General features: G+C 40.6%; 1 protein-coding gene across 1 annotated transcript; it reads right to left on the reverse strand.

The window, feature by feature from the left end:
- Positions 1–571: 571 nt before the first annotated feature.
- tmie (transmembrane inner ear) lies at positions 572–89,108 on the reverse strand. Its single transcript, XM_059974178.1, has 4 exons — positions 88,815–89,108; positions 44,736–44,850; positions 31,707–31,856; positions 572–3,282 (listed from the first exon to the last, which is right to left on the reverse strand). Exons 1-4 carry the CDS (start codon positions 88,929–88,931, stop codon positions 2,963–2,965), a joined length of 702 nt encoding a protein of 233 aa, XP_059830161.1. The 5' UTR covers positions 88,932–89,108; the 3' UTR covers positions 572–2,962.
- Between the last annotated feature and the right edge of the window lie 21,434 nt (positions 89,109–110,542).

A 110,542-nucleotide genomic window follows, 5' to 3' on the forward strand; every position in this document is an offset into this window, starting at 1 on the left:
TCAGACCTGAAGTCTAGTGGCTAAGGTACTTTCTCAGTACTGCTAGGTAGGGATTCCTGAGGATTTGGACTTAGCAACAATGAAAGAAACCAATTCTAGATTATTTGAAAGGCACTGTCTTACTTACGTGTCTGATAGCCTTGTGCTCAGTGGTAAGGATCGAAGGTTTAGGTGGTGCCTTCACAGGCGGCTGGCAGTGGAAGTGGGGATGTTTATGGTGCTGGATCAAGTGACCAGCTTTCTTTTGCATGGTTGTGGGACTTCTTGAATGTTATTGCAGCTGCACCTAGCCAAGTTGGAGGTGTGTATTTCACAACACAGTTGCTTGTAACTTGTTGGTAGTGGAAAGGCATTGGGAGTCAAGAGGTATGTTACTTGCTCCACGTTACTTATGGTTTAGCTGAGTTCCACATCAAGGTATAGGTAAAAGACACACAGATCCTCCCCAGCACAGTTTTAATTGTCTATAAAGTCTAAATCTGAAGGTAAGACATAGTTTCAATTATAGAATATGTTATGCATGCTGCAGGGTCATAAGACAATGCAATGATGGCAATAATATTTACTGATATTTATTTAAAGCTGGCTCTACATTTATATCAGTGCACTTGTAGAATTCACTGTGATGTGGGGCTATTCCTTAGACTCAAAATGAGCTAAAAATCTCAGCTGCATTTAAATGCAAAATTAATCATTGTACATAAAATAAATACAAAGCAACAAATGAACGGTTGTTTATAAATTACATTGAAGATAGAGAATGTCATTTGGCTGGAAAGTTTGAGACAAGTTCAAAGTTTGATTCTACCATGCATCCACAAACTCAGATTGGGATAATGAATTTCACTGCCTTCATATCCATTTCTTTTAATGGAGTGCAAATTTATTAATTAACCAGGCTCGCTTGTCAGTAGGGACATGGAGTTCTACTGGATCTTGTGAATGGGGTGTCAGTTTGCTAAATCAATCTTCCCTGTCAGTCACAGGAAGTGGTTGATATCTGGAATGTTCTGTCAGAAGGAAGTCCTGGAATCAGATGCAATTGATTTGTTTCAGGGGCATTTTGACAGATACTGAAATAGGGAAGTCATAGAAAAATACAGTCCTAATGAAGGACAATGTGATCAGATGGAGGGATGGAGAAGTTAACAGGGATGGGGTGGACTGAGGGGCACATTTCTTTATTTTATGACCATATGATTCTATAAACATTTAAATGGAAATTCTCTGTTACCCTTTTCATTTCATTTTCTCCCAACCCAAGAATTTTTGCAGCCACATTTTTGCTTCCCAGTGCTCTCTTGCCCTGCTTTTACCTGCTGTAGCTGTCTCGATCAGGCCTCTTGCCTGCTCTCAGTTCTGCCAGAAACGCTCATAGTCTTACACCCTCTTGTTGCTTGGGTAAAACAGCCAGTTTCACATCTTCAACTCAGTGGATTGGGGCATGATTGCATTACTAAACCAATCTAGCCTGATCATCTAAAAATATTCACCTGCTGTAGAAACTGATGGAAGTCCAAATAGCTGTAGATGATGGGGCTAGAAATGGGAACAGGACCATGGACATTTGATCTGTCAACTCGTTGGGATCATGAACTGTGGGCAGCATTTATAAGCCTTGAGGATCCTGAGAATGGGGATAGAATATGGTGCGCAGTGCTGGAGAAGGCAAAACTTGACCTCACAATCCGGGGGAAAATAACAGAATCATGTCAAAGACCTACTCTGTTATCTCCACTATGAATAAATAAATAAATGGCATGGATCAGAAGCATCCTCCAACACTCCCTTTAAGAATAATTGGCTTAATGCATTGCCTGGGAAATAAATTGCATCCTGTGGGCTGTATAGCAGATCATTCACAAGCCAGTTCACAAACACCCTGATGGATATAAGTGTAGATAATGTGACTAACTGCAGCATTAAGAACTGAATGTACCTTATGGGTGTACTTCTCAAAAATCGTTGTTCCAGTCACTCCTGTTAGTTGAGAGCTGTTGCATTTAATGAAGGATGTTCAGTTTATAGCTCAACCTCTGTTGTTTTGCTATGTGGGCAGGAGCACAAAACACTTACAGACAGAATGATAAGGCATGGGCCCATGTCCTATCACAGATACAAACAGATGTAAGACCACTCATGCGTCCAATGTAACTGGCGCACTTCCAGCATGGGACAAGCGTGGGAGGACAGGATATTTTGTGGCTGTTAAAACAGGAGCAATACCCATAAAGTGTGGAGCTGCTGAAATAAAAAATAACATTGAAAATATTGGAGGAAGAAGAATAGTATAGAAATCATGACAGTTTTTCATCTTATTTACATAAAGACACAATAGGAGGCTCTTGAGCTTATTGGGTCCAAGCTTGTTCCCAGGGGATCGCTCCCATTAACCCTATTTCCTCTCCCTTAATTCCCAGTTTGTCTGCACGTTGTTTTCTCTCACTGATGTCCATTAACTCCTCTTTAATTCTGTACTAAGGGATAAGTTGCAGTAACGAATTAACCTCCTCGCAGACCTTTGGTGTGTGGGAGCAAACTCCCGTGATCACTGAGAGAGTATGCAATATCTGCCCAAAAGGAACTGGAGCTCGGAATTGAACTGGATACCCGGGGTTGTGAGTCAGCAGCAGCACTGTGCTGCTGCTCGCTGAGTGAAGATGATGGGGAAAATCGTCTGTGCTATATCACACTCACAGAAAACCTTGAGAAAATGCACACTGCCTTGATGATTCCCTCAGCTTCCACCCCAAACGTATCCTCCATAATCCTTCTCATTAGTGTGAATATGCTACTTTCCTACACCACTTTCCCACATTAGTTCACGTCAAGGTAGAGAAGTGACATTTAAGCCTGTTCTTTCTGATTGGATTAGAAACTATGGCCTAGTGATTGAAACATCAGCATGTCAACATTCTCTCCAGCTTGGGCTCACCATGACTGTATTGCCCATTTGAATCTATTAAGTCTTTTTTGCAGGTGTTTTCTTTGGCCCACCCCTGGAATTCACTCCTGCCTTCCCAGTACTTTTGGCATTTCCTGGTCCTTTAGTATTAGCCCTCCCCCCACCTTTTGCCCCTGCCTGTTTCTGTCCTGCTCCTTTCTGTCTTGTTCCGTTTTTATTTTCTCCATCCTTTGGTTTGCTCTTTGATCCGTCCCTGTCGTTTTTAGTGCTGTCCTTTTTCTGCCCGTCCTTCTTCTTAACTTCTTTCTTGGACCAGTTAGCTGAAACGCTTGCGGAGACAGTGGGAACCTCATCCTTTTTCTCTGCCTCTGCCGCGGCTGTGGAATATAAAAGGACACTAATTAACGGGACAGGAAATGAATCTGAAAACGCAGAAACAGAGCAATCCTGGAGTGGTGCTTGGGAATATCTCTGCTTTTTACCAGGAATCCCATCTGAAACATCCACAAAAGGGTCTACATCATCTGAGGGTCCCTTTGTGAGCCTGGCGATATCCCCAAATACAGAAAAGCAGGAGGAACAAAGAAACATAATTTTACCTACTACACAGGGTCTCAAACATCATCTTAAATAAAAAGAAGCAATGTTGGAAACACTTAGTAGGTCAAGCAACATCTGTGAAAGAGACACAGAATTTAAAATTCAGATCAGAGACCCTGGACCAGAGGCCTCTACTATTATTTCAGATTTCTGGAATTTTTAATGTTCTTTAATCTATTCTTTTAATTTAATATAATCCATTCAGTTCTTACCTTGCAGCCTTTGATTACCAAAGCAAAATGCTGAAGTCATTTGAAACGAAAACAGAATCAGAATCAGATCATTATCTCATTATCAGATTATATTATCTCTGGCATGTGCCGTGAAATTTGTTAATTTAGCAGCAGCAGTTCAATGCAATACTTAGTTTAGAAAGAAAAAAAGTAAAAATAAGTAAGTTAATCAATTACAGTATATGTATATTGAATAGATTAAAAATCATGCAAAAACAGAAATAACATGTATTTAAAAAGCGAGTTAGTGTTCACGGGTTCAATGTCCATTTAGGAATTGGATGGCAGAGGGGAAGAAGCTGTTCCTGAATCGCTGAGTGTGAGCCTTCAGGCTTCTGTACCTCCTACCTGGTGGTAACAGTGAGAAAAGGTCATGCCCTGGGTGCTGGAGGTCCTTAATAATGGACACTGCCTTTCTGAGACACTATTCCTTGAAGACATCCCGGGTGCTTTGTAGGCTAGTACCCAAGATGGAACTGACTAAATTTATGACCCTCTGCAGCTTCTTTAGGTCCTATGCAGTAGACCCCCCCCCCCATACCGGACAGTGATGCAGTCTGCCACAATGCTCTCCACAGTACATCTATAGAAGTTTTTGTTGACATGCCAAACCTCTTCAAACTCCTAATGAAGTATAGTCACTGTCTTGCCTTCTTTATAGCTGCATCAATATGTTGGAACCAGGTTAGCTCCTTATAGATCTTGAAAGAACCTGCATTTACGTACAGCTACCCATGGCTTCTGATTGTTCCTAGCTGTCTCTGACATCCCAGCTTCATTACCCTGAGATTTCCCACCGTGTTTTTATACCCTGCACCATTTTTATAAGCAAAGTTGAATGTAGAAGATTGCACTAAAAATAGAAAATGTTGAGAGTACACAGCAGACTGTGTGGCATCTGGTGGGATGCAAGTTAACATGTCAGGTCAATGAGAAAAGTTAAGGATGCAAAGTACAAGTATAGAGGTGGGTAAGAGGGAGGAGAGGAAGATAAGAGAAACCCAGTTTTGGAATGGAAAGCAGCAGAGATTAAATAACAATAGATACTTGGTTGGTTCGGGGGTGAAGAGTGGAAAGGAGTTAGTGAAGAAATGGAAGAAATGAAATAAGAATTCAGTGGGAAAAGCAGAATTTTTCTCAGCAACAGTTATCCTAAGATATAGTCAGTAGATAGGGTAATATTGAGTTTTGAGTTTTAATATTGAGTCTTGAAACTTGTAAAATGTGTCTTGAAAAGGGCACAGTTTTGCTGGAGATTGTTTGTTTTTCACTGAAACAATGGAGAGCAAGATCTCAGGGTGAATGGTTGGAGATTTAAAGTGATTGAGAATTGGAGGCTATGAGCATGTTTGTAGTCTGACCAAAAAGGATTCTGCTGTTTTGCTACCTATCTATAATGAAGTGCTGACCTGTTTTGATCATTGAAGATAGAACATAAAAATTGAAAGAACTGTAGTTTGATCACTGTTTTCCTGTGCCCTGCCTTTAATCTTTAGAAATGTTACTCATACCCATTTCTCTTTCATTATAGATGCCGCATGAATACTGCACATTTCCAATATATATTTCATTTATCTAAAAAGGTATTACTTTAATCAAGCAAATCTATATTCCCTTTAGGAAATCTAACAAATGACTCTATTTCAGGCTTGATTGAGATTTAACAAAGTATCTCAGTATGATATGAATCATCACAAACAAATGTGTTCACCCTCAAACATCAATCAATATTGCCTTGGGATTTGGGACAATGCTATGTTTTTAAGTAGTGGATGGAAGTCTTGTTTTGTAGGTTGTACATTAACACGTGTTTTTTGTTGAACATTATTCCTTTCATAACACCTATCTAACTGAGAAAATGCACTTGGAATCTAAGTCCCTGATGGGGACAAAAGCTCCAATCTGGTATGTTTAATAGAAGCGACCAGCAGACAGGTCCCATGGAAACTTTTGAAACTTGAATTGGGTAGGAGTAGTTGTTATGAACTAGTGAATTAAAGAGTCCCAGTAAGTGCTCAACACAGAGATAAAATGCAAATACTTATTTGAAGCAAGCAAGATGCAGGGCATTGGATAAGACAATAGATATGGAAATAGTTTTGAATAGCTTTGACAAAAATATGATGGTTGCAAATGTTTATGTTCTTTGATTTCCTATGACTTGAAACAAAAATGTAGACTGTGTACACTGTGTGCTTAGAATTAATAACAGGAGATAAATTTCTAGGCAAAAATAGTTTTATAGCTTAAAGGAAAAGTAATTTTCTGCTGTAAGAGTCGCTCTTTTTAGGGGATTATGCAGTCAGTCAAAGGACATTTACAATTTCTAGCGTTTTCGGTAATTAACACAAATTAGCTTGCCTTCCCTTTCTGCCTTACATTCAAGAGATGAGGTTTCCTGAAGAGACAATGATCTTTATTTTCAGTATTTTTATTGCATCATGAGTATTATTCCATGCAATGCACAATGTATTAACCCTGCTGTTAGTGAAGCTATTTTTATTGAGGCTGGTCTCTCAAGAGCAGAATACTAATTGCAAAAGTAAACAGAAGCTGAGGCGGGAAGGAAAATGTTATCTTGAGGGCTGTTAGTGTTGTCCTTAATTTTGCTTCATTACATTAATGCAATCTCTAGCCTTTGCCTATTGTCTGGGGTCTTCAAAGGGGTCAGACCATAGTGATATTTCTAAATCCAGTCTGTTAACAGTAAACAAAGAATTAAGAAGATGACTTCTCAGAAATTCAGAGGTTACATCATCCTATTTAATTGTATAGATTCATTCTATTAATTAATTGCTATAAACTGAACTTTACTGCTTCTTGATTTGTTAAATCTGTACTGCATATTGCACCTATGACTAATTAGATCCCTTGCAAAACTGGGTTAGAATTTACTGCTGTTATGCTCTCAAGATCATGCATTAAGAAGGAAACTGCAGGGTACCAAGTGGAATTTCATCTAAGCTGGCACAGCTCAAGACCCTTCACTGCACTAAAATCTGAAGAGGATGTCAGCCCTTAAAGGCAACCTGCCCATGGTAATCTGTCCTCAGTCACACACATTGCAGAGAGGCTACATAATAGACGGAAGGACAAACATCAAAAGCCTAGTAGCTGAGATAGTAGCCAGTACTGCAATTTGGTGTTTGGGAGTACGTGGGGTTAAGGGTAATAATTGGGAACCCACCAGGACCACCATTAAATAGCATGCCAGGTGGTGGTTTTAGAAGATTTTTCCAACACATTGAAGCAAGCCCTGATGGAATGATCACGATCTCATACAAGCCAGAGAAAAATGTAGTGCAAGGTGTACTACTGCTGCATGCGCATACGCACACGCACATGTGACCCATAGTTTGTCAGGTATCATCATTAGTAATATTTCATTATGATCAATGCACCCACTTTGATTTGATCTCCAACAATCTCTGTCCTTACCTTCTAAGCTTCCACATCACCATTAAGGTGACAGCCCCTCTATACCTCAAGGTGCATTTTTTTTTTGTGAGCTGTTTGAGCAACCCCCACAGTTCTGAAGTTGCTAATCAAGCTTTTGATATTCAGCAATCTTTCAGCGTGTAGAGCAACAGTCAATGCTATCCTTAATTGCCCTTAAGGAGAAGATGGTGAGCCACCTTCTTGAACTGCTTCAGGTGAAGGTACTGAGGAAATGAGGATCCTGAGGATTGGTTTCAAGAGTTTGGATTTAGTGATAGCAAAGAAAAAGTGAAATCTTTCCAAGTCAGAACATGGAGAGAAATCTGTAGTTGGTGGTAATCCAATGGATCCACTGCATAATGGTGATAGAGAGAATCATTTTGAGATGTGCCGTTACCGCATTTGTACCTGGTGTTCACTGCAGTGCAGGTGGTACCTTCTTCCTTGCTGAAGACTTTTGTAAAATACTCATTTATTCTTCAGTCATGCCTTCTGCCTCCATGAGTAACTTTCCTTCTTGTCTCTTAATCATAACGCTTGCTCTTACAACCGTTTTTTCATTTATTTGTCTATAGCCTACTTCCAGATTTACTCTAATGTTTTCCGCCAGTCTTTGCTTATGTTCGATTTTCTCATGTCAGCTCTGTTTATATGTAATCAGCCTGGTGATCAAACTGGCATTTATCATAAGTTATCACTGTATTTCTATGTTACACTGACTTTCCTATTTTACATACTATTTATTACAAATTACTATAAATTGCACATTGCTCATTTAGAAGGAGATGTAACGTTAAGATTTTTACTCCTCATGTATATGAAGGATGTAAGTAACAAACTCAATTCATATTCTTCTTTATCAGCTTCACTCTTTCTCATTTTAGTTCTGCAGGACACACTTTAATTTTAATTTCCTTGTCCTTCTCATGAATGAGAACGTATGTACGCAGCAACAGAAGTGCTCCACTTTTAAGGCCTCTCAGTGTTCAACTACAGTTTTGTCTGTCAAGCCTTGATTCCAGTTTTCTAATATAAGATCAGTTCTCATTCACCATGTAACTACTCTGACCTTTACCTTCACTGTTAGGAAAGTATGATATTACGATGGATTTTATTCCATTAGTTTAACCATGGAAATTTGCTTCATGTAGTCTGACTCATTTCTGGCCCAGCAATTTTGCCTTCCTCACTGGGCCAGGAATACACTAATCAAGAATGTTCTGCTAAATGTCACTCTCACTTCATCCCTTATGTTATTACTAGTCCACTTCCTGTTTGTGTAGCTGAGGTAATTGGTACTCCGTGGATCCCGTATATCCTTTGCAGGCCTTAGATCTGATCTGCTATTTAATTGAGATCAATTACGTCTATCTATTACAAAATATTTCTGCTGCTTATTTTGCATCTCCACTAGATCGGCACCTCATTTTTAGATATGTATGTTTCTTTACATTTTCAATTTAACAGTTTGATTGTACGTCTTGATTGGAATGGTGGAGTGGGAGATATGCTAGGCCATGAGATTACACACTCAATGGTCACTTTATTAGGTACATTCTTTACCTAATAAATTGACCACTGAGTGTATGTTTGTGGTCGTCTGCTGCTGTAACCCATCCACTTCAAGGACTGACGTGTTGTGCATTCAGAGATACTCTTCTGCACACCACTGTTGTAATACATAGCTATTAGAATCACTGTTGCCTTCCTGTCCACTTTAACCAGTCTGGCCATCATCCTCTGACCTCTCTCATTAACAAGGCACTTTTGCCCAGAGAACTGCCATTCACTGGATGTTTTTTTTTGGTTTTTCTCTGTCAATGCTAGAGAGTGTTGTATGTGAAAATCCCAGGAGATCAGCTGTTTCTGAGATACTCAAACCAACCTGTCGGGCACCAACAATCATTCCACAATCATAGTCACGTTTCTTCCCCATTCTGATGCTTGGTCTTAACAACCACTGAACCTCTTGACTATGTCTGCATGCTTTTATGAACTGAGATACTGCCACATGATTGGCTGAAGATATATTTGCATTAATGATCATGTACAGGTTTACCTAATAAAGTGGCCACTGAGCATAGATTGAGTTTGTAATATTTATTCCTGCTGCTAATGATGACTCACAGGACATTTACCTGACAGAAATTTACCAATTTTTGCAGAGGTTCCTTTCAACAGACACAAATCCAAAAGGTATACAGAACATGTGTGGTTCACAAGCAGTGACAGAAATAAGGACCTGTCTGGTTCCAGGAGACCTTCTGAAGTTAGTTCAGCACAGAAGCGCCCAAAATGATTTCCTATATTACTAGAACAATCTATTCCAATTAAATTTTTTCAATGTTTGAATTGCACATAAAAAGTCAAATCTTTGGCTAGATTGCTGTACTACGCATATAACACCTTGGCGGTATGTGAGATTGTGTAAGTTGCTGTATAAATGCAGATACCTAATTGATAATTCTGTAGAAGCAGCAGTTTAGTACAAAGCATTAGTGAAACAGAAAGAGTTTTAAGACCATGAGACGTTAGAGCAGAATTAGGCCATTTGGCCCATTGAATCTCCTCTACCACTTGATCATGGCTGATTTATTTTCCATCTCAACTGCATAACCTTTCATACCTTTACTAATCAAGAACATATCAACATCCATTTTAAATATACCCAATGACTTGGCATCCACATCTGCCTGTGGCAATGGAATCCATAAATTCATCAGCCTCTGGCTAAAGAAGTTCCACCACATCTCTGTTCTAAAGGGAGTTTGAGGAGATTTGGCATGTCACTAAAGACTGAAATATTTCTGTAGATGTACCATGGAGATCCTTCTAATTACTTGCCTCACCGCCTGGTATGACAGGATTGGAAAAAGCTGCAAAGGTTTGCAAACTCCACTAGCTTCATCAAGGGCACTAGCCTCATCAGCATCGAGAACGTCTTCAAAAGGTGATGCCTCAAAAAGGCAACATCCGTCATTACAAACCCTCATCACCCACCTAGGACACGCTGTCTTCTTATTATGACTGTCAGAAGGAGGTACAGGAGCTTGAACAGGCACACTCAATGTTCTAGGAACAGCTTCTTCCCTTCTTCCATCAGATTTCTGAATCATCTTGTGTACATTACCTTACTATTTTCGTTCTCTTTTTGAACTACTTATTTAATTCATATATAAGCAATACTGCGCAAAAGTCTTAGGCACATATCTAGAGTGAGGGTGCCCCAGGCTTTTGCACGGCGTTGTATTCATCCACTTGGAGCAGAGAGTAAGTTTGTAAATCTGATGGGAACAAGAGATGTTGTGAATGGAGAGGGTGGAGTTTCACAGGACAGGGGGCAGAGAATGAGTGCCCGGGAAGTGGGGGTGCAGGGCTAACGAAGGACCAGGCAGAGTAATTTGATTCCAAATAATTGGTTTATTGATCATTACAGAATGCCTCTCTGGTGCTCCTCAGTCTCAGCCCTCTCCCTTTCCGTTCACACCTTCAGTCCACAACAGAAACCTGCGCTGTATTGCACCATACTGCTGCTGCGGAACAATAAATTTCTCCACATATGTCAGTGATATTAAATCAGATTCTGAATCTGACAGCCTTCTAATCTGAGGCTGTGCCACCTGGTCCTATGCTCTGTCAATATTGGAAGCATTCTCTTCCACTCTAGGCCTTTCAATATTTGGTAGGTTTCAATTCAAACCGCTCTCATTCTTCTAAACTCCAGAGTTATAATTAAATGTTTCCCCAGGGGAATATCAACTTTATGTTACAAGGTACAAATTACAAAATTCAAAACAAAGTAAAGCTGTACTGATCCGAAACAGTCAGTGTTGCATTTCATGTAGTAGCTTTAATATCCTCTACCTATTTCAAGATGTTTTACAGCCACTGAATTATCTTTGAAGTGTTGTCACTCTTATATATGGAGAGAGTTGCAGCCATATTTGTACCAAAGAAAAACCCCATTTCAGCCAGCTGAGTCTTTGCCAAATCACAGTGCAATACCATTCTCTACCCACTGACAATGAGGGTAAAACATAGTGGCCAATTAACTTATCAAACCACCTGGCTGTGGGTTAAAGGAGAAGTACAAACTGTGCACAAACAGAACTTGAGACTGGGTTTGAGCCTGCGTCACTGGAGTTTTGAAGCAGCACACACTGTACTTAGTGCTACTCAAATACATTTTCAAAGTATTAATAATCAACACAAGCGAAATGCTGAAAAACTTGGAAAGTTGGGAAGCATCTACGGAGGGGAATAAACAATTGAAGTTTCTGGCCGAGATGCTTCATCAGGGCTCCTGACTTGCTGATTTCCTCCAGCGGAAGCAACCAGAGTTGAGGCCTGAACCTGCCCCGAGAGTGAAGGAAGTCCCGAGGTTTAAGTTCAGGGCTGAAACAGAAAGCTTGGTTACAAGCTAATTCATGGTGTCGGCATCCAGGCTCCAGAGTGAGGAATGAACTGACGTCTGGATGGTTTAAGCGTCTGGCCAGATTGAAAAAAAAATCAGGATGTCGGGACTGGAGGCAAGGAATGGAACAGTTCCATTTGCTGCTCTGCCACATTTACTCAGCTCTGCACTGAACTGAGGCTGTGGTCTGCTCCAGCTGCAGTGATGTTTGGCTTCATGTCTGCGGACTCCCTTTTGTAAAACTCCAGTTTTAAATACTACTTGTTCACTTTTATTGTTTGCACTATTTGTTTTTTTTTCCTCTCCGCCCATTGGGTGTTTGATGGTCTTTTTTTTAAGGTTTTTTTTTTGGGTTTTTTTGTTTAGTGGCTGCCTGTAAGGAGATGAATCTCAAGGTTGGATAATGTATACGCACTTTAATCATAAATGTACTTTGAACTTTGAACATTTTGTGAACGTTGCTCAATATTTCTAGCATCTGCAGAATCTCAATGTGCTAATGACCAGATAATCTGATTAAATGATTTTGATTGGCTGGGATAAATCTTGGCTATATATTGGGAGAAACTTCTAGCTTGTTAAAGTAGTGTGTTTGGATATTTAAAATGAATTGTGCATTCTAAAGCTGCCCAGTCCTATCCAAAAGATGACATTACCTATCCTTGCATAATACAGTGAAATGTCAGCCTAGATTTAGTGATCAAATTCTTCAGAGCAGAACTTGAGACCAGAACTGTCTGACTCAGTGAATGCCAGGTGACAGATACAGGAAGAGAAAGTATATTAAGCAAGGAAAACTTATGTTACTGAATGGGGATGCCAATTAAATTGTATAGCCTTTACATTACTTTCATTTTTCAGAGTTCCAGGATCTACACTATTTTATTTTAATATTAAATTTTCACTAACGTAGAATTATACTTTAAATATGAACTAAGTTTATCAAGTGCAGAAATGTGTGTAATTTCACACAAGAGTTAGGCAAGTGTATTAAAACTGTGCTCCAGATGTGTTTGATTTGTGAAGGCTTAAAATAGCAAACTCTAATCCCAAATTTATTTGAAATCCATTTCTGTTTGTCAGATACCGTGGTTATATGTAAGGCTGCACAGGCTCCTTTATCATGCCATTTAAATAGTAAATCTGTGAATTCACATGGTGGTATTTTGCAGGAAGAAATTAATTAAATATTTTGAGGATTATCCCAAACTATCGATCTTGTTAAAGTTATTGAATTATCAGAGTCTCCTTAAGGAAAAGCATGATTTGCCAGATAGTGACAACAGTACGAAAATGCTAAAGGTTGGGCCACAGTACAGCATCAAGCTATACATGAGCTAAGAGAAAAAAGCTGACATATTGGTTATCTCTTTTTGCCATCTCCAATCGTACCATAAAATAATTGAAGAATTATTCACGCCCCTTAATGAGCAGAGTGTTTTATATAACAGTACAAAGACTGATCTACATGATAAGTGCCGCGAATTTGAAAATCTGACCTCTTTTCTGAGCTTCAATCTTGGAGTTAAGTGTCAACCCATTTTCAGTTAGAGTTTCTTTACACAGCAGACCATTGTAAATCAATGAGTCTTTCCCAGTGGATGCACAGAAAACATTTCCTTTGATTTAATTGCAGTCTGCCATTTTCAAATGGCTTCATTCATAGTTTGCACTGACTCAGCTGCACTTACCAGGCTCCTGAATGTTATAATTACCAGAAAGGAAAAGGAGAATATAGGAAGTCATTTTGCCTTTGCCAATTATTTGCTAATTTTTGACAGATCGTACAGTATACAGTATGGGTTTTGGGTATAGAGAGCTTGAGTCATTATTCCATGATCAGATCGCCTTTAACACATTATGAATAGCTGGTGTTCTGCATAATTATTCTGGTCATATTCTGATTGCTACCTGCTAGGGGAATAGCAAGGGCCACTGGGACACAAAAATAGGATCTGTTGCTTCCACAAGCAAAAGAACACCTGCAGATGCTGGAAATCCAAGCGACACACACAAAATTGCTGGAGGAGCTCACCAGGCATCTGTCAAAAAGAATACAATCGGCATTTCAGGCCAAGACCCTTCATCAGGATGGGTGGAGTCATTTCTTCATTTGAATTAAAAAATGATAATGTTCACTTTCTATTTTGTCATTCCACTCTATTTGCAATTCCTCTGATAATGAAAAAAACTGTGCTGAAAATCTGAACACCATTCATGCACAGGATGATGTAGCAAGTGCCATTTATATAAAAAAAGTACCATTTATTGACTGTTTCTGATGAGATAACTATGTCTGTATAGTTTCAGTGGCAATATCACCATCAACTGCCCCATTGTCACCACCGACCAGTAACATCACCAGCTCCAGGAATACTGTGGCTACACAAAAAGAGAAGGGGCTTAACATTCTGTAGCAAATAATTCAGCTCTTCTCCTTCCAAATTAATTTTTATCATTAACAAAGCACAATAGAATCCCATCCATTTATCTGGAAGAGTACAGCTCCAAAAAACAGTCAAGAAGTCAATCAAGACAAAACAGTGCATTATCCACTATCTTAACCAGTGACAGGTGCAGGATTCTCTAAAGACTAACTTTCAGGTTGAGTCAGTGATAAGGAAGGCAAATGCAATGTTTGCATTTATTTCGAGAGGATTAGAATATAAAAGCAAGGAAGTAATGCTGAAGCTTTATAAGACACTGGTCAGGCCACATTTGGAGTATTGTGAGCAGCTTTGGGCCCCGGATCTAAGAGCAGATGAGCTGGCATTGGAGAGGGTCCAGAGGAGGTTTATGAGAATGTTCTTGGGAGTGCAAGAGTTAATATAAGAGGAGTGTTTGATGACTCTGGGCCTGTACTCACTGGAATTTAGAAGAATTTGGGGTAGGGGTGGAATTGCATTGAAACCTATCAAATATTGGAAGGCCTAGATATAAGCCTTCGCACTCTGTGTGAAAATCTTTAAACTTTCTGCATCTCACCTTAAAACTATGCCCTCTGAAATTTGTCATTTCCACTCTTGGAAACAGGCTCTGACTATCCTATTTATGTCCCTCATAATTTTATATACATCTCCAAAATCACTCCTCACCCTCTAGAGAAAGCAATCCATTTTGTCCAACCTCCCTTTATGCCTAATGCTCACTACTCCTACCAATGCCCTGATGCACCTCTGCAATGCCTCCACAGTCTCCCTGTAATGTGGTGACCTGAAATGCACACAGTACTCCAAGTGCTGACTGCCAAGGTTTCATACTTGTTAACTTTTATACTCAGTACCCTTACTAATAAAGGCTAGTATGCCATATGCCTTCAATAGCACTCTCTCTAGACATAACTAGCATCAATCTGTAGAAAATTAGTGCCTGGGAAGAAGCTCAAATCAATTTGCATCTGATTCAAATTTGATAAACGTTACATAAATGTTACCTCCTTTTCTCTTATTATTATATAGAAAGATAAAAAAAATGTATCCAGTGCCTATAAAAATTATGCACCCCCCCCATGGAAGTTTTCATGTTTTATTGTTTTACAACATTGAATCACAATGGAATTAATTTGGCATTTGTGACACTGATCCACAGTAAAAGACTCTTGCGTGTAAAAGTGAAAACTGATCTCTACAAAGTGTCTAAATTAATTACAAATATAAAATACAAAATAATTGATTGCATAAGTATTCACCTCCCTTTAATATCAAATCATCACTGGCACAGCCACTTGGTTTTAGCAGTCACATAATTAGTCAAATGGAGATCTGTGTGCAGTCAAATTGTTTCAATTGATTGTAGTAAAAATACACCTGTTAACTAGATGGTCCAACTGCAGGTGAGTCAGTATCCTGGCCAAAACAACACCATGAAGACAAAAGAAGACTCCAAGCAACTCCGTGAAAAGGTTATTTGAAAGCACAAGTCTGGGTTGGATACAAGAACGTTTCCAAGTCACTGAATATCTCTTGGAGTACAGCTAAGTCAAACATCAAGAAATGGAAAGAATATGGCAGATCTGTAAATCTGCCTAGAATAAGCCGACCTCAAAAACTGAGCAACCCTGCAAGAAGGGGACCAGTGAGGGGAGGCCACCAAGAGACCTATGACAACTCTGGATGAATTACAAGCTTCAGTGGCTAAAATGGGAGAGACTGCATGTGCAACAACTGTTGCCCAGGTGCTTCACCAGTTGCAGCATTATGGGACAGTGCCAAAGAGAAAGCCACTGTTGAAATCTCAGCTAGAGTTTGCCAGAAGGCATGTGGGAGACTCCGAAATCAACTGGAAGAAGGTACTATGGTCTGATGAAACAAAAATTGAGATTTTAAGTTTAAAAATTAAGCCAAACACCACACATCATCAGAAACATACCATCCCTACCGTGAAGCATGGTGGCGGCTGCATCATGCTGTGGGGATGCTTCACTGCACCAGGCCCTGGAAGGCTTAAGATGGTAGAAGGTAAAATGAATGCAGCAGAATACAGGGAAATCCTGGAGGAAAACCTGATGCAGTCTGCAAGAGAACTGCGAGCTAGAAGAAGATTTGTTTTCTAGCAAGACAATGACCCCAAGCATAAAGCCAAAGCTACATAGGAATGGCTTAAAAACAACAAAGTTAATGTCCTGGAGTGGCCAAGTCAGCGTCCAGACCTCAATCCAATTGAGAATTTGTGGCTAGACTTGAAAAGGTTGGCTCACTCACGATCCCCATGCAATCTGACAGAGCCTGAGCAGTTTTGCAATGAAGTATGGGGAAAACTTGCAGTGTCCAGATATGCAAAGCAGATAGAGACCTATCCACACAGACTCAAGGCTGTAATTGCTGCCAAAGGAGCATCTTCTAAATACTGACTTGAAGGGGATGAATTCAATTACAAAGTTTGTATTTTCTGTTTCCTATTTATAACTAATTAATTTAGATCACTTTGTAGAGATCTGCTTTCATTTTGACATGAAAGAGTCTTCTGTTGATCAGTGTCAAAAAAGCCAAATTAAATCCACTGTGATTCAATATTGTAAAACAATAAAACATTAAAAAATTCCAAGGGGGGGGGGATGGTGGCATGAATACTTTTTATAGGCGTATACAGTAGAGCACTGCACAGCCATTCTACCATTGCTGATATACAGAATTATGAAGGGTATAGATAGAATAAATCCAAGCAGGCCTTTTCCACTGAGGTAGGATAGGCTTCTAATGAAGTTGAATCTTCTAGTGCTTCCTCTGACTGATGAACGTGTGACCACTGGTTCTATCTATGCTGCCGCTAGATACGTTGTTGTCCATTCATTAATGGAGTGGCAGCCATCATTTTTAAGTTGATAGGGTTGTTCAGAAGGCGTATTATGCACTGGCCTTCATTAGCCAGAGGACTGAGTTCAAGAGCCACGAGTAATGTTGCAGCTCTGTAAAACCCTGCTTAAATCACAGCTAGAGTGGACACAAAGCAAGTCATTGAATTCTCCAACTTCTGGTAATTCCCTCCCCCTCCCTTCCCCCATCCCAGTTTCACTCTGCCTCCTCCTCCAGCTGCCCACCTCCTCCTCCAGCTGCCCATCACCTCCCTCATGGTTCCGCCTTCTTCTACTACTCATTGTGCTTTCCCATTACATTCCTTCTTCTCCTTTCCTGCCTATCTCCTCCCTGTTTCCCTTCTCCCACTCCTTGTTCTTTCCCCTTACTGGTTTTTCACCTGGCACCTACCAGCCTTCTCCTTCCCACCCTCCCCCCACCTTCTTTATAGGGCCCCTGCCCCCTCCCTCCCTGACGAAGGGTCTCGGCCCGAAATGTCGACTGTGCTTCTTCCTATAGACGCTGCCTGGTCTGCTGCATTCCACCAGCATTTTGTGTGTGTTGCTTGAATTTCCAGCATCTGCAGATTTCCTCGTAGCTGCAGTGTATTTTGTGTTTACGTCAGACTCAATCTTTCCTCAACACTTTGCAACTTTTCAAGTTTGCTCCCAATTCTCATTTAAAATTTACTTTGAAAACTACCCTTTTGAATCATAAAAACTCATTATTTATTTAATTTTCCATCATGCTTTTTTCTTGCTGATTTTCTTAAATATGTGTTCCCAGATAACTGACAATATTGCCAGGACTTCTTTCTATGAACCCTGTGGAAACATTTTATGACTTTGAAACTTTCTACTGAATCTCCCTTTGACCTTCGCTGCTCCAAGGGAATCAATATCTTCTTTAAATTTAACACATATCTGAGGTCCTTCATTCCTGATGTAATCCTAGCAAGTCTGTGTTGCATGCTTTCCAAAATACAACACTAACCCTGGAAGTTTAAGAAGGTAAGCACATTTAAAGTATTTTAAATATTGATGTAAAATAACTTTCTGGGGCCAGGCTGTTGCAATGCTGCCAGTCCCTGAGTGGTTTTGTTGATATAATACTTGGGCTGGTTCTAACACTGCTGTATGTTAGTGGGGAATTTGCAAGCACAGCAGTCTATCACAGGAGAATGGATCACCTCAGGCTTGTTGACATTTTCTGTTTAGTTTCTTCTGTGCACTAATTTTAGCAGATTTTTATTTTATTTGTGTTAATTCCACTGATGATGCCGCAAAGCATTCCCACTGTGAGATTCATCCTGCCCAGGGACAAAAAATAACAAAATAACATCCCCACAATATATATATGTATGATCAATGAGCATTTTCCCCAAAGAAATAAAACAGATCCATGCTGACAATCAACAGTCATCACTAGGTGACACTTTGACACAAGGACTAAGAGAATCAATCAGACAATCTGACCTTGGCCCGACTGACTAAGCCTGCATTTAGTCCAGTTAGACAGTCTGACCTTGGTGTTAGTCTGTCCAGATCGTTTGACCTTTATGGTTAGTCCAACCTAACAACCTGTTCCTGTATCTCCTTCAGTCAAATGGTCTAATGCTGCAGTTAGCCCATAAAGGTGGTCTGATACTGTGGTCTGCCTGCACTGATCATTTCACCCCAGATTCAGTCACATCGTCATCCTACCTGAGCTTACTTCAGTCAGGTAGTTTCACCTTGGTTTGTAAAAATAAAAGTCTGCCAGATAAGGGATAACCTAAAATGTGACTTAATTTCACACTGGTTTACAGTTTCTGAGTGACTGATAGGACGTGAAGATTCTTTCACAGATAGAGGAAGGGGTGTCTCTCTGGTTAAGTGGGTGGGTGGTTTGAGATGTGGTGTGCTCATTCCAACACTTCGGTGAGCCCTTTATGTCTTCCGTTTGCATGGCCTCAAAATTCTCGATACCATCCTAAATGCTGCTTCTCCACACATTGTTGTCATGGGCAGATGTTCCCAGCAGTTAACTGGGTCGATTTTTACAAGGCCCTAAGCACATCCTTAAACCTTTTCCTTTATTTGCCTTATCATCCCCTCTAATCACAGTGTTCGGAATTGAGTGATTTTACTCGAGTCTGACGGTGGGAATGTAAATGATGATTGAATATAATTAGGTATGTTGCCCTGGGAGAGGAACCTGACATTCATTCACTTGTGTTTCCACTGAATTTTGGAAGTTTTTATGGAGCTACCATTGTGGTACATGTTGTATATACCCTAAGCCTTCTATAAAAAATACTGAACTATCATTTTAGGTAAGAAACTAAACTTTGTTCAGTTGATTGTAAACGATCTTATGACATAGTTTGAAGCTAATTATGAAAGATAATTCAATCAGCAGTCACTCCTCAAGCAATAGCACAAGAAGCAGCTGAATTAGTTTCTGATCCTGTTTCAATGCTGCTTGGTTTACTGAATACTTCTGGCATTTTTTCTGTTATTAGTTTCATCATCTAATCTCAGTGCTGTTTATGAAACCATCTCTGTGCAAAGTGGCCCATTACTTTGAGGGTCTGATGGTGAGAGAAGCATTTTATAGCTTCCAGTCAATTTATTTATGAATCAGAGTGATGGTGGAGGGGGATAAATAATCAACATTTCAGGCCAAGAAACTCAGTCAGTCTCAGCCTGAAGTATGTTATTTAAGCCCTGAAGCTCTTCCAAAATCCAACAGAGCAATACAAGCAATTGCTTTTGAAAATGTACATGCAAAGTGTTTGCTCATTACCCACAATAAAAAAAAATCTGAACAATTTTCTCGGTGGGGTATGCAATAGTTCCCTTTTTTTGCAGATCTCTCAGATGGATGATCCATGCTTAGTGTTTAAAGGGTGAAAGCTAATTTCAAGGCAACTATGCTGCTTCTATGATCCATGAAACATACAGAAGAAAGAATATAGTGTATACAAGAAAAGAGAAAAGGTTAAGCAGTATCAATGTCATAGCAATGTTAAATTCAATTAAATTGTTCTCTTCGTAAGCAAAGCGTAAATTAAAATGTACATTGGGTGATCACTGCTGGAACCCTTCAACAGCCCACTTCACCTTGCACATTTGGTTTGTAGGCCAGGAATTTCTTTTAACGTAGAGAAGTCCATTTGGACCATTGATTCAATGATGATGTTCAGAGCGATCACACTCCCTGAATTATTTCCCTTTGAATCCATCTCACACCAGCCCAATAATTTCTCAACAGCCACCAATGCTTGAGGTAATTAGCAGTTGTCAACTAAAGTCACAACCCACATGTTTTTGTGACATGAAACCCAGGAGAAACCCACACCTTCAGAGAGAATGTGTGAGCTCCACATAGAGAGCACAGGAAGTCAGAATTGAACCTGGTGAATAGAACTATGCAATTTCACATTTTCCCTCATCTTGTGTAGGTTGTGCGAGGGATAATGGGACAAGATGACACAAGTACCCTATTATCCTTATTATTCAAAATCTGTGATGAGATCTCTAATAGTGATTAAGATCATACTTTGATTTTATTTGCTATTCATTCTTGCTATGTAAAGGTCACTATGATCATCATCCCTGACCGTCCTATGAGGAGTTAATGATTAGGTGACACTGAATGCCACTTCTGTAGGCAACTGATAGTCACCACATTGATGTTGATCTGAAGCCACATGTGAACCAAACAATCTGAGGCATCTTTTCTTCCCTAAAGGCACCCATTACAGAAATCTGACAGTATTATGGTCATTTTTTACTGACATTGAAATTTTAGAAATGAATTAAGCAGATGATTGCACCAGATTTTTTTTTGCATTGTAGTTTAGAAGTATATTTACACAGACAAATACCTTGTAAGTAAAATATATACTATTTGAGAGAATAGGAGTCACGAGGAGGTCTCTGGGCTCTTGATTCTACTGCACTATTTAATATGATCATGGACTGACTGCATTTCCTCGCCTAATCACTCTAGATTTCTGTTGTTTCGGCATCTCTCTACTTCATGCTCAGCAGCTCCTTGGCAATAGAGAACATAAATGTTTCACAACCCACTAAAAAAATAATGTTCTCTTCATTGCTGTCTTGAATGACTTATCCCACTTGAGTTCTCGATTCCCAAACTGGGATCAATCTTCTCTTCGTAAACTCATTAAAATCTCTCTCCATCATCTAAACTTCAAGGAGTACGGGACAATGTTGTTTAATCTTCCCTCATTAGCTTTACTTCCAAAGTCTATCTGGTAACCTTCACTTCACCTTCTCTAAGGAACGTTTATAATTCCTTAAATTAAGAAAAGTAAAACTGTAATAAACATTATAGATATGGTCTCATCAAAGCACTGTACAGCTGCTGCAGCACTTTCCTATTTTGTTTATGCCTCTTGGCAATAAAATCCAACGTCCTTTTTGTCTCCTTCATTACAAACTTTCTTTGGCTCTTATAAAGTCATACAGATCTCACTGTATCCCAATAGTCTCATACTATTAAAATAATATATTGTTGTTCTATCTTTCAATCAAAATGGATAACTTCATTTTCCACTCATTATATTCCACCTGCATACATTTTGTCTTTTCTTCAAAACTTACTCTTCTATTTATCTTTATCTCAATAGGAAAACACAGTCCATTACACTTGGCTCCTTCATCTAAGTTATTTATACAAACCTAAATACCTGAAGCAACACACCACTGAAACAGTTATAGTTTTCCATCTGTTAACCAATCCTCTGTCCACAGTGCTATGTGTTATCTGCTTCGCTATGAGCCCTTATTAATCATTTATGTGACAGCTTATTAAATCCCTTTTGGAAATCCACTCTTCCGTTATTCTGAAGCAAAAAAAGTGTTTGAGGAACTTTGCAGGCTTGGTGTTATCTATGGAGGCAGAGGGATAGCCAACATTTAGGGTAGCGACCCTGTGTCAGGAGTTAAACATTTAAGCTCAGTTTATTCTACACAGCTAGATATAATCGCCAAGATTTTTTTATAGATATGTTAAGCATGATTTCATGAAATCTTGCTGACTCTTCCTAATCATATTTGCTCTTCTAAGTGGTCTGATATCACTTCTGTAATAATGGATGATATTTTCCAATGATACATAGGAGGTTTAATAAGCTTGAAATATCATGTTTTCCTCTCCATTCTTTATTGGATAGAATTATTTCAATCGCTACTTTCCAGTCTGGAGGAATATTTTTAAAATTGTGATATCTTTGTAAGACAACAACTTTCTCTGACTACCGCTATAGTTTTCATGTCTTTTAGATCTTGAGGACTACTGAAGGGGCTCATGCTGAAACGACAACTGTTTATTTCCCTCCATAGGTGCTACGTGAAATGCTGAGTTGCTCTAGAAATTTCTCCATCTTGCTCAAGATTTCCAGCATCTGCAGAATCAGTTGTATTTATAGTACATTTGCTAAATTGATATTATAATTTTAAATTCCTAATTTCTTGATCCTTGCTCACTTTTTGTGCTTATTACTATGAAACAGATACAAAGTCTTTGTTTAACACCTGTGACTTTAAGCTATTTTTATTACTAATTCACCTGCCGCAACTGCTGAAATAAAACATTATATAATTGTTTGTATTTTTTGCACTTATAGAAGCTTTTACAATCTGTTTTTAAATTTATTGCCAGTTTATTATATTTCTCCGTCGATGTTAGTTTTATCTTTTGCTACATTCCAAAATTCTTCCAATTCAGTGTACAGAATACAGAATACTGTTTTAAAAATACAGTGTATTCTCTGCAAAATTCAAAACCCTTTATTTCAATATAATATATTTAATTTGAATGGATTGCTTTTCCTATCATGTTTTTATTTCTGAACGGAATTAAGAAATACTTTATTTATTTAGTGTAAATGTTTCCTACCACTTATCTATCATCAAAGCTTTGAGTCTAATTTCCCAACATACTTGGCTAACCCACCCTCCCCTTCCATATTTAATTGCCTTTATTTACTTAAGGCTTAGATTTAAGTTTCTTGTTTTCAAGCTGAATTTGAAATATTATCAGATTATGATCATTGCCCCTCTTGGGTCTTTTATTATAGTTTTACTAATTAATCTTTTCTTAATACACATGACTAGATCTGAAATAACTTGTTTTCCCATGAAGTCCACAAATTTTGTTCCGGAAAACTATCCTGTGAACTTGACTTCATGACTACCCTTGCTAATTTGACTTGCTTAGGGCGTATGAAGATTAAAATTTCCCATGAATATTTCATCATCTTTGTTTCAAATCTCTGTAATTTATTATATTGACAATTTATTAAGAGAATAAAGTTCCGCTTAAAATACGTAGCAACTTAAAACCTGTGGATCTGGACCAGCTGGAAAAATGGGCTGAAAGATTCCCAATGGAACTTGATGTAGACAAGTGTGAGGTGTTGCACCTCAGTAGATCAACCAGAGTAGGTCTTACACAGTGAACAGTGGGGCACTGAGGAGTCTGGTAGAACAGAGGGATCTGGGAATACAGGCACATAATTCATTGAAAGTGGCATCACTGGTACATAGGATCCTAAAGAAAGCTTTTGGCAAATTGGCATTTATAAATCAATGTATTGAGTACAAAAGATAGGATGTTAAGATGAAGTTGTATTAGACATTGGTGAGGCCTAGTTTGGGGTATTGTGTGCAGTTTCGGTCACATACCTACAGGAAAGATATAAGCAAGGTTGAAAGAGTGCAGAGAACATTTACAAGGATATTGCTGGGACTGGAGGACGTGAGTTAAAAAGAGAGATTGAATAGATTAGACAATATCTTTCAGAACATAGAAGATAGTGACGAGATTTGATAGAGGTATACAAAATTATGATGGATATAGATGGGGGCAATGCAAGCAGGTGTGTTACACTGAGATTGGATGGGATTACAACTAGAGGTTATAGGGTAAGGTTGAAAGGTGAAAAGTTTAAGGGGAACTTGAGGGGAAACTTCTTCACGCAGAGGGTTGTGAGAGTGTGGGATGAGCGGCTAGCTCAAGTGGCACATACAAGCTCAATTTCAAAGTTTAAGAGAAGTTTGGCTAGGTACATGGGTGCTAAGCATATAAAGGGCTATGATCTAGGTGCAGGTCAATGGGAGTATGCAGTTTAAATGGTTCAGCATGGACTAGATGGGCTGAAGGTCCTGTTTCTGGTGCTGTCCTTTTAATAACTGTATAAACCTGTTCTCCATAGATCTTTTCCATGTAATTCTTCAAATGAAAGAAAAAGTAGAATGTGAATGTGCATGTATAGTAGGTAATTCAAAATCTAAAGCATAAATTACTCTTTATTACAAAGGAATTCAACTACCAGAATAGGGCCTTGATGAAATTTTATATGCTTTATGTTGGATATTATGTAGTTTTTCATCTTTTTACATAAGGATATACTTGCCTTAGATGTGCGGAAAATTGCAGGTATTCAATTGATCAGCAGGAGTGAGGTTTTGGTTTAAACAGTCATTATAAATCAGATAGATTAGAAATCATCTGAGATTTTCTGTTGAAGATGAGGTGACAAGAAATTTCTTCAATCCATGAGTTCTAAATATTTGATATTCTTTGCCGTAGGGGGGCTGTATATAACGTACTGTTGGCCAGAAAGGCCTCTATCTTGTAAAACATTCGAGAATCGATTCTTGCTCTGGGACAATCTAATCAGAATAATTGGATGTGTACAAAGGAGTTCCTGCTATTGACCTGCTAATCCTCAGATCATTCTCAGACAAACTATCTGTTGTGTACAATGGTAGGTTTGCAGAAATTATCTCACTATCATGGTCTAGTGTCTGAGTGAGCTGGTTTGACTGGGTTGAACCAGAGTCAAAGAGAATAAAGAGACATAAATTACCAGTTGTCACTTGCGGCAGAAAGGCAATAAATGGATGTTGGTTTGGACCAAAGCTGATAAGAAGGTGTTCTAGGTCAGTCGGATAACCCATAGCCAATAACGCTGAAATGCATTTGACTGCTAAGGAATGAATATTAAAGAATACACTTCAAATGCAAATATAGCAATAACTCTCTCCAGAGACCAGCCATCGCAGATGTGGACACGTGGAGATCGGAGTGAGACCATGAGGATCACATGGCAGCATTGACTCCTTTTACAGGTATTACCTTTTCTTTTCCTTGACTGTTTATGGAGTGTCAGGAAAACTTAGTAGATGTGCACACAGGTATTCGGTTTTATAAATTCACATGCCCTTCTGTAGAGTCAATAAAGGTAATTGTCAGTAATTACAGATTCTCTCTGTGCCTCTCTGATCATTATTACTAAGGGATCCTTGTAATATACTCTATCACTGTCTGTTTAAAACAAAGATCTAAAGACTTTTTAACTCCAAAAGATAAAGAAATATACAGGTAATGTGGGAAGGTGAATCCCATTGTTGAATATTAAGGACAAAGGGAAATTACTAACAGAGGGCTTGAGAAGCAAGAAATGGCAATTTATTGTGTCCACATCACATAACCCATAAGCTACTGTACTTGTTGATGAAGTTTAGAAATTGAGCACCTGAACTGACATGAAGGTAAGATCATTGCCTCCGCACATCAGCCCACAACAGTCCTCCTTATCTCAAACTTAGGACTGAATAGAAGATTCTTTTACCAAAAAAAAATAGCCTTTTAGACATTTACAGCATGCACCCAATGAAACCTTGGATAAATACATTTTAATTAAAAGGCAGTTCACTGAAAGTCCTTCATGTAAAGCTGGAAAACTTGGGGCTAGAACGGTTGGAGAGGCTGTAGTGTCTACTAGAGATCCCTATTAGTGGAAGGATTATAATAAAAGGACAGAAGAGAGGCCAAACAAGTAGTGGTCTTAATTTCAGAGAGGAGCCATTTCATCTTCTTCTTGAAGGACTGGTAGAGAGCGGACAGATCTGTGCTGGAGTTGGCCAGAGACAGTTTGTAGAGGGATAATGTCAGAAGAATCTAAGATTCAGGGAAAAGAAACAGAGGAAGAGGTTAAAAAAAAGAGCAATGATCAGAACTAGGAATTTAAAACATTTTGTTTTTTTTCTGGTGTTTATTTTTTCCACATAAATTTCTGTTCTTATTAATAAGAGGTTGAACCCTTCAAAAGTCATGTCAAAAGCCTTCTGATAGTCCAAGTAAATGATATCAACCGCTCTATTGTTATCATAAATTCTAGTTGCCTCTTCATACAACTCCAGCAGATTAGTAAAACATGATTTGCTCTTTCTGAACCCATGCTGGCTATCTGATAACATGCCTGTTCTTATCAGCTGATTTTGCTTCTCATTCTTTATTTTTGTTTCCATTATCATGCCTGCAATACAGGTTAAGCTTACTGGTCTATAGTTACCAGGGTCAGTAATGTCACCCTTCTTATACACTGGGACAACATTAGCCCATCTCCAATTCTTAAAGATTTCACCAGTCCTCCATGACTTTTGAAAAATATGTATTAGCGTGTGTATATATAACCACAGACCTCTTTAAGTACCCATTGGATATATGTTGTCTGACCCTGGAGATTTATTAACTTTCAGCCTTTTCAGCTGAAGCTGAACCTCACTTTCTAAGATCATCAAATCACTTAAAACAACCTTAGTTTTCTCTACAAATACTGGGATACCGTTAATATCTTTGCAGGTGAATACTTTGGCAAAATATGAGTTAAAAATATCTGTTATGTACTTTTCTGCATAATTTAACATTTCACTATTATTCCTAATACACTTAACTTCCTCCTTGACTTTCACTACTAAAGTGTTGAAAAAATCTCTTAGGGTCAATCTTAGCATCATGAGCAGTATCCCGCTCAACCTGCCCTTTGACAACCCAAATTTCCCTCTTGACTGTACCTCTCACTTGCTGTAGTTTACAGTTATTATTATTGTGTATTATAATGTATAGCTGCCGTATTACAACAAATTTCTTGACATATGCCTGTGATATTAAACCTGATTCTGATTCTGATTAAGTTCTGGAGCTAAAATGCAGATCAACCAAACCTGTTACATCTTTCTGAAGAGTGTCATAACCTGGCTGGATCCTGTCTTTTCTAACCTCTTGGCACACATACAGTACATATGAATTATTTTGTACAAACATTTTCAGATGGCCATACCCAGATGAAATACTTAAGAATGTGCAATACTCATACAATTTCATACACATACATGCAGACACAAACTCATGAAAGTTTGCAGAGGTACCCACACAAAAAAACTCATCTACAATATACATGGACACAGATCCACCTGTACAGTATGGTATTTGCATATATAAATATGACACTATATGTATGCTAAAACACACTTTCCATGCAAACACACAGATTAAGAGCAGGACTAGCCCTTTTGACCTGCTCAGCCATCCAATGGAATTATTGCTAATTTGAGTGCAACCACATTCCTCATAATCTTTCAACCTGTTTCTGATCAAGCATCTTGCCTACTTCTGTCTTACAACACCTTGTTTGCCTTATTCTTTGCAGAAAAGAATTCCAAAGACATACCATCTTCTTTGAAAAAAGATCATTCAAAAAAAAATTATAAATAGTTGATCCCTCATTTTTACAGAGAACTTTAGTTCTAAATTTTCCACAAGAAGAAATATCCTCACCCATCCTGGCAAGAACTCTTGGGATTTTATGCATTCCATCATTTTCCTTCTCACTCCTCTAAACTCCAGTGGATTCCAGCTAAACCTGCTCAATCTTTCCTCATAAAATAATCCTTCTACTCTAGGTGTTAATCTAGTAAACCCTCTCTGAACTGTTTTCAATGTATAACTTATAAGCTCCCTTAAGGGGACCAGTACAGTACACAGTATCTCCAGTTCATGTTTCGGCTAAGCAACCCTGAATAGAAATACTGCCTGTGTTATTTTATAAACGGTCTTCATCTCCAACCCAGAATATCAAATCCAGTTGTTTCAATTGCTGATTCAGCTGTGATCAGCTTGCTACACATGAACTGTTCAAACCTTAAAGACTCCACAAGAATTTTGACCCCAGGGCACCCCAGATAGAAGCATTTCAATTAGCTACAGCAGCAGAGAAAGAAGGTAAGCGCTGATATGACGGTGATCTGATAGTGAAGTACATAAACCAGAGTAAGGGAGACATGCAAGCAGTCACGCTTAATTAGATGGTGAAGTAATGAAATGAAACATCTGATAAGATCTGATTTAATCTTTAGCATATGACAGGCTAATTTTCCTGTTTATATATACGAGCGACCAGGCAGATTCTGTAGCACTAGGGCTGTATTATAATAAAATCAATATGGCACATAAGCAGGTCCTTCAACCCATCATGTCTGTGTCTGTGTTATTGCCTAATACGCTGCTGCCGTTTAAGGCAGCAATGAAGGCCTTACATCTCTGATGGTGTTCAAGGCTTCCTTCATCATGTCAGTAGCTTCCTTTCTGTTTTCACCACTGTCAGTCATGCAAGTCCTGGGTTTAGACCTAGGAATTCCATCACACTCAGAAGTAGGAGGATTCTTCATTGCTGTTTCTGTAACAACAGTCAGTGTTGTTAGCCCTGATTTGGATGCCCGAACCTGGAGGACCGGTGGAACATTCATAGTGCAGCCTCTACCCTTTGACCTGTTCGGCATGGGTGACCCTACCAAAAGCCAAAGGATAAAGTCCTGACTCCAACCAGCGTAGTTCTCTGGGTCATTGAGGCATGCAAGTCTCCAAACCATGACAAGGTTGCAATCCTTTTAGAGGATGTCTGTGTCTATCCCAGGTAAAACAGTCATCCTATTTCCCAACTCTTTCCCTCGAGCTTTGAATGTTATTCTTCTTTATGAACCTACCCAATCCTCTTTTGAAAGCCCTGATTGACTGTATTTCTTCCAACCTTACAGTCAATAAGTTCCAGATTGTAACAACAGCCTGCATGAAAATCCCCATTTCCTCACATACAATGGTGGTGGTGTGCTACGTTACCAGACTTAAACTACAAAGCCCAGAATTAAACATTCACAGACATAAATTCATATTCTATAGTGTAAGATGCTACTTCAATATTAAATTGATAATCTGGAAGTAAACAAAACGCAACTAGCTTCAGAAATGATGACCACAAAACTGCTGGATTGTCATAAAAAGCTGTCTGGTTCACAAATGCCCTTCCGTTCTTACCCAGTCTGTCCTATGTGTGACTTCGGACTTGCAGCAAATTGGTTGACTGTTAAGCAACTTTGTGAAAAACTCTGTTGTGGAATAAAGCATGTCAAAGAGAAGAAGAATAAGAGTAGGAGGTCTGTCCAACATCAATCCAAATAGAGATCAGCCCTGTTGTGTATTTAATATTTCAGTAGTATTTGTGTAATCATGTGTGTGTGTGTGTGTGTGTGTGTATATATACATTATGGGTTATGTGTAAGAATATGTGAATTGTATATGCCATCATGCTACCACATGATGGACGTATGCCTCACTTAAAGTAAACACAAACTTAGACCCACGCTTGGGACTCCCATGTCTTCCTTTGAATTAATTTAATGTTTTGAAGTTATAAAATGCCCCATTGTTGGTCAGGCAGTATTCAGTTAGAGTTGTATACACAGAATCATAGCTTACAATCAATCTGCCAGACTTCTTCACCATCACCTATAAGCAAGACTCAGCAGAGAGGGCAGCAGAGCAGTAAGCAGGTGAGAGGGAGTAACTTTGTGAGCCTTTGTCATTGCTGACAGAGCTCATGAAGTCTCATGGCAGCAGGTCAAAGATGGCCAGGAAACTTCCCCTGAACTATTACCTATCATTCTCTCTCAGCTGATGAATCAGTATTACTTCACCTTGACGAAGCATTTGCAGTAAGCTCTGAAGTAGCTAGTCCAAAGCATGCACTTTGACTAGAGGATTTCACCAAGAACGACTTGGTAGCATTGTACTGACTGAGCTGAAAGCTGAGAAACATGACTGCCTAGAAGATTTCAAAGAAAACAAGGTCAGCTTTATTTGTCAGATGTACATCAGAACAGAGTGAAACGTGTCATTTGAGTCACATCAAGTTTTCGAGTCACTGGGCAGCTCGCAAATGTCGCCACACTTCTGATACCAATACATCATGCTCACAAATTACTAACCTTAACCTTACATCTTTAGACTGTGGGAGGAAACAGGACTACCCGGAGGCACCCTCACAGTCACAGGGAGAACATGCAGAAAGCGGCTGGAATTAAACCTTGATCTTACAGCTGGCTGCTGTGCATCGTTGCACTGACTGCTACACTACCGTGCCGCTCCATCTAACTGGGTCTTTGACAGCTAGTGAGCCAACCAGCACCTGGGATTGTCCGACCTGACCTTCTGATAACCAGACTACCTGTGGCGGATGCACTGTCCCTGGCAGCTGAGGCAGCAATGATGACCACGTGGTCCTTGTAGGGGCAAAGTCCTGTCTTCTTACCAAGGACATCATCATGTTGTGTGGAACTACAATTGTGCTAAACGGGGAAGACGCAGACATATCTGACTGCTAGAAATAGACACCTATGTGGTGCTCCTGACTTTCTGCAGCACCATCTGTGCACATCTGTGACTCATAACCTTTGTAAGTAAGCCAAGGAATCATTCCTGGTTCAATGAGACGATGCTTGGGGCAACATTAGTCCTACCTAAAGATGGGGTATTGTGTGCTGAAGAGCAAATAGAACAAGCCATTGATAAAAACTAAACCAAGAGATCAGATAAAAGCTCTGTAAGTGTTGATGTAAAATTAATTAACTAATGTGAAAAGGAGAGTCTAAGACCATCCCCATACTCAGTGATGGTGCAGCTTGGACTGTTCACTCGTCCCACCACTGGCACATCACTGCTGCCATCCACACTATTTTCATCTAAAGTACCAGGACGGCGCTTATGAGGGGTGATTGATAGGTTCGTGGCCTAAGGTAGAAGGCGATGAGTTATACAAGTCTCGTTACATGCACATGCAGTTCAACTCTTTGAGTGATTATGCAGAAAGTTTGAAGTTAATGACTCATCTCCTTCTACCTTAGGCCATGAACTTATCAATCACCCCTGATGAGTTATTAACTTCAAACTTTCTGCATGATCACTCAAAGAGTTGAACTGCATGTGCATGTAATGAGAACTGTATAACTCATCGCCTTCTACCGTAGGCCACAAACTTATCAATCTGCCTTCGTAAATTCGCGGTCTTTAAAATCAGGAATGACAGAGGCAACAGGTATGTAGACTGCAGGTTCCCCTCCAAGCAACATCCTCTCTTATCTTAGAAATGCTGTCTGCTGTGATTCAATCAATGTCACTGGGTCTAAATCCCAAAATCCTTGACTCAATGGCAATTTGGGAGTAACTTCACCAGAAGGATTGCATCAGGTTAAGAGAGCATATGCAGAAGAGAGTTTTCAGATGCTGGAAATCCAGAGCAACACACTCAACTTGCTGTGGGAACTCAGCAGGTCAAGCTGTATCTATGGAAGGGAATAAACAGTCAATGTTTCAGGCAGAGTTCATTCATCAGGCCTGGAAAGAGAGGGGGCAGAAGTTAAAATAAGAAGATATGGGGGAAGAGAAGAAGTACAGGCTGGCAGGTGATAGGTTAGACAAGGCGAGCGGAAAGGTGGGCTGGTGGGGTTGGGGGGGGTGATGAAGTGAGAAGCTGGGACATGATAGGTGGAAGAGGTAAAGGGCTGAAGAAGAAGGAATCTGATAGGATCATGGGAGAAAGGGAAGGAGGAGGGGCCATCAAAGACCATGCACTCAAATGTTAATTGAAAAGACATAGTGATTTGAGTTTTGTGGATTGTGAATAGTTAGCTCACCTCCCGGCATCTCTGTCAGCTCATTTAATGGAGGGACGTTATCCAAAGTGTTGGCATACTTCTTTGCAGCCTGACGCTGGGCATAACGGGCTTCAATTTCCTTCTTTGTCCTAGGTATCCGACACTTGAAGATGCAACATAGAACGATTACTGAAAAGAAACAGAAATATCTCAAGATTTTTTGAATAAAGACGTTTGCTGGTTATTGAATGGTTGCAGCATTTGCCCTTGTCATAAATGCATCGAACCAAGTCCTTATCTAGACATAAGCATGAACTCTAAGCTGACCCTCCATTGGATTACAGAGGTCCTAATTGCATTCCCAAGAGGGTGGCAAAAATCCACCAGTAATATTTGTACCTTTAGGATCTTCTCACATCACAGACCAGTTACTCTAATAATCTGCTATCCAAGTCCCTGTAGTTTGAAATCTGGCTTATGTTTGTGATACTGGCTTTCCTCTTCCTAGGATACTGTTTCCTGCAGTCCTTTCCACTTGCCAGGTGACCAGTTTGCTGCCAGATACCAGGGGCTTAATTCTCAAAATTCCTTCCAATCACCAGCACGTGGTCCACGTGCTCCATTGCTATTAACTAGGGCTCTGGTTCCCATGTCCTTTGTCACTTGCCATGGCTCCAGTTAAATGAGTTAATAGTTGGACCATAAGACCATAAGACGCAGGAGCAGAATTAGGCCATTCAGCCCATCGAGTCTGCTCTGCCACTTCATCATGGCTGATCCCAGATCCCATTCAACCCCATACACCTGCCCTCTCACCATATCCCTTGAACATCAGGAATCTATCAACTTCCACTTTAAGTATACCCATAGACTTGGCCTTCACCGCAGTCTGTGGCAGAGCTGTGGTGAACTATGTGCCTGTCTGGACACGCCCCTCTGCTGACTGCTCCTGTGGCTCCTCCCATAGACCCCTGTATAAAGGCAATCGGAGGCACTGCTCCTCCCTCAGTCTCCAGGATGTTGTATGGTGTGATCTTGCTGCTGACAGTGCTTTCTTCCAGCTACTAAAAGCCTATCTTGACTCACGTCTCCAAGAGTTATTGATGGTGCATCAAGAGCATTCCACGGATTCACCACTTTATCAGTGCCTGGACCAGACGGACTACACCCCAGGGTTCTGAAGAAGGTAGCTGAAAAGATTGTGGAGGAATTACTAATGATCTTTCAAGAATCACCAGGTACTGCAATGGTTCCAGAAGACTGGAAAATTGCAAACTCTTTAAGAATGGTGGGAGGTCAAAAGCAGGAAATTGTGGGTCAGTTAGACTGACTTCAATGGTTCGGAAGATGTTGGAGTTCATTATTAACGATGAGGCTTTGGGATACATGAAGGCACGTGATAAAATAGGCCTAAGTCAGCTCAACACCTTTGAAGAAATAACAAGCAGGATAGACAAAGGAGAGAAGTGGCTGTCATTTACTTGGATTTTCAGAAGGCCTTTGATAAGGTGCTGCACAAGAGGCTGCTGAACAAGGCAAGAGCCCACGGTTTACAGGAACGATACCAGCATGGATAGAGGATTGACTGCCTTGCAGGAAGCAAAGAGTGGGAATACAGGGTGGCTTGTCTGGTTGGCTGCCGGTGACTAGTGGTGTTTCGTGGGGGTTGGTGTTGGGACCACTTCATTATATGTTATATTTATATTTGAATAACAAAATTGCTGGCTTTATAGCTAAGTTTCCAGATGATACAAAGGTAGGTAGAGGGACAGGTAGTGTTGAAGAAGCAGGGAGACTGCAGAAGAACTTCATCAGATTAGGAGAATAGGCAAAGAAATGGCAGATGGAATACAGTGTAGGGAAGTGTATGGTCCGGCACTCTGGTAAAAGGAATAAAGGTGTGGACTATTCTTCTAAATGGGCAGAAAATTCAGAAATCATAGGTGCTGGGAATCTTAGTGCATGATTCCCTAAAGGTTAACATACTGGTTAATTCAATGATAAGGATGGCAACATCCACTGACACTCCTTTGTCTATTTTGCGTGTTATTTCCTCAAAATATTCAAACAGATTTGTCAGGCAATGCTGGCATTCATTTTAAGAGAACTAGAATATAAAAGCAAGGATGTAATGCTGAGGCTTTATAAGTCATTGGTCAGACTGCACTTAGAGTAATATGAGCAGTTTTGGGCTCCTTCTCAAAGGAAGGATGTGCTGACATTGGTGTGGGTACAGAGGAGGTACACAAGAATTATCCCAGGAATGAAAGGGTTAATGTATAGGGAGTGCTTGAAGGTTCTGGCCTGTATTCGCTGGTGTTTAAATGAATGAGGGGGAAATTGCTTTGAAACCTATTGAATATTAAAAGGCCTACAAGAGTGGATATGGAGGGGATGTCTTCTGTAGTGTTGGAATCTAAGGCCAGAGGACACAGCCTCCGAGTAGAAGGATGTTCATTTAGGACAGAGGTGAGGAGGAACTTCTTTAGCCTGAGAGTAGTGAACCTGTGGAATTCATTGCTGTAGATGTCTGTGAAAGCTAAATCATTGGGTAAATTTAAGGTGGAGTTTGATAAGTTCTTGATTAATCAGGGCATCAAAGGTTATGGAGAGAAGGTAGGAGAATGGGGTTGACAGGGATGGATTGGTGGAGCAGACTCAATCAGCCAAATGGTCTAATTCTGCTCCAATGTCTGATCGTCATGACTTCTTGTGCTATCTTTTTTTCTTTTATCTTTGTTTCCTATCCTAGGATGGAAGTGCAAAATTGCCTCACATGAAAATACGTAGGAATTGCATAGGAACATGTTGGCATACACAATAGATGCAAAGAAATGTTGCAATTTAATTATCATTAACTCTTTTTAAAAAAAATATTTATTTATTAAATTTTAGAAATTACAAAGAATAAATGTGGTAATAAAATAGTAAGAAAAATAATATTGGCCCTCCCCCCTCCCCTTAACCCTCCCCCGTTTAACCCTTATCTAAAGAAAGAAAAAAAAGGAAAGAAGAGAAGGATTGCTTGGATATCGGAGGATCCCCACATGCTCCATGGAGTTCAAAATAATTTTGATATTTATTTTTACTTTCCCCAATTACTATAATTTTATCTTCAAAGGACCTATGTATTTAATCCTATTTTTTGTAAGTATGGGAACCAAATTTTCAAAAATATATCATATTCATTTCTTAGATTATATATAATTTTTTCAAGTGGAATACAACTATGTATTTCATTATTCCAATGATCCATAGTTAAATATAAATCAGATTTCCAAGTAACTGCAATAATGTTTTTAGCTACTGCCAATGCAATTTTTATAAATTTTTTCTGATACTTATTCAATTTAAGTTTCGTTATTGTCCCTTCAATATCTCCTAATAAAAATAATAATGGACTATATGGGAGTTGTACTCCAATAATTTGTTCCAATAAAAGTCTTAAGTTTATCCAAAATAGCTGAATTTTAAAACAAGACCAAGTAGAATGTAAAAAAGTACCAATTTCTTGATTACATCAAAAACATTTGTCAGACATATTTGAATTTAATCTATTTATTTTCTGTGGTGTTATATATAATTGATGTAAAAAATTATATTGTATTAATCTAAGTCGAACATGTATTGTATTTCTCATACTATCAGAACATAATCTTGACCAGTTTTTTCCATCAGTTTTAACATTCAAATCAGATTCCCATTTTTGTCTTGATTTATGAATTCCTAATTTAATTGTCTGCTTTTGAATCAAATTATACATACAAGACGTAAATTTTTTAATTTTCCCTTTCTGGATTAATATTTCTATTTCACTAGGTTTTGGCATCAACATTGTTTGTCCCAACTTTTCTTGTAAATAGGCTTTTAATTGAAAATAACAGAAAAGAGTGTTATTTGATATTTTATATTTATTTTTTAATTGATCAAACGACATCGATATACCTCCTTCAAAACAATCACCTATATATTTAATCCCCTTTTGGAACCAATTATGTAAAAGTCTATTATCCATTGTAAAAGGAATAAGCCTATTTTGAATTAAAGTTCTTTTTGCTAATAAAGATTTCTTTCTCATCGTCCATATTTACCTTATTGCATAAATCAATCAAATGTCTTAATATAGGATTCCCATTTATATATAAAATCTTCTGGTATATCTTCTCCTATCTTATCTAATTCTATTCTAATCCATGCCGGTTTTTCTTCATCAAAAAAGACGCAATAAATCTAAGTTGATTTGCTTTATAATAATTTTTAAAATTTGGAAGTTGTAACCCTCCTAAATCAAATTTACTTGTCAATTTTTCCAATGATATTCTTGATATCTTTCCTTTCCAAAGAAATTTCCTTACATATTTATTCAGTTCTTGAAAAAACTTCTGAGGTAATTGTATTGGTAAAGTTTGAAATAAATATTGCAATCTAGGAAATATATTCATTTTTACAGCATTAACTCTACCTATTAATGTTATTGGTAACATCATCCATTTATCAAGATCCTCTTTTATTTTTTTTAATAATGGCAAATAATTTTGTTTATGTAAATTTTTTACATCATTATCAACTCTAATACCTAAATATTTCATCCCGTTTATTGACCATCGAAATTGAGTTGCTAATCGACATTGATTATAATTTCCTTTGGTAAGGGGTAAAACTTCACTTTTATCCCAATTTACCTTATAGCCTGATACTTTCCCGTATTCTTCCAATCTAAAAGATAATCTTTGCAAAGATTACAATGGGTTTGTTAAATAAATCAAAACATCATCAGCAAATAAATTAATCTTATATTCTTCTTAATTAACTCTAAAGCCCCCAATATCTGAATCTGTTCTAATTAATTCAGCTAATGGTTCTATTGCCAATACAAATAAAGCAGGTGATAACGGGCAGCCTTGTCTAGTTGACCTCGTTAAGCAAAATAGTGTTGAAATCTGACCATTTGTAACTACTTTAGCTTGAGGGTTAGTATTTAAAATTTTAATCCATTGTATAAAAGATTTTCCTAACTCATATTTTTCCAATACCTTAAATAAAAAATCCCATTCCAATCTATCAAATGCTTTTTCTGCATCCAAAGCAACTGCCACACTCATTTCCTCTCTTTTTTTGTGCCAAATGAATTATACTAAGTAACCGGGTTATATTATCTATTGATTGTCTATTTTTAATAAAACCTGTTTGATCCATATGTATTAATTTTGGTAAATATTTAGATATTCTATTAGATAAAATTTTTGCTAGTATTTTATCATCTGTATTCAACAGAGAAATAGGCCTATATGATGTTGGTTTTAAAGGATCTATCTTTTTTTGGCAATACAGTTATGATCGCTGTTAAAAAAGATTGTGGGAGTTTATGCATTCTTTAATTATCATTAACTCTTGATCAGAAGCTCATTCCATTGATGTTTTTCCCAGCTTTGCAAACTGTTCAGCCACACGCATGAATTTAGCTTATTGCTATTCCTCTGTTTTCTCTGATATCAGATCTCTTCGCCAGTTCAACCTATTGATTTTATATCTAGAGCAATTGCAAGCTATACGGAATGCTCAGTGATTGCCCAGTATGGTTAAGATCAATATAAGAGGCCTAATTTGGAGTTTTGTGCGCAGTTCTGGATACCTGCCTACAGGTCAGTTATCAATCAGATTGAAAGAATGCAGATAAAATTTACAAGTATATTGTCAGGACTTGAGTTAAAGGTAAACGTTGAATAGGTTAGGTCTTTATTCCAAGGAGTGTAGGAGAATGAATGGAGATTTGATAAGAGGTATACAAAATTATGAGGGGTATAGATAGAATACATGTAAGTAGGCTTTTTCAACTGAGGACTGGTGTGACGAGAACTAGAGGTCATATGTTAAGTGTGAAAGGTGAAATGTTTAAGGGAAACCTCAGGAGGAATGTCTTCACCTGGAGAAGGGTGAGAATATGGAAGGAGCTACCAGGGGAAGTGATGGATGAGGGTTCGATTTCAACATTTAAAAGAAATTTGGATATGTACTGGACATGGAAGGGAGAGGTATGGAGGACTATAGTTCAGGTGTGGAATCACTTTAAATTCCTGTGTGGTATTATCTCAAAGGTCCTGTCTTGGACCCATCATATAAATATAGTTGCAAAGAAAGAACAACAGCACCTCCACTTCCTCAGGAATCAGCAGAGGTTTGGCATGTCTTTTGCAAGCTTGGCAAATTCTGTAGATGTGTGGTGGAAGTATGATGACTGGCTGCGTTGCAGCCTGGGTTGGAAATACCAATACCTTTGAGTGGAAAATCCTACAAAAGGTAGTGGATTCAGCCCAGTACATCATGGGTAAAACCCTTCCAAACATTGAGCAAATCTACATAGAAAAGCAGCGTCGATCATCAAAGATCCTCACCACCCAGGCCATGCTCTTTCCTCGCTGCTGCTATCTGATAGAAGGTACGAGAGCCTCAGGACTTGCACCACCAGGTTCAAGTACAGTCACTACCCCTCAACCATCAGGCTCTTGAACAAAAGGCGATAACTACACTCATTTAAGGACTCTTATCTTGTTATTTCATGCTCATTATTTATTGTTATTTGTTTGTATTTGCATTTGCACAGTTTGTTGTCTGTTCATCCTGTTTACAGTTACTGTTTTATAGATTTGCTTGGGATTGTTTTTGGTGACATGTAACTATTTTGATAATATTATTTTACCTTGAATTTTAGGACTTTGAACTTTGATACAATAATTTGGCATGGACTGGATGAGTCAATGGGCCTTTTTCTGTGCTGTGGTGCTGTAAGGCACCAATTTAAAATCCTGTTCTGTACAGTGACAAAACCGACCTAAATCAGATTGCCTGCTCAGACCCACTGTGAAATAATAGAACAGTCAGGGAATTATGTGAAAACAGAAGTGGCATTTTGATAAGATATTTACTCTTATTTCCCTGTTGAATTTTGAGATAAATCTATTAATAAGGATCATATCTACAGTCAGGCAATGCAGACATTTGCTTCCATAAAAAAGATCAGCAGACCTCTTCTGGAAGGGTTGGCACTTGTATTTTTAATGCTCCCTTTGATCTTTCACCATCCAGTATGGAGTTTAATGTTACATCATAACTACTACTGAAAACATTTACACGATGAGTCTTCTTTCTCTTACAAACAACTGAATGAGGGTGAAAAACTGCACCCAGCTCACTTAAAGACATAGGAATACTTTGCTTCTGTTACAGCTGATGTTTTGAAACATATGAGTACAGTGTGTTTGCCCTTCCATTATCATTGATTAGCTCAAAGGCAGTTTGTCTCTCAGCAGCATAATTGACACAGGATTATATTAGGGTTGGTCCCTTCTTTCACCAATAGCGATTGGAATCGTGAAGTGAGGTTTTCATTATGAAGACTGGATCTCATCTTTGAGTTAGGATGATTGGATCAGGCAATAACATTCAGTGCCTGACTGCATTCCCAGAACAATAAAACTGATGGAAGGAGAGCAGATTGGTACTAAATAAAAACTCTCCACACATGGCTCCTCTGGGATTCCAACACCCAGCTTGAGGCAGCTTTTCAAAGGCTTACAGATGGAACCTAGATCCCAGTAATTCCCATGAATCATTGACTTCCCAAAATAAGAACCTGGTTTCCCTCCACTGATTTGAATTCATGTTGACATCATACCTTTGGCGACAGTCGAAGAACTGAATGAAAACAAATAAATCAAGAATGTACTGTGTGTCAAGAACAGGTTTGAGGTGCTCCAATGTTAACAATCCTGTTGCGAATTGGCCTCATTTTCCTGTAGGAGGTGTCTTCTCTATTCCATTTAGCAGACTACCACTTTGCAGCTTTTCATCTGTTTTCTTACTTTTGTAGCATTTGCAACAATCCACTGATTATTATACATAGCCAAACTTTTAACTTTAAGTTTATTCTATCTTAAAGAGGACTTAACCTTGAATTTCCGACGTTCCTAAGCTGACAGCTGACATGGAGAGTGATTCCAGATTTTCAGATTGCCTTTGCATGGAAATCACATTTCCTCAATTCACTCTTGAGTGACCTAGTTCTAATTCTGAAATCGGATCCTCACATTCCACCAGTAGAAGTGCCTTTTCTATCATCATCCCAGCAATACAGATTGCTCTTTCATCTTTCTGACTGGAACAGATTTAGGAGGACTAGAAAGGGTATGAATTGTAAACTAAAGTTGAATTCTGATGAGATCTCCAGTCTTTAGATTGGTGGCAGAGAATTACAGCAGTTTTATACAAACCCCTCATACCCCTCATACAAACTCTTCTCCCTCCTGCCATCTGACAAAAGGTACCGAAGCATCTGGGCTTTCACGACCAGACTGTGCAACAGTTTCTTCCCCCAAGCCATCAGACTCCTCAATACCCAGAGTCTGGTCTCTCTCTTTCTGACACGCACGCACGCACGCACGCATGCACGCATGCACGCACGGGCACACACACACACACACACACACACACACACACACACACACCAAATGTAAACATTGTTTACATTTACATCATTTATTATTATATTGTAATTTGCCCCTTACCGTGCCTATTGTCTTCTTTATTAATTATTGTACTGTCTTGCACTGTTTTGTGCACTTTATGTAGTCCTACATAGGTCTGAAGTTTCATGTAGTTTCGTGTTGTTTCACATTCCTTTTTATGAAAGGAATAAATGATGATGACATTTTTCCTAAATTTGCTTAAATGCTCTTGGGTACGTAAGGTGAGTTATTTGATTGAGGCTTTTAAATAATTAAAGAATTTGATGGGGTAGATATAGAAATAAAAACATCTTCTCCAATGAAACACAAAACAGGAGACATTTAAAAATAAGACTTAGGCCACCAAGACAAATCTCAGGGAGAAATCAAGAAATCCTAGCTCTCACCCTCTCCCTCTCTGGATAATATAAATAATGAATAAGTGAGCATCAACTGTTTATTTTTTCCATAGATGCTGCCTGGCCTGCTGAGTTCCTCCAGCATTTTGTGTGTAATGAATAAATGGAGTTGGATTAGGTTAATGAAGGCATGGGTCAGTTCAAAATGTCAAGGTCTAGCAACACTGAATCTCCAGTAATAAGACCGATAAATACAAGAGGGATCATTTTCCCACTGCCCACAAACTAACACCCTAACCCACAAATGTTAGCAGAAACCCAAAATTCTGCTTCAAGAGGATAGATGCTTCTGTTGAAGTATTCAATAACAAGGTCATTAGATTTTATTATCTGAGGGTATCAATGATAAAGATGAGCAAGTAGGATTAAAATGCCAGTATCCAATATAGGGATAGAACAGGTTCAAATAGGATAAAACACATCTCAATCCTAATTACACACAGTATACCAGTGGCAGTGAAGTTTCAATGAAGCACAGTTTGTCACACGGACCAACTTAACTTCAAAATTTAAGGCTCTGTTGTCAGAACAGAGAAAGGAAAACATAATTTTTGTTTGTAACGAGTCAGTGATCTAGCTATCCTGGGAATACTGATAAGTGATCTTCCAGGGAGCATGCTGCCACCCTGTCCCCAAGCTTAACTGTAGAAGGGGAAGCAGTAATGAGTTGTCCTCTTGTATTCCTGCCGTAATCATTCTTAATGCTATGCTGTGGAGTGATATCTGTCACCGCGTGTTTGAGCTTCACTTCGATATCCTACCACCTCGACAAGGTCTAGTCTGATTCAAAGACTCATGTTCGTGATGAGAGCCCAGGGCACTGCCTGCTTTCTCCCAACCAGTCTCTGCCAGAGAAGGGAGATGCCAAATGTAATTTATTTCCAAAGCAATTATGTTTCCAGTGAGACATACTGGCGTCAGGGCTGATCAGTAAGTCAGAATGACAATCTATCAAATTGTGCTGAATTTTCAAAGATTCAGTTTCAACAGAAACCCCAAAAGAATCTACTCCTACAAAGCTTCAGTAAGTAGGAGCCAGAAAAGGGGGGGGGGGTGCCTTCCATTAGTTCTCCTGAGGAGTGCACTGCCTATTAGTTACTCCAGGTCACACAGAGAATAGCCTCATGCAATGTTTGACTTTTCCCTGTGCTTTCAATTAACCACTCATCCTCAAGACATGTACAAAAGTAAGGCAACATTGGATTAACCTTTCACACTAACACAGTTGTAGGCTGAATCAGAGGTGGTGACAAATCGCCATATTGGAAATCTGCTTGGATGGTGCCACAACAACCTCTCACTCACCATCAGCAGAAACAAAGAGCTGATTATTGATCGCAGGAGGAAGAAATCAGAGGTCCATGAGCCAGATCTCATTAGGGGTTCAGAGTAGTGAGACTCCGTAACGTTAAATTTCTTGGCATGATCATTTTGGAGGATCTCTCCTGGTATCATATTGTAAATGTCATAACAAAGAAGGCATGGCAGTGTCCCTAATATCTTAGACGGTTGCACAGATTTGGCATGTAATCTGAAACTTCTATAGATGTGTTGTGGTTGCATTATGGCCAAATATGGAAAAGCCCACAAGAAGAAGTGGATACAGTAAAGTCCATTACAGGAAATTTCCCACTCGCCATGGAGCACTCCGCCAAGGCAGCACCCAACATCAATGGCCACCACCATCCAGGTCACCTCACTGCTGCCATCTAGAAGGAGGTTCAGGAGCTTTAGATTCCACACCACCAAGTTCAGGAACCGAACCTGGTTCAACCCTTCAACCATTAGGTTCCTGAACCAGCATGAACCACCTGAAACTTGGATTTGTACATTTGTCTTCTTTTGCACATTGATTGTCAGTCTTTGTGCGCAGCTTTCCATTGAATCTACCGCATTTCTTTATTTTACTGTGAGTGCCTGCGAGAAAATGAATCTCAGGGTAGTATATGGTGACATATATGTACTTTGATAATAAATTTATTTTGAATTTTGAACTTTGAACACATCAACAGTCATTACTTAGTTTCAGAATTGGTTCGGTATAAAATAAAACACTCTCTAGTCTGTGCTATCAAATACTTAACATGGGAAAAGTACAAGAGGAATTATTGTCAACAGTCAGTACACCATGTCCTTAGATTCAATGAACCTGTCTGAGTTACATTACTGACAAATTCCACTCTGCTGGTGTCACAATGTGAAGTTAGATATATGCCACCATAAAAATTAACATGACAGCAAGGTGTTTAAATAGAATAGGCCTCAGTAGGAATTAGCCAGTGAATATTAAAAAAATGCTGATCATTTCTTGTAAAGTTGCTGCTCCAAGGCTCTATGATTAAAACCTGCAGCATTTATGCACAATGATCACTGCACACCAAAAATTAATTCATAAGCTGCTTTAGAACTTGTTCTCTGAAAATGTCAAGTCATCATGAATTAGCTTCGTTAGTAGAATAAAATGTTTTACATAAGAAAAGAACCAGAGTCAACTTATAAAGTTATAAATTGAAGGCATGTCTGGATATATAATTGGAATGAAACCACAGAATTGGAGCACTTTTTATGACTTCAAAACATCTCAAAATGTCTCACAGATAATGAAGAAATTTTGAGGGTGTGGTGGGAAATTAAAGTTATGTAATTTTGTCCAGGGAAATGAGTGTTGGTTGAGAGATAAATATTGCCTGGGACACCACTTACTCCCCCACAGACGGCGCTATGAATTTCTACAGCCCCAAACAAATTCAGGGAGGGCCCATTAGAAAGATGTAAGACTGCACTCTCTCCTGTTATAACTGAACCTCATATTCCCAAAGCTCCATAGAGGCCTTTCGTCTTTTGGGAGGCAAAGAAGACGATAGAAAATGCTGTCAGTCCAGGTGTGAAAAGGTGGAAGAGCGATAAGTGGAAACGGTTATGTTGGGCATGGGTGTGACAATGAATGTATTTTAATTTGTTACAAAGTTCAAAGTTCAAGTCCAAAGTAAATTTATTTTCAAAGTACGTATATGTCACCATATACTACCCTGAGATTCATTTTCTTGCAGACATTCACAGTAAAACAAAGAACTGCAACAGAATCATGAAAAACTACACATAAACAAAGACTGACAACAATCAATGTCAAAAGGAAGTCAAAATGTGCAAATACAAAAAAAAATTAATTAATAAAGTTGAGTGTATTATTAAAGTGTGGATGTTACAGTTACGCAGATTTTGCCTAATAGCCATAGACCAGAAATAGACTCCAGTGCAAATGATTTCTTTGACTGGATCAAATTAAGTTTAGGAAGCTGAGTTTACTCAATATTATGAGTTATAATATTTGCCCTGATGTGCTTTATCATAATTTACATATTAATTATTAAAGGGCCATCATTAATAAAGCTGCTCAAACTCGTAAGTGTACCTACTCATTAGGACCTCTATATAATAATTCTATAAATCAATCCCCTTTGTTGTTTTCATAATTTAGGGTGTTATTTGGTTATTTTATACCTTACACATTTACTGCAATCTCTACTGCCTCTTAATTTACAGATATAATGATTCTAAATGTATGATTTAGAATCAAAAGGGAGAATGCTGCATTAGGGTGTACAATTGTTATTTTTCTTATATTGTCTTTGTAGTTTAACTTTGCTATGTTTGCATTTTTATATAATCACCTACACACACCCACACACACACACACACGTAATTGTTCAGTGAGTTTTTCAGCAATTACAATGCAGTTGTTTCTGTATTTTTGAAGTTTTTAGTTTTTTTAGTTTTCTGTAGTAGATATCACACCACTTAAATCTAGCTATTTTATAGGTTAATGATTATCACTGGAATTTGGTTATCTCTGGACTGAGTATCAGATACCCACAGTGCCTTTTTCCTTTTCTATTTTCTTTGTTCTCTCAGCTTTTTTTTGTTCTTTTAACACTTAATAAAATGGCCGTAAGGAACACGTTTTATGTCTCATTCTCAACTTGCAAAGAACCTCTGGATTACACAATCAGCGGGATCCCACACCCCTCTTTTAAATATTTTAATGGGCTTGAAGTTCTGCGATACTGCGATACAGCAAATTTAATAACAGATAAGAGGGAAACAGGAACACCATAGCACTGGCCATATCTGGAATTACACTGACTTACTCACGGCCAAGATGAATATGGAGAAGACACCGACTACTTGCCAAAGTCGTAGACCCCAGAAAACCACGGTCTCCGATGTCACTGGGTCTGGTTTTTTAGGAGGAATTGTAGTAGACTAGGAAAGAGAAAGAATATCACTGGTAACTATGCAGTTTTGAATACATTCATTTTTCACTACGAAATGTAGAAGGCCTGCAAATACATTCACCCAGCAGGAAGCAATGTCAACTTTACAGCAACGCGGGAATGGATGTGGGAATATGAATCTACAGTACAACCCACTGGATGGATTCTGCAATACTATTACTTGAGGGGTTGATCTACATCACAAATGAACTTACCCATTAAGTTCCATACTTCTTAACAGCCACCCTTTAAAGCAATGCTTTCTAGAGTGGAAATGTAAAATCTCACTGCTACAATTCCTTCCATTACCCACTTCTTTAATGCAATGGTCCTTAAATCTGTATATTGTAGCTTGCATTCTACCACTGGAATTACTTGTTCATTATTTACTTCACACTGGAATTACTTGTTCAATATTTACTTCATTTAATTCTGAATAACCGTATGAAGTTTAGTTTTAATTTTTATTCTGAGGGAAACAGTCCTAGTTTTTCCACTCTCTCTCCATAGCTGAAGCCTTTCATCCTTAGTACCTTCAGTATCATATGAACCAGTTTCTCCTGCTTTAACTGAGGTCTAACACATTATTTACAAAGAGCTGGCAAAAGTTTGCTTTAGTACTTATTTCCTCCATTATCATTAAGTGGTTTTGAAACAGCTTTTTGGCTCAACTTTCCATATACAAAGATTAGTGTACGTACACCCTGCTACCGCACCCAAACTGAAATTGTCCTCCTAGTTCAATTCTCCCTTCTTCATTCTTCTAACCAAAATGTGTCACTCCTCTGTATTAAATTTTCAAGTTGCACCCTAACCATTTCACAGGTTTGTGTAACTTAACTGTTAGCTCCTTTGCTGTGATGTATTCTGATTTTTGCGTTGTCAGCAGATTGCAAAATGCTGCCTTATGTCCAGATTATTAATTTATATCAAATGGACAAATGCTTCTTTGTAACTTTCTGTTTTTGCACATGGCTATTGTGAGAGAGGGCTTCTTCACTGAGATGCAAGGGAAATTTAAAGAAACAGAAGACCACTATAGAAACACAAGCAGAAAGAACACAAATAGGTTATAAGAAAACAAAAAGGAAACAAGGATGTTGGTGCCGTAAGTTGTGATGAAAACCTGTAAAGATGGGGATGGTTTGGAGCGAATGGAATATTGTGTCTCACTTGGAGCTTAAAAATATGTGAACACTTACAGTACTTGACAACATATACGTCTGGCCTGTACATTTAGTAACACCAACATATAGATGATTCTGTTGTTATATATCCACAAATTAGAGGAAAGGAGCTTCACTCAGTGGTAGGATTTTACAGACAGTGGGATCAGGGTGTTATCTGTAAGTGGCATCCATTGAAACACACAAGGAAGCGAGGGTATTGTAGTTACCCAGTCTTGAGTCTCGTGTTTCAAGAGTCTGGTGTCAAACATGCAAGCGCAGGTTACTGCTCAATGTTTGTGAGTAATGAGGACCTCAATTATGTGGATACTGGCTTGGCTCACGTTGGTTTGTTTATCCCTTCAATGCACTTGGGAGAGTTTTGTGGAGGTATCACTGGTGTTTTTTTTCCCCCCAGTGCCTTGATGTGCTTTGCAGGAGGTAGTCCAAGTCTCAGAATGATATAAGAGGGCAGGGATCACTCTTGAGAGTGGACTCATTGTTAGGTCTGAGATCTTGATCTTCAAATACCTTTCCCTCAATTGGCCAAAAGATGTGTTTGCACATGAATGGCATCATCTTAAAAAAATGATCACTTACGTCTGTAGTTTTTTATAGGAAGTAGAGAGGCTAAGAAGGGCTTCAAAAGATTAGGAGAATGGGCAATACATTACAGATGGAATACAGTATTGGGAAGAGTATGGTCATGCACTTTGGTTGAAGAAATGAAAGGGTTGACTTTTTTTCTAAATGGAGAGAAAATACATAAAAGACTGAGGTGCAAAGGGATTTGGGAGTTCTTGTGCAGGATTCTCTAAAGGTTAGTTTGCAGGTTGAGGAAGGCAAATGCGATGTTAGCATTCATTTCAAGAGGACTAGACCATAAAAGCAAGGATGTGATGTTATAAAGCACTGGAGAGACCTCACAAGGAGTATTGTGAGCAGTTTTGGGCCCCTTATCTTAGAAAGGATGTGCTGAAACTGGAGAGGGTTCAAAGAGGTTGATTCTGGGGTTGAATGGCTTGTCATGTGAACAGCGTTTGATGGCTCTGGGCCTGAATTCACTGGAATTCAGAAGAATGAGGGATGATCTCATTGAAACCTATCAAATGGTGAGAAAGGCCTTGATAGAGTGGATATGGAGAGGATGTTGCCTATAATGGGAGAGTCTAAGACCAGAGGACACAGCCTCAGAATATAGGGGCATCCTTTTAGAACAGAGATGAGGAGGAATTTCTTTAGCCAGAAAATGGTGAATCTGTGGAATTCTTTGCTATAGGAAGATATGGGGGCCAAGTCTTTATGTATATTTAAAGGAGAGGTTGATAGATTGTTAATTGCTCAGGGCATGAAGTGATATGGGGAGAAGGCAGGAGACTGGGGCTGAGAGCAATATTGGATCAGCCATGATTAAATGGTGGAACAGACTTGATAGGCCAAATGGCCTAATTCTGGTCCTATATCTTATGGTCTGTCTTTGTTGAGAGGTGGTCCACATTTTTCATTGTTTTTACATGAATCTTTTGTATTGGGAAAAGAAATGATGTGCAAAGAAGTGATGTTGGTAGAGGACTTTTGGTCTTGGTGAATATTGTGTGCAAGCTCTGTCTTCTTGTCTGCTTTATGATCAAGTAGATGTCTTGAAGCTCAGCCTCCGAGCACACACAAGCTCATGCAACATATGAACTTCACTACTGAAATCAAGATAAACCTGGTTCTGCAGTACACAGAATGGAGGTTGAACTGTCATTCCAAAGATCAGCTCCATTCTCACAGGAAGATTGTTGGAAGTGAGATGCAACATTATGCTTTTTGATATGCATGGCTGCGATCAACAAAAGGACTTTTATCTACAAGCTATTGACTATGAACAGTGACTGGAGAACTTGTACAATTGGGATTACAGATGTAAAATCTGGGCACACACTTGCTAACTATATCTCTCTTATGTAGTTATTTTCCCTTTCTGCTTGCTCTTCTTGCCTGCTTTTTTGACTGCTCTTTTATCCCTGTGACTAGTTTTTTTTTCCTCCCTGGTGATCCTTTAGTCACTTTTGCTTTTAGCATGCTCCTCTGCTTTTCATGAAAAATGCTTGAGTTGTTGTGGATAATTACACATGCTATCAAAGTGAGACAATCTGACAATTATTGCATGTGATAATATATAATAACATATTTGGAAAAGTATAAATGTTAATTGTTTTAATCATAGATAATAAATGTTTAAAGTTTCAATAGAAGAAAACAACCTAAATACAAGAAATGTATGATAGAAGTGCCAATTTAAGAGTGTGGTGTATAATTAAGATGCTTTTAGCCAGTTATTGCTGGGCATAGTCTGAACTTGAACACTTAATGGTGAAATTATCGTTCTGGTTCTTTCAATTCTCCTTCTTCTTGGTTACAAGTCCTTCCTCTATTTTGTATTTAACTATTGAAGTTTCCTCCGACAGCAGTGCTTAGCCAGAAGAGTTGCTGCATTACAGTTCCAGTGACACAAGTTCACTCTTGGTCTCCAGTTCTCCACAGTCTCTCTGTATGTGTTTGCCAAGGTTTCCTCCATGTGCTCTAGTGTCAGCACACATCCTAAAGACACATTGTCTGGGTGGCAATTGGTCACTATAAATGGCCCCAGGTGCATGTACAGTAGGTGAGTAATAGAATCTAAGGAAAGCTGATAGGAACATGAAGAGGATAAAATGTGATTAGTGCATAATTAGTCTGACTGGATGCTTGATGGATGGTGGAGATTCGGTGTGCTGAAGGAACTGCTTGCATGGTATAACTCTATGACTATTGATTTAATGACTGCTATTCCAATAATATTGGGACGTGGGACTGGAAACTTGACTAGGTTGGACATTTTTCTGTTCCCTAGCCAAATGAAGAGTAAAATCAAAATTCCTAGTGCACTTAACTGATAATTCGATGCTTTCACCTGCATGACATGTGTACACATGGGGGATGGTGATATTGGCTGTCATAGAGTGGTCATTTGAAATTTCTTCTGCAGCATTGATTGGACCTTAATCAAGGTCTGATCACCAGGTTACTGCATGAACACATCAGAAGATTCTTTGGAGATGATCGGTCATTAGTGCTCCTACCTCACAACTCCAGGGACCTGGGTTCGATTCTGACCTCAGGTCCAACCTGTGTGGATTCTATACATTCTCCGTGAGACCGTATAGGTTTCCTCCACAATCCAAAGGCGTGCTGTTATGTTAACTGGCGGCTGGAAATTATCCTTTAATATAGGGAAGTGGCAAAAGAACCAAGGGGTAGTTGATGAGCATGTGAGAGGGGATGTTTTAGGACTGATGGGGGGTTTTCTGCAGGAAGCTGACCTGTACCCTGCAGGCCAAACAGCCTCCTTCTGCTCAATGGTGATTAGGAATTGATTTATTGGTGCCACGTATACCAAAGTTGAGTATGCCATCCAGACAGATCACTTCACAACGTCAGTACATCAAAGTAGTACAAAGCAAAACCAGAATGCAGAATACCGTGTTACAGTTATACAGAGGAAGTGCATAGTAGGAAGACAATAAGGTACAAGGTAGAATGTGAGGTCAAGGGTCCATCTAATTGTACAAGATCTTCTTTCAATAGTCTTGTAACAGCAGGGTAGAGGCTGTCCTTGAGCCTGGCGGAATTCTCTTTCAGTCTTTTTTGTAACCTTCTACTCGAGGGGGGAGGACAGACGAGAGACTGTACAGGGTGATCTTACTGAAATTCATTGAACGATAAAAGGCCCTGGTAGAGTGGATGTGGAGAGAATGTTTTCTATGGTGGTAGAATCTCAGAGCAGATGACACAGCCTCAGATTAGAGGGGCATCCTTTTAAAATGGAAATGAGGAGGAATTTCTTTAGCCAAGAGTCAGTGGAATTCTTTGCCACAGGCAGCTGTGGAGGCCAAGTCTTTAAGTATATTTGAGGCAGAGGTTGATAGATTCTTGATTGGTCAGGGCACGAAGGGATATAGGGAGAAGGCAGGAGGTTGGGGCTGAGAGGAAAACTGGATCAGCCATGATGAAATGGTGGAGCAGATTCAATGGGCCAAATGGCCTAATTCTGCTCCTATATCTCATGGTCTCATGGTCCACCAGAGAAAGCAGGACTACGCTCTGATCGCCAGAGAAATCTCCCAGTGGCAATCTCATTCCCATTCTGATATGTCTATCCATGGCCTCCTCTACTGTCAAGATGAAGCCAAACTCAGGTTGGAGGAACAACGCCTTATATACCGGCTGGGTAGCCTCCAACCTGATGGCATGAACATTGACTTCTCTAACTTCTGTTAATGACCCCACCCCTGATATATTTAGCTTTTTCTCCCCCTTCTTTTTTATTTCTCTTTCTGCCCATCACTCTGCCTGTTCTCCATCTCCCTCTGGTGCTCCCCTCCCCCTTTCTTTCTCCCTAGACCTTCCGTCCCATGACCCATTCCCTTCTCCAGCTCTGTATCCCTTTTGCCAATCACCTTTCCGGCTCTCAGCTTCACCCCACCCCCTCCGGTCCTCTCCTATCATTTTGCATTTTCCCCTCTCCCTGCTACTTTCAAATCTCTTACTGTCTTTCCTTCCAGTTAGTCCTGACAAAGGATCTCGGCCCGAAACGTTGACAGAGCTTCTCCCTATAGATGCTGCCTGGCCTGCTGTGTTCCACCAGCATTTTGTGTGTGTTGCTTGAATTTCCAGCATCTGCAGATTTCCTCATGTTCTTCAGCTTTAATGTGCAAACGAATGAGTCTAGATGCCTGTAGCAAACAAGTTTGCCTGATTAATCTCCATAGCCAATAGCCTTCAGTAACAACAGTTCACAGAAGGACAGAGGGGCAACGTTTATAATGCTTTTTATTGTGTCCCTTATGTTCTTTTTTTTTATAATTTTTTATTGCATTTTTAAATGATTACAAAGTATGAAAAAACAATGTATATAACCCATACCCCCTCCCCTTAACCCCTCCCCCCTAACTGCCCCATAGAAAAAAAAAGAAAGAAAGAAAGAAAGAAAGAATGCCTGGTGGTTGGAAGATCTCCACATGCTCCATGGAGTTCGTAATAATTTTAATATGTATATTTATTTCTTTCCCCTAATAACCAATTGTTTCATCTTAAAAGCATCTATATATTTAATCCTATCTTTTGTAAATAAGGGCTCCAACTTTTCAAAAATGTTTCATATTTATCTCTTAAATTATAAGTAATTTTTTCTAATGGAATACAACCATAGATTTCTTTCTTCCAAGAATCTATACTTAAATGTGTATCCGATTTCCAAGTAACTGCAATAGCTTTTTTGGCTACTGCCAGTGCAATTTTTATAAATTCTTTCTGATACTTATTTAGTTTGAGTTTCGGTTTTATCCCTTCAATATCACCTAGTAAAAATAATATTGGATTATGAGGAAATTGTGTTCCTGTAATTTGTTCCAGTAAAAGTCTTAAATTTGTCCAAAATGGTTGAATTTTAGAGCAAGACCATGTCGAATGTAAAAAAGTACCAGTTTCCTGGTTACATCGGAAACACTGATCCGATAAATTTGGATTAAATTTTTTTATTTTTTGTGGTGTAATATATAATTGATGTAGAAAATTATACTGCACTAATCTTAACCGAACATTTATTGTATTTGTCATACTGTCAAGACATAGTCTTGACCAATTTGTTTCTTCAATTTTAATATTCAAATCACTTTCCCATTTTTGTCTTGACTTATGGACTCCTTGCTTAATTACCTGACTTTGAATCAAATTATACATGCAAGATATAAATTTTTTGATATTTCCTTTTTGAATTAAAATTTCTATTTCATTAGATTTCGGCAATAACATTGCTTGACCTAATTTTTCTCTTAAATAAGCCCTTAATTGAAAGTAACAAAATAAAGTGTTGTTTGATATTTTATATTTATTCTTTAATTGTTCAAATGACATTAATATACCTCCTTCAAAACAATTCCCTATATATCTAATCCCATTTTGAATCCAATTATATAAAAGTTGATTGTCCATTGTAAAAGGAATAAGTCTATTTTGAATTAAAGATCTCTTTGCTAATAAAGATTTTTTTATCTCATCATCAACATTTATCTTATTCCATAAATCAATCAAATGTTTTAATATAGGAGATTGTTTCTTTTCCCGTATCCATTTAGATTCCCATTTGTATATAAAATCTTCTGGTACATTTTCTCCTATTTTATCTAATTCTATTCTAATCCATGCCGGTTTATCTTTCTCGAAAAAAGATGCAATAAATCTAAGTTGATTTGCTTTATAATAATTCTTAAAATTTGGAAGTTGTAATCCTCCTAGATCAAATTTCCATGTCAATTTTTCCAACGATATTCTGGACATCTTACCTTTCCAGAGGAATTTCCTCAGATATTTATTTAACTCTTGAAAAAACTTCTGGGGTAATTGTATTGGTAATGATTGAAATAAATATTGTAATCTAGGGAATATATTCATTTTTATAGTATTTACTCTACCTACTAATGTTATTGGTAATGCCATCCATTTTTCAAGATCTTCCTGAATTTTTTTCAAAAGTGGTAAGTAATTTAATTTGTGTAAGTTTTTTATATCATTATCAACTCTTATACCTAAATATTTTATACCATTTGCTGGCCATCTAAATTGAGTTATTAATCGACATTGATTATAATCTCCTTTAGTAAGAGGCAAAATTTCACTTTTATCCCAATTTATTTTATAACCCGATATTTTCCCATATTCTTCTAGTCTATAAGATAATTTGCGTAGTGAATGTAATGGATCTGTTAAATAAATTAGAACATCATCAGCAAATAAGTTAATCTTGTATGTTCTTGACTCCAAAAGAATTTTAGAGTGGTCACAGTTCTACCTGAGTGAACACAGCAGTAATGCATGCATTGAGATAACCTGGTGAGAAAACTGATCCTTCAGTCTGTTGTTGGCAGCATTGGCTGAGGGAGGGAATGTTGGGCTGTGCACAGAACATTTGGCTCTACTACAAGATGCCTCCTAATCAAAATAGCTGTTCTTCAATGCGGAGACTTCAGCTAAGAAGCAGAATGATGAGAGGGATGGGAAATTATAAAGAGGGGGAGACAGACAGATAGAGTGACAGACAGAAGGGTAGGGTGGGAAATGACAAAATGTGAAAAGAGAAGCAGTAAGCACCTGGCTCATTGAGCCATCTCCACCATTTATCAACTTCATATCTGATGTATCTCAATCACATTGAACAATGTCTGTTTTTATGAACCCAGTGACTGAACCTCTGGAGAAGAACATTCTGAAGGTTTGTTACCTTCTCTGTGAAGAAATGTTGTTTTCCTCTCTGCTAACTGTCCTTCCCTTTATTTTGAGACGATGACCATTAGTTCAAATCTCGTCAGTTAGGGGTAACATACACCCTGTCAAACCATGCAGGAATTTTATAAGGTTTAATGGGAACCCCTGTTATTCATTTGAATTGTAAAACAGGCCTAGTTTAGACAATATTTCCTTGTGAGGCAAACCTGCTGTGCCTTGAACCTGTGTAATAAAACTTTCCTGTACGCCTACTATGGCCAGTAAATTCTTCCTTAGATCAGGGCATAAAAACAATACAATATATACAGAACGGATCCAAGGGGACATTGCTTTGTGGATCGGGAACTGGCTTGCCCACGGAAGGCAAAGAGTAGTTGTAGACAGGTCGTATTCTGCATGGAGGTCAGTCACCAGTGGAGTGCCTCAGGGATCTGTTCTGGGACCCCTACTCTTCGTGATTTTTATAAATGACCTGGATGAGGAAGTGGAAGGATGGGTTAGTAAGTTTGCTGTTAACACAATGGTTGGGATGTTGTGAATAGTGTAGAGGGCTGTCAGAGGTTACAGCGGGACATTGATAGGATGCAAATCTGGGCTGACAAGTGGCAGATGGAGTTCAACCCAGATAAGTGTGAAGTGGTTCATTTTGGAAGGTCAAATATGATGGCAGAATATAGTATTAATGGCAAGACTCTTGGCAGTGTGGAGGATCAGAGGGATCTTGGGGTCCGAGTCCATAGGACACTCAAAGCAACTACGCAGGTTGACTCTGTGGTTAAGAAGGCATACAGTGTACTGGCCTTCATCAATCATGGAATTGAATTTAGGAGCCGAGAGGTAATGTTGCAGCTATATAGGACCCTGGTCAGACCCCACTTGGAGTACTGTGCTCAGTTCTTGTTGCCTCACTACAGGAAGGATGTGGAAGCCATAGAAAGGGTGTAGAGGAGATTTACAAGGATGTTACCTGGATTGGGGAGCGTGCCTTATGGAAACAGGTTGATTGAACTTGCCTTTTTCTCCTTGGAACGACGGAGGATGCGAGGTGATCTGATAGAGATGTATACGATGATGAGAGGCATTGATCGTGTGGATAATCAGAGGCTTTTTCCTAGGGCTGAAATGGCTGCCACAAGCGTGCATAGGTTTAAGGTGCTGGGGAGTAGGTACAGAGGAGATGTTGGGGTAAGTTTTTTACTCAGAGAGTGGTGAGTGCATGGAATGGGCTGACGGCAGCAGTGGTGGAGGCAGATGAGATAGAGTCTTTTAAGAGACTTTTGGAGCTTAAAAAAATAGAGTGCTATGGGTAACCCTAGTAATTTCTAAGGTAAGGACAAATTGTGGGCCAAAAGGCTTGTATTGTGCTGTAGGTTTTCTAAGTTTCGAATATTTCAAATACAGTTCTACCAAGACTATATAATATGGAAAAATCCTGTGCTTACATCCTCTCACACTAAAGACAACCGCACCATTTACCTTCCTAATTATTTGCAATGCCTCTGCCTGTTGGCTTTTGGTGACTTGTATACAACACCCAGGCCCTGCCTAATTGGCGCAGTTCTATCACTCAACATTGAAAAAATACCCTGCTTACCTATGCTGTGCATCATCCCGCACTCCTCCTTTCTGTACTGCATGTGCCATGTCTTCAATCACTCTTATCCCTTGATATTTCTTCACACCCTTTTCTCTACCCACAAACCTAAATGGTTTTGTATTCTCCAGAAGCTTGGAAAATGCCATTTCATCCCCTTAGACAATTTAGATTGTGAAGGGTCGAGGCCTCAGGACTAATTGATGCAGTATTTTAGATAGATCTCTTTATTTCTACTCTTTTGTTCTTCTTCTTCAATTCTCAGCCCAGATCAGAAATCTTCCCCCGTCATGGGTGCTCTCCCCTCCTGTGTAGAACTTTATGGAAAATGGAACGTTGAAAGGGAAAACAAAGGCAGGTGCTAAAGAGCTGTTGAGGGAGAGATATAAGGCAGAGGCTGGAGGAGACTAAGAGGGTCAGAGAGGGGAGGAAAAGGATGGTGAAGCTATGATGTGAGGGCACTTAAACAACTGAGGGAAGACAAGAAGATAGCAAGGGGAAGAAAGTGGAAGGTAGTAATTACTCACAATATTTTAAGATGCAAAAGGAAATGGGAAAGGAAAAACAGTAAAACATTGAACTAAAAAAGACAAAGAAATAAAAACAGAAAATGCTGGAACCCTCAGGGAGGCAGTCAGCATTTGTTGAAAGAAGCAGTGTTATTGTTTCAGTTTAAGAACCCTTTGTCTTCATCTTCCGATAAAGTTCTCCCAAGCAGAACTTCTTTCTGCCTGACTTGCTGACTGTTATGGATTTTCAGCATGGACAGTTTCTTGATGATCATCTCATGGATGAGATTGTTTAAAAATGTTCAACCACCTTCAGCAAATGTTCTGCTCCTGCCATCTGTTGGCCAAGAATAGTACTACGGACCTCTATAACTTTCTTCCCTCCTGAATGTTATCTTTATCACCTTTCCAGCCCTTTCCACCCCCTCCTGTCTTCTCCTATCATTTTGGATTTCCCCCCTCCCTCCTACTTTCAAATCTCTTACTATTTTTTCTTTCAGTTAGTCCTGACGAAGGGTCTCAGCCCAAAACGTCGACAGCGCTTCTTCCTATAGATGCTGTCTGGCCTGCTGCGTTCCACCAGCATTTTGTGTGTATTGCTTGAATTTCCAGATCTGCAGATTTCCTCCTGTTTGTGTTATCTTATTTAGCAGGGCCACTGCCATAGAGCCTTGCCTCTTCTAGCATCCATCTTGTAGTTTGATCAGTTAGTACCCATTCAAGTGCGAGAGTAGGCCAGCTCCTGCTCCAGGTTAGCAAAATGACACTTTTTATGGGACATGGGGGTTTGAGGTGAACTGAGGTTTGTGCCTCATTTAAAGAAGTGCGATTGTGGTACTTTGGATTTCTGACAACTCTCCAGGTAAACAAGTGTAAGTCTGCAACCCTGTCCGAAGGCCTCAGGTTAAACCAGAGTCGAGGGCTTCAGATGGAGCTGAAACACGAGCTCAATATTTTAGAAACAGCTTCTTTCACTCCATCATCAGATTTCTGAACTGCCCATGAACCTAAGAACACTGCTTCACAAATTTTCTCTCTTTTTGCTCTGTTTACTTATTTATTTATTTATTTGTTTATTGTTATTAATATTTCTTATAGTCTATTTTATATATTACACTGTACTGCTGCTGCTAGGTAACAATTTTCACAACATACAGTACGTCAGTGATTAAAAACCCGATCCTGATTCTCTACAGGAAAGAAGCAGGCCCTATGACCCTGAGTCCATGCTAAGCATCAGGCAACTAGGCCGGCTGACGGCACAATGGCATCAGCGCCGGACTCCCGAGCGAAGGCTCCCGAGTTCGAATCCAAGTCGGGCTACCCCTGAGCACGCTTTCCATCAGTACTGGGTTGAGCGTTGAGCCTCTCGGCTTCGTCAAAAAAAAAACAAGGGTCGAGTCAGGAACGTTCATATTATGACCCGATTAATCTGAAAGGACACCAATCCTGACACCATGCGCCAGACAAGAATGGTGACTGTCTGGTGCAACACACTAAAGAAAGTCAAGCAACTATTTGTACTAATGTCATGTTATTTTGCTACAAATCTGGCTGGATTCCACAATTTACCTATTCATGGAGCATTTTACAGTGAGCAATCAACCTACCAAACTGCAGTTGTTTAGGTGTGGGAGAAACAGGAAAACCCAGTGGCACCCCATGTATTTGTGCAAACTCCCTACAGGCAACAGTGGTCAGGATTGAACCTTACTTGCTGGAGTTGTGAGACAATAGCTCTGCTCGCTCGGCTACCATGCGGCCCAGAAAAACAGGATTCATGCAGGAGAGGGCCTTTGGTTTTACATTTAGTAATACATTTAAAAATTAGCTTAGTAACTATCAAACACATAAATACCATGGCCAAGAAAGCTCATTAATGCGCCTGTTTCCTCAGAAGACTAACAAAGTCTCCTCTCCCGCTCGGCAGAAGATACACAAACCCTGTGAAAGCACATACCACAGGCTCAAGGGAAGTTCCTACACCGCTGTTATAAAACTATTGAATGCTTGGCTAGTATGATAAGATGGACTCTTGATTTTACAGCCTTATTATGATCTTGCATCTTACTGTTTACTGGCACAGCACTTGCTCTATTACACTTTATTTTGCACTCTATTATTGTTTTAGCTTGTAGTCCCTCAAACCACTGTGTAATTATTTGAACTGAATGATACAGTACGCAAGAGAGGTTTTTAACATTATCTCGGTATATATTACAGTAATAAACTCATTCCAACTCCAATTCATTAACAACTTTCAGAGCTACGCGAGTATACACAAGTCAGGCCTACTTAAGGCTTAGTCTCCCTTACTAGGAAGTGCAAGGAATTTGTTATTTGTTTCAGAGGCAAGGCCTGGACTCCTGTACTTCAGATGTAGCTGGCCGAATATTTCTGATGTCCTCACACAGTTTATAAAATGGCCACAGCATCAATGGATTCCTAAGTCAAAGTGTGATTTTTTTTTCCTTTTAGGAAGGTCATATCAGACCATAGCTGATGTGGATAATTGCACTTTCCATGATAAAAATCTCTTCATGTCACAGTCAGAGCAAACTAATAAAGGAGATCAGTACAGGAAGTTTTAGAACAGCTTATCAATGGGTTATGTTCCACTTGTAATAACAATATTTAAGCTTATCTGGATTTAGATTATCGCTACATCATCTTGAAGCTGCAAAGTTGTTGTAGCAGTAGATGCTTTCATTTAACTGTGGCTTATACAGTGTATGTTTCCGGATGGACTCTATGAAACGATGCAAGTGTAAAAGAGAGAGGTGGATGGTGCAAGGGAAGTCCAGGCACTCACAATTGTGGGCAATTCAGAGCCCTACTGCAGACCTGAGCACAAGCTCTATTCTGATGTGGATGCTCAAATGGCTGATTTACCCACTGTCAGACGAGATGATAAGCTGAAAAGCCCCCTTGACCTCACAGCTGGCTGTCACAATCTCAGGTTCAAAGTTCAACGTTCAATTGTCATTCAACCATACATGAATACCCATGAACACAGTCAAACAAAACAATTTTAGTCCAAGGCCGAAGTCCAAAACACTGTACCGACATGCATACAGAGCACGAGGTGCATAGAGCATTTACGGGATAACAGTATCCTCTGGTATTGTTTCAAGAAGAGCAGGATATTCCCTTTGTACCCTTCAACAACATTGTTCTTCAGCTAGATTCACTTACACTAATGGTTTGCCCCTTTGATTCATTCCTGTTGTACACCATGCATTTCATGAGTGATTACAATTCAAAGATACAGAGTCAATGATAAAGGAATTGGAGAAATCTTTAGGTGAAAAGTGCTATATAAATAGGATCTAGAAATTTGATAGGAATCTGAAAGGAGAGGAGAGTGGCCAGGTGGGTAGGAAAGGTAAAGGGCTGCAGAGGAAGGACCCTTCAAACCAGTCACTGATTAAGTCGATGGTTAGCAGCTAAGTGGCTGTGCGAGAGCTCTTCTTTGCTGTTCTCTCTGATGGGAGCACATCCAGCTTACTAATAAGATCTCTTAGTGCCCATCAACACTGGATCTGTCACGTAAGGAAGAAGTACTTAGAGCATTTAATGAAATATACCCAAAGACAAAGACGATTAAATTAGAATAAAAGGCAAACCTTCCCCTCTCCGGTATTTATTTGCCTTGAATCCTACTAATAAATGTCAGTGTTGACCTTTGTCACTTCCATTTTGCTTTCACTCCCAATTAACCACCGTTCATGGAAATGCAGCTGTGGGAATTAGTTAAGATTGTTTTAATTAATTACTCAAATTAGAATGATATACCTAATTAATATATCTAAATTACCTCTCTAATCTCTCAACTACGTTCCAGACTATGGTGATGTTTTCTGAAAGTGCATATTTTTACAAGCTAAATGACAGCACTCAATTCCATCACATGCCATCTCCCTGCCAAGTCTTGGGTTTCCACTCTTGTTACCCCTTTGTGCAGGTAAATAGAAATCTAAGGGGAGCTGATGGGCATGAGAGAGAGAGAGAGTCCCAGGGGGACAGGGAAATAAGAAGGGGAATGGGAATAATGGGATTATTCTGCTGGCGGTCTGTATGGACCTAATCGGATCAATGGACCCCCTGTGTGTCATAATAAATAAGTAAATTGAAGGTGGCAGTATGTGAGCAAAAATTTACATATTGGAAGGAAGGTGCCATTATCTTTGATCCCTTGGTACTATGTTGGATAAGGTCAAAGCCTGTGATTCAGTTACATTTTGGTCAGACGTTTTGTTAGGTTACTTTGATTGACAGTTATCTTTCGAGAAAGGATAAGGCCTGTGTTGAGTTTAACAGCAGTGTTATATAGCTAAAGCTAGATTAATATACAACAAGACATAGAGGAAGAATTAGGTCATTCAGGCAAGCGAGTCCTGCTTGATATATTAACCCTTTCAACCCCACTCTTCCTAACCTTTGACACACTTACAAATCAAAAACCCATCAGCCTCTGCTTAAAATATATCCAATGACCTGGCCTCCACAGGCATCGGTGACAATGAGTTCCACAGATTCACCACCCTCTAACAAAAAAAATCTTCATCTCTGTTATAAAGGGATGCTCTTGTATTCTAAGGCTGTACTGTCGGTCCTAGACTTCCCCCACTACAGGAAACATCCTCCCCACATTCACTCTATCTAGGCTTTTCAATATAAGGCTTCAATAAGATACCCCCCTGATTCTGTTAAAGTCTAGCGAGCACAGGCCCAGAGTCATCAGATGCTTCTCATACATTAACCCTTTCATTCAGAGGATTATTTATGAATGGTGTTTGAGCTGTGCCTAGGCATACAGTCATGGGTGTTGAGACATTAGAGCAGTGGGCTGAGCATCCATCCTTGAGCTCTGCCAGTGTTGATTGTCAGCGAGAAGGAGATGTTATTTCCGATTCACACAGACTTTTGCCTCTCGATGAGGATCCACTAGCAGAGGGAGATACAAAGGTTCAGGATTCAGAGCTTGTTGATTAGTACTGAGGGTATGATGGTGTTAAATGCTGAGCTGTAATCAATAAATAGAACCCTGACTTAGGCATTGCTATAGACCTGGTGGTCCACGAACAAGTGGAGAGCCAGAGAGACTGCATCCATTGCAGACCTAATCTGGCAATAGGAAAATTCCAGAGGCTCCAGGTCCTTGCTTAGGCCGGAGTTGACCTTGGATTTGTTGAACCTCTGAAAGCACTTTCTCACTGTAGATGTGAACGTAACTGATGCAGCTCACTCTAATTTTCTTGAGCACTGGTATGACTGTTGCCCTTTTGAAGCAGGTGGGAACCTCTGACTGCAGCAATGAAAGACTGAAGGTGTCTTTGAACACTCCCACCAGATGGTTGGCACAGTTTTTCTGGAGCCTGATGCCTTGTGAGGATTCACTGCAATCTTCTGCAAACAGAAACCAAAAATATTTTGGCTAAAGCTTTTATAATATTGTATTTAAATTTTGTCATAAAGAATAGAAGAAGGGATAGACTACTTGACCTTCAAGTGCTCTGACATTCAATGAGGTTGTGGTTGATCTTCTGCCTTACATAATTTCTTGACCTATCTCCACAAACTTCGATTCATCTAGTATTCAGAAGTCTATCAACCTTCTTGTGAATGCAATCAATGATTGAGACTCCACAATTTCCTGGTGAAGAAGTTCAGCGATTCATTAATACTGAATGGAAATACTTCTCTTCATTTCATTCCAAATTTGAGACCATTGCTGCTAGACTCTCAGCCAAGAGAAAGATTCTTATAACTACCTTATTGTGACCACCAAGAAGTGTATATGTTTCAATGAGGTTGGCTGCCAGTACTCAAAACTCTGAAGAATATAAGCCATACCATAAAGACATAAGATACAGGAGCAGAATTAGGCCATTTGGTCCATCAACTCCATTCGACAATTTCATCATGGCCGATCCAATTTTCCTCTTAACCCCCGTCTCCTGCCATCTCCCTGTATCTCTTCATGCCCTGACTAATCAAGAATCTATCATCCTCTGCCTTAAATATACATAAAGACTTGGCCTCCACAGCTGCCTGTGGCAAAGAGTTACACAGATTCACCACTCTGTGGCTAAAGAAATACCTTCATATCTCTGTTATAGAAGACACATCTCTATTCTGAGGCTGCATCCTCTGGTCTTGGACTCTCCTACCATAGGAGAGATCCTCTCCACATTCACTCTATCAAGGCCTTTCACATTTGATAGATTTTAATGAGGTCACCCTTCATTCTTCTGAATTCCAGTGAATACAGACCCAGAGCCATCAAACTCTCTTCATATAACATGCCATTCAATCCAGGAATATTTTTTGTGAACCTCCTTTGAACCCTCTCTACTTTCAGCACATCCTTTCTAAGATAAAGGTCCTAATCTGCTCAATAGCTCCTCAAGCTCCTGGCATACCAGAACTCTGATGAATTTTTACAGCACTCTCACTTTGCCTAGTGTATTTTCTCAAGAGAGGTGAGTAAATTTGTATACTATGGATTAGGTGTGTGGTATCACCAATACCCACTATGATGCAACAGAGTGAGCTTGCTTCAGTAGATGATGCTACATCCCATTTATTAATGCTGACATTTAAACCTTGAATTAATGCTTGGACAATTGAGGAACAATTGCTCGCCCCTTTGAGCAGAATGCAGCTTTGAAAGTTGCAATATAACACTTTCAAACTTTATATAGCTACATTTTGTGACAGATTCAGAATTGGCTATTTCTGTTGTTTTTATTCTGTTTATTCATTTTTCTATTTTTATAGCCTAGCTGGTAGGAATGTCCCACAGTCTTATTATTAGCAACACATTACACAAAGAAGCATTAACTGCCAAAGTAAGTCATGTGGTCTCACCCTATTTACCTTAGTTCTACTCATCCATTCCAAACTTTTCTGTGATTGAATATCAGTTTCTCTCTCAGTTTTGGTGAAAGGTCCCAGAACTGGAACGGTATCTGTTTTTCTTGCCACAGATGCTGTCCTACTTGCTGAGTTTTTCCAGTTATTTCTGTTTGTATTTCAGATTCCCAGTATCTGCAGATATTTTGATATTCATTTAGTTGAAAAAGTTCCTTCTTTCAGAATTTTAACTTAGGCGTGCTTCACAGTGAGAATTTTGGTGATTTTGCGATCATTTGTTTCAATTGGTCCAACTATCTGTTGATTGTTCGGCTCATTCTAGCCTGCTTCTCACTCAGAAACTTGCAGACTCAAGGTTTTCTTAACAACATTCTCTACAATGACGCTGACACACATAGCGTGTCAAAGTGTTGTCCATGTCTAATTGCAATGAAGTTCCAAAGTCTCCTGTTTCAAAGAAAATAAACCAATCTTACCGAATCCTTCAGTGTAACTACATATTTCCAATCTTGCACCTTCCTAGTAAAACGTTTTCTCTGCACCTTTTAATTCCTCTCCAGTCCAGCCGTATGTTTTCTGTAATGTGATGACCAGGGCATGGCCCAACTGGAATTGCATACAATTCTGGAATGAATATTGGTCTGCGGACAATAGCATTCATGTAATTTTTTAATATACAGCGTGGAATAGGCCTTTCCGGCCCTTCGAGATACGCCACCCAGTAATCCCCCTATTTAGTCCTAGCCTAAATCATGGGACAATTTACAATGTTCAATCAACCTGCTGGCCAGTACATCTTTGGATTGTGGGAGGAAACCCACATGGTCACGGGGAGAATGTACAAACTCCTTACAGGCAGTGACAGGAATTGAACCCGGGTCATCTGTACTGTAAAGCGTTGTGCTCACCACTACGCTACTGTGCTGCCGCAATGATGTCATCCCTTTAACGTTTGTTTATTAACTACTTCTTATGGTTCGACAATGAAAAAAGCAAGCTCCATACTGAGTCACAACTTTAATAATGTCAATTGGCTCAGTATGCTGCTTTTTTTAACATAAAGATTTTTGCCATGTATTTTAATCACATTTCCAGCGATTCACGGTTTTGCAGTGACTTTTGATGTAAATATTGTGTTTAGCTGCATTGCCTGAATTAAAATAGGAAATTCCAGGTTATCCACTCACAACTCTCTCATGCCCTCTCATGACTCCTGATGAAGGGTTTTGGTCTGAAGTGTCGTCACTACCTCCTCCCATAGATGCTGTCTGGCTTGCTGAGTTCTGCCAGCATTTTGTGTTTTTATTTATTTCCAGCATCTGCAAATTCACTCATGTTGCCTCTCATGCCCTCCTCACCTGTTCTGGATGTTTACTGAGAGACAGCAAGTTGAATGGTTTAACTGAGATGAATAACTCTGCCCAAACCGGTGAATTTTATGGCTATGAATAGAGAGTGAGGAAGGAAGGCTTTACATTGTACATTGAAATGTTTACAGCAGATGAAGATGAGCATGCGAAAGTAAAGGTTATCTCACTGGTTACAAAGATGAAGAATTACACTGGACAATAAAGCCTTCAAATGACACCCAAGGAGATCAGTTATGAGTCCTATCACACTTTACACCTGCTGGTAATAAAGCAATTAATATTTAACAATTACTTACACACAACCAGGAACAGGGAGAAGTTGTCTACTGGCCTGTGATCAAATGCAAAAGTTGAGTCTTGAAGATCCCTAGAAAGGAATCAGCAAAGGAAACATATCTTTCCTACCAGTTACTGCTGGGTAAACAACAGACTGGACCAGCTTCATCCAGAGGGGAATGTATAACCAGAAATATTTCAAATATCTGAGCGACAGACCATTCAGAAAATGAACTGCTCTTCATCAAAGGTCATTCAGAAACTCAGAGTTTGCTAGCTCGTTAGTCTCTGAAGCACTGGTCAGAATTTATCGCAGACAACTTTGTGAGGCTCCTAAAGGACTGCCAGTTTGATTATAGTGTCACTTTCTTGGAGTAAAGGCAAGACTGACAAGGAAAAGGACACATCGAAGAAGGCTAACTGAGAATCATCATCCTATCTGAGCATCTCACCCTTCGGCCGTACTGGAATTCAATGACCAATGAGCAGTCTTGTGCAGAGACTCATGAGCACAAGAAGTTGAACTCAATTCCCAATAACAGAAAGGCAACAAAAACAAATGTACAAGAAATTGTTATAAGCCTACAAGAGATGGCGAAGTGAGATGGGCACACCTTTACAGTGTCAAAGAGAGTGAATTGGGAAATAGGAGGCAGTCTGCAATTTTCCTATTGGGTCTTCTGTGCACTGGATGCGTTGCAACCAACAACATGTTTGATAGTCTTTGTCCAGTTGTCATGAACTTCCTGGGACTATTAGATTTCTAGGTGAAAGTAATTAAAGTGCTTGAGGCCAAGGTAGCAAAACCAGTAAAGGTCAATTAAATAATGAGTGTCAGTGTAATTAAATGAATTTAAGTGGATGAGTTATAAATAGAAACAAGACCTGTAGAGATGAATGAACCTATACAGCATGAAATGGGCTTGGAAAGGAAACAGGTAATAATACAATAAGTGTGGAAAATAAACTGAAGTAATTAACTTAATAGTGATCCAGAAAAAGTATCCAAGTATTTGTGTGAGGAAATGGAATTCAGATGGATGGTGTAATAGCAGCATGGTATGGAGGACCAAAGAGTGGCTTTTATGCTTTAAAACTCTATGACTTCACACATGCTGGTCAATCGGTTGGTATAGATGGGTACTTGATGGTCAGCGTGGAGGGGTCTGTTTCTATGCTGTATTACACTTTGATGGTACATGAACTGATAGCTGGGTACAAACTAGGTAAGAATGGAAAGAAGTACGTGAAGACAGTTATTGACTAAATATAAAAGGAGGCAAAGTACCAACATCTGTTATGAAAGGAATCCATGCCATAAAGAGCAGTTTTTAAAGATGAAAGAAGTTACAGAGTACTTATATATATTTGAAGTTTAAAAATTAATATGACTTGTTTTATTATTTCAGTATGTCACTGACATTGAAGGCAGGGAAACAAAGAATCTGCAGCCTAAGTTTCAGAGATTTGAGAGATGTCAAAATTTGGAAGTACTTTTGACAGAATAACCAGGGAATACAAATCTATGGAAATAAGTGTCGTCAGGACTGTCTGAGATCCAGGGAGACAACACCCCATTCTAGACTTGCACTTATGAGCACAGAGGTGACCACTATTGTTCTCTCCTTCATTCTGTCCTGTGCCGCTGAGTCACTGTGATGTCACTGACGTGACTCCCTAAGGAATGATCACCCTCAGTTATACTCAAAGGGAGAATCTGTTTATGAGCAAGATGGGCTGAATGGCCACCTACCTACTTCGTCACTTTGACCTGGTATTAACCCACTCCCTCTTTGTCCGCTCACTCTTAAACATTTTAACCACAGTAAATCCAGTCGTACTTTCAAATGCCAAAGTGAAGTTGATAAATCTGATCAGCTTTTAAAATTGATAAAGTACATGTCACCACATACAATCCTGAGATGAATTTCCTCCTCCAGAAGTCAATAGTTATCTCCTTGGTCCTGCTGTCATTGAATGAGAAGTTGTGTTGTGGCACCACTCAGGTGGATTTTCAATTCCCTTCCTATATGATGATTTGTCACCACCCTTGATTTGGCCAACAACAGTGGTGTTGTCAGTAAACTCAAGTATGGCATTGGAGTTGTGCTTAGCCTCACGGGAATTGTGGTGCTCCTGTGCTGATGGAGAGTATGGAGGAGATGTTGTTGCCAATCTGAACTGAATGGGGTCTTCAAGGGAGGAAATCGAGGATCCAGTTGCACAAGGAGCTAAGGAGGCCTATATTAGTTTTGAGGGAATGAGAGTATTGAATGACGAGCTGTAGACAATGAATAGCATCCTGATGCATGCAACTCTCCGACCAGATGTTCCAGGATCGAGTGAAAAGCCCATGGAATGGAACTGCTGTTGACCTGTCCTGATGGCAACTCTGAAAGCCAGAGTTTAAACTGCTGCATCTGCAGACACTTCCTGCTCTTGTGGTTTCCTAGGTCAATGGAGCTATCTACAGCTTTCCCACATTGCACATGATGTTCATTGTACTCTCCTGAGTGGCTCTGTCATTCCTAACTTTACAGTTTATAATTTGTGAAGCAGAGGTTGTTTACCGTCCACTCACCAAGCTACGACTCCTATTCTGCCCACTTCACTCATGAACTCTGATATCAGACCCTCAAACCACTTCCAAATCCATGTTGTGTTTTAACTATTGCATTTTCTATTCTTGTTGTGTTCAAATTCTCTCAGTGCTCTGCTTAGACTATGAGCACTGTTTTTAAACTCCTGTGGCCTTTGTTCCCACTGAATCTAAGCTCTCACTCTTTTCTCCTGCTATATTTAAACTCTTTGGATCTCTCTTCCTGCTGTGCTTAGATTTCCAGTGCTCTGTTCCTGTTGTGTTTGGATCTTCAGTTTCTCTGTGGCAAGTGTGTTTAAACTTTCACTGCTTCTGTTCCCACAGTATTTTATAACTCTTGACATCTCTTTTTCAGCAGTATTTAAACCTTTAGGGTCTGCGTTCCTGCTGAGTTTAAATGCTTGGCACTTTTGTCTCCACTGTTTAAACTCACAGGGTCCTTACTTCCAACAGTGTTTAAATTCTCAGGGTCTCTATTTCCTCCGTGTTTAAACTCTCGGGGTCTCTACTTCCACTGTGTTTAAACACTCGGGGTGTCTACTTCCACTGTGTTTAAACTCTCGGGGTCTCTGTTTCCACTGTGTTTAAACACTCGGGGTGTCTACTTCCACTGTGTTTAAACACTCGGGGTCTCTGTTTCCACTGTGTTTAAACACTCGGGGTCTCTGTTTCCACTGTGTTTAAACACTCGGGGTGTCTACTTCCACTGTGTTTAAACACTCGGGGTCTCTGTTTCCACTGTGTTTAAACACTCGGGGTCTCTGTTTCCACTGTGTTTAAACACTCGGGGTCTCTGCTTCCACTGTGTTTAAACACTCGGGGTCTCTGTTTCCACTGTGTTTAAACACTCGGGGTCTCTGCTTCCACTGTGTTTAAACTCTCGGGGTCTCTGTTTCCACTGTGTTTAAACACTCGGGGTCTCTGTTTCCACTGTGTTTAAACACTCGGGGTCTCTGTTTCCACTGTATTTAAACACTCGGGGTGTCTACTTCCACTGTGTTTAAACTCTCGGGGTCTCTGTTTCCACTGTGTTTAAACACTCGGGGTCTCTGTTTCCACTGTGTTTAAACACTCGGGGTCTCTGTTTCCACTGTGTTTAAACACTCAGGGTCTCTGTTTCCACTGTGTTTAAACACTCGGGGTCTCTGTTTCCACTGTGTTTAAACACTCGGGGTCTCTACTTCCACTGTGTTTAAACTCTCGGGGTCTCTGTTTCCACTGTGTTTAAACACTCGGGGTCTCTGTTTCCACTGTGTTTAAACACTCGGGGTCTCTGTTTCCACTGTGTTTAAACACTCGGGGTCTCTGTTTCCACTGTGTTTAAACACTCGGGGTCTCTGTTTCCACTGTGTTTAAACACTCGGGGTCTCTGTTTCCACTGTGTTTAAACACTCGGGGTCTCTGTTTCCACTGTGTTTAAACACTCGGGGTCTCTGTTTCCACTGTGTTTAAACACTCGGGGTCTCTGTTTCCACTGTGTTTAAACACTCGGGGTCTCTGTTTCCACTGTGTTTAAACACTCGGGGTCTCTGTTTCCACTGTGTTTAAACACTCGGGGTCTCTGTTTCCACTGTGTTTAAACACTCGGGGTCTCTGTTTCCACTGTGTTTAAACACTCGGGGTCTCTGTTTCCACTGTGTTTAAACACTCGGGGTCTCTACTTCCACTGTGTTTAAACTCTCGGGGTCTCTGTTTCCACTGTGTTTAAACTCTCGGGGTCTCTGTTTCCACTGTGTTTAAACACTCGGGGTCTCTACTTCCACTGTGTTTAAACACTCGGGGTCTCTACTTCCACTGTGTTTAAACTCTCGGGGTCTCTGTTTCCACTGTGTTTAAACACTCGGGGTCTCTGTTTCCACTGTGTTTAAACTCTCGGGGTCTCTACTTCCACTGTGTTTAAACTCTCGGGGTCTCTACTTCCACTGTGTTTAAACACTCGGGGTCTCTGTTTCCACTGTGTTTAAACACTCGGGGTCTCTACTTCCACTGTGTTTAAACTCTCGGGGTCTCTGTTTCCACTGTGTTTAAACTCTCGGGGTCTCTACTTCCACTGTGTTTAAACACTCGGGGTCTCTGTTTCCACTGTGTTTAAACTCTCGGGGTCTCTACTTCCACTGTGTTTAAACACTCGGGGTCTCTGTTTCCACTGTGTTTAAACACTCGGGGTGTCTAATTCCACTGTGTTTAAACACTCGGGGTCTCTACTTCCACTGTGTTTAAACACTCGGGGTCTCTGTTTCCACTGTGTTTAAACACTCGGGGTCTCTGTTTCCACTGTGTTTAAACACTCGGGGTCTCTACTTCCACTGTGTTTAAACACTCAGGGTCTCTACTTCCACTGTGTTTAAACACTCGGGGTCTCTACTTCCACTGTGTTTAAACACTCAGGGTCTCTGTTTCCACTGTGTTTAAACACTCGGGGTCTCTGTTTCCACTGTGTTTAAACTCTCGGGGTCTCTGTTTCCACTGTGTTTAAACACTCGGGGTCTCTGTTTCCACTGTGTTTAAACACTCGGGGTCTCTGTTTCCACTGTGTTTAAACACTCGGGGTCTCTGCTTCCACTGTGTTTAAACTCTCGGGGTCTCTGTTTCCACTGTGTTTAAACACTCGGGGTCTCTGTTTCCACTGTGTTTAAACACTCGGGGTCTCTGCTTCCACTGTGTTTAAACTCTCGGGGTCTCTGTTTCCACTGTGTTTAAACTCTCGGGGTCTCTGTTTCCACTGTGTTTAAACACTCGGGGTCTCTGCTTCCACTGTGTTTAAACACTCGGGGTCTCTGTTTCCACTGTGTTTAAACACTCGGGGTCTCTGCTTCCACTGTGTTTAAACTCTCGGGGTCTCTGTTTCCACTGTGTTTAAACACTCGGGGTCTCTGTTTCCACTGTGTTTAAACACTCGGGGTCTCTGTTTCCACTGTATTTAAACACTCGGGGTGTCTACTTCCACTGTGTTTAAACTCTCGGGGTCTCTGTTTCCACTGTGTTTAAACACTCGGGGTCTCTGTTTCCACTGTGTTTAAACACTCGGGGTCTCTGTTTCCACTGTGTTTAAACACTCGGGGTCTCTGTTTCCACTGTGTTTAAACACTCGGGGTCTCTGTTTCCACTGTGTTTAAACACTCGGGGTCTCTACTTCCACTGTGTTTAAACTCTCGGGGTCTCTGTTTCCACTGTGTTTAAACACTCGGGGTCTCTGTTTCCACTGTGTTTAAACACTCGGGGTCTCTGTTTCCACTGTGTTTAAACACTCGGGGTCTCTGTTTCCACTGTGTTTAAACACTCGGGGTCTCTGTTTCCACTGTGTTTAAACACTCGGGGTCTCTGTTTCCACTGTGTTTAAACACTCGGGGTCTCTGTTTCCACTGTGTTTAAACACTCGGGGTCTCTGTTTCCACTGTGTTTAAACACTCGGGGTCTCTGTTTCCACTGTGTTTAAACACTCGGGGTCTCTGTTTCCACTGTGTTTAAACACTCGGGGTCTCTGTTTCCACTGTGTTTAAACACTCGGGGTCTCTGTTTCCACTGTGTTTAAACACTCGGGGTCTCTGTTTCCACTGTGTTTAAACACTCGGGGTCTCTGTTTCCACTGTGTTTAAACACTCGGGGTCTCTACTTCCACTGTGTTTAAACTCTCGGGGTCTCTGTTTCCACTGTGTTTAAACTCTCGGGGTCTCTGTTTCCACTGTGTTTAAACACTCGGGGTCTCTACTTCCACTGTGTTTAAACACTCGGGGTCTCTACTTCCACTGTGTTTAAACTCTCGGGGTCTCTGTTTCCACTGTGTTTAAACACTCGGGGTCTCTGTTTCCACTGTGTTTAAACTCTCGGGGTCTCTACTTCCACTGTGTTTAAACTCTCGGGGTCTCTACTTCCACTGTGTTTAAACACTCGGGGTCTCTGTTTCCACTGTGTTTAAACACTCGGGGTCTCTACTTCCACTGTGTTTAAACTCTCGGGGTCTCTGTTTCCACTGTGTTTAAACTCTCGGGGTCTCTACTTCCACTGTGTTTAAACACTCGGGGTCTCTGTTTCCACTGTGTTTAAACTCTCGGGGTCTCTACTTCCACTGTGTTTAAACACTCGGGGTCTCTGTTTCCACTGTGTTTAAACACTCGGGGTGTCTAATTCCACTGTGTTTAAACACTCGGGGTCTCTACTTCCACTGTGTTTAAACACTCGGGGTCTCTGTTTCCACTGTGTTTAAACACTCGGGGTCTCTGTTTCCACTGTGTTTAAACACTCGGGGTCTCTACTTCCACTGTGTTTAAACACTCAGGGTCTCTACTTCCACTGTGTTTAAACACTCGGGGTCTCTACTTCCACTGTGTTTAAACACTCGGGGTCTCTGTTTCCACTGTGTTTAAACACTCGGGGTCTCTGTTTCCACTGTGTTTAAACTCTCGGGGTCTCTGTTTCCACTGTGTTTAAACACTCGGGGTCTCTGTTTCCACTGTGTTTAAACACTCGGGGTCTCTGTTTCCACTGTGTTTAAACACTCGGGGTCTCTGCTTCCACTGTGTTTAAACTCTCGGGGTCTCTGTTTCCACTGTGTTTAAACACTCGGGGTCTCTGTTTCCACTGTGTTTAAACACTCGGGGTCTCTGCTTCCACTGTGTTTAAACTCTCGGGGTCTCTGTTTCCACTGTGTTTAAACTCTCGGGGTCTCTGTTTCCACTGTGTTTAAACACTCGGGGTCTCTGTTTCCACTGTGTTTAAACACTCGGGGTCTCTGTTTCCACTGTGTTTAAACACTCGGGGTCTCTGTTTCCACTGTATTTAAACACTCGGGGTGTCTACTTCCACTGTGTTTAAACTCTCGGGGTCTCTGTTTCCACTGTGTTTAAACACTCGGGGTCTCTGTTTCCACTGTGTTTAAACACTCGGGGTCTCTGTTTCCTCTGTGTTTAAACACTCGGGGTCTCTACTTCCACTGTGTTTAAACTCTCGGGGTCTCTGTTTCCACTGTGTTTAAACACTCGGGGTCTCTGTTTCCACTGTGTTTAAACACTCGGGGTCTCTGTTTCCACTGTGTTTAAACACTCGGGGTCTCTACTTCCACTGTGTTTAAACTCTCGGGGTCTCTACTTCCACTGTGTTTAAACTCTCGGGGTCTCTGTTTCCACTGTGTTTAAACACTCGGGGTGTCTAATTCCACTGTGTTTAAACTCTCGGGGTCTCTGTTTCCACTGTGTTTAAACACTCGGGGTCTCTGTTTCCACTGTGTTTAAACACTCGGGGTCTCTGTTTCCACTGTGTTTAAACACTCGGGGTCTCTACTTCCACTGTGTTTAAACACTCAGGGTCTCTACTTCCACTGTGGTTAAACACTCAGGGTCTCTACTTCCACTGTGTTTAAACACTCGGGGTCTCTACTTCCACTGTGTTTAAACACTCGGGGTCTCTATTTCCACTGTGTTTAAACTCTCGGGGTCTCTGTTTCCACTGTGTTTAAACACTCGGGGTCTCTATTTCCACTGTGTTTAAACTCTCGGGGTCTCTACTTCCACTGTGTTTAAACACTCGGGGTCTCTACTTCCACTGTGTTTAAACTCTCGGGGTCTCTACTTCCACTGTGTTTAAACTCTCGGGGTCTCTACTTCCACTGTGTTTAAACTCGGGGGTCCTCTAATCTCACTGTGTTTAAACACTCGGGGTCTCTATTTCCACTGTGTTTAAACACTCGGGGTCTCTACTTCCACTGTGTTTAAACTCTCGGGGTCTCTGTTTCCACTGTGTTTAAACACTCGGGGTCTCTACTTCCACTGTGTTTAAACTCTCGGGGTCTCTGTTTCCACTGTGTTTAAACACTCGGGGTCTCTACTTCCACTGTGTTTAAACACTCGGGGTCTCTGTTTCCACTGTGTTTAAACACTCGGGGTCTCTGTTTCCACTGTGTTTAAACACTCGGGGTCTCTGTTTCCACTGTGTTTAAACACTCGGGGTCTCTACTTCCACTGTGTTTAAACTCTCAGGGTCTCTGTTTCCACTGTGTTTAAACACTCGGGGTCTCTGTTTCCACTGTGTTTAAACACTCGGGGTCTCTGTTTCCACTGTGTTTAAACACTCGGGGTCTCTACTTCCACTGTGTTTAAACTCTCGGGGTCTCTGTTTCCACTGTGTTTAAACTCTCGGGGTCTCTGTTTCCACTGTGTTTAAACTCTCGGGGTCTCTACTTCCACTGTGTTTAAACACTCGGGGTCTCTGTTTCCACTGTGTTTAAACACTCGGGGTCTCTACTTCCACTGTGTTTAAACTCTCGGGGTCTCTGTTTCCACTGTGTTTAAACACTCGGGGTCTCTGTTTCCACTGTGTTTAAACTCTCGGGGTCTCTACTTCCACTGTGTTTAAACTCTCGGGGTCTCTACTTCCACTGTGTTTAAACACTCGGGGTCTCTGTTTCCACTGTGTTTAAACACTCGGGGTGTCTACTTCCACTGTGTTTAAACACTCGGGGTCTCTACTTCTACTCTGTTTAAACACTCGGGGTCTCTGTTTCCATTGTGTTTAAACACTCGGGGTCTCTGTTTCCACTGTGTTTAAACACTCGGGGTCTCTACTTCCACTGTGTTTAAACACTCAGGGTCTCTACTTCCACTGTGTTTAAACACTCAGGGTCTCTACTTCCACTGTGTTTAAACACTCGGGGTCTCTGTTTCCACTGTGTTTAAACACTCGGGGTCTCTACTTCCACTGTGTTTAAACACTCGGGGTCTCTACTTCCACTGTGTTTAAACACTCGGGGTCTCTGTTTCCACTGTGTTTAAACACTCGGGGTCTCTACTTCCATTGTGTTTAAACTCGGGGGTCCTCTAATCTCACTGTGTTTAAACTCTCGGGGTCTCTATTTCCACTGTGTTTAAACTCTCGGGGTCTCTACTTCCACTGTGTTTAAACACTCAGGGTCTCTACTTCCACTGTGTTTAAACTCGGGGGTCCTCTAATCTCACTGTGTTTAAACTCTCGGGGTCTCTATTTCCACTGTGTTTAAACTCTCGGGGTCTCTACTTCCACTGTGTTTAAACTCTCAGGGTCTCTATTTCCACCGTGTTTAAACTGTCGGGGCCTCTCTTCCCACTGTGTTTAAATTCTCGGGGCCTCGGGGGCTCTGTTCACACTGTGCTTAAACTCTTGAGACTGCTCATTCTGCAGTTTTTAGGATTTCTACTTTCACTATTTTCAAGTGACTTGAGTTCAAACTGGCAGACCAAATGGATAGACAATAGTCACAGGGATAGACAATCAATAGTTTTTGTATAATTATATTTGTGTACGTAAAGACAATGCTGACAACATTAATTTTGGATGTCTGGCTCTCTGTCATCGGAGGTTTTTAGTATATTTGTGTTAGTTAGTTTCTCCTATCCTAAGTGAACTTTCAAAGGTGCCTTATCAATTACATTATCTATCTCAAAGGAACCATTTTGTCTACCCAAAGTATTGAAGTAAACAATATCATTGTAACTTTTGAACCACCTATTATCTTTGACTTAAGCACCTCCAGAATGATGCCTACTTGCTGGGCTGAATAAAGACGTCCACATCACCAGCTTCTGTATCTCCCCAGTGACTTTGATCACAGTCACACCGAGATACCTCCACTAGTAGTAACTATACTGTAGGACAAAGTCTAAATCAAGAAATAATGGGAATTTGGACGAGAAGTTCTCCAATGATCCTGAGTGATGTTTATCATTATATACACCAAACTGGACAAATCACACTGGCAGGGATTGCCTTGAGGAGAAGTACATAGATTTTCTCTGGGATGACTTCTTAGGACAAAATGCTGAGGCGAATTTGGAGACAGAACTGTAACAAGAGAGCTGTGGATGGTGGTGAACCCCAGTGCAGAGTAAGGTCTCGAATTAACTCAGACTCAAAATAAACAAAGATACAATCACAAACAGTAGCTATTAGAAATGAACTCCTACAATTGAGAACTAAGTGCTCAGCATGAGGCCTTTAAATACAACGTCTCCGTGAAGGAATGTGACAGGAAATAAATGGCAGTCTGAGTCTTAAAGGGGAAGCAGCAGTTAGCCATTCTCTGGGGAAGTGGAGCACTAAAACTTGCTCAGTTGGGACCGTGACAGCAAGAGACTGCAGCTGCAGTAACACACAGTGAAAAACAAACTGCTGGAAGAATGTAGTGGATCAGGCAGCATCTGTGGAGGCAAAGAGTGAGATGTTCTGAATCAAATCCCTGCATGAGGACTGAGGACATAGAAGGGAAATGGGCAGTTAAAGGAGGTGAGAAGAAGAAGTGAGTCAGGATCACTGGGAATCCGTCATTGTGCCGTGGGTGTAACTAATTAAGAAATTTGTGGGGAAGGTTCTCTTAGAAACCATATCATGGTAGAATTTCAAATCCTGTTTCATAGTGAGTGTAATTAGATCTTAAAGTGGTGTATTAAGTGCAAATAAAAGTATCATATGAGTACAGAGGTAGCAAAAGTAACTGGAAAAATAGACTGGTAAGATGTTACAACTCAATGGTGAACCTTCAAGGAAATATGTCATCCATTTCAAAATATGAAATACTCTTTGATAAGGATGGATCATTTGCTGATAACCAAGGAAATTAAACATGGTATTAAACTGAGAGAGGAAGGAAGTGATGCTGTGCAGACTAGTAGTAAGCCAGAAGATTGAAAAAAATTAGAAACAGGAAAGGATAATTAAAAAATCTATAACAAAGAAAAAGACCGAGAATGAGAGTAAATCAGTAAACCAGGTGAAAAAAGGCAATGAGAGTGCTATTTAAAAACAAAGGCTGTAGATAAAGTTGATCACTCAGAGGAAATGGGGAATTAATTAGGAAAAATGAGGAAATGGCAGAGAGCTTAATTAATTATTTTGGATCAGTCCTCATGATAGAGATCAGAAAATAGTCCTAAATATAGAAAATCAGATTATTTAAGAAGGACGAAACTTAAAACAAATGCTGTAAAGATGAACTTAGCAGAGTAAAGTGGCAAAAGACCAACATGTTTGCTGGACCTGATGACTTGCATTGTCAGACCTTAGTGGACATGGCTGCAGATGTCGTGCATCCAGTACATGGGGTAGAATCTACCGATACTCCTTGGACACTGCAAATGTAATGGCACTATTCTAGAAAAGATAGAGATAGAAAGCTGACAACCACAGGCCAAGAAGCCTAACAATAGTCTATGGAAAAATGCTAGGATCCATTATTGCGAAAGTATTAGCAGCTCGATCAAAGTAATCAGGCAGAGTTAAAATGGTTTTATTTCTATGTATCTATCTACCTACCTACCTATCTATCTTTTTACTTGGAGATACACTATAGAATGGGCTATTCCAGCCCAACGAACTGCAACACCGAAAATCCATCTATTTAACACTAGACTAACCACAGGACAATCTCCAACCTGTACAAAAGGGACAGGGACAGCTAAACCCAAGGCCAATATCCTTGTGGGCAGGTTTGCAAGAACAGTTGGGGAGGGTTTAAACTGATTTGGCAGAGGGATGGTAAACTGAGTGATGGGGCTGAAGATGGTGCAGTTGGTAGACAAGCAGAGACAGTGTGTATTGAGATTGTCAGGAAGGACTGGCAGATGATAGGGCAAGATTGCATTCAGTGGGATGAGTTACGATGGAACAGAGGGCCAAAATCAAAAAGGATGATGAATACAGGCTGAAGGTGTTATATTTGAATGCATGCGTATATGGAATAAGGTAGATGATCTTGTGACGCAGTTAGAGATAGGCAGGTATGACATTGTGGGCAACACTGAGATGTGGCTGAAAGAAGATTATAGTTGGGAACTTAACAACCAAAGATACACGTTGTATCAAAAAGACAGGCAAGTAGGCAGATGGGGTGGCATAACTCTGTTGGTAAAAAAAAGTGAAATCAAATCCTTAGAAAGAGGTGACCTAGGATCAGAAGATGTAGAATTGTCATGGGTAGAGTTAAGGAACTGCAAGAGTAAAAAGACTCTGACAGGAGTTATATACAAGCTTCTGAACAGTAACCAGCATGTGGGCTACTAATTAAAATGGGAGATAAAAAATGCATGTCAAAAGGGCAATGTTACGATAGTCATCGGGTTTTTTATATGCAGTTAGATTGGGAAAATCAGGTTGGTGCTAATTTCGGATCCCAAGAGAGAATTTGTAGCATCCAATGAGATTTTTTAGAGCAACTTGTGGGTTGAGTCCACTGGAGGATCAGCTATTCTGGATTGAGTGTTGTGTAATGTACCAGAGTTGATTAGGGAGTTCAAGGTAAAGGAACCCCTAGGAAGCATGAATAATAATAATATGATAGAATTCATATAAATCATTCAGTTTGAGAGACAGAGAAGCTAAAGATAGATGTATAAGTATTACAGTGGAGTAAACCAAATCACAGAGGCATGAGAGAGGAGCTGGACAAAGTTGATTGGAAGGGAACACTAGCAGAGATGACGGCTGAGCAGCATGGCAGCAATTTCTGGAAGCAATTTGGAAGGTGCAAGATAGAAACATTCTAAAGAAGAAGTCTAAAGGCAGGATGATGCAACTGTGGCTGACAAGGGGTGTCGAAGCCAACATAAAAGCTAAAGAGAGGATATATAATAGAGCAAAAATTTGTCGGAGTTAGAGAATTCGGAAACTTTTGAAAACCAGCAGGAGGCAACTGAAGAAAGCTATAAGGAAGGAAAAGGTGAAATTTGTAGACAAGCCAGCCAATAATATCAAAGAGGATACCAAACATTTTTTTCAGATATATAAAGAGAGAAGAGTGGACTGCTGAAAAATGATGCTGGAGAGGTAATAATGGGGGACAAGGAAGTGGCGGATGAACTGAATAAATATTTTGCATCAGACTTCACCATGGAAGACACCAACGGTATGCTAGAAGTTCAAGAGAGTCCGGGGCCAGAAATGAGTGTAATTCCTATTACTGTACTAAGGAGAAGGTGCTTGGGAAGCTGTAAGTTCTGAAGGTAGATAAGTCACCTGGACGAGATGGACTTCATCCATGTTTCTGAAAGAGGTAGCTGAAGAAATTGAGGAGGCATTAGTAATGATCTTTCAAGAATCAATTGAATCATGGATCCAGAAGATGGGAAGATTGCAAACGTCACTCCATTCTTCAAGAAGGGAGGGAGGCAGAAGAAAGGAAATTATAGGCCAGTTAGCTTGACGTCAGTGGTTAGGAAGATATTGGAGTTGATTGTTAAGGGCAAGGTTTCGTGGTACCTGATAAAATAGGCCAAAGTCAGCATGGTTATCTTAAGGGAAAATCTTGCCTGACAGATTTGTTGGAATTCTTTGAGGAAATAACAAGAAGGATAGACAAAGGATAATTGGTAGATTTTCTGTATTTGGATTATAAGAAGGCTTCTGACAAGGTACTGCATGTGAGGCAGCTTAGCAAGTTGAGAAATTTTATTACAAGAAAGCATGGATAGAGCATTAGCTGATTGGCAGGAGGCCAATGAATAATGGGAGCCTTTTCTGATTGGCTTCAGGTGACTAAGGTTCTGCAGGCATTGGTGTTGGGACCACTTCTTTTTATGTTGTATGTCAATGATTTGGATAATGCTATTGATGGCTTTTTGGCCAAGTTTGTGGATGATGCAAAGATAAGTGGATGGGCAGGTAGCAGGGAAGCTGCAAAAAGACTGAGATGGATTAGGAGAATGGGCAAAGATCTTGCAGATGGAATACCATGTCAGAAATTGCACGGTCATGCCTTTGGTAGAAGGAATAGAAGTGTAGACTATTTTCTTAACAGGAAGAAAACCCAAAAATCTCAGGTACAAAGGAACTTGGGAGTCCTCACGCAGGTTAGTTTCCAGGTTGAATTGGTGGTGAAGTGAGCAAATGCAATGCTAGCATTCATTTTGAAAGGACTAGAATATAAAGACAGGGATGTAATGTTGAGACTATGTAAAGCTGCACTTGGAGGATCGTGAGCAGTTTTGGGCCCCTTATCTAAGAAACGATATGCTGAAACTGGAAAGGGTTCTAGGACCGAAGTGCAGAAACTTTGAATAGAGGGACATCCATTTAGAACAGACATGAGGAGGAATTTCTTTAGCTAGAGGGTAGTGAATCTACAGAGTTCATTGCCACAGGCAGCTGTGGAGGTCAAGTCATTGGGTATATTTATGTTTGAGGTTGATAGGTTCTTGATTAGTCAGGGTGTGAAAGGTTATGAAGAGAAGTCTGGAGAATGATGTTGAGAGGGAAGTGATCAGCCACGGTCAAATGGCAGTGCAGATAGGATGGGCCGAATGGTCTAGTTCTGCTCCTGTGCCTTATGGACAATTTACAATGACCAATGAACTTACTAACCGTCTTTGGGCCATGGGAGGAAACTGGAGTACTCGGAGGAAACCCATGCGATCACAGTGAGAGCGTACAAATTCCTTACAGAGTTGAATTCCCGATTCCAATGCCCCAAGCTGCAATTGCATCGTGCTCATCGCTATAGCATCATGGTTTTATAAAAAATAAATTCTCTTTGACAAACGTGCTCGACTTCTTTGGAGACATAACTAACAGGTGGATAAAGAGGAACCAGAAGATGTCATGTGTTTGGATTTCCAGAAGGCATCCAATAAGGTAAAAGGTTATGTAAAGGAAAATTACATTATGTTGAGGGCAATACACTCATTCAACTATTCACGTTACTGATATACATAAAGGATCCCAGTCTGCTGTAGTAAACAAACAGAAAATCTGCAGATGCTACAAATCTGAGCAACACACAGTAAATGTTGGAGGAACTCAGCAGGCCAGGAACCTTATGGAAAAGAGTAAACAGTCAACATTTTAGCCCAGGCCCTTCATCAGGACTTAAGCTAAAGTGGAGTTTATTGATGACACTAAGAAAGGTGTGTTCACCTACATAAGCTGAATTTTAAAGTCCTAGTTCTGATGAAAGGTCATCAAGCTGAATATTTAAGTTGTTTCCCCTTCAACACCTGCTGCCTGACCTGCTGGAGCTTTTCCTGTTTTTATTTCAGACTCTTGGCATCTACTGTTTTTTCACAGCTACCTAGGCTATTCCTCTTCCCACCCTGTCTCCTGCAAAAAATGCCATTCCCTTCTCGCAATTCCTCTTTCTGTGCTGCATCTGCTCTCAGTATGAGGATTTTCATTCCAGGACGAAGGGGATGTCTTCCTTTTTTAAAGAAAGGGGCTTCCCTTCCTCCACCATCAACTCTGCTCTCAAACGCATCTCTTCCATTTCACGCACATCTGCTCTCACCCCATCCTCCTGCCACCTCACTAGGGATAGGGTTCCCCTTGCCCTCACCTACCACCCCGCCAGCCTCCGGGTCCAACATATAATCCTCCGTAACTTCCCCCACCTCCAACGGGATCCCACCACCAAGCACATCTTTCCCTCCTGCTCCATTTCTGCTTTCTGCAGGGATTGCTCCCTACGTGACTTCCTTGTCCATTTGTTCCCCCTCCCCCCTTACTTCCCACCGATCTCCCTCCCAGCACTTATTCTTCTAAGCGGAACAAGAGCTACACCTGCCCTTACACTTCCTCCCTCAGCACCATTCAGGGACCCAGACAGTCCTTCCAGGTGAGGCGACACTTCACCTGTGAGTCGGCTGGTGTGGTATACTGCGTCCGGTGCTCCCAGTGTGGCCTTTTATATATTGGTGAGACCCGACGCAGACTGGGAGACCGTTTCGCTGAACACCTATGCTCGGTCTGCCAGAGTGGCTACACATTTTAATTGCATGTCCCATTCCCATTCTGATATGTCTATCCTTGGCCTCCTCTATGTCAAGATAAAGCCACACTCAGGTTGGAGGAACAGCACCTTATATTCCGTCTGGGTGGCCTCTAACCAGATGGCATGAACATTGGTTTCTCTAACTTCCGTTAATGCCCCCCTTCCCTTGTTACCCCATCCTTTATTTACTTACTTATTTATCTATCTATCTATTATTTTCCCCTTTTCTCTCCCCTTTTCCCCTCTTTTTTTCTCTCTCTGTCCCTCTTACAATCAATCCTTGCCTGTTCTCCATCTCCTTTTGTTGCTCCCCTCCCCCTTTCTTCTTCTCTAGGCCTCCCGTCCCATGATCCTTTCCCTTCTCCAGCTCTGTATCACTTTCACCAATCACCTTTCCAGCTCTTAGCTTCATCTCTCCCCCTCCTGTCTTCTCCTATCATTTTGGATCTCCCTCTCCCCCTCCCACTTTCAAACCTCTTACTATCTTTTCTTTCAGTTAGTCCTGACGAAGGGTCTCTGCCCGAAACATTGACTGTACTTCTTCCTATAGATGCTGCCTGGCCTGCTGCCTTCCACCAGCATTTTGTGTGTGTCACTTTTTTAAATGCTTTTTGTTTGCAACGACAGAATTGGAGACAATTGCTAATTACTTTTGTTAAGCAAAATTACATCCATTACTGTGGCTGCCCCACGGGAATCAGGTTGCTCTTTTTGAACAATTAATTGGAAGTTACCTCTTCTGCAATGCAATTAGAGTGATATCAAAACCATTAGTGACTCATGTAAATGTGCCAGTCCAAGTGTTGGGAGAAGTACTCTGATACATTACAGGAGCCATCTGTCCTTTTGCCTTGTCATCGCATTACCATGAGATCAGTCACTTTACCGGAAGCCTCTTTCATTCTGTGCATAAATGTGGTTTACAAATTGTCTTAGTCACCTTACTTTTGCTCATTTATTTGTGTTTGAATTTTTGTGTAAATATTTGTTCTTGGAATTGTCGTTAAAGTGGGCAATCGTTGTCCATTTCTGGCTATGATGGTCGGCCTTCTTCCTGAATCATTGATATAACTGGGAGGCTCACTCAACTGCTGCAGAGTCAAGTAAAAGGTACCATGCTTGCCTTAAGCCTGAAATAATGTGAAGCGTAGACTGTGGTGAACTACATTTACCTGTCTGGATACGCCCCTCTGCTGACTGCTCCTGTGGCTCCTCCCACAGACCCCTGTATAAAGGCAATTGGAGACACTGCTCCTCCCTCAGTCTCCAGGATGTTGTGTGGTGGTCTCTTGCTGCTAATCGTGGTCTCTTGCAGCTAATAAAAGCCTATCTCTTGCCTCCCGTCTCCGAGAGTTATTGATGGTGCATCATGGACAAAGTACTGAAAGCAGGTCACAGTGCCTAACGGCTATTAGTTGGACTTTTGCAACAATCGTTACTTTGGTCCTAAGTATTTGAGATTGAGTTCAGAATCCTGATTGTCCTGAACAATCCTAACAAGACTAAATGTATTAGAAATAGAAGCAGGAATAGGCCACTTGGCCTTTTGTGCCTGCTGGTCATTCATAAAGCTCATGGCTATTCTTCTATCTCAACATCATTTTTCTGCACCATAGCCATATTTTTAATCCATGCATTGTTTTTTTTTGTTTTGAATGAACTAAATAACAATCTCCATGACCCTATGGAGCAGAGAACTCCAAAGGCCACCGGTCTTTAATGGTGAAATTTCTTCCCATCTAAATCATAAGCATCCTATCCTTTTTCTGTGACTCCTGGTTCTAGACTCCTTAGCCAGGGGAAACATCCTAACTGCATTCAGAAAAATATCATCAGCTTCAATGCAAACTATTATTCTTCAAAACTCAAGAGCATCAAGGCCAATTCTATACAATCTTTCTTCATATGGAAAACCCATCAATCCTGGACGAGTGATTTGTCATTGTAGTCTCTTTATGGCAAGAACACCGCAGCAGTGTAATGGTTAGGGCAAGGTTATAACAGCTCGAGGTGTTGGACTTCAGAGTTCAATTTCAGCACTATCTAAAAGAAGTTTGTATGTTCTTCTCATGATTGCTTGGGTTTCCTCCGGGTGCTCTGGTTTCCTCCCACAGTCCAAAGACATATCAGTTAGTAGGTTAATTGTAAATTGTCCTGTGATTAAGCTAGTGTTAAATAGATGGGTTGCTGGCCAGCGTAGCTCATTGGGCCAAAAGGTCTACTCAGTGCTGTAGCTCTAGGTGTTATTATGTTCTGTTTTTATTGAGGTCATTACAAATCCCAGCATTTTCCTTCTTACTTCCTCCTTTATTTAGTAGTAAAGTCATATTTTCTGCTCCTTAATCTTCAGGAACAAATTGTGGAATCTATAAAATATTGAAAGTTTGATAACCACCTCTTTTGATATTATTACTTGTGATTTATCAGCTTTCAGTTTAGCCAATTTTTCATGTTAATTTTTACCGCTACACACTTCAGTCCCTCATATTCTCTAAATCCTGAATTCTCTCAAACCTGCAGTGGGTTTATTGTGTTTCTTCCTTGAACACAAACAAAAAATAATTTTTTAATTTCTCTGCAATTTCCTTATCCCCTGTTATAAATTTTCACATCACTTCCCATTAGAGCCCCACAATTAACACACTCTTCTACCCTTTCTGTATAATTATAGATGCTCTCAAAGTCAGTACAGTATTTATGTTTCTTACCAATTTATTTTCATATTCTATCCTCCTTAATCTGTTTCTCAGTCTCCTTTAATTGAAATCTAAAATGCTCTCAAATCCTTTTTTGAAAAGTCTCGTCCTTGGATTTTAAATGGCTTTTAATTTCTATTAATCCTGGGATCAGAGTTACTAGTGCTGTGTCATTTGGCTAAAAATTGTGAAATGTGTCATACTTCCTTTAAAAAGAAGAAAAATTCAACACTCTTCAGAGGCCATTAACCAAAATGTAACGTTAGAGTAGATCAGTACAAGCTGGGTCAAATAGGTAGGCATTAAGAAATGTCTGCAGGAGGGAGACCAGATATTTCCAGAATCTCATACAAGAGGAAATCTGCAGGTGCTGGAAATCCAAGCAAAACAGACAAAATGCTGGAGGAACTTGCCAGGCCTGGCAGCATCTATGGAAAAAAGTACACTCGACATTTCAGGTCAAGACCCTTTGGCAGGATCTAGGATCCACAAGGGAAAGCCGTAGAGAACCAGCAAACCATAGGCATTGCTGAGGTAGGTAGGGAGGTAATACAGAAGTACTGGAGGCTTGGAAAGACACAGAGACAGGAGTATATAGCTATGGAAGATTGGGGAGCACTGTGGAACAGCTGTGGAACTGCTGAAGCTGCATTCTCACCACACCAAACTTCTCATGCGTCATTGACGCCATCTATGTTGCCCGTGAGCAATTCACAACTTCCATTTAAATTCAAAGCTTGTTATCCAAACTATGTGTTATTACTTCAATACTTATTGCAAAACTAGACTTATGACCATGAGCTAGCAAAGACAGTAATGAGCAGTATCTCCTTTTTAATTCATTTACTGCTTGTAGGTGTTGCTTCTAATGCCAACATTTATTGCCCATCCCCAACTACCCTTGAGAAAATGGCAGTGAGCTAGTTTTTTGAACCTTAGCAGTCCTCCAGGTAAAGGTATTTTGCACACTCTGTCCAGGTAGGGACTTCTATAGCTTCGGAGTGACAATATACTTCAAAGTCCAGATGGTATGCAACCTGGTTCTGAATCTGGACATGATGGTGTTTCCATACCCTGGTACCTTTGTCCTTGGTGGTAGTGGTCGTGGGTTTGAAAAAGGCAATTGAAGTAACCTGGACAAGTAACTGAAGATTATTCTTGTAAGCAGTGCATATTGCAGCTTTTGCAACCAGTGCTGAAGGAATGGTTGTTAGGCTGGCTGCTAAACATCTTGCTCGGTCTTGAGTGTTGATGCTGCACAAATCTAGGCAAGTGAAGAATATTCTATCAGATGTCTGATGTGTAGAAGGTGGAAAGGCACTGGGGAATCAGGAGGAGTCACACAATACAATCAATCCTTTTTTTTGCAGCGGGATGGTAGGGGCCAATTTCAACTCAAAGCTCAATGTTCCAGCAATATGCTTGGCTCCCCCTTGGGCTACTGTCATCCATGTCTTCAATAAAGGATAAAACTTCACCCCTCAATGTCCATCACACCTTGAAAGAAATGAAAACAACTAGAGTTCTTCTGTTGCATCACCATTCTTTCAGACAGATTATCCCTATCTCATTCTTGGATGTCTATCTCTGTGCTCCTGACCTTTGTACAACTTATTGCAAAATCCCACATAGAATGGGGATTCCTTTCTCTTGCTGACACTGCAAAAAAAGTCTTATAGTTGGTGAGTATGTGTATTTTTCCCTCAATCTCGGGGCCACCACCAGAGACCAGGGAGCGTGAGGGTTTGGTACAGTACCTTTACTGTACCTCGTAGTGCACTTGTCTGGACTGAGATCTCAGATGTTGTTTCCAGGATTTGTTGGAGCCATTCTCCTAGTACAGATGTTACAGATCCAAATGCTCCTATCACCACCGGGATTTCTCTGGCTTTTACCTTCCACATCCTTTCTGCCTGCTCTTTCAAGCCCTGTTTCTCCAGCTTCTCACATTCTCTCTTCCTGATGTTACTGTCATTCAGGGTTCTGTCATTCTTCTCTTTCTTGTCCAGAATTACCATGTCTGGTTGGCTTATCAGTCTCCAGGATCTTGGCTGTGTCATTCTCCACTACCTTCTTGGGTATTTCCTATTTGAACGTGGGAGTGTCCAATACACACTCAGCACAGATGTTCCTGTACACGGTTTTGCAAGTTGGTTGTGCCATTCAGAGTATCCTGTCCCTGCCTGCATTTTAAACCCTGCTACTATGCACTGTACTGCTACCATGTTAAAAAAACAACATGACATATGTGAGTGATGATAAACCTAATTCTGATATGGGTCTCTGTTGTGGACTGAAAGTGGACAGGGGACAAGGAAAGAGGAGGGAGTGGGAGACACCATAAAGACATCTGTAATGATCAATAAACCAATTGTTTGGAATCAAGTGACCTTGCCTTGTGTCTCAGGGCTGGGCGAGTCTGCACACACGCCACCCTCCCGGCCCATGGCATTCCTTCTATGCCACCTGTCCCACACCACTCCCACAGCAATCCACCCTCACCATTCCAAACACTCTGCTCCCACCGGATTTACAAACTCGCTTTCTGCTCCACATTAACAAATAGAGTAGTTTCTATACATCCTAGCTACTGTATGTGCCTAAGTACTTAGAAACATAGAAAAATTACAGCACAATACTGGTCCTTTGACCCACAAAACTGTCCCTAACGTGTACTTACTTTAGAAATTACCTAGGCTTACCCATAGCTCTCAATTTTTCTGAGCTCCATGTACCTATCCAGTTGCCTCTTGTCATATCCATCTCCACTATCATTGCCAGCAGCCCACTCCACGCACTCACTACTCTCTGTGTAAAAAAACTTACCCCTGACATCTCCTCTGTACCTACTTCCGAGCACCTTAAAACTGTGTCCTCTCTTGATAGCCATTTCAGCTTTGGGAAAAAGCTGCTGACTATCCACACGATCAATGCCTCTCATCATCTCATACACCTCTATCAGGTCACCTGTCATCCTCCGTCACTCCAAGGAGAAAAGGCCACGTTCACTCAACCTATTCTCATAAGGCATGCTCCCCAATCCAGGCAACATCCTTGTAAGTCTCCTCTGCACCCTTTCTATAGTTTCCACATCCTTCCTGTAATGAGGTGACCAGAACTGAGCACAGTACTCCAAGTGGCGTCTGACCAGGGTCCTATTAAGCTGTAACATTACCTCTCAGCTCTTAAACTCAACCCCCGGTTGATGGACGCCAATGCTTGTTTAACTACAGAGTCAATCTGCTTAACAGCTTTGAGTGTCCTATGGACTCAGACCCCAAGATCCCTCTAATCCTCCACACTGCCAAGAGTCTTACCATTAGTTCTATACTCTGCCATCATATTTGACCTACCAAAATGAACAACCTCACACTTATCTGGGTTGAATTCCATCTGCCACTTCTCAGCCCAGTTTTGCATCCTATCAATGTCCCGTTGTAACCTCTGACAGCCCTCCATACTATCCACAACCCCGCCAATTTTTGGGTCATCAGCAAATTTACTAACCCATCCCTCCACTTCCTCATCCAGGTCATTTATAAAAATCACAAAGAGAAGGGGTCCCAGAACAGATCCCTGAGGCACACCACTGGTCACCGACATCCATGCGGAATATGACCCGTCTACATGCCTCCTTACTTTCTCAGTAAGCCTTGCATGAGGTAACTTGTCAAATGCCTGCTGGAATCCATATACACTACAGCTACTGCTCTATTTTCATCAATGTGTTTAATCACATCCTCAAAAAATTCAATCAGGCTCGTAAAGCATGACTTGCCTTTGACAAAGCCGTGTTGACTATTCCTAATCATATTATGCTTCTCCACTTATTTTTTTCAATTATTTGAGAGAACTCTTAAAGAACAAAATCAAATTGAGGGATTAGCTGGGGTTTTCTTCATTTATTTGGGACACTATGCTACTTAATTGGGACAGGAAACAGTTGTTGAACAGTGTTTAACTACTTCAGTTGCGTTTACTTGCATGGCCTTAGACACTACACTGTGCTTAGAGCGAACAGCTTCTAACTAGCGTTATTAAAGTGTATTTGCATGGACATTAGACCCTGCACCTTATTTAGAGCAAACAGTTTTTTAAAAATAGCACCAGTTATGTTTTTTTTGTGTTGAAAAGCAGTGATTTTTGTCAGTGATTGTTGGCGAGAAATAAGCACTAAGAAAATTTGCTTACAGTGGTTTTAAGCATGCAGGCTCACAGATGCCAGAAATGACCAGGAGAGAAAATAAAACAACTTCAATACTTCCTGCAGTTAGGAACTATATGAAGAATTTGAAGGTATGAACAATGATTTTATATTTGATCATGAATATGAAGATTTGGAGGATGCTATTGTTGAAGGCATTGTATGAAGGCAGTCCATTGTCTGCATGAGGTGTTTGCTTTGATTTTGTTCATTTATAGCCAATTAAAAGAACTTGGTAGCATACACTGGATAAATTCCTCCATCAATAACTATTAAGATGTCTTGACGGTACTGTAGTAGTAATGGTAGTGTCCTTATTTGTTCTGTATTTCATTTAAATACATAACTTGTTACTCAGTTAAATTATATTTGTCTTTTTTATACCCTTTTAACTATTTCCGTGAAACTTCGGCTAATTGGGGAAATCGCTTATTTGGGCAAAATGTACTAGTCCCAATGTGTCCCAGTGAACTGAAATCCAATGTACTGTATATACACAACAATTTCTCTTTCAAAAACAGCAATAAACAATCTGTTGGAGAAATCAATGGGTTGAGCACATCCATGGGAGGGAAGTTACTGTCAATGTTTTTTGGGTTAAAATTTTGCATCACAAGTCTTGATGCAGGGTTTTGATCCATAATGTTGGCAATTCCTTTCCTCCTGCAGATGCTGCTCAACTCATTGATTTCTTCCATTTAGTTATTGTTCCAGTTTCTGTCATCTGCTGTCTTGTGTCCCCCTTTTCAGAGTAACTAAAGAATCAATTTCTGCCATCTGTTCACTGTGTAAAAGCAAATCATTTCATCAAGCCTGGGTAGGTGAAGATTTGTTCTGTAATGGAGAAATGGAGAACTGTGGTTTAGGTGAGAGCCAAGCATTATTTGCCAGTTACTGGAACATTGAAATTGCCACCTACCATCTCTGCGCAAATGAAGTAGAAAGCAAAAGAAGGATTAAATGTAAATTTGACTCACACCTGATTCCCCAAAGCCTTTCACCCTTCAACAAGACAGATGTATGATTGAATGTCCCTCACTTGCTCTTTTACCAATTGCCTTACGTTTTGAATTCCCTGCCTACCAACTCTGCTGCTGGTGGAAAGTTTCATTATTTATTGTCAAAGCCTTTCATGTTTTGGATGCTTTTCAATCTCTCTGTTACTTTTCTCATATCTGCTATGATAATATTTTATTAACATATCCTTTGCTGGCTTAAGTTGTCATTTGATATAAACTGCTGAAAAATTCTGGACCTCCCACTCTTCCCCAGCACCATTTTTCTAACTCATCTTTTTCCACCAGTACAAAAGTAAGTTGAATAAGCTGCCAAGTGTAAGATGCTTTTAAAAAACGAGGCAAAGAATAACAATAGAGGGGAGAATAAATCTTCCTATGCAGCAGCAATGAGCTGAAGCAAAAGCAGAAACCGTTTCCAGCATCTGACTCATATGTGAGCAGAGCAGACTCTATGACCCCCTGGAGTTTCTCTGTACCAAGAATTTGCTTCTCTTATGATGTACCCAGGCCTCTGCTGGTAGTTACAGCACAATCTATGGTTACCAACAGTATCAAGGCAGCTCAGTCAAACAAAAATGCAGAAGGTAGTCAGAGAAATCAGAGGACAACTCACGTCTGGGTCCAAAAACTGGGAAGATGTTGCTGAGATAAACAGAGAGAGCCGAACATTGATGGAGCTGATAATGCCGAGGATGGAAATGCACCAGCGCTGGTCTTCAGAATACGCCATCCCCTCAGACACTCCCCTTGAGCCACAGCCGGTCACGGTGTGCGTTCATCCACAAACAGACACACGCACACATACACACACCGTGAGGGAGCTGTGTGATTGATGAACTGAAGCCGGGTTGACAGAATTCACATCTGTCCCTGAGTCGCCTGCCTCTTGCAGCTTCACGGAACAGAGGGCCTGCACTGCACCTTGGGGAAATCATTAATTAATTAAACACGTCTCCTTTTACACACAGACTGCAGACCAACAACAATCAACAAAGCAAAGAGCGTTGGTAGATTCCTTTAGTACTAAAATAACCAAGTTTCTGTTTTCACGGCATTCTTATTTTGCATCAACCTGTGCTGTTTACATGGGAGTATTTCGAGAGTTAGCTTACAGGTAAGTCTTGTTTCATTCTGTGTGCTCTGGGGTGAAGAGCTGGGGAACATAGGAACTTGGAAACAGGAGCAGGTTCTTCAGTCCTGGAGCCTCATCAATTAGACGAACTCCATTTACTGCCATTGATCCCCTTATCATTGATTTCCATAACGACGGAACGCATTCTGATCAGAATTTCTTTGTCAGAGGAACATTGATTTTTACAGGTAGTTGTATATCCGATGTTTGTTAAGTGATGTCATTCCCTTTGAAATGTTTTTTTTTGGTACCATTCTTTTCTCACAGCAACCACCTGCTAAACAGGAACAATTTACTTCTCCTGCTCACACTGAGTCTCATTGCTTCTGCTCTCCTGTCACCTGATCTTCCGGTCCCAGTCTTTCCAGTCCCCGAGGATGGCAAACATCCAGTACCATGATGGTCCCAAAAGTGCCGCCCAAGGTCCCTGACTTTCCGGTTTCACCTGCCTCAACCCTCTGATAGTTACAAGCTTCCAGTTCTCTGATCAGTGACCATCCGGTCTTTCTCTGATATATTTATTGCTGACCCCTTTGTCTCCAATCTCATTCACTGATATGTTGATTCTCCTACTGCCCAGACCTTCTGATTCCCTGTCTTTGAGGCCAAGGCGTCCTTTGAGGCCTTAGCCCTTCTAAGCCTGGGAACCTGACACTCTGATGCTGACCCTGTTTTCCAAGTTTTCATACTAAGTGCCCTTAAGGTGGCAATCTTCCAGTCAACTGGCTTGAGCATTTGATAGCCAGAAGAAGCACACTGACCACACTTGGCTCTGGCCATGATGGTCAGACCCTTGAATTATTTCACCAATCCCACCACTCAATTCCCATGCACAAATCCCCTTGTGGAGAGATTGGATCTTGTTCTCCAGTACCTGGCCCTGATCAAGACTCCAAACACTGGCCCTCAATCTCTCTTTTGTCCTGATCTGATCATGGATACAGTTGAGGCATTTTATTATACTGTTGGGCAGGGTAGAAGAAGTGTACTTTTAATTCAGTTACAGTCAAAGCTTTCAATTTTTAGGCTGATAAGGTTGTTGAGTATCAAACAATTGAAATCATTTTAGAGTTCCACACATTCAAATATGACCATTAAATTTGAAAATGATATTAATATTCCTCCACAAAATATTGATGACCTAATGTAATCTATTCACTCAGTATAAGTCAGGATTCTAAACATTACCGGGAATCAATAGCAGGTAAATATGTGAGTAACTGTACAAGCAATTTATTAAATGCCAGTAACACCGTCTTTAACATACTTCTTTCAGACTTTAGGGTTATTTCAATAGTATTAAAAGTATCATAACTGCATTCAAATTTATTTGGTTTCAACCTTGACATTGTCAGCAGGTTATGTATTAAGCCTCAGGCCAGGAATATAAACTAAACAAGACAGCTTATAGAGGGATGTATACATCTTGAATGAACATTAATAAAAAATAATATGTGTCTCCCTATATCTGGAACAAACTCTTAATATGAATAACATTAGCAAGAAAATAAATTAAATTAGATGTCATCATAGTTTGTGGACAGTGTAGTCTCCACATGGCAATGGTGACTGTCTTTTAAAAGTGGAGACATGCTGGTATCATGAAGGACAACATATTTTACTTTGCTCTCTAATTGTTTTATTTTACCTTCCTTTAATTGGCACAGTCCACATGAGAACCATTTCCCATGCTGGTCCTGCTGATTATGGTTCAGAATATTATGGTCCAAAAGGTCCACAAGATTCAAAACAATTTGGCAAATTGGATCTAAAATGAACTTGGTGATTGTCAAGTGTTGCTTTTTGTGATTAGAAACTTGGAGGTAGTGTTGCATTGCAGGGATCAGTGCTGGGGGCCTTGCTGTTTGTTTTATACCTGAGTGATCTGGATATGGGTGTAGAAGGATTGATTAGTAAGTATGCAGGTGACAGGAAAATTGGTGGTGAGAGGGGTATTCAATGGTCAGCCATAGACTGCATTCAAGAGTAGATAATGAGCTTCTACTTTAGAATAAAAGAAACCCATCACTTGTGCAGCCCACAGATCTGTGATATTTCACATGTCAGGGGAAATAATCACCAAAACCTGTATGTTTGATCACACAAGTCCATGGGGACTTAATAAATTGTAGCCAATCTCCTACCACTGTACCTTTTATCCAATTTCAGTATCATTGGGATGAATTGCACCACTCTGTGCTGTATCGTTCTGTTTTCACAATGTTTGAATGGCTTAGTACCAGGCCAAGGTATTTAGCATTGGGAAAAGTAAAACTTCAGTGTTTTGACAGATTCAGAATTTGTAGCTTAGAATTCCTGCACATTATAGTCCTGATATGAAATATACTCTAGTGTTTAACTCCAGATTGATTAGTAATTCCTGAATTAGTGGACCAGAGTCATCAGGAGGAAGTCTGTATTTGCCAATGACTACACAAAATGGTCCAATTTACATCTCCAAGTTAGCAACGAAAGGATGGAAGGAAGCCATGTAATCAGCACCTTGGCAAACAGGGTTCTCCCTGATAGAACACTCTATCATTGAATCAGTGTCAGAGCAAGCCTTGTACACTGCTATCACACGAAACCTTCAATAACTGGCTAAACCAACTTCTTTTTTATTGAATTGTCATACAGTCAAAAACCATGTAGAATATTAATGATGCTCAGAAACATTCAAGAAAAACTAAGAACTATTAATTAAATCAATTTTAAAACATTAATAATTAAAGCATTAAAACTCTTAAAATAGTTAAAATTGTATTTAATGAATGAAACATTCTATATTGAGGCAAATTAGAGTGGATAAGCCCCCAAGGCCTGACAAGATGTCCCCTGGACCATGTGAGAGGTCATTGAGAAATTGCAGGAGTCCTGGCAGAGCTGCTTGAAACATCTTTAGCCACAGGTGAGATGCCAGAGGACTGGGGGATAGTTAATGTTGCATTGTTCAATAAAGTCTCTACGAATAAGTGGAAAAACTACAGCCTGATGTCAGTAGTGGCTAAACTATTGGGAGGTATTCTAAGGTTATATAACTGTTCGATAGTCAGGAATAAATAACATGGTGTTGTGTGTGGTAGGTCATGTCTAACCATTGAGGAGGTCATTCGGAAAGTTGAAGGAAAGGCAGTGGACATAGTCTACATGCACTTTAGCAAGGCCTTTGACAAAGTCCTGCATGGGAGGCTGGCCCAGAAGTTTTGGTTGCTTAGCATTCAGGATGAGGTAGTAATTAGATTCCATGAAGGTTTAGTGGGGGAAGCCAGAGAGTGGTCTCTAGATAGTTACCTCTCTGACTGGAAGCAAGTTACTCGTGGTGTGTCGCAAGGGTCGATGGTAGGGGTTTGTCAGCTCTGTTAATGATTTAAATCATTAATCATCAAATTTATAGAATCATAGAGTCATAGAAATCTATAGCATAAGAGCAGGTCCTCTGGCCCATCTAGTCCATGCCAAATGATTAATATGTTTAGTCCCTTTTAAACTGCACCTGGTCCGTAGCTCTCTATATTCCTGTCATCCATGTACCTACCCAAATTCCTCTTAAATGTTGAAATCAAACCTGCATTCACCACTTGCACTGGTCGTTTGTATCACACTCTCACCACCTTCTGAGTGAAGAGGTTTCCCCTTATTTTCCCTGTAAACATTTCACCTTTCGCCCTTAAATCATGACCTCTGTTTTCAGTCTAACCTACCAAAAGCCTATTTGCATATACCCTATCTGTACACCTCATAATTTTGTATACCTCTACCAAATCTCGTTTCCATTTTCTACTGTCTAGGGAATAAAGTCTTAACCTTTCCCTATAACTCAGGTCCTCAAGTCCTGGCACCATCCTTGTAAATTTTTTCTGCACTCTTTCAATCTTACTGACATTTTACCTGTAGTTAGGAGATCCAAACTGCAAACAATACTCCAAATTAGGCTTTACCAAAGTATTACACAATTTCAATATGAAATCCTAGCTCCTGTACTCAACGCACGATAAACTTACAGATGACACCAAGATTTGGGGCATTGTGGGTAGTAGGGAAATGCTGTCAAATATTGCAACATGATCTGAACTGGCTGGAAAATAGCAGACAGAGTTTAATGCAGACAAGTGTGGGGTATTGCACTTTGGGAGGACCAACCAAGGTAGACTTACACCGTGAACAGTAAGCCACTAAAGAGTGCAGCAGGACAGGGGGATCAGGGAGTACCAATACATAATTCCTTGAAAGAGTTGTCACAGGCAGATAGGGTAATAAAGAGAGAGCTTTTGGCAAATTAAGTATTGAGCACAGGAGTTGGGATGTTATGCTGAAGTTGTATAAAACATTGGTGAGGCCAAATTTGGAGTATCATGTGCAATTCTGGTCCCCTACTAACAGAAAACATATCAACTAGATTAAAAGAGTACAAAGGAAATCGACAATTATGTCGCCAGGATTTGAGTTATAAAGAAGGGCTGAAAAGGTTAGGACGTTGTTCCCTGAGATGTAGGAGAATGAAGGGAGATTTGAGAGAAGTTATAATATTGTGAGAGGTTTTAATACGGTGAATGCAAGCAGGTTTTTTCTACTGACGTTGGGATGAGAATAGAACTAGAGGTCATACGTTAAAGGTGAAAAGTGAAGTGTTTAAGTGGTATCTGAGGGGAACCTTCACTCACAGGGTGGTGCAGGTATAGAACGAGCTATCAGCAGAAGTGATTGACAGAAGTTTGAATGCAACATTTAAAGGAGGGGTACAGACGGCTATGGTCCAGGTGCAGGTCAATGGAACTAGGCAAAATAAAAGTTTAGCATGGTCTAGATGGGCCAAAGGGCCTGTTTCTGTGCTGTAGAAGTCTATGACTCTAATATGAGAAAAATACCATCATCTTCTAAAGTAATCTGAAAATGTGATCACTTCAGTCTTCTTGACCTTCCTGCACACTGTAAACCTGCCATCTTCCCTTAGAATACTGCCCTGATCACAGCTCGACAGACCAGTCATTGGTGGAGAAGCATCTTCAGGCACTTCTCCACACAATCTGAGTTCTTGAGCCCCTTTTAATTCTGACCTTTTGAAAATTTAATGTCAGCCTTCATACGTACTCTGAAATTATGCAGCTTGAATAAATGTCCTGCAGCTCAGATAAAAGACCTTCAACCTGAAACGTGAACTCGGTTTCCCTCTTTCCACTGTTGTTTGTCCTGCAGAATATGCCCAATATTTTCAGTTTTTATTAAGATCGTAGATGTCTTTAGACTTAAATATGCAGATTATCCTGATCATCACACATCATGATTATCACACACATCCCATTGAAACCCTTGATCTTTTTTAAGAATTTCAGCTCACAAAATCTCCAGACCCATCACTCTTACACTATAAGACCATAAGGTATTGGAGCAGAAAGGGGCCATTTGATCCATCAGGTCTGCTCTGCCATTCTATAATGGCTGTCTCACTTTTTCCCCGGAGTTCCTTACTCCTGCCATCACCCTCCATAAACTTGTCACCATTAATAATCGTGAGCTTAACAACTGTCACTTTAAGTATACCAAATGACTTGGCATCCATAGCCATCTGTGGCAATGAATTTCACAGATTCAGCACCCTCTAGCTAAAAAAATTCCTTTTCATCACTGTTCTAAAGGGGTGTCCTTTTATTCTGAATCTGTCCGTTCTGATCTTAGACTCCTCTGCTACTGGAAGCATCCTCTCCAATCCAGACCTTGAACTACATTGGCTCATTGAATCAAAATCAGCTTGTATAACTGTTTCAAACCTTCCTGCCCTTGTTATCTCTCCCCGAAAACTGTGTTCATCTAACTTCTGTTGAACGCACATCAAGAGTTCCTTTTGCCCTAACATTGATGGGAAGCATTCAGCAGGGAGAGCCGTAAGCTGCTAATGACCCTTCTTCCAGTCTCCTCTGGCTCCTTTACCTGCCTTTTGATGTTTTTATGTATTAAAAGACCTGGTAGATATTTAACCTTATTCATGAGGGTCTGAAAGCGTTTGCTCTGTGTGTGTGTGTGAAGTAGAAGTGAAGGGATCTGTGCATGAAAATATCAGTTTTGATATAGTTTAATAAGCCAGGGAAGGTGAAAACAGTATTTAACCCCGGTCTGAATGAAAAGTAATGGGAAATCCAATAAAGTATTCATTAAAGCCTCAAAAAATCTTGAACAAGGGCTCCCAAGTCACTTTGAACCTCTGATTTTTGAAATTTCTCCTCATTTAGAAAGTACTCCATTCCTTTATTCCTTGCACCAATGTGGATGACCATATACTTCCCTACACTCTATTCCATCTGCCACTTCTTGCCCATTCTCCCAATATGTCTAAGTCCTTATGTAGACTCCCTGCTTCCTCAACACTACCTGCCCCTCCACCTATCTTCATATCATCCTAAGCTTGGCCACAATGTCATGTACTGTCTGGTTCATCTTTCTCTTTGAAAACCGTCAGAAACTGAACAAAACTTGCTTTATGTCAGAAAATTCTCACCTTGTATAATGTCATCAATCCTATCATCCAAGTCATTGACATATAATAAGAATAGAAGCGATTGGAATACTGAACCCTGCAGAACACCACTAGTTACCAGCAGCCGACCAGAATAGGTGCCTTTTATTCCAACTCTTTCCTCCTGCTTCTGCCAAACTTCTGTTTTTGCTCATACTTTTCCTGTAATACCACAGGCTCTTATCTTGTTAAACGGCCTCATGTGTGGCACCTTGTCAAAGGCCTTGGAAAATTCAAATAAACAATATCCACTGACTCTCCTTTGTCTGTACTGTCTGGTTCATCTTTCTCTTTAAAAACCGTCAGAAACTGAACAAAACTTGCTTTATGTCAGAAAATTCTCACCTTGTTTAAGTATCAAGGATATTTGCATGCATTGGACTCTTGTGCATCCCAAATTTAATCCTCTGCTCTGTCATTAAGCTCAAGTACTCCTTCTCAATACCAATTTAGCTCCTTCCTTTCCTGAAGGATCAACTTTATTCATTTAATTAGGAATTTGTTGTGTTCTTCTTTATGACATTATAATATATGATAAATGTTATTTAAAAAATTGTCCATGACTATATCTTTAACTTCTTACCCCAAATTCATCTTATGTAGCTTAGTGCAGTCTGGTTTTTGCTCGATCATTTACTTATGAACACTTCAGGATACTTTTGTACATTGGAAGTGCTATATCACCGGAAAGAACAGAAAATGCTCCATAGACCAAGCAGAGGCATCTCCTTCCTGATTTTTCAGGTGCTCACATACTCTGGAGAATATGTAGAATAGTGAAATAACGTACCGTCTAGGACATCCTTGGGATGTGGGAAGTAACTGAAACACCCATGAGAAGCTTATGCAGTGAGAGAGAACATTCAAATTCCAATGGACTGCACTGGAGGTTGGAATTGCTCCAGTAGTAAATTATGATAAATGATTATGTGGTACTTGAGATATTCTACAGTGACTAGTTTACTCCCAATCCACTGTCCATTGTCAGGAGAAGGTATTAATCAAATACCATTGTCAAAATGCTTTGGATTCTTTATGGCAATTAGACAGCAATTTAAGAAATAATTGTCCTTTTAGCTATCCTCCAAATCTTGGTTCCCAGCACAATCTTAGCAAAAAACTTAATGATTCTACATGAGATCTCACTTTGCTGTTTACAGGCTTCCTCACTGTTGATGTGTACCGAAGCTTGCAAAATTCAAAAATTGCAAAATGTCTTCTGTTTTATGTAATTGAAAAATAAAATGTAGTTCAAATGTAGAATTTTAGACAACATGCAATATAATCATTCCTTTCCCTCTCCTCCCTTAACATTTGGCAAAAAAAAATTCTCTAGCAACAGGAGATCTTTCTCAGGAACTTATGGATCAAAATCCAACAGTCTTATTTTTAGACAAAATAAATTGACATGTGGAGCTAATTGATTCGGAACGATCCTTCGTACTTCTCAACATTTGCTGATGATCGTGGAGTCACAGTAGGTTAAGATATTTAATTCATAATCTCATTGAAGTATAGGCTTGCTGGTTGCTTTGACTTTAATACTGTCCTATGACACTTGTTGCTACCACCTCCCCACCCCTCTGTTCACCACTCCCACCCACAAAGAAAAAAAATTCTAAAAGGCTTGAAATGTTTAAGGAGGTCATTGTCCATTAGTTTATTTTGCTCACCATTCAAATTTTAGTGTGCACAAGTTATAACTATTACCAAAAAGTGCAATGGGAGGTAGTTAAGCAAGTATTTTTCTAAAGATTATTAATAGCATTGTGGAACAAACGACCAAAGTGGCTGAGCCTGCAAACACCTAGAACGAAGACTGGAGATCCTGCAAATCAGAAGCAACAGCAGAAAATGCTGTAAACACTCAGCACATCAGGTAGCATGTCCAGAAAGAGACATAGAGTTAGTCTTTCAGGTTGGAAATTTTTCATTAGATCTGGGAAGTAGAAATTGGGACAACAATTGATGAAACTGAGAAAATGGTGAAAAAATGTAATTTTAAGTTTCAATAAAGGTGGCAGGAGTGGATAAGCTAGAGGGAGTATCTGTGATAGGGTGAGTCCAGCTCATGTGAGTTATGGGTAATTATGCTTCTCTGTCTGCATTACAGATTGTATGACATGCACAGCAGATCAGTCTAATTAAGTGAAGAGGGAATACATCATCCAAACTCTGTTTTCAAAACAGAATTGGAATTGCTTTATTATTGTCAGATGTGTTACGTTTTGTAGCTTCAAAACATTAAACTAATTCAAAGGAAGACCTGGGAGTCCAGAAATGTGGGTCGGACTTTGTGTTTACTTAAAGCGAAGCACGCATATATCTCGTGGTAGCGTGATGACGTATGCAATTAATGTATTTTTACATATAACACGTAATTAATTATTTAAAAGAACAAGAATGCTTAGTCAACCAATATATACAAGATTATTCAAACATTATTGAAATATTAAATACACGACACTCCCCCTTGCTGAGCTATAAACTTCAGCTCAATAGAGAAAGCACCTCAACTACATACACAGTATATTATATCATACAACTACCATATACTAACATCCATAGCACAATTAAATTTAAATTGTTTCATTCAGGCCAGAAGATTTAATCACTGTGGAGGATTTTTTATACTTATGGGATAACAGCTTTCCTGACAAAGGCGTTCATTCCATTTGGCAAGTGAGATTTGTGGCTGTGAAACAATATCAAGTTCTGGGGCCTCCTCCATGTTGATTGTAAGAGTCGACTCTGAGATTGCAGGAAATGGTTCTGACAGTGGGAGCCAAATTTCTTCTTTAACAATTGCCTCTGCTCCCCTCAACTGGTTAATGTGTCATCTCCAGATGACATTGATGACAAGGAGAGTGGTCCAGTTCTGTCCGTAATCCTTCTGAGTACCCACTCTTGATCACCTCTGTAGTCCCTTGCCAGGACTACTTGTCCGGGAGTGAAACATCAAAACTCCTTGTTTGAGGAGCCCTCAGTTTGTCTCAGCTGTTTGCCCTGCGTACTCCCTCTGAGATTGGGTTGGAGAAGATCCAACCAGGAGTACAAGGGATGACCCAGGAACAGCATAGCTGGTGTTGTTGCAGAATGTGTTACATTGTGATATGCAAGGAAGAAATTGACTAGCTTCTGGTTCATTAATAGTGTGTTCTGCCAATGCTGATAGCAGTGTATTCGGTAGACTCTGGACAAACCTTCCTGCCAAGCCATTTGTAGCTGGGTGGTACAGTGCAGATGTAATATGTCTTATTTCATTCATTTTTAGAATGAGTGAAACTGTTCCACCACAAACTGTGATTTATGGCCACTGACTAAGTGTTCAGGAACACCAGTCCTTCAGAAGAGTCTTCTCAACACATCAACTGTGTGCAAGGTTGTAGTGGAAGTTATTGAGAACACTTCTGGCCATTTTGTAGCTGCATCCACTACTACTAAGAAATTTGTGCCCATAAATATTCCGGCAAAATCCACAGGAATCCTCTGCCCGGGCAATGCAGCCATTCCTAGGGATGGAGAAGCGTTGCTCTGGATAGCTTCTGTACGTGTTAGCATCCCACACAATGCATGGCAAGCTGCTTGATCTGCTGATCTATCTCAGGCCACCAGGCCAAGCTTTTAGCTGGTCCCTGATACTCGTGGTCCCACCTTGCCATGGACAGTGCTGGACTACTTCTCCAAGACAGCCCACTTCATTGCACTTCCCAAACTTCCATCAGCTGCTGAGATGGAGGACCTGGTTCTCTAACATGTAGTTTACCGCCTCAGTTTCCCTCAGGACATTGTGTCAAGCCTGGGCACACAAGTCATCTCCTGTTTCTTGTGAGCTTTCTGCTTCCTCCTCCTCCACACCTCAGTGAGTTTGTCCCCTGGCTATCATTCACAGACCGACGGTCAATCGGATAGAGCTAAACAGCAAATGGAGACGTTTCTGCGATGCTTCACTGCCTCTAACCCTTCCGCATGGTCTGGGCCAAACTGCCCAAGAATTTACGCACCTCCTCTGTCACCCTTGGAAGTGCTTCATGGCCACCAACCCCCATTGTTTCCCACAGAGGAGTCAACAGAAAAGGTTCAGTCCACCAGGGCCCTGGTTCGCTGATGCCAGAATGCTTAGAAAAGGTCACAGAGGGCCATCCTAGCAGCCATCTATGCCTACTCACTGCTGCATTTGGAGGTTCCCACATGCTTCTAAAGGACGATAATTATACCAGCGCCCAGGAAGAGCAGGATAGCTGCCTCGATGACTATCACCCAGTTGCATTCACATCTGCTGTGATGAAGTGCTTTCAGAGGATGGTCAAGGTGAGAACCAACTCCTGCCTAAGCAAGGACCTCAACCCACTGCAAGTTGCTTATCACCACAGTATGTCTACAGTGGATGCAATCTCATTGACTATCTACTCAGCCTTGGACCACCTGGGCATTAGCAATACTACAACTCACTGTTCAGTACAATAAAACCCTTAGTTCTAATCAACAAGCTCCAAAACCTAAGCCTCTGTACCTCCCTCTGCAATTGGATCCTTTACTTTCTCACCTTAGTCTGTGTGGATTGGAAATAACATTTCCTCTTCACTGACAATCAGTACTGGTGCACTTCAAGGATGCATGTTTAGCCCACTGCTCTACTCTCTCTACACTCAAGACTGTGTGACTAGACACAGCACAAATGCCATCTATAAATTTGCTGATGACACAACGATTGTCAGAATTTCAGATGGTGACGAGGAGGCGTACAGGTGAGAGATAGATCAGCTGTTTGAGTGGTGTCATAACAATAACCTTGCACTCAAACATATCAGACAAAGGAATTGACTGCGGATTTCAGAAAGGGGAAGTAAGTGGTCTGAACAGAGAAGAGTAAAGTTAAAAATTCAAGTTGCAGTTCCAAAATGAGCACTGAAGTGCATGCTATTGATGAAAAATTTGAAAATGATGAGAGTGACACAGGATTGGGTAATCTTGAGATTTATAATGTGAAAACTGACTTAAGAAAAGCAGTGTGGCTAAACCAGAAATGAACAGCAAATTAATTAATATTGAATTGGGCACTGGTTGGGCTGTTTCAGTCATTCCACAAAATAAGTTTGAATGCCATTTCAAAGATACTGAGCTGAAGCTTGCAGTTATCCAACTAAGAACTTAAGCTGGAGAAAAGATTATTTCCATGTGAATGACATTCATAACAAACAACAAGCCACATTGAGCTTGCTAGGTGGTAAAAACAGAAGGGCCTGCATTATGGGGGTGTGAGTGGTTGACACAACTACAACTTCATTGGAGATCCATCCACCATTTACATGCCACATCCCCTGCAATAGAGTCAACTGAAAGGTTCTATATGATGCCACTGCAGTGTTCAAGGATGGCATTGGAAAACTCAAAAATATCAAACATAAAGCGATGGCTGGTTCATTGCTTGCAAAGATCAGGGGAGAACTCCATTGCTGTAGGATAGTGGTCACTAACCATCTTAAGCCCAAGATCCCCTACCTTAGCCTTAGTGAAAGGCAAGATTGACCTATTAAATCGATTAGTCACACACATGCACACTGGGCAGAGGTAAAACCCCGGAAGTAGAAATAATGTATGAATACCAGGGGTCACCAACCTTTTTTGCACAACGGACCGGTTTAACATTGACAATATCCTTGCGGACCCGCCGATGGTGGGGGTGGTGGTGGGGTTAAACATGACTGGAATACAGCGATACTTGAAGCAGGTTCTTTATGTCCAGTCTATTCCGCAATTTAGTTTACATGGCTCTCAGCACTTAGCTTCTGTCCCGCTTGCTTGTGTTTTTTCCGCTGAAAAAACTCAACGGGTTTGTCTTTAAGTGCAGGGTGCTTGGACTCAGGGTACTGAAGCAGTTTTGAGGGCTTCATTGCCTCATCAGACAGCCTCCAGGCCCAAACTCCAGCCTCCCAGGTGCGGCTGGTCATGGGTGGGTGAGAGGACAAGGTCAGGGCCAGAGGTCCCCGTGCTGGGGCCACGGCAGTCGCAGTCCGGAGAGAGTGAGTGTCTGACTGAGGAGTGCGACGGGGCGTGTGCCCGACCCCCTTGTAGGATCTATCGGCTGACAGAAGTTTGTCTTGAGGGATGACTTTCAGTAGGTTTCAGCGAGTTAGCTGCTCTGCTACTTACAAAACGCTGAGCCCGAATTAGGTCGTCTGCGAATATTTTAGCACCGGGTTCCCCATGAACATTCGGTGTGCTGAACAGGTTCGGAGGCGCCGCCCATCTGTCCGCACTCCAGGCCAGTACCAACGGCACTTCCCGCCGGCCACATCAGGCCAACCAGTGATCCCTGGCATGAGGGTGTCACTGCGTTTAGGCGACTGATGACCTCGCGTACATTCAAGTTCAACAGTGGGTGTGACAGGGAATGAGGAAAGGTGCAGCTGACTCATATCGTTTCCTTGCAGCCCGGTGGTTGGGGACCACTGAAGTACACTGTGTAGTGCAGGGGAGCTACACGCATGCGCACTGGGCAGAAAGAACGGAACTAAAACCCCACAACCCGGAAGCAATCTCTCAACAGTGTTTGGGTATTTATTTTTCAGTTTTTTTCGGAATCTACTGGGAAAGTCTCAAAGATCAACCAGTTGATCGTGATTGACGGATTGGTGACCACTATTGTAGGACTTCTCCTCCCGCCTACACTGCGTAGGTTTATAGTGAGGATCAGTGTGTGTGGACTTCCGCTCTTTAGGCCAGGGCACAATCCACAATGGCACAGAAAGCTGTGATGACTGTGGCAACCACAAAGTGTCAGGGATTTCCTTCTCCTGGACAGACTGTCTGGCAAGGCCAACAAATCCCATCCACCCAGGTTTGGAATTGGAGTTGTACTTCTCCTAAGCTGGCTGCCAGCCGAGGCTGTTGAGCCCAGCCTGCCCGCCCAGTGAAACCGCTGGACCCTCGGTCGCGGCATGACATAGCAAACTCAGTAAGAAAAGGGACGCCACATGAAGCTGTAGCTGTGGGCACAGTAGTGTAGGAGAGGCCATATGCACTGCGAGAAGTGTCAGCAGAACACACTACACTGACACTGAATCAGAAGCTCGCCATTTTCCTCTTTCCACATCGCAATGCAGCACATTCTGCAAACAACAGCTCACCAGCAGCACTGTTCCTGGGATGTCCGCTGCATTCGAGCTCGGACCTCCTCAAACCCAATCTCAGAATGAGTACATAAGACAAACGGCTGAGACAAACTGAAGGCACCTCAGACAGGGAGATTTGATGTTTCACTTCTGGACAAGCAACACTGGCAAGGAACTACAGACGCGAAGAAAAGTGGGTACTTGGTAATATTAAGGACAAAACTGGACCAGTCTCCCACACAGTGGAGCTTGCATCAGATATCATCTGTAGACGACACTTCAACCAGTTGAGAGGAGCAGAGGTGATTGTAGAGAAGAAAGGTGTTCAGAGTTGTCAGAACCACTTCCTGCAACCCCAGAGTCAGCTCCTACAACAACCATGGAGGAGACCTGTGGTGAACTACATATACCTGTCTGGACACGCACCCCCCTGCTGACTGCTCCTGCGGCTCCTCCCACAGACCGTGGCTCCTCCCAAGGACCCCGGTATAAAGGCTATAGGAGACACCGCCCCGGCCTCAGCCTCCAGGATGTAGTGTGGTGGTCAATTGCTGCTGTTCTTTCTTCCAGCAAATAAAAGTCTACATCTCGCCTCACATCTCCGAGAGTTATTGATGGTGCATCAAGACACCAGAAGCTGAGATTGTTTCGTAGCCATAGGTCTCACCTATCAAGCAGAATTATCCCCCTTGTCAGGCAAGATGTCAACCCTGTCAGGTTTGTGCGGGCAGGCACCTCACAGTCTCCGCCCAGCTAACAAGGGTCATCTGCCACCAATTTCCAATTCATCATCCGGAGCCTATTTAAACCCAGCTCTCATTCACAATCATTATTCACCCATCAGAGCAGCCAGCATCAACTAGTTCACCCATCGGAACAGCCGGCCTCAACCAGTTGCTCCTAGCCTTTCTTTACTTTGCTGTCTTGTTGCATCAAGTATATTTTCTCTCTTGTTTTGTGGCCCCTTGTAGCTTGTTAGTTTGCAGTTCATTAGTAAAGAACCATTTACTGATAAATCATCTCCGCTGCTCTGGGTCAAGCCTCCTCTGTATTCTGTGACAAGAATTAATTATCAGACCTGTCTAAATTGTCAGTTCCTGTCAAAAGACTGGGCAAAATCCCATTTACCTATTTACGTGAGTACTGTTAATAGAAAAGAAGATGCAAGAGATGTCATGGTGTGTCTGATTCATTTCTCATAATTAAAAATTTCATGCACTGCTTGACAAAGGCAAATTCTCTAGCTGACCTGCCTAATATTTTAACAGTGTATAATGAGGTCAACTAGCACATTGAGCTAGGATTGATTTCCTGAAAAATGCTCTCCCTCCTACAGGGTGAAAAACAGTATATTTTAAAACAAAGGATTCAAAGTAATTTTAAGTGCTTGGAATATCCTAGAGTCATGAAAGAGACCATATACTGTAAAGGAAAAGTGGGTAAGAGAACTCGTGATTCATTTAGGTGAGTCAATCAAAATGCAGGGAATACACACAAAAATATATTATAGAAATGAAATTCATTATGTGGTTACCAAAAAAAGTTAAAGGTAGTATTCAACTTTAAGAAAAAAGAATTGCATAAAAACATGATTGAATGCTGATATGTATAAATATGCATCGTTCATGAATATGGCAATTGATTAATTGAACCAATTTCTGCTTTCCTAGAGAAAACAAGCTAGATATATTGACCCTGGGGAAGCGAGTTGAAATCCCTCTCTGGTGGTATGAAGAGTTTAATTTAATGTTTAAAAAATGGTATCAGCAAATGTGACTCACGAACAACATTGCCTCTAATTTTTTTACAGGTGTGCGGACCAACCATTGCCCAGAGCAGGAAGTTTTTACATGGCTTGAAAACTGTGCAGAACTTCAGATTTTATTTTTGTAACATGCATTTATTAATATTTAGAATGAAAATGAAAAATTCATATATTTTTGATTTTATTTATTAATTGAAGGGCATAATGAAATACCGTAAATCTTTCACGTTTCATCAACTTTTTCTCATCTGTCCTTACTCCAGCTGCCTGGTAACAAGGACTGTGTGCAAGAGGATTTCTGTTACTGCGCGGGTGTGCACTCGCACAGCTTCGAGGAAACAGTTTCCACGAAACTGTCGGATATCTTAAGAACCTACCAGGTTCTCTTAAATCCTTCTGGGAAAGCAACTGACTACAGATACCAAGGTTTGACTGTATGTGACTCAAATTCCACATCACTATGTTAATTGAACTGTCCCTTAAAAGCTATTACAGAAACTAGATTTGGTCAGTAAATTTCTGCATCTACAGCAATGCTCATAATTCAAGGATTAGTAATATACAGTAGAGGAAATTTTTCACTTCACTGCTTACTAATATAAATGCTACAAACTAATAAAAACTTACTAAAAAAAACGCTATTCTTATTTACATTTAGATTCAGTGTGTCGGTATATGAATCCTAAAGTAGGAAAGCAGACCAACTAACGGGCCAACCTGTAAATTTGTGGGATGCACAAGGAAGTCTGAGCAACCAAATGAAACAATGGGAGAATCACTGGGTGGATGTGTAAGCTACACAAAGGAAGCACCGGGGCCAGGATTGAACCCAGGATGCAGGCACTATCAGCTGCATCATTGAACCACCTTTATCTATCCTCCTGCTCCAGGACATTTATACTCCAGTGTTTGTGCGCTGTCTAGTGGAAGACTGCTGAATAGTACAAGTAGAAAATGCAAATGGCCCTGAAGAATGATCTCAGCAGCTTTGGGCTTTCAGTTTGGACAGTGTTGACTTTGTTTTCCATTTGGGTGTTTTAGTTAACGGCCCTGTTGGAGGAAAGGGTCGCAGCTTTCCTCCAACCCACCCAAATACCTTGAATGCAGAAAAGTTTGAACACGGGATTTGATTGAGAAATTTCTTTGAATAATTCACTTAGATTTTTTAAGCATTTCCTTATCACAATTCTATTGCCAGTTTAATGATGTTAGGTAGACCACCTTCAGTCACCAAAATTCAAAGGAAGTATAAAGTAGCTAAGCAACTTCCCTCATAATCATTCCCTTCAATCACTATTGGGGTGATCCATTCTCTGGGATTTGCATTGTCACTTCCTTCTGCCTAAATACGCCACCAGCTCACCATCTTCCTGAGACTATGCAAGTTTCCTCTGAATGATCCAGTTTACTTCCAGATCCCCAAAGATGAGCATTCTGACAGGGCCACTGTAAGTCGCCCCAAATGTGTACGTCAGTGGTTGAATCTGGAAGGTATTGTTGAGTATGTAGTAGAATGGAAATTGGATGAATTTATATTTAGAGTACATGGCTGGTTGATAAAGAAAGATTAAAAATTAACTTTATTTGTCACATGTGTTACGAATGTGCCACAACTCTGAGAGGCCGAAGGGTACAAAGTCGCTCCCTCCTTTTCGAGAATTACAAGATCGCTATTAATTCGGGTCTGGAACCCAGGAAATGAGAGAGAATCCACAAGGTTTGGAATGTGTCCTGGCCTCAGCGAAACAAAACCCCTGATAACGGCTATTGTCTCTTGGAGATGGAATTGTGTATTGAGTACTGTACCATTCATTGAAGCCCCTCAGGGGACGACCAGAGTGGGCTGGTTGAGGGATTGCATCATCCCAACCTGATTGACATCTGAGACCCCATGAGTAAGGATAAAAGAGGGTCTGGGGAACAACCCCTTTAGACACACCAGGAGAAACACTGGAAATCCAGTGACAGCGTTTAATAGTGACAGCCGGTGGGGAGCTCGTGTGCGTTCTTCCCTTGCCTGGGATTGGTGGCCTCACCGCGGAAGGACGACTTTAGCTAAAGGAGAGGCCACGAGTGAACGGCCACACCAACAAGACTCCGATGGATCGAAATCATAAAAGGAATCGGCAAGTTTCTCAATATCTCTCTCTCTCTCCAACCATTGAAATACAGCGGTCCCCAAAGGCTGCAGCCTGCATGAACTGAGTGACTTTTACATTTCCATCGGACAATACATTATCCCCTAGACAACGATAGAGCTATTTCTTATTGATTATTATTATATCCGTACTTTTAGATTTAGTATTGACGACGTATATTATCTGTATGGTTGTATTGATATTATCTTTGTGTATTTTTACTAATAAATACTGTTAAAAATAGTACCATCAGACTTCAATGGACATTTCTATCTTTACTTGTAAGTAACCCAGTTACGGGGTTCGTAACAAAGTGGGGGCCTCATCTCGAGATTTGAAAAGGTGGCAGTGAGTCAGAAGTGGCCCAAAGAGCAGTGGGTGGCGTTGTTACAAAGTGTGTTAAAAGGGAAGGCACAACGGGCATATGCAGCGTTGTCCATGGAGGAGGAAGTGTCTGAAAATTATGAGAAAGTAAAGGAGGCCATTCTTCGGACCTATGAATTGGTACCTGAAGCGTATAGACAAAAGTTCAGAAATTTAAAGAAAGGTTGGAAACAGACGTATGCAGAGTTTGCCTATGAGAAGGGTGTGCTCTTGGATCGTTGGTGTGAAGCAGAAATAGTGGAAGAAGATTTTTGGCATCTCAGGGAGTTAATTCTGATTGAGGAATTTAAAGGTTGTGTTTTGGATGATATCCGGATGTATTTGAATGAGAAGCTGAATAAGTCCATCTCCAAATTTGCTAGGTTCGCAGATGAATATGCCCTAACCCACAAGACAAAGTTTTCCTCAAATAAAAGTTACCAGAGAGACCGTGGGAACGGTAGAGAAAGCCCGCCGGCTGAGGCAGAGATCCCGCCGGGAGCTAGTGGTAAAATTGAGGAGGAGGAAAGGCAAGATGGCAGGAGAGGACCTGGTTTGACCTGTTTTCATTGCGGAAAGGTGGGTCATATTGCATCTAAGAGTTTTGCTCCGAGGAAGGAGACAGGAAAATGGAAAGCAGCAGTCCCTATAGGATGTGTTGTGGTGATCAGTAAATTGATGAGAAAGCACCAGGTAGACAGAGTACGAGAAGGGTCTGAGAAATGTATTTCAGAAGGAACTGTGTCTGTGAGAGAGGGAGACACACCAGTTCCAGTGTGGATGTGGAGACACGGGAGCTGAACTGTCATTGATTAGCAGTAAGGTACTGGATTTTGGTTGCAAGACTGGAGAGGAGGCTTTGAGAGGCATAGGAAAAGGTACAGAAGCAGTGCCCTTGCATAGGATCATTATAAATTGTGAGCTGGTATCTGGACCAGTTGAAATAGGGGTGCGATCAGAATTCCCGAGAACTGACGTAGACATCCTTCTAGGTAACGATTTAGCTGGTGGTGACGTTTGGTCGGCCATGGAGCTGACGAACCAGTCTGTAAGTGTTGAGGACCCATCCCTAGATTCCAAGATCTATCCTGCATGCGCGATCACTCACAGCATGTCGAGAAAGGCAGCTGAGAACGAGACCAGTTTAAATCCAGCCAGTATTGATTTGGCAGAGACATTTTTACCGACCCTGTACCAAGAGGGTTTAGAGGGTGGTAAAACGGAGAATAGGAAAGTGAAAGAGAGTAAGGGAGAGGAGGTAGACCTGCCCTTAGCCAGGAGGAAATTTATAGAGGCACGGAGTAAAGATGAGAAACAGATAAGGCTGTTAAAAGGTCCAGGGTTGGACATGGATGATCTGTCTGGTTTGGCAGAACTGTTTGAAGAAGTTGAAAATTCTGAAGGTGTTCCCGATAATGAAATGAGGGCAGTCCTAGATGAAAAGGATGCCATTACCTTGAAGAAGTCTGCTGGGTTGGCAGATGAGGTTGTTTCAGCCCACGGGGTTGAGTTTACTCCGGAAGGGAGTTGCCCAGAGAGTAACTGGGAGGATCAGGGGAATTTAGAATTTGAAAAGGGTATGGGTATTGAAGCCTGGAAGAGGCAGATGTCCTGTTCGAGTGTGTTCAAGATGTGGATGCATGTGGTACTGAACCTAGTAATGGAGCTCAGAAAAAGTCTGAGGTATTTGATTCAGTTGAAAAGGAATGCAGTCCTTGTGGGTCAGATGGAATTGGTTCAGTGAAGAAAGGGTTAACCTTGGTATTAGTGGGAAGTGAGAATTCCCAGTTGTTTGTGTTTGAAGGTGTGTTAAAAGTTAGTGAGGAGATAAAAGGTGGTGAGGTGAATCTTATTATTGAAGGAAAAGAGAAAAGTGTAATTCCTAAATTGAATGAAGAAAATTTAAAGTCTGGATTGATGTCAGAAGCAGCAACCAGGCTGCAGAGACAATGGCTTGGTAACACGGTGCCTGCGAATCAATTACAGGTTGATTTGGAATGTAAAGGTGCCCCACACGCTATTGTTATTTAAGAGTGTGCTGTGAAGTGGCCGGATCTGAAATGCTGTTGGGACAAAGGGAAATCGCTTGCAGAGTTTAAGCTGAAAACTCATGCTAACAACTTGCTTAAAATTAAAGAATTGTGTGGAAATTCGGAAGATGGTCTAAGTTTGGAACACATTGTTGATAAAATAACTCCTAGGAAAGGAGCATGCTAAAGCTTATTCCACACTAGTATACAAGTTAACCACGTGGGAGTTAACTGGAAAAGGGGCGAGGGTTGACGGGATGCCATTTTAAATACCAGGATCCGGTTTTAAGGAATTTTGACAAAGCATGTGAATAATAAAGACAAACTCCCATGGAAGATTGACTGTTAAGTTTGAAAGTAACATAAAGATTAGTATTTGCATGAACTTTTGTAATGTACACGTAGGCAAAGATCACAACTCTGTGGTTTTTGTTTGCTGAAGAAAAGGAATAAAAAAAATAGGTGGTTATTAAATTGGAGTCTGATGCTACAAGAATTTATTAAGGCACAAGATGTTAAGATATTAAAGGAAGTGACAATGTAATCGCTAACTGTTTAGATGCTGACTTGAATGTATAACTGTATTACTCTGTAGTGAAAAAGAACTCTTCTGTATTGTGTTAGATTCTGAAATCCTGTAAGACTCGGTATTAATTCATTTTTACCGGTGGTAAAAATCTTAGAAGGAAGGTGGTGTTATGAATGTGCCACAACTCTGAGGGGCTGAAGGGTACAAAGTTGCCCCCTCCTTTTTGAGAATCGCAAGATCACTATTAATCCGGGTCTGGGACCCAGGAGATGAGAGAATCCACAAGGTTTGGAATGTGTCCTGGCCTCAGCGAAACAAAACCCCTGATAACGGCTATTGTCTCTTGGAGTCGGAATTGTGTATTGAGTACTGTACCATTCATTGAAGCCCCTCAGGGGACGACCAGAGTGGGCTGGTTGAGGGATTGCATCATCCCAACCTGATTGACATCTGAGACCCCATGAGTAAGGATAAAAGAGGGTCTGGGGAACAACCCCTTTAGACACACCAGGAGAAATGCTGGAAATCCAGTGACAGCGTTTACTAGCGACAGCCGGTGGGGGGCTCGTGTGCGTTCTTCCCTCGCCTGGGATTGGCGGCCTCACCGCGGAAGAACGACTTTAGCTAAAGGAGAGGCCACGAGTGAACGGCCACACCAAAAAGACTCCGACGGATCGAAATCATAAAAGGAATCGGCAAGTTTCTCAATATCTCTCTCTCTCTCCAACCATTGAAATACAGCGGTCCCCAAAGGCTGCAGC

This window comes from Hypanus sabinus, chromosome 1, assembly GCF_030144855.1.
Source record: "Hypanus sabinus isolate sHypSab1 chromosome 1, sHypSab1.hap1, whole genome shotgun sequence".
Lineage (NCBI taxonomy): Eukaryota > Metazoa > Chordata > Chondrichthyes > Myliobatiformes > Dasyatidae > Hypanus > Hypanus sabinus.

Excerpts from the sequence above, each read along its gene's own strand:
- tmie (XM_059974178.1), bottom strand. The coding sequence starts at position 88,931 with ATGGCGTATTCTGAAGACCAGCGCTGGTGCATTTCCATCCTCGGCATT. Across the intron at positions 44,851-88,814 it reads CCCAGTTTTTGGACCCAGAC|TCTACTACAATTCCTCCTAA; the intron begins GTGAGTTGTCCT and ends TCTCTTTCCTAG. Across the intron at positions 3,283-31,706 it reads GCTGACAGAGATGCCGGGAG|CCGCGGCAGAGGCAGAGAAA; the intron begins GTGAGCTAACTA and ends TATATTCCACAG.